Source organism: Chrysemys picta, unplaced genomic scaffold (genome assembly GCF_011386835.1).
Source record: "Chrysemys picta bellii isolate R12L10 unplaced genomic scaffold, ASM1138683v2 scaf144, whole genome shotgun sequence".
NCBI lineage: Eukaryota > Metazoa > Chordata > Testudines > Emydidae > Chrysemys > Chrysemys picta.
Window position 1 is genome coordinate 1 of NW_027052851.1, and position 128000 is coordinate 128000.

General features: G+C 47.8%; 1 long non-coding RNA gene across 1 annotated transcript; it reads right to left on the bottom strand.

Moving 5' to 3' along the window:
- Nucleotides 1-54067: 54067 nt before the first annotated feature.
- On the bottom strand, nucleotides 54068-111361 carry LOC135978149 (uncharacterized). Its single transcript, XR_010595580.1, has 3 exons — nucleotides 111278-111361; nucleotides 59113-59236; nucleotides 54068-54185 (listed from the first exon to the last, which is right to left on the bottom strand). It is a non-coding gene; the product is annotated as an uncharacterized LOC135978149 (long non-coding RNA).
- Nucleotides 111362-128000: the final 16639 nt, after the last annotated feature.

Sequence of the window (128000 nt, forward strand, 5' to 3'; positions counted from 1 at the left end):
CAAGAGATGGAGAATCCACCACTTTCCCTTTTAGTGAGTGCCAGGGGGCTCCATTTCCCCTTCCACTAGCTCCCCATTTACAGTGAGCCAGAGCAGTACCTGCAGCAGGGAGCGGGAGTTGCTGATGGCCTCAGAGGCACAGCCCCTGCAGTGTCTCAGGAATCTGGCGCAAGTGCCGGATGATGCGGAGCTGGTGCATCACTTTTGGCCGTGACGTCCTCCTGCTGCAAGGGAACGAGAACCTGTCAGAGACTCAAACGCCCCGAGGAATCAGCGGGAATTAAGGGCACCTGGAACCAGCACTACTTCCACTAATCACCTGCCCACCACTGAGGGATAAATTCACCTCCTGAACCCCAGAATGGAGTCTTCTTGTCCTTTCTAGTAACCTTCAGTGACAACCCCCCTCCTTGAAGGATGAGCTCCTGCTATCTCCCACTCAGTGCCCTTGACAGCTGTTCCACCTCCAAACCACAGCTCAAGTTATTAGTACCTTTGGACACAGACTGGCTAACCTAGTGAGGAGGGCTTTAAACTAGGTTCGACGGGGACAGGTGAGCAAAGCCCACAGGTAAGTGGGGAACATGGAGACCGGGGAGATGGGTCAAAAACGAGAGGGAGTGTGGGCTATATTGTCAGAGGGAAAGGAGGTTCAGGACAAAACTGGGAGGAAAGATCAAACCAGTATCTTAGATGTCTATATACAAATGCGAGAAGTATGGGGAATAAGCAGGAAGAACTGGAAGTGCTAATAAATAAATACAACTATGACATTGTTGGCATCACTGAAACTTGGTGGGATAATACACATGATTGGAATGTTGGTGTGGATGGGTACAGCTTGCTCAGGAAGGATAGACAGGGGAAAAAGGGAGGAGGTGTTGCCTTGTATATTAAAAATGTACACACTTGGACTGAGGTAGAGATGGACATAGGAGACGGAAGTGTTGAGAGTCTCTGGGTTAGGCTAAAAGGGGTAAAAAACAAGGGAGATGTCATGCTAGGAGTCTACTACAGGCCACCTAACCAGGTGGAAGAGGTGGATGAGGCTTTTTTTAAGCAACTAACAAACTCATCCAAAGCCCAAGATTTGGTGGTGATGGGGGACTTCAACTATCCGGCTATATGTTGGGAAAATAACACAGCGGGGCACAGTCTATCCAACAAATTCCTGGACTGCATTGAAGACAACTTTTTATTTCAGAAGGTTGAAAAAGCTACTGGGGGGAAGCTGTTCTAGACTTGATTTTAACAAATAGGGAGGAACTCGTTGAGAATTTGAAAGTAGAAGGCAGCCTGGGTGAAAGTGATCATGAAATCATAGAGTTTGCAATTCTAAGGAAGGGTAGAAGGGAGAACAGCAAAATAGAGACAATGGATTTCAGGAAGGCAGATTTTGGTAAGCTCAGAGAGCTGATAGGTAAGGTCCCATGGGAATCAAGACTGAGGGGAAAAACAACTGAGGAGAGTTGGCAGTTTTTCAAAGGGACACTATTAAGGGCCCAAAAGCAAGCTATTCCGCTGGTTAGGAAAGATAGAAAATGTGGCAAAAGACCACCTTGGCTTAACCATGAGATCTTGCATGATCTAAAAAATAAAAAGGAGTCATATAAAAAATGGAAACTGGGACAGATTACAAAGGATGAATATGGGCAAACAACACAGGAATGCAGGGGCAAGATTAGAAAGGCAAAGGCACAAAATGAGCTCAAACTAGCTACGGGAATAAAGGGAAACAAGAAGACTTTTTATCAATACATTAGAAGCAAGAGGAAGACCAAAGACAGGGTAGGCCCACTGCTTAGTGAAGAGGGAGAAACAGTAACAGGAAACTTGGAAATGGCGGAGATGCTTAATGACTTCTTTGTTTCGGTCTTCACCGAGAAGTCTGAAGGAATGCCTAACATAGTGAATGCTAATGGGAAGGGGGTAGGTTTAGCAGATAAAATAAAAAAAGAACAAGTTAAAAATCACTTAGAAAAGTTAGATGCCTGCAAGTCACCCGGGCCTGATGAAATGCATCCTAGAATACTCAAGGAGCTAATAGAGGAGGTATCTGAGCCTCTAGCTATTATCTTTGGAAAATCATGGGAGACGGGAGAGATTCCAGAAGACTGGAAAAGGGCAAATATAGTGCCCATCTATAAAAAGGGAAATAAAAACAACCCAGGAAACTACAGACCCCAGTGAGTTTAACTTCTGTGCCAGGGATGATAATGGAGCAAGTAATTAAGGAAATCATCTGCAAACACTTGGAAGGTGGTAAGGTGATAGGGAACAGCCAGCATGGATTTGTGAAGAACAAATCATGTCAAACCAATCTGATAGCTTTCTTTGATAGGATAACGAGCCTTGTGGATAAGGGTGAGGCTGTGGATGTGGTATACCTAGACTTTAGTAAGGCATTTGATACGGTCTCGCATGATATTCTTATTGATAAACTAGGCAAATACAATTTAGATGGGGCTACTATAAGGTGGGTGCATAACTGGCTGGATAACCGTACTCAGAGAGTTGTTATTAATAGTTCCCAATCCTGCTGGAAAGCCATAACGAGTGGGGTATCGCAGGGGTCTGTTTTGGGACCGGCGCTGTTCAATATCTTCATCAACGACTTAGATATTGGCATAGAAAGTACGCTTATTAAGTTTGCGGATGATACCAAACTGGGAGGGATTGCAACTGCTTTGGAGGACAGGGTCATAATTCAAAATGATCTGGACAAATTGGAGAAATGGTCTGAGTTAAACAGGATGAAGTTTAACAAAGACAAATGCAAAGTGCTCCACTTAGGAAGGAACAATCAGTTTCACACATACAGAATGGGAAGAGACTGTCTAGGAAGGAGTACGGCAGAAAGGGATCTAGGGGTTATAGTGGACCACAAGCTAAATATGAGTCAACAGTGTGATGCTGTTGCAAAAAAAGCAAACCTGATTCTGGGATGTATTAACAGGTGTGTTGTGAGCAAGACACGAGAAGTCATTCTTCCGCTCTACTCTGCTCTGGTTAGGCCTCAGCTGGAGTATTGTGTCCAGTTCTGGGCACCGCATTTTAAAAAAGATGTGGAGAAATTGGAAAGGGTCCAGAGAAGAGCAACAAGAATGATTAAAGGTCTTGAGAACATGACCTATGAAGGAAGGCTGAAAGAATTGGCTTTGTTTAGTTTGGAAAAGAGAAGACTGAGAGGAGACATGATAGCAGTTTTCAGGTATTTAAAAGGGTGTCATAAGGAGGAGGGAGAAAACTTGTTCACCTTAGCCTCTAAGGATAGAACCAGAAGCAATGGGTTTAAAGTGCAGCAAGGGAGGTCTAGGTTGGACATTAGGAAAAAGTTCCTAACTGTCAGGGTGGTTAAACACTGGAATAAATTGCCGAGGGAGGTTGTGGAATCTCCATCTCTTGAGATATTTAAGAGTAGGTTAGATAAATGTCTATCAGGGATGGTATTTGGTCTCATAGACTCATAGACTTTAAGGTCAGAAGGTCTTTGCTTCATCTGGTCTGACCCCCTGCATGCTGCAGGCCACAAGACCCTTCCCTGGACTGTGCCGTTGAAGTCCCCAATCCTGTGTTTTAAGTGACTTCAATCGGCAGGGACCCTCCTGCTAGTGATCCCTGCCCCATGCTGCGGAGGAAGGCGAAAAACCTCCAGAGGCTCAGCCAATCTACCCCGGAGGAAAATTCCTTCCCGACCCCAAATATGGCGATCAGTAATACCCCGAGCATGTAAGCAAGAGTCTCTAGCCTGACCCTTGTTTGCCATTATGCTATTTACGTACCATTGCTTGGTTTTCCTCGGCTACTATGTTTTACCATTAAACCATTCCCTCCATAAACTTATCCAACTTAATCTTAAAACCAGACAGGTCCGTTGCCCCCACCGTTTCCCTCGGAAGGCCGTTCCAATATTTCACCCCTCTGATGGTCAGAAACCTTCGTCTGATTTCAAGCCTGAACTTCCCCACGGCCAGTTTATATCCATTGGTTCTCGTGTCCACATTAGTACCCTAAGCTGAAATAATTCCTCTCCCTCCCTTGTATTTATCCCTCTGATATATTTAAAGATAGCAATCATATCCCCCCTCAGCCTTCGTTTTGTCAGACTAAACAACCCGAGCTCCTCTAATCTCTTTTCATACGACAGGTTTTCCATTCCTCTGATCATCCTAGTCGCCCTTCTCTGCACCCGTTCCAATTTGAGTTCATCTTTTTTAAACATGGGAGACCAGAACTACACACAGTACTCCAAATGAGGTCTCACCAGCGCCGTATACAACGGAAGCAGGACCTCCTTATCCCTACTAGATATACCTCGCCTAATACATCCCAAGACCGCATTGGCTTTTTTCACAGCCACGTCACATTGTCGACTCATAGTCATCCTGCGGTCTACAAGGACCCCTAGGTCCTTCTCCTCTTCCGTTACTTCTAACCAATGCGTCCCCATCTTGTAACTAAAATTGTTATTAGTCATCCCCAAGTGCATCACCTTACACTTTTCACTATTAAATTTCATCTTATTTCTGACACTCCAATTCACAAGCTCATTCAAGTCTCCCTGCAGAATATCCCTATCCTCCTCCGAATTTGCAACTCCTCCCACCTTCGTATCATCTGCAAACTTTATCAGCCCACTCTTGCAATCGGTTCCGAGGTCAGTTATAAATAGATTAAATAAAATGGGTCCCAAAACCGAACCTTGAGGCACTCCACTAGTAACCTCCCTCCAACCCGACAGTTCACCCTTTAATACGACCCGCTGCATTCTCCCCATTAACCAATTCTTTATCCACCTCTGGATTTTCATATCGATCCCCATGTTTTCCAGTTTAACCAATAATTCCTCATGGGGTACAGTATCAAACGCTTTACTGAAATCCAGGTATATTAGGTCCACCGCATTTCCCTTATCTAATAAGTCCGTTACATGGTCCTGCCATGCGGGCAGGGGACTGGACTAGATGACCTCTCGAGGTCCCTTCCAGTCCTAGAATCTATGAATGTATGAAAAAAACACTGTTCTCCACCCCCACCCAGGTTAGCCAGGGAGGCGGCTCTAGCAGGGGGGGCAGGAGGGATTCTGCCAGCAGTGAAGTGGGTTGCGGGGAAGTTGAGATCTTGACCCAAGTCATCCCAGACACTAATGCTAAGCCACAGGATGGCAGCATCTAGTGTCAGTGGAGTCCAAACACTATTTCAACCCCACAGTTTTCAATAAACTTCCCACAAGGGGAGGTGATGAGCACCCCCAGCAACACACACACACACACACACACCACTCCTGGTGGTGGGAGGGGAACAGGAAAAAGGACAAAAGAAGTAAGAGATGAAGAGAAAGGAAGGAGGGATGGAGGAAAAGGTAAAACAAAAAGGACAAACCCTAATGTCCCCAGTGATTCTACGGCACAAAATCCAAGGGATGGAATAAAATTCTGCCATCTTAAACTACTGTTTTCCATGCCTAGAATTCAGCTGGCACCACGTGGATCAGACTGAGCAGCTGCCAAAACCTCTTGGAGGCTCTTACCTTCTAAACAGGGACGTCTGTTTTCTAGTAAAATCAGTAAAAGGAAAGGAGAAAACTCGAAAGAGGCTCCTGCACGCACTCACGTACGTGAACCCTAATACTCTCTCAGTCCTCAAAGAAAGACCCTGAGAAGGAGACTTGCTGAAGCAAAGCCACAGGGTCTCTGAGGTTTCCCTGGCCCTGTGCTCCTGCCCTGCCAGGCTGATGTCAGCATCTCTCTCTGAGGTCACCACTTCCGTAACACATTTGACCAATAAGCTGACATCCTGCAAAAGGCCTTTGTGATGTCACTGACACACCCAACCAAACCCTGAAGTGCTAATGTCCTGCTGCTGGCCTGACACTTTGAAGGTTTGAGGTTGTCATAACTATAAAGGGAAGGGTAACAGCTGTCCTGTGTACAGTACTATAAAATCCTCCTGGCCAGAGACTCCAAAATCCTTTTCCCTGTAAAGGGTTAAGAAGCTCAGGTAACCTGGCTGGCATCTGACCTAAAGGACCAATAAGGGGACAAGATACTTTCAAATCTTGGGGAGGGGAAGGCTTTTGTTTGTGTTCTTTGTTTGTGTGGGTGTTCGCCCTCGGGACTGAGAGGGACCAGACATCAATCCAGGTTCTCCACATCTTTCTAAACAAGTCTCTCCTATTTCAAACAAGGCGTGTTAGTTTTCCTTTGTTTTCTCAACTTGTAAATGTACCTTTTACTAGAGTGTTTATCTTTGTTTGCTGTACTTTGAACCTAAGACTAGAGGGGAGTCCTCTGAGCTCTTTAAGTTTGATTACCCTGTAAGGTTAATTTCCATACTGATTTTACAGAGATGATTTTTACCTTTTTCTTTAATTAAAAGCCTTATTTTTTAGAACCTGATTGATTTTTCCTTGTTTTAAGATCCAAGGAGTTTGGATCTTGATTCACCAGGAGTTGGTGGGAGGAAGGAGGGGAATGGTTAATTTCTCCTTCTTTTAGATCCAAGGGGGTTGGATCTGTATTCACCAGGGAATTGGTGAAAGGTTTCTCAAGGCTACCCAGGGGAGGAAATTAGCCTTGGGATGGTGGTTAAGCTTAGAAGTTTTCATGCAGGCCCCTACATTTGTACCCTAAACTTCAAAGTGGGGATACAGCCTTGACACAGGTACTCTCTGTGGATCACCCCACTCAATGCGTCTTCATTCTAGGAAGCAAGCCGGCTAGACAGTAAAACATCACAGGCTGCTCCCAATACTACACTCAGTGTTTCCAAAAGTAGGAGACTTTATGGCCACAAGAGACCTTTAGAGCATCTCATCTAAGCCCCTGCATATCATAGGCCTCCTGTATAGTACAATAGTTACTTTTTGGGCACACACATTCCAGAAAGGCATCTAGTCTTCATTCAATGACATTAAGAGATGGAGAATCCACCACTTTCCCTTTTAGTGAGTGCCAGGGGGCTCCATTTCCCCTTCCACTAGCTCGCCATTTACAGGGAGACAGAGCAGTACCTGCAGCAGGGAGCGGGAGTTGCTGAAGGCCTCAGAGGCGCAGCCCCTGCAGTGTCTCAGGCACCTGGCGCAAGTGGCGGATGATGCGGGTGCATCACTTTGGCCGTGACGTCCTCCTCCTGCAAGGGAACGAGAACCTGTCAGAGACTCAAACGCCACGAGGAATCAGGGGGAATTAAGGGCACCTGGAACCAGCAGTATTTAAACTGACTACCTGCCCACCACTGAGGGATGAATTCACCTCCTGAACCCCAGAATGGAGTCGTCTTCTCCTTTCTAGTAATCTCCAGTACCAACCCCCGTCCTTGTAGGGTGAGCTCCTGCTACCTCCCCCTCAGTGCCCTTGACAGCTGTTCTACCTCCAAACCACAGCTCAAGTTATCAGAACCCTCTTCTCCACCCCCACCCAGGTTGGGCAGGGAGGCGGCTCTAGCAGGGGGGGCAGGTGGGATTCTGGCAGCAGTGAAGTGGGTTGAGGGGAGGTTGAGATCTTGCCTCAAGTCATCCCAGACACTAATGCTAAACCACACGATGGCAGCATCTAGTGTCAGTGGAGTCCAAGCACTATTTCAACCATACAGTTTTGGATCAACTCCCAACAAGGGGAGGTGAAGAGCACCCCCAGCAACACACACACACACACACACACACACACACACACACACACACACACACACACACACACACACACACACACACACACATATATATATATACCACTCCTGGTGGTGGGAGGGGAACAAGAGAAAGGACAAAAGAAGTAAGAGATAAAGAGAAAGGAAGGAGGGATGGAGGAAAAGGTAAAACGAAAAGGACAAACCCTAATGTCCCCAGTGATTCTACCAGACAAAATTACAGGGAGGGATTAAAATTCTGCCATCTTAAACTACTGTTTTCCATGCCTAGAATTCAGCTGGCACCACGTGGATCAGACTGAGCAGCTGCCAAAACCTCTTGGAGGCTCTTACCTTCTAAACAGGGACGTCTGTTTTCTAGTAAAATCAGTAAAAGGAAAGGAGAAAACTCGAAAGAGGCTCCTGCACGCACTCACGTACGTGAACCCTAATACTCTCTCAGTCCTCAAAGAAAGACCCCGAGAAGGAGACTTGCTGAAGCAAAGCCACAGGGTCTCTGAGGTTTCCCTGGCCCTGTGCTCCTGTCCTGCCAGGCTGATGTCAGCATCTCTCTCTGAGGTCACCACCTCCCTAACACATTTGACCAATAAGCTGACATCCTGCAAAAGGCCTTTGTGATGTCACTGCCACACCCAACCAAACCCTCAAGTGCTAATGTCCTGCTGCTGGCCTGACACTTTGAAGGTTTGAGGTTGTCATAACTATAAAGGGAAGGGTAACAGCTGTCCTGTGTACAGTACTATAAAATCCTCCTGGCCAGAGACTCCAAAATCCTTTTCCCTCTAAAGGGTTAAGAAGCTCAGGTAACCTGGCTGGCATCTGACCTAAAGGACCAATAAGGGGACAAGATACTTTCAAATCTTGGGGAGGGGAAGGCTTTTGTTTGTGTTCTTTGTTTGTGTGGGTGTTCGCCCTCGGGACTGAGAGGGACCAGACATCAATCCAGGTTCTCCACATCTTTCTAAACAAGTCTCTCCTATTTCAAACAAGGCGTGTTAGTTTTCCTTTGTTTTCTCAACTTGTAAATGTACCTTTTACTAGAGTGTTTATCTTTGTTTGCTTTACTTTGAACCTAAGACTAGAGGGGAGTCCTCTGAGCTCTTTAAGTTTGATTACCCTGTAAGGTAAATTTCCATACTGATTTTACAGAGATGATTTTTACCTTTTTCTTTAATTAAAAGCCTTATTTTTAAGAACCTGATTGATTTTTCCTTGTTTTAAGATCCAAGGAGTTTGGATCTTGATTCACCAGGAGTTGGTGGGAGGAAGGAGGGGAATGGTTAATTTCTCCTTCTTTTAGATCCAAGGGGGTTGGATCTGTATTCACCAGAAGTTGGTGGGAGGAAGGAGGGGGGATGGTTTAATTCTCCTTGTTTTAAGATCCAAGGGGTTTGGATCTGTATTCACCAGGGAATTGTTGAAAGGTTTCTCAAGGCTACCCAGGGGAGGAAATTAGCCTTGGGATGGTGGTTAAGCTTAGAAGTTTTCATGCAGGCCCCTACATTTGTACCCTAAACTTCCAAGTGGGGATACAGCCTTGACACAGGTACTCTCTGTGGATCACCCCACTCAATGCGTCTTCATTCTAGGAAGCAAGCCGGCTAGACAGTAAAACATCAGAGGCTGCTCCCAATACTACACTCAGTGTTTCCAAAAGTAGGAGACTTTATGGCCAGAAGAGACCTTTAGAGCATCTCATCTAAGCCCCTGCATATCATAGGCCTCCTGTATAGTACAATAGTTACTTTTTGGGCACACACATTCCAGAAAGGCATCTAGTCTTCATTCAATGACATCAAGAGATGGAGAATCCACCACTTTCCCTTTTAGTGAGTGCCAGGGGGCTCCATTTCCCCTTCCACTAGCTCGCCATTTACAGGGAGACAGAGCAGTACCTGCAGCAGGGAGCGGGAGTTGCTGAAGGCCTCAGAGGCGCAGCCCCTGCAGTGTCTCAGGCACCTGGCGCAAGTGGCGGATGATGCGGGTGCATCACTTTGGCCGTGACGTCCTCCTCCTGCAAGGGAACGAGAACCTGTCAGAGACTCAAACGCCCCGAGGAATCAGGGGGAATTAAGGGCACCTGGAACCAGCAGTATTTAAACTGACTACCTGCCCACCGCTGAGGGATGAATTCACCTCCTGAACCCCAGAATGGAGTCTTCTTGTCCTTTCTAGTAACCTCCAGTGCCAACCCACCACCTTGTAGGGTGAGCTCCTGCTACCTCCCCCTCAGTACCCTTGACAGCTGTTCTACCTCCAAACAACAGCTCAAGTTATCAGAACCCTCTTCTCCACCCCAACCCAGGTTGCGCAGGGAGGCGGCCCTAGCAGGGGGGGCAGGAGGGATTCTGCCAGCAGTGAAGTGGGTTGCGGGGAAGTTGAGATCTTGCCCCAAGTTGTCCCAGACACTAATGCTAAGCCACAGGATGACAGCATCTAGTGTCAGTGGAGTCCAAGCACTATTTGAACCCGACAGTTTTGGATCAACTTCCCACAAGGGGAGGTGAAGAGCACCCCCAGCAACACACACACCACTCCTGGAGGTGGGAGGGGAACAAGAGAAAGGACAAAAGAAGTAAGAGATGAAGAGAAAGGAAGGAGGGATGGAGGAAAAGGTAAAACGAAAAGGACAAACCCTAGTGTCCCCAGTGATTCCACGGGACAAAATTCCAGGGAGGGAATTAAATTCTGCCACCTTAAACTACTGTTTTCCATGCCGAGAATTCAGCTGGCACCAGATGGATCAGACTGAGCAGGTTCCAAAACCTCTTGGAGGCTCTTACCTTCTAATTTTCAAGTAAAATCAGTAAAAGGAAAGGAGAAAACTCGAAAGAGGCTCCTGCTCGCACTCACATACGTCAACCCTAACACTCTCTCAGTCCTCAAAAAGAAACCTCGAGAAGGAGACTTGCTGAAGCAAAGCCACAGGGGTCTCTGAGGTTTCCCTGGTCGTAAGCCCCTGTCCTCCCTGGCTGAAGACAGCATCTCTCTCTGAGGTCACCACCTCCCTAACACCTTTGACCAGTACGCTGAGATCCTTGAAAAAGCCTTTGTGATATCACTGCCACACCCAACCAAACCCTAAAGTGCTCATGTCCTGCTGCTGGCCTGACACTTTGAAGATTTGAGCTACGCTCTGTGGATCACACCACAAAATTCATCTTCATTCCAGGAAGCAAGCTAGCTTAGACAGTAAAACATCAGAGGCTGCTCCCAATACTACACTCAGTGTTTCCAAAAGTAGGAGACTTTCTGGCCAGAAGAGACCTTTACAGCATCTCATCTAACCCCCTCCATATCATAGGCTTCCAGTATAGTACAATAGTTACTTTTTGGGCACACACATTCCAGAAAGGCATCTAGTCTTCAATCAATGACATCAAGAGTTGGAGAATCCACCACTTTCCCTTTTAGTGAGTGCCAGGGGGCTCCATTTCCCCTTCCACTAGCTCCCCATTTACAGTGAGCCAGAGCAGTACCTGCAGCAGGGAGAGGGAGTTGCTAAGGCCTCAGAGGAACAGCCCCTGCAGTGTCTCAGGCACATGGCGTAAGTGCCGGATGATGCGGAGCTGGTGCATCCCTTTGGCCGTGAGGTCCTCCTCCTGCAAGGGAACGAGAACCTGTCAGAGACTCAAATGCCCCGAGGAATCAGGGGCAATTAAGGACACCTGGAACCAGCAGTATTTACACCCAGCACCTGCCCACCACTGAGGGATGAATTCACCTCCTGAACCCCAGAATGGAGTCGTCTTCTCCTTTCTAGTAATCTCCAGTGCCAACCCCCGTCCTTGTAGGGTGAGCTCCTGCTACCTCCCCCTAAGTGCCCTTGACAGCTGTTCCACCTCCAAACCACAGCTCAAGTTATCAGAACCCTCTTCTCCACCCCCACCCAGGTTGGGCAGGGAGGCGGCTCTAGCAGGGGGGGCAGGTGGGATTCTGGCAGCAGTGAAGTGGGTTGCGGGGAGGTTGAGATCTTGCCCCAAGTCATCCCAGACACTAATGCTAAACCACACGATGGCAGCATCTAGTGTCAGTGGAGTCCAAGCACTATTTCAACCATACAGTTTTGGATCAACTCCCAACAAGGGGAGGTGAAGAGCACCATCAGCACCACACACACACACACACACACACACATATACCACTCCTGGTGGTGGGAGGCGAACAAGAGAAAGGACAAAAGAAGTAAGAGATAAAGAGAAAGGAAGGAGGGATGGAGGAAAAGGTAAAACAAAAAGGACAAACCCTAATGTCCCCAGTGATTCTACCAGACAAAATTACAGGGAGGGATTAAAATTCTGCCACCTTGAACTAGTGTTTTCCATGCCTAGAATTCAGCTGGCACCAGATAGATCAGACTGAGCAGGTTCCAAAACCTCTTGGAGGCTCTTACTTTCTAAACAGGGATGTCTGTTTTCTAGTAAAATCAGTAAAAGGAAAGGAGAAAACTCGAAAGAGGCTCCTGCTCTCACTCAAATACGTGAATCCTAATACTCTCAGTCCTCAAGAGAAACCTCGAGAAGGAGACTTGCTGAAGCAAAGCCACAGGGGTCTCTGAGGTTTCCCTGGCCATGCGCCCCTGTCCTGCCTCGCTGATGGCAGCATCTCTCTCTGAGGTTACCACCTCCCTAACACCTTTGACCGATATGCTGAGGTCCTGCAAAAGACCTTTGTGATATCACTGCCACCAATCAAACCCTTAAGTGCTAATGTCCTGCTGCTGGCCTGACACTATGAAGGTTTGAGCTACTCTCTGTGGATCACCCCACTCAATGCGTCTTCATGCTAGGAAGCAAGTGGGCTAGACAGTAAAACATCAGAGGCTGCTCCCAATGCTACACTCAGTGTTTCCAAAATTAGTAGACTTTATGGCCACAAGAGACCTTTAGAGCATCTAATCTAAGCCCCTGCATATCATAGGCTTCCTGTATAGTACAATAGTTACTCTTTGGGCACACACATTCCAGAAAGGCATCTAGTCTTCATTCAATGACATCAAGAGATGGAGAATCCACCACTTTCCCTTTTAGTGAGTGCCAGGGGGTTCCATTTCCCCTTCCACTAGCACCCCATTTACAGTGAGCCAGAGCAGTACCTGCAGCAGGGAGTGGGAGTTGCTGATGTCCACAGAGGCACAGCTCTTGCAGTGTCAACTTCCCACAAGGGGAGGTGAAGAGCACCCCCAGCAACACACACAGTGATTCTACGGGACAAAATCCCAGGGAGGGAATAAAATTCTGCCATCAGATCCATTCTGGATCAGACTGAGCAGGTTCCAAAACCTCTTGGAGGCTCTTACCTTCTAAATAGGGACGTCTGTTTTCTAGTAAAATCCGTTAAAGGAAAGGAGAAAACTCGAAAGAGGCTCCTGCTCACACTCACATACGTCAACCCTAACACTCTCTCAGTCCTCAAAGAGAGACCTCGAGAAGGAGACTTGCTGAAGCAAAGCCACAGGGGTCTCTGAGGTTTCCCTGGCCCTGTGCTCCTGTCCTGCCAGGCTGATGTCAGCATCTCTCTCGGAGGTCACCACCTCCCTAACACCTTTGACCAATAGGCTGACGTCCTGCAAAAGGCCTTTGTGATATCACTGCCACACCCACCCTTCCCCGGAAGTGCTAATGTCCTGTTGCTGGGCTGACACTTTGAAGGTTTCAGCTACTCTCTGTGGATCACCCCACTCAATGCCTGTTCATTCTAGGAAGCAAGCCGGCTAGACAGTAAAACATCAGAGGCTGCTCCCAATGCTACACTCAGTGTTTCCAAAATTAGGGGACTTTATGGCCAGAAGAGACCTTTAGAGCATCTCATCTAACCCCTTGCATACCATAGGCTTGCTGTATAGTACAATAGTTATTTTTTGGGCACACACATTGCAGAAAGGCATCTAGTCTTCATTCAATGACATCAAGAGATGGAGAATCCACCACTTTCCCTTTTAGTGAGTGCCAGGGGGCTCCATTTCCCCTTCCACTAGCTCCCCATTTACAGTGAGCCAGAGCAGTACCTGCAGCAGGGAGCGGGAGTTGCTGATGGCCTCAGAGGCACAGCCCCTGCAGTGTCTCAGGAATCTGGCACAAGTGCCGGATGATGCGGAGCTGGTGCATCACTTTTGGCCATGACGTCCTCCTGCTGCAAGGGAATGAGAACCTGTCAGAGACTCAAAGGCCCCGAGGAATCTGGAGGAATTAAGGGCACCTGGAACCAGCACTACTTCCACCCATCACCTGCCCACCACTGAGGGATAAATTCACCTCCTGAACCCCAGAATGGAATCTTCTTGTCCTTTCTAGTAACCTCCAGTGCCAACCCCCCTCCTTGAAGGATGAGCTCCTGCTATCTCCCCCTCAGTGCCCTTGACAGCTGTTCCACCTCCAAACCACAGCTCAAGTTATTAGTACCTTTGGACACAGACTGGCTAACCTAGTGAGGAGGGCTTTAAACTTGGTTCGACGGGGACAGGTGAGCAAAGCCCACAGGTAAGTGGGGAACATGGAGACCGGGGAGATGGGTCAAAAACGAGAGGGAGTGTGGGCTATATTGTCAGAGGGAAAGGAGGGTCAGGACAAAACTGGGAGGAAAGATCAAACCAGTATCTTAGATGCCTATATACAAATGTGAGAAGTATGGGGAATAAGCAGGAAGAACTGGAAGTGCTAATAAATAAATACAACTATGACATTGTAGGCATCACTGAAACTTGGTGGGATAATACACGTGATTGGAATGTTGGTGTGGATGGGTACAGCTTGCTCAGGAAGGATAGACAGGGGAAAAAGGGAGGAGGTGTTGCCTTGTATATTAAAAATATACACACTTGGACTGAGGTAGAGATGGACATAGGAGACGGAAGTGTTGAGAGTCTCTGGGTTAGGCTAAAAGGGGTAAAAAACAAGGGAGATGTCATGCTAGGAGTCTACTACAGGCCACCTAACCAGGTGGAAGAGGTGGATGAGGCTTTTTTTAAGCAACTAACAAAATCATCCAAAGCCCAAGATTTGGTGGTGATGGGGGACTTCAACTATCCGGCTATATGTTGGGAAAATAACACAGCGGGCACAGACTATCCAACAAATTCCTGGACTGCATTGGAGACAACTTTTTATTTCAGAAGGTTGAAAAAGCTACTGGGGGGAAGCTGTTCTAGACTTGATTTTAACAAATAGGGAGGAACTCGTTGAGAATTTGAAAGTAGAAGGCAGCCTGGGTGAAAGTGATCATGAAATCATAGAGTTTGCAATTCTAAGGAAGGGTAGAAGGAAGAACAGCAAAATAGAGACAATGGATTTCAGGAAGGCAGATTTTGGTAAGCTCAGAGAGCTGATAGGTAAGGTCCCATGGGAATCAAGACTGAGGGGAAAAACAACTGAGGAGAGTTGGCAGTTTTTCAAAGGGACACTATTAAGGGCGCAAAAGCAAGCTATTCCGCTGGTTAGGAAAGATAGAAAATGTGGCAAAAGACCACCTTGGCTTAACCATGAGATCTTGCATGATCTAAAAAATAAAAAGGAGTCATATAAAAAATGGAAACTGGGACAGATTACAAAGGATGAATATAGGCAAACAACACAGGAATGCAGGGGCAAGATTAGAAAGGCAAAGGCACAAAATGAGCTCAAACTAGCTACGGGAATAAAGGGAAACAAGAAGACTTTTTATCAATACATTAGAAGCAAGAGGAAGACCAAAGACAGGGTAGGCCCACTGCTTAGTGAAGAGGGAGAAACAGTAACAGGAAACTTGGAAATGGCGGAGATGCTTAATGACTTCTTTGTTTCGGTCTTCACCGAGAAGTCTGAAGGAATGCCTAACATAGTGAATGCTAATGGGAAGGGGGTAGGTTTAGCAGATAAAATAAAAAAAGAACAAGTTAAAAATCACTTAGAAAAGTTAGATGCCTGCAAGTCACCCGGGCCTGATGAAATGCATCCTAGAATACTCAAGGAGCTAATAGAGGAGGTATCTGAGCCTCTAGCTATTATCTTTGGAAAATCATGGGAGACGGGAGAGATTCCAGAAGACTGGAAAAGGGCAAATATAGTGCCCGTCTATAAAAAGGGAAATAAAAACAACCCAGGAAACTACAGACCCCAGTGAGTTTAACTTCTGTGCCAGGGAAGATAATGGAGCAAGTAATTAAGGAAATCATCTGCAAACACTTGGAAGGTGGTAAGGTGATAGGGAACAGCCAGCATGGATTTGTGAAGAACAAATCATGTCAAACCAATCTGATAGCTTTCTTTGATAGGATAACGAGCCTTGTGGATAAGGGTGAGGCTGTGGATGTGGTATACCTAGACTTTAGTAAGACATTTGATACGGTCTCGCATGATATTCTTATTGATAAACTAGGCAAATACAATTTAGATGGGGCTACTATAAGGTGGGTGCATAACTGGCTGGATAACCGTACTCAGAGAGTTGTTATTAATAGTTCCCAATCCTGCTGGAAAGCCATAACGAGTGGGGTATCGCAGGGGTCTGTTTTGGGACCGGCGCTGTTCAATATCTTCATCAACGACTTAGATATTGGCATAGAAAGTACGCTTATTAAGTTTGCGGATGATACCAAACTGGGAGGGATTGCAACTGCTTTGGAGGACAGGGTCATAATTCAAAATGATCAGGACAAATTGGAGAAATGGTCTGAGTTAAACAGGATGAAGTTTAACAAAGACAAATGCAAAGTGCTCCACTTAGGAAGGAACAACCAGTTTCACACATACAGAATGGGAAGAGACTGTCTAGGAAGGAGTACGGCAGAAAGGGATCTAGGGGTTATAGTGGACCACAAGCTAAATATGAGTCAACAGTGTGATGCTGTTGCAAAAAAAGCAAACCTGATTCTGGGATGTATTAACTGTGTTGTGAGCAAGACACAAGAAGTCATTCTTCCGCTCTACTCTGCTCTGGTTAGGCCTCAGCTGGAGTATTGTGTCCAGTTCTGGGCACCGCATTTTAAAAAAGATGTGGAGAAATTGGAAAGGGTCCAGAGAAGAGCAACAAGAATGATTAAAGGTCTTGAGAACATGACCTATGAAGGAAGGCTGAAAGAATTGGCTTTGTTTAGTTTGGAAAAGAGAAGACTGAGAGGAGACATGATAGCAGTTTTCAGGTATTTAAAAGGGTGTCATAAGGAGGAGGGAGAAAACTTGTTCACCTTCGCCTCTAAGGATAGAACCAGAAGCAATGGGTTTAAAATGCAGCAAGGGAGGTCTAGGTTGGACATTAGGAAAAAGTTCCTAACTGTCAGGGTGGTTAAACACTGGAATAAATTGCCGAGGGAGGTTGTGGAATCTCCATCTCTTGAGATATTTAAGAGTAGGTTAGATAAATGTCTATCAGGGATGGTCTAGATGGTATTTGGTCCTGCCACGCGGGCAGGGGACTGGACTCGATGACCTCTCGAGGTCCCTTCCAGTCCGATAATCTATGAATGTATGAAAAAAACACTGTTCTCCACCCCCACCCAGGTTGGCCAGGGAGGCGGCTCTAGCAGGGGGGGCAGGAGGGATTCTGGCAGCAGTGAAGTGGGTTGCGGGGAAGTTGAGATCTTGACCCAAGTCATCCCAGACACTAATGCTAAGCCACAGGATGGCAGCATCTAGTGTTAGTGGAGTCCAAACACTATTTCAACCCCACAGTTTTCGAGGAACAGGAGAAAGGACAAAAGAAGTAAGAGATGAAGAGAAAGGAAGGAGGGATGGAGGAAAAGGTAAAACAAAAAGGACAAACCCTAATGTCCCCAGTGATTCTACGGCACAAAATCCAAAGGATGGAATAAAATTCTGCCATCTTAAACTACTGTTTTCCATGCCTAGAATTCAGCTGGCACCAGATGGATCAGACTGAGCAGCTGCCAAAACCTCTTGGAGGCTCTTACCTTCTAAACAGGGACGTCTGTTTTCTAGTAAAATCAGTAAAAGGAAAGGAGAAAACTCGAAAGAGGCTCCTGCACGCACTCACGTACGTGAACCCTAATACTCTCTCAGTCCTCAAAGAGAGACCTCGAGAAGGAGACTTGCTGAAGCAAAGCCACAGGGGTCTCTGAGGTTTCCCTGGCCCTGTGCTCCTGTCCTGCCAGGCTGATGTCAGCATCTCTCTCTGAGGTCACCACCTCCCTAACACATTTGACCAATAAGCTGACATCCTGCAAAAGGCCTTTGTGATGTCACTGCCACACCCAACCAAACCCTCAAGTGCTAATGTCCTGCTGCTGGCCTGACACTTTGAAGGTTTGAGGTTGTCATAACTATAAAGGGAAGGGTAACAGCTGTCCTGTGTACAGTACTATAAAATCCCTCCTGGCCAGAGACTCCAAAATCCTTTTCCCTGTAAAGGGTTAAGAAGCTCAGGTAACCTGGCTGGCATCTGACCTAAAGGACCAATAAGGGGACAAGATACTTTCAAATCTTGGGGAGGGGAAGGCTTTTGTTTGTGTTCTTTGTTTGTGTGGGTGTTCGCCCTCGGGACTGAGAGGGACCAGACATCAATCCAGGTTCTCCACATCTTTCTAAACAAGTCTCTCCTATTTCAAACAAGGCGTGTTAGTTTTCCTTTGTTTTCTCAACTTGTAAATGTACCTTTTACTAGAGTGTTTATCTTTGTTTGCTGTACTTTGAACCTAAGACTAGAGGGGAGTCCTCTGAGCTCTTTAAGTTTGATTACCCTGTAAGGTTAATTTCCATACTGATTTTACAGAGATGATTTTTACCTTTTTCTTTAATTAAAAGCCTTATTTTTAGGAACCTGATTGATTTATCCTTGTTTTAAGATCCAAGGAGTTTGGATCTTGATTCACCAGGAGTTGGTGGGAGGAAGGAGGGGGGATGGTTAATTTCTCCTTGTTTTAAGATCCAAGGGGTTTGGATCTGTATTCACCAGGGAATTGGTGAAAGGTTTCTCAAGGCTACCTAGGGGAGGAAATTAGCCTTGGGATGGTGGTTAAGCTTAGAAGTTTTCATGCATGCCCCTACATTTGTACCCTAAACTTCAAAGGGGATGAAGAGAAAGGAAGGAGGGATGGAGGAAAAGGTAAAACGAAAAGGACAAACCCTAGTGTCCCCAGTGATTCCACGGGACAAAATTCCAGGGAGGGAATAAAATTCTTCCACCTTAAACTACTGTTTTCCATGCCGAGAATTCAGCTGGCACCAGATGGATCAGACTGAGCAGGTTCCAAAACCTCTTGGAGGCTCTTACCTTCTAATTTTCAAGTAAAATCAGTAAAAGGAAAGGAGAAAACTCGAAAGAGGCTCCTGCTCGCACTCACATACGTCAACCCTAACACTCTCTCAGTCCTCAAAAAGAAACCTCGAGAAGGAGACTTGCTGAAGCAAAGCCACAGGGCTCTATGAGGTTTCCCTGGTTGTAAGCCCCTGTCCTCCCTGGCTGAAGACAGCATCTCCCTCTGAGGTCACCACCTCCCTAACACCTTTGACCAGTACGCTGAGGTCCTTGAAAAAGCCTTTGTGATATCACTGCCACACCCAACCAATGCTCATGTCCTGCTGCTGGCCTGACACTTTGAAGGTTTGAGCTACGCTCTGTGGATCACACCACAAAATTCGTCTTCATTCTAGGAAGCAAGCTAGCTAGACAGTAAAACATCAGAGGCTGCTCCCAATACTACACTCAGTGTTTCCAAAGGTAGGAGACTTTCTGGCCAGAAGAGACCTTTACAGCATCTCATCTAACCCCCTCCATATCATAGGCTTCCAGTATAGTACAATAGTTACTTTTTGGGCACACACATTCCAGAAAGGCATCTAGTCTTCAATCAATGACATCAAGAGTTGGAGAATCCACCACTTTCCCTTTTAGTGAGTGCCAGGGGGCTCCATTTCCCCTTCCACTAGCTCCCCATGTACAGTGAGCCAGAGCAGAACCTGCAGTAGGGAGAGGGAGTTGCTAAGGCCTCAGAGGAACAGCCCCTGCAGTGTCTCAGGCACATGGCGTAAGTGCCGGATGATGCGGAGCTGGTGCATCCCTTTGGCCGTGACGTCCTCCTCCTGCAAGGGAACGAGAACCATTTCAGAGACTCAAATGCCCCGAGGAATCAGGGGCAATTAAGGACACCTGGAACCAGTAGTATTTCCACCCAGCACCTGCCCACCACTGAGGGATGAATTCACCTCCTGAACCCCAGAATGGAGTCGTCTTCTCCTTTCTAGTAATCTCCAGTGCCAACCCCCGTCCTTGTAGGGTGAGCTCCTGCTACCTCCCGCTCAGTGCCCTTGACAGCTGTTCCACCTCCAAACCACAGCTCAAGTTATCAGAACCCTCTTCTCCACCCCCACCCAGGTTGGGCAGGGAGGCGGCTCTAGGAGGGGGGGCAGGAGGGATTCTGGCAGCAGTGAAGTGGGTTGCGGGGAGGTTGAGATCTTGCCCCAAGTCATCCCAGACACTAATGCTAAACCACACGATGGCAGCATCCAGTGTCAGTGGAGTCCAAGCACTATTTCAACCATACAGTTTTGGATCAACTCCCAACAAGGGGAGGTGAAGAGCACCCCCAGCAACACACACACACACACACACATATATACCACTCCTGGTGGTGGGAGGGGAACAAGAGAAAGGACAAAAGAAGTAAGAGATAAAGAGAAAGGAAGGAGGGATGGAGGAAAAGGTAAAACGAAAAGGACAAACCCTAATGTCCCCAGTGATTCTACCAGACAAAATTACAGGGAGGGATTAAAATTCTGTCACCTTCAACTAGTGTTTTCCATGCCTAGAATTCAGCTGGCACCAGATGGATCAGACTGAGCAGGTTCCAAAACCTCTTGGAGGCTCTTACTTTCTAAACAGGGATGTCTGTTTTCTAGTAAAATCAGTAAAAGGAAAGGAGACAACTCAAAAGAGGCTCCTGCTCTCACTCAAATACGTGAATCCTAATACTCTCTCAGTCCTCAAGAGAAACCTCGAGAAGAAGACTTGCTGAAGCAAAGCCACAGGGGTCTCTGAGGTTTCCCTGGCCATGCGCCCCTGTCCTGCCTCGCTGATGGCAGCATCTCTCTCTGAGGTTACCACCTCCCTAACACCTTTGACCAATATGCTGAGGTCCTGCAAAAGACCTTTGTGATATCACTGCCACCAATCAAACCCTTAAGTGCTAATGTCCTGCTGCTGGCCTGACACTATGAAGGTTTGAGCTACTCTCTGTGGATCACCCCACTCAATGCGTCTTCATTCTAGGAAGCAAGTGGGCTAGACAGTAAAACATCAGAGGCTGCTCCCAATGCTACACTCAGTGTTTCCAAAATTAGTAGAATTTATGGCCACAAGGGACCTTTAGAGCATCTAATCTAAGCCCCTGCATATCATAGGCTTCCTGTATAGTACAATAGTTACTCTTTGGGCACAAACATTCCAGAAAGGCATCTAGTCTTCATTCAATGACATCAAGAGATGGAGAATCCACCACTTTCCCTTTTAGTGAGGGCCAGGGGGTTCCATTTCCCCTTCCACTAGCACCCCATTTACAGTGAGCCAGAGCAGTACCTGCAGCAGGGAGTGGGAGTTGCTGATGTCCACAGAGGCACAGCCCTTGCAGTGTCAACTTCCCACAAGGGGAGGTGAAGAGCACCCCCAGCAACACACACACGCACACCACTCCTGGTGGTGGGAGGGGAACAAGAGAAAGCAAGGAGGGATGGAGGAAAAGGTAAAACGAAAAGGACAAACCCTAATGTCCCCAGTGATTCTACGGCACAAAATCCCAGGTGGGCTATAAAATTCTGCCACCTTGAACTAGTGTTTTCCATGCCTAGAATTCAGCTGGCACCAGATGGATCAGACTGCAGACTGAGCAGGTTAAAAACCTCTCCAAGGTTCTTACCTTCTCAACAGGCACGTCTGTTTTCTAGTAAAATCAATAAAAGGAGAAACTCGAAAGAGGTTCCTCCTCGCACTCACATACTTGAACCCTAATACTCTCTGAGTCCTAAAAAGGGAGACCTCGAGAAGGAGACTTGCTAAAGCAAAGCCAAAGGGGTCTCTGAGGTTTCCCTGGCCCTGCGCTCCTGTCCTGCCTGGCTCATGTCAGCATCTCTCTCTCAGGTAACCACCTCCCTAACACCTTTGACCCATAGGCTGAGGTCCAGGATAAGGCCTTTGTGATATCACTGCCACACCCAACCAAACCCTAAAGTGCTAATGTCCTGCTACTGGCCTGACACTTTGAAGGTTTGAGCTACTCTCTGTGGATCACCCCACTCAATGCATCCTCATTCTAGGAAGCAAGCGGGCTAGACAGTAAAACATCAGAGGCTGCTCCCAATGCTACACTCAGTGTTTCCAAAATTAGTAGACTTTATGGTCAGAAGAGACCTTTAGAGGATCTAATCTAACCCGCTGCATATCATAGGCTTACTGTATAGTACAATAGTTACTTTTTGGGCACACACATTCCAGAAAGGCATCTAGTCTTCATTCAATGACATCAAGAGATGGAGAATCCACCACTTTCCCTTTTAGTGAGGGCCAGGGGGCTCCATTTCCCCTTCCACTAGCTCCCCATTTACAGTGAGCCAGAGCAGTACCTGCAGCAGGGAGCGGGAGTTGCTGAAGGCCTCAGAGGAACAGCCCCTGCAGTGTCTCAGGCACCTGGCGCAAGTGCCGGATGATGCGGAGCTGGTGCATCACTTTGGCCGTGACGTCCTCCTGCTGCAAGGGAATGAGAACCTGTCAGAGACTCAAAGGCCCCGAGGAATCAGGGGGAATTAAGGGCACCTGGAACCAGCAGTATTTCCACCCACCACCTGCCCACCGCTGAGGGATGAATTCACCTCCTGAACCCCAGAATGGAGTCTTCTTGTCCTTTCTAGTATCCTCCAGTGCCAACCCCCCTCCTTGTAGGATTAGCTCCTGCTACCTCCCCCTCAGTGTTCTTCACAGCTGTTCCACCTCCAAACCAAACCTCAAGTTATCAGAACCCTCTTCTGCACCCCCAACCAGGTTGGGCATCGAGGCGGCTCTAGCGGTGGGGCAGGTGGGATTCTGCCAGAAGTGAAGTGGGTTGAGGGGAGGTTGAGATCTTGCCCCAAGTCATCCCAGACACTAATGCTAAGCCACAGGATGGCAGCATCTAGTGTCAGTGGAGTCCAAGCACTATTTCAACCATACAGTTTTGGATGAACTCCCCACAAGGGGAGGTGAAGAGGACCCCCAGCAACACACACACAAACACACACAGATGTCATGCTAGGAGTCTACTACAGGCCACCTAACCAGGTGGAAGAGGTGGATGAGGCTTTTTTTAAGCAACTAACAAAATCATCCAAAGCCCAAGATTTGGTGGTGATGGGGGACTTCAACTATCCGGCTATATGTTGGGAAAATAACACAGCGGGGCACAGACTATCCAACAAATTCCTGGACTGCATTGGAGACAACTTTTTATTTCAGAAGGTTGAAAAAGCTACTGGGGGGAAGCTGTTCTAGACTTGATTTTAACAAATAGGGAGGAACTCGTTGAGAATTTGAAAGTAGAAGGCAGCCTGGGTGAAAGTGATCATGAAATCATAGAGTTTGCAATTCTAAGGAAGGGTAGAAGGGAGAACAGCAAAATAGAGACAATGGATTTCAGGAAGGCAGATTTTGGTAAGCTCAGAGAGCTGATAGGTAAGGTCCCATGGAAATCAAGACTGAGGGGAAAAACAACTGAGGAGAGTTGGCAGTTTTTCAAAGGGACACTATTAGGGGCCCAAAAGCAAGCATGATCTAAAAAATAAAAAGGAGTCATATAAAAAATGGAAACTGGGACAGATTACAAAGGATGAATATAGGCAAACAACACAGGAATGCAGGGGCAAGATTAGAAAGGCAAAGGCACAAAATGAGATCAAACTAGCTACGGGAATAAAGGGAAACAAGAAGACTTTTTATCAATACATTAGAAGCAAGAGGAAGACCAAAGACAGGGTAGGCCCACTGCTTAGTGAAGAGGGAGAAACAGTAACAGGAAACTTGGAAATGGCGGAGATGCTTAATGACTTCTTTGTTTCGGTCTTCACCGAGAAGTCTGAAGGAATGCCTAACATAGTGAATGCTAATGGGAAGGGGGTAGGTTTAGCAGATAAAATAAAAAAAGAACAAGTTAAAAATCACTTAGAAAAGTTAGATGCCTGCAAGTCACCCGGGCCTGATGAAATGCATCCTAGAATACTCAAGGAGCTAATAGAGGAGGTATCTGAGCCTCTAGCTATTATCTTTGGAAAATCATGGGAGACGGGAGAGATTCCAGAAGACTGGAAAAGGGCAAATATAGTGCCCATCTATAAAAAGGGAAATAAAAACAACCCAGGAAACTACAGACCCCAGTGAGTTTAACTTCTGTGCCAGGGAAGATAATGGAGCAAGTAATTAAGGAAATCATCTGCAAACACTTGGAAGGTGGTAAGGTGATAGGGAACAGCCAGCATGGATTTGTGAAGAACAAATCATGTCAAACCAATCTGATAGCTTTCTTTGATAGGATAACGAGCCTTGTGGATAAGGGTGAGGCTGTGGATGTGGTATACCTAGACTTTAGTAAGGCATTTGATACGGTCTCGCATGACATTTTTATTGATAAACTAGGCAAATACAATTTAGATGGGGCTACTATAAGGTGGGTGCATAACTGGCTGGATAACCGTACTCAGAGAGTTGTTATTAATAGTTCCCAATCCTGCTGGAAAGCCATAACGAGTGGGGTATCGCAGGGGTCTGTTTTGGGACCGGCGCTGTTCAATATCTTCATCAACGACTTAGATATTGGCATAGAAAGTACGCTTATTAAGTTTGCGGATGATACCAAACTGGGAGGGATTGCAACTGCTTTGGAGGACAGGGTCATAATTCAAAATGATCTGGACAAATTGGAGAAATGGTCTGAGTTAAACAGGATGAAGTTTAACAAAGACAAATGCAAAGTGCTCCACTTAGGAAGGAACAATCAGTTTCACACATACAGAATGGGAAGAGACTGTCTAGGAAGGAGTACGGCAGAAAGGGATCTAGGGGTTATAGTGGACCACAAGCTAAATATGAGTCAACAGTGTGATGCTGTTGCAAAAAAAGCAAACCTGATTCTGGGATGTATTAACAGGTGTGTTGTGAGCAAGACACGAGAAGTCATTCTTCCGCTCTACTCTGCTCTGGTTAGGCCTCAGCTGGAGTATTGTGTCCAGTTCTGGGCACCGCATTTTAAAAAAGATGTGGAGAAATTGGAAAGGGTCCAGAGAAGAGCAACAAGAATGATTAAAGGTCTTGAGAACATGACCTATGAAGGAAGGCTGAAAGAATTGGCTTTGTTTAGTTTGGAAAAGAGAAGACTGAGAGGAGACATGATAGCAGTTTTCAGGTATTTAAAAGGGTGTCATAAGGAGGAGGGAGAAAACTTGTTCACCTTCGCCTCTAAGGATAGAACCAGAAGCAATGGGTTTAAAGTGCAGCAAGGGAGGTCTAGGTTGGACATTAGGAAAAAGTTCCTAACTGTCAGGGTGGTTAAACACTGGAATAAATTGCCGAGGGAGGTTGTGGAATCTCCATCTCTTGAGATATTTAAGAGTAGGTTAGATAAATGTCTATCAGGGATGGTCTAGATGGTATTTGGTCCTGCCACGCGGGCAGGGGACTGGACTCGATGACCTCTCGAGGTCCCTTCCAGTCCGATAATCTATGAATGTATGAAAAAAACACTGTTCTCCACCCCCACCCAGGTTGGCCAGGGAGGCGGCTCTAGCAGGGGGGGCAGGAGGGATTCTGGCAGCAGTGAAGTGGGTTGCGGGGAAGTTGAGATCTTGACCCAAGTCATCCCAGACACTAATGCTAAGCCACAGGATGGCAGCATCTAATGTTAGTGGAGTCCAAACACTATTTCAACCCCACAGTTTTCGAGGAACAGGAGAAAGGACAAAAGAAGTAAGAGATGAAGAGAAAGGAAGGAGGGATGGAGGAAAAGGTAAAACAAAAAGGACAAACCCTAATGTCCCCAGTGATTCTACGGCACAAAATCCAAAGGATGGAATAAAATTCTGCCATCTTAAACTACTGTTTTCCATGCCTAGAATTCAGCTGGCACCAGATGGATCAGACTGAGCAGCTGCCAAAACCTCTTGGAGGCTCTTACCTTCTAAACAGGGACGTCTGTTTTCTAGTAAAATCAGTAAAAGGAAAGGAGAAAACTCGAAAGAGGCTCCTGCACGCACTCACGTACGTGAACCCTAATACTATTTCAGTCCTCAAAGAGAGACCTCGAGAAGGAGACTTGCTGAAGCAAAGCCACAGGGGTCTCTGAGGTTTCCCTGGCCCTGTGCTCCTGTCCTGCCAGGCTGATGTCAGCATCTCTCTCTGAGGTCACCACCTCCCTAACACATTTGACCAATAAGCTGACATCCTGCAAAAGGCCTTTGTGATGTCACTGCCACACCCAACCAAACCCTGAAGTGCTAATGTCCTGCTGCTGGCCTGACACTTTGAAGGTTTGAGGTTGTCATAACTATAAAGGGAAGGGTAACAGCTGTCCTGTGTACAGTACTATAAAATCCCTCCTGGCCAGAGACTCCAAAATCCTTTTCCCTGTAAAGGGTTAAGAAGCTCAGGTAACCTGGCTGGCATCTGACCTAAAGGACCAATAAGGGGACAAGATACTTTCAAATCTTGGGGAGGGGAAGGCTTTTGTTTGTGTTCTTTGTTTGTGTGGGTGTTAGCCCTCGGGACTGAGAGGGACCACACATCAATCCAGGTTCTCCACATCTTTCTAAACAAGTCTCTCCTATTTCAAACAAGGCGTGTTAGTTTTCCTTTGTTTTCTCAACTTGTAAATGTACCTTTTACTAGAGTGTTTATCTTTGTTTGCTGTACTTTGAACCTAAGACTAGAGGGGAGTCCTCTGAGCTCTTTAAGTTTGATTACCCTGTAAGGTTAATTTCCATACTGATTTTACAGAGATGATTTTTACCTTTTTCTTTAATTAAAAGCCTTATTTATAAGAACCTGATTGATTTTTCCTTGTTTTAAGATCCAAGGAGTTTGGATCTTGATTCACCAGGAGTTGGTGGGAGGAAGGAGGGGGGATGGTTAATTTCTCCTTGTTTTAAGATCCAAGGGGGTTGGATCTGTATTCACCAGGGAATTGGTGAAAGGTTTCTCAAGGCTACCCAGGGGAGGAAATTAGCCTTGGGATGGTGGTTAAGCTTAGAAGTTTTCATGCAGGCCCCTACATTTGTACCCTAAACTTCAAAGTGGGGATACAGCCTTGACACAGGTACTCTCTGTGGATCACCCCACTCAATGCGTCTTCATTCTAGGAAGCAAGCCGGCTAGACAGTAAAACATCACAGGCTGCTCCCAATACTACACTCAGTGTTTCCAAAATTTGTAGACTTTATGGCCACAAGAGACCTTTAGAGCATCTCATCTAAGCCCCTGCATATCATAGGCCTCCTGTATAGTACAATAGTTACTTTTTGGGCACACACATTCCAGAAAGGCATCTAGTCTTCATTCAATGACATCAAGAGATGGAGAATCCACCACTTTCCCTTTTAGTGAGTGCCAGGGGGCTCCATTTCGCCTTCCACTAGCTCGCCATTTACAGGGAGACAGAGCAGTACCTGCAGCAGGGAGCGGGAGTTGCTGAAGGCCTCAGAGGCGCAGCCCCTGCAGTGTCTCAGGCACCTGGCGCAAGTGGCGGATGATGCGGGTGCATCACTTTGGCCGTGACGTCCTCCTGCTGCAAGGGAACGAGAACCTGTCAGAGACTCAAACGCCCCGAGGAATCAGGGGGAATTAAGGGAACCTGGAACCAGCAGTATTTCCACCCAGCACCTGCCCATCAATGAGAGATGAATTCACCTCCTGAACCCCAAAATGGAGTCTTCTTGTCCTTTCTAGAAACCTCCAGAGCCAACCCCCCTCCTTGTAGGGTGAGCTCCTGCTACCTCCTGCTCAGTGCCCTTCACAGATATTCCACCTCCAAACCACAGCTCAAGTCATCAGAACCCTCTTCTCCACCCCGACACAGGTTGGGCTGGGAGGCGGCTCTAACAGGGTGTGCAGGAGGGATTCTGACAGCAGTGAAGTGGGTTGCAGGGAGGTTGAGATCTTGACCCAAGTCATCCCAGACACTAATGCTAAGTCACACAATGGCAGCATCTACTGTCAGTGGGGTCCAAGCACTATTTCAACCCCACAGTTTTGGATCAACTCCCCACAAGGGGAGGAGAAGAGAACCATCAGCACCACACACACACACACACACACACACACCACTCCTGGTGGTGAAAGGGGAACAGGAGAAAGGACAAAAGAAGTAAGAGATGAAGAGAAAGGAAGGAGGGATGGAGGAAAAGGTAAAAGGAAAAGGACAAACCCTAATGTCCCCATGTCGGACATCAGGAATGGTAACATACATAAGCCAGTATGTGAACACTTCAATCTCCCTGGTCATTCTATTACAGATTTAAAAGTCACTATCATTGAACAAAAAAACTTCAGAAACAGACTTCAAAGAGAAACAGCAGAACTAAAATTCATTTGCAAATTCAACACCATTAATCTGGGCTTGAATAGGGACTGGGAGTGGCTGGCTCACTACAGAAGCAGCTTTTCCTCTCCTGGAATTGACACCTCCTCATCTATTATTGGGAGTGGACTACATCCACCCTGATTTTTGAATTGGCCCTGTCAACACTGGTTCTCCACTTGTGAAGTAACTCCCTGCTCTCCATGTGTCAGTATATAATGCCTGCATCTGTAACTTTCACTCTATGCATCCGAAGAAGTGAGGTTTTTACTCACGAAAGCTTATGCCCAAATAAATCTGTTAGTCTTTAAGGTGCCACCAGACTCCTTGTTGTTTTCCTAATATCCCCAGTGATTCCACGGGACAAAATCCCGTGTGGACTACAAAATTCTGTCACCTTGAACTAGTGTTTTCCATGCCTAGAATTCAACGGGCACCAGGTGGATCAGACTGAGCAGGTTCAAAAACCTCTTGGAGGCTCTTACCTTCTAAACAGGGACGTCTGTTTTCTAGTAAAATCAGTAAAAGGGAAGGAGAAAACTCGAAAGAGGCTCCTGCTCGCACTCACATACGTGAACCCTAATACTCTCTCAGTCCTCAAAGAGAGACCTCGAGAAGGAGACTTGCTAAAGCAAAGCCACAGGGGTCTCTGAGGTTTCCCTGTCCCTGCGCCCCTGACTGATGTCAGCATCTCTCTCTGAGGTCACCACCTCCCTAACACCTTTGACCAATACGCTGAGATACTGCATGTAGCGGGGCGGCCTGGCTCCCAGGCGCCCCAGGAAGTCAAGGCCACCGCGGCCTGTCCCCACCCCCCGGAAGTCAAGGGGCGGGACAGGAAGTATAAAGGCCAAGCCACAGCGCTCAGTAGCTGGCCGGCAGCGGGAGAGGACAGACGCTGGTGCCCGAGCTCCCGCGGACCTGAGCCTGCCGAGAGCCCGGTATCCTGAGGAACGGTCTGAGCTTCCCCCGCCAAGGGCCCAGAGGGAGTGACAGACCTACCTGCTGCTCGGGGCCCGGAGGAGCCCATGATCTGCGACCCAGCAGACGGAACTCAGGAGGAACAGGTACCCATGGAGGAGGAGATGGGAAGTGGCCCGGGGATAGCAGACCCCGAACCCATGTCAGTGTGTTGCGGTCAGGATCCCCACTGACTGCGCGGCAGACGGACTGCTGCGGATAGGGCCCCGGGCTGGAACACAGTGGAGTGGGTGGGCCTGTGTTCCCCCCTGCCACCCCGTGCTGGGTGGCAGTCTCTCCTCCTCCTTGTCCAAGGGGCCTGGGCCTCTGACTGACGATTGGTTTGCTGCCCCGCCCTGACCTAGGGCCTGGGCTAACCCAAACTGACCCAGCTCCTGCTACAAGGCCTGGGCCGCTGACTGACTACTGGTTTGTTCCCCGCCCTGACCCAGGGCCGGAGCTGTTGATTGTGTGCTCAGTCCCTGCATAAGGGCCTGAGCTCTGAACTGTTGATTGTGTGCTCAGTCCCTGCACAAAGGCCTGAGCGCCGAACTGCTAATTGTGTGCTCAGCCCCTACCCAAAGGTCTGGGCCCTAACTGTTATTCGCTTTGTAGCGGGGCGGCCTGGCTCCCAGGTACCCCAGGAAGGGACGAGCCCCACCCCGGAACTACTACACTGCAAAAGGCCTTTGTGATGTCACTGCCACACCCACCCATCCCCTGAAGTGCTAATGTCCTGCTGCTCGCCTGACACTTTGAAGGTTTCAGCTACTCTCTGAGACCTTTAGAACATCTCATCTAACCCCCTGCATATCATAGGCTTCCTGTATAGTACAATAGGTACTTTTTGGGCACACACATTCCAGAAAGGCATCTAGTCTTCATGAAATGACATCAAGAGATGGAGAATACACCACTTTCCCTTTTACTGAGTGTCAGGGGGCTCCATTTCCCCTTCCACTAGCTCCCCATTTATAGTGAGCCAGAGCAGTACCTGCAGCAGGGAGCGGGAGTTGCTGATGGCCTCAGAGGCACAGCCCCTGCAGTGTCTAAGGCACCTGGCACAAGTGCCGGATGATGCAGAGCTGGTGCATCACTCTGGCCATGACGTCCTCCTGCTGCAAGGGAACGAGAACCTGTCAAAGACTCAAACGCCCCGAGGAATCAGGGGGAATTAAGGGCATCTGGAACCAGCAGTATTTCCACCCAGCACCTCCCCACCACTGAGGGATGAATTCACCTCCTGAACCCCAGAATGGAGTCTTCTTGTCCTTTCTAGTAACCTCCAGTGCCAACCCCCCTCCTTGAAGGATGAGATCCTGCTACTTCCCCCTCAGTGCCCTTGACAGCTGTTCCACCTCCAAACCACAGCTCAAGTTATCAGAACCCTCTTCTCCACCCCTACCCAGGTTGGGCAGGGAGGCGGCTCTAGCAGGGGGGGCAGGAGGGATTCTGCCAGCAGTGAAGTGGGTTGCGGGGAGGTTGAGATCTTGCCCCAATCATCCCAGACACTAATGCTAAGCCACAGGATGGCAGCATCTAGTGTCATTGGAGTTCAAGCACTATTTCAACCCCACAGTTTTGGATCAACTTCCCACAAGGGGAGGTGAAGAGCACCCCCAGCAACACACACACACACACACCCCACTCCTGGTGGTGGCAGGTGAACAGGAGAAAGGACAAAAGAAGTAAGAGATGAAGAGAAAGGAAGGAGGGATGGAGGAAAAGGTAAAACGAAAATGACAAACACTAATGTCCCCTGTGATTCTACGGGACAAAATCCCACAGAGGGAATAAAATTCTGCCACCTTAACCTAGTGTTTTCCATGCCTAGAATTCAGCTGGCACCAGATGGATCAGACTGAGCAGGTTCCAAAACCTCTTGGAGGCTCTTACCTTCTAAATAGGGACGTCTGTTTTCTAGTAAAATCCGTCAAAGGAAAGGAGAAAACTCCAAAGAGGCTCCTGCTCGCACTCACACATGTGAACACTAATACTCTCTCAGTCCTCAAAGAGAGACCTCGAGAAGGAGACTTGCTGAAGCAATAACAGACACTTGGTGGGATAACTCACATGACTGAAGTACTGTCATGGATGGATATAAACTGTTCAGGAAGGACAGGCAGGGCAGAAAAGGTGGGGGAGTTGCATTGTATGTAAGAGAGGAGTATGAGTGCTCAGAGGTCCGGTATGAAACTGTAGAAAAACCTGAGAGTCTCTGGATAAAGTTGAGAAGTGTGAGCAACAAGGGGGATGTCACGGTTGGAGTCTGGTATAGACCACCAGACCAGGGGGATGAGGTGGACGAGGCTTTCTTCTGGCAACTAGCAGAAGTTGCTAGATCGCAGGCCCTGGTTCTCATGGGAGACTTTAATCACCCTGATATCTGCTAGGAGAGCAATACAGCGGTGCACAGACAATCCAGGAAGTTTTTGGAAAGTGTAGGGCACAATTTCCTGGTGCAAGTGCTGGAGGAACCAACTAGGGGCAGAGCTTTTCTCGACCTGCTGCTCACAAACAGGGAAGAATTAGTAGGGGAAGCAAAAGTGGATGGGAACCTGGGAGGCAGTGACCATGAGATGGTCGAGTTCAGGATCCTGACACAAGGAAGAAAGGAGAGCAGCAGAATACGGACCCTGGACTTCAGAAAAGCAGACTTTGACTCCCTCAGGGAACAGATGGGCAGGATCCCCTGGGAGAATAACATGAAGGGCAAAGGGGTCCAGGAGAGCTGGCTGTATTTTAAAGAATCCTTATTGCGGTTGCAGGAACAAACCATCCCGATGTGTAGAAAGAATAGTAAATATGGCAGGCGACCAGCTTGGCTAAACAGTGAAATCCTTGCTGATCTTAAACGCAAAAAAGAAGCTTACAAGAAGTGGAAGATTGGAGAAATAACCAGGGAGGAGTATAAAAATATTGCTCAGGCATGCAGGAGTGAAATCAGGAAGGCCAAATCACACTTGGAGTTGCAGCTAGCAAGAGATGTTAAGAGTAACAAGAAGGGTTTCTTCAGGTATGTTAGGGAGGTGGTGGAGTCTCCTTCCTTGGAGGTTTTTAAGGCCCGGCTTGACAAAGCCCTGGCTGGGATGATTTAGCTGGGAATTGGTCCTGCTTTGAGCAGGGGGTTGGACTAGATGACCTCTTGAGGTCCCTTCCAACTCTGATATTCTATGATTCTATGATTCTATTCTATGATTCTAACAAGAAGAAAGTCAAGGAAAGTGTGGGCCCCTTACTGAATGAGGGAGGCAACCTAGTGACTGAGGATGTGGAAAAAGCTAATGTACTCAATGCTTTTTTTGCCTCTGTCTTCACGAACAAGGTCAGCTCCCAGACTGCTGCACTGGGCAGCACAATATGGGGAGAAGGTGACCAGCCCTCTGTGGAGAAAGAAGTGGTTCGGGACTATTTAGAAAAACTGGACGTGCACAACTCCATGGGGCTGGATGCGCTGCATCCGAAGGTGCTAAAGGACTTGGCGGATGAGATTGCACAGCCATTAGCCATTATTTTTGAAAACTCATGGCGATCGAGGGAGGTCCCGGATGACTGGAAAAAGGCTAATGTAGTGCCCATCTTTAAAAAAGGGAAGGAGGAGGATCCGGGGAACTACAGGCCAGTCAGCCTCACCTCAGTCCCTGGAAAAATCATGGAGCAGGTCCTCAAGGAATCAATTATGAAACACTTAGAGGAGAGGAAAGTGATCAGGAACAGTCAGCATGGATTCACCAAGGGGAAGTCGTGCCTGACTAACCTAATTGCCTTCTATGATGAGATAACTGGCTCTGTGGATGAGGGGAAAGCAGTGGATGTGTTATTCCTTGACTTTAGCAAAGCTTTTGATACGCTCTCCCACAGTATTCTTGCCACCAAGTTAAAGAAGTATGGGATGGATGAATGGACTGTAAGGTGGATAGAAAGCTGGCTGGATCGTCGGGCTCAACGGGTAGTGATCAATGGCTCCATGTCTAGTCGGCAGCCGGTTTCAAGCGGAGTAGTGCCCCAAGGGTCGGTCCTGGGGCCGGTTTTGTTTAATATCTTTATTAATGATCTGGAGGATGGTGTGGACTGCACTCTCAGCAAGTTTGCAGATGACACTAAACTAGGAGGCGTGGTAGATACGCTAGAGAGTAGGGATCGGATACAGAGGGACCTAGACAAATTAGAGGATTGGGCCAAAAAAAACCTGATGAAGTTCAACAAGGACAAGTGCAGAGTCCTGCACTTAGGACGGAAGAATCCCATGCACTGCTACAGACTAGGGACCGAATGGCTAGGTAGCAGTTCTGCAGAAAAGGACCTAGGGGTCACAGTGGACGAGAAGCTGGATATGAGTCAACAGTGTGCTCTTGTTGCCAAGAAGGCTAACGGCATTTTGGGCTGTATAAGTAGGGGCATTGCCAGCAGATCGAGGAACGTGATCGTTCCCCTTTATTCGACATTGGTGAGGCCTCATCTGGAATACTGTGTCCAGTTTTGGGCCTGTGGAAGCAGAGAAAGAGCTGACAGGAAGGGGATGCAATGCATGACAGTTCGTTAGCAAGAGTTAGGCTAACTGTAACCCTAATAACGCGAGATTTGTAGAAGCGAGGAATGTGTGAGGCGGGTGAGAAAGAACTGTGTAAGAAGTCATTATGACCTGGTATAGATAAGGTGTAGAAGACCTTGTGTAGATAAGGTATAGAAAATATTGTATGTTGGCAAGAGTCAAAACAAGTGAAGAAATGAGATATCAAGATGGCCTATGTATAAACAAAACGCAGCTGTCCCTCGTTATTTCTGTAATGAAAGGTATAAATGCTTGCTGTAATTAGTTACCTGGGAGAGACCTGCTTAGCTCTCTCCCTCTGGGCAATTGTGAGAGTTAATAAAGCATCTGACTTGCTGTACCTAAACAAATAGTGAGAACTCTGTTTTTCTCCGACAGGCCCCACACTACAAGAAGGATGTGGAAAAATTGGAAAGAGTCCAGTGGAGAGCAACAAAAATGATTAGGGGTCTGGAGCACATGACTTATGAGGAGAGGCTGAGGGAACTGGGATTGTTTAGTCTCCAGAAGAGAAGAATGAGGGGGGATTTGATAGCAGCCTTCAACTACGTGAAGGGGGGTTCCAAAGAGGATGGAGCTCGGTTGTTCTCAGTGGTGGCAGATGACAGAACAAGGAGCAATGGTCTCAAGTTGCAGTGGGGGAGGTCCAGGTTGGATATTAGGAAACACTATTTCACTAGGAGGGTGGTGAAGCACTGGAATGCGTTAACTAGGGAGGTGGTGGAGTCTCCTTCCTTGGAGGTTTTTAAAGCCCGGCTTGACAAAGCCCTGGCTGGGATGATTTAGTTGGGAATTGGTCCTGCTTTGAGGACGGGGTTGGAGTAGATGACCTCTTGAGGTCCCTTCCAACCCTGATATTCTATGATTCTATGATTCTATGAAAGTCACAGGGGTCTCTCAGGTTTCCCTGGCCCTAAGCCCCTGTCCTGCCTGGCTGATGTCAGCATCTCTCTCTGAGGTTACCACCTCCCTAACACCTTTGACCAATAGGCTGAGGTCCTGAAAAGGCCTTTGTGATGTCACTGCCACACCCACCCATCCCCGGAAGTGCTAATGTCCTGCTGCTGGCCTGACACTTTGAAGGTTTGAGCTACTCTGTGTGGATCACCCCACTCAATGCGTCTTCATTCTAGGAAGCAAGCCGGCTAGACAGTAAAACATCAGAGGCTGCTCCCAATACTACACTCAGTGTTTCCAAAATTTGTAGACTTTATGGCCACAAGAGACCTTTAGAGCATCTCATCTAACCCCCTCCATATCATAGGCTTCCAGTATAGTACAAAAGTTACTTTTTCGGAACACACATTCCAGAAAGGCATCTAGTCTTCAATCAATGACATCAAGAGTTGGAGAATCCACCACTTTCCCTTTTAGTGAGTGCCAGGGGGCTCCATTTCCCCTTCCACTAGCTCCCCATTTACAGTGAGCCAGAGCAGTACCTGCAGCAGGGAGAGGGAGTTCCTAAGGCCTCAGAGGAATAGCCCCTGCAGTGTCTCAGGCACATGGCGTAAGTGCCGGATGATGCGGAGCTGGTGCATCCCTTTGGCCGAGACGTCCTCCTCCTGCAAGGGAACGAGAACCTGTCAGAGACTCAAATGCCCCGAGGAATCAGGGGCAATTAAGAACACCTGGAACCAGCAGTATTTACACCCAGCACCTGCCCACCACTGAGGGATGAATTCACCTCCTGAACCCCAGAATGGAGTCGTCTTCTCCTTTCTAGTAATCTCCAGTGCCAACCCCCATCCTTGTAGGGTGAGCTCCTGCTACCTCCCCCTCAGTGCCCTTGACAGCTGTTCCACCTCCAAACCACAGCTCAAGTTATCAGAACCCTCTTCTCCACCCCCACCCAGGTTGGGCAGGGAGGCGGCTCTAGCAGGGGGGGCAGGTGGGATTCTGGCAGCAGTGAAGTGGGTTGCGGGGAGGTTGAGATCTTGCCCCAAGTCATCCCAGACACTAATGCTAAACCACACGATGGCAGCATCTAGTGTCAATGGAGTCCAAGCACTATTTCAACCATACAGTTTTGGATCAACTCCCAACAAGGGGAGGTGAAGAGCACCCCCAGCAACACACACACACACACACACACACACACACACACACACACACACACACATATACCACTCCTGGTGGTGGGAGGGGAACAAGAGAAAGGACAAAAGAAGTAAGAGATAAAGAGAAAGGAAGGAGGGATGGAGGAAAAGGTAAAACGAAAAGGACAAACCCTAATGTCCCCAGTGATTCTACCAGACAATATTACAGGGAGGGATTAAAATTCTGCCACCTTGAACTAGTGTTTTCCATGCCTAGAATTCAGCTGGCACCAGATGGATCAGACTGAGCAGGTTCCAAAACCTCTTGGAGGCTCTTACTTTCTAAACAGGGATGTCTGTTTTCTAGTAAAATCAGTAAAAGGAAAGGAGACAACTCGAAAGAGGCTCCTGCTCTCACTCAAATACGTGAATCCTAATACTCTCTCAGTCCTCAAGAGAAACCTCGAGAAGGAGACTTGCTGAAGCAAAGCCACAGGGGTCTCTGAGGTTTCCCTGGCCATGCGCCCCTGTCCTGCCTCGCTGATGGCAGCATCTCTCTCTGAGGTTACCACCTCCCTAACACCTTTGACCAATATGCTGAGGTCCTGCAAAAGACCTTTGTGATATCACTGCCACCAATCAAACCCTTAAGTGCTAATGTCCTGCTGCTGGCCTGACACTATGAAGGTTTGAGCTACTCTCTGTGGATCACCCCACTCAATGCGTCTTCATTCTAGGAAGCAAGTGGGCTAGACAGTAAAACATCAGAGGCTGCTCCCAATGCTACACTCAGTGTTTCCAAAATTAGTAGACTTTATGGCCACAAGGGACCTTTAGAGCATCTAATCTAAGCCCCTGCATATCATAGGCTTCCTGTATAGTACAATAGTTACTCTTTGGGCACACACTTTCCAGAAAGGCAAGTAGTCTTCATTCAATGACATCAAGAGATGGAGAATCCACCACTTTCCCTTTTAGTGAGGGCCAGGGGGTTCCATTTCCCCTTCCACTAGCACCCCATTTACAGTGAGCCAGAGCAGTACCTGCAGCAGGGAGTGGGAGTTGCTGATGTCCACAGAGGCACAGCCCTTGCAGTGTCAACTTCCCACAAGGGGAGGTGAAGAGCACCCCCAGCAACACACACACACACACACCACTCCTGGTGGTGGGAGGGGAACAAGAGAAAGCAAGGAGGGATGGAGGAAAAGGTAAAACGAAAAGGACAAACCCTAATGTCCCCAGTGATTCTACGGCACAAAATCCCAGGTGGGCTATAAAATTCTGCCACCTTGAACTAGTGTTTTCCATGCCTAGAATTCAGCTGGCACCAGATGGATCAGACTGCAGACTGAGCAGGTTAAAAACCTCTCCAAGGTTCTTACCTTCTCAACAGGCACGTCTGTTTTCTAGTAAAATCAATAAAAGGAGAAACTCGAAAGAGGTTCCTCCTCGCACTCACATACTTGAACCCTAATACTCTCTGAGTCCTAAAAAGGGAGACCTCGAGAAGGAGACTTGCTAAAGCAAAGTCAAAGGGGTCTCTGAGGTTTCCCTGGCCCTGCGCTCCTGTCCTGCCTGGCTGATGTCAGCATCTCTCTCTCAGGTAACCACCTCCCTAACACCTTTGACCCATAGGCTGAGGTCCAGGATAAGGCCTTTGTGATATCACTGCCACACCCAACCAAACCCTAAAGTGCTAATGTCCTGCTACTGGCCTGACACTTTGAAGGTTTGAGCTACTCTCTGTGGATCACCCCACTCAATGCATCCTCATTCTAGGAAGCAAGCGGGCTAGACAGTAAAACATCAGAGGCTGCTCCCAATGCTACACTCAGTGTTTCCAAAATTAGTAGACTTTATGGTCAGAAGAGACCTTTAGAGCATCTAATCTAACCCGCTGCATATCATAGGCTTACTGTATAGTACAATAGTTACTTTTTGGGCACACACATTCCAGAAAGGCATCTAGTCTTCATTCAATGACATCAAGAGATGGAGAATCCACCACTTTCCCTTTTAGTGAGGGCCAGGGGGCTCCATTTCCCCTTCCACTAGCTCCCCATTTACAGTGAGCCAGAGCAGTACCTGCAGCAGGGAGCGGGAGTTGCTGAAGGCCTCAGAGGAACAGCCCCTGCAGTGTCTCAGGCACCTGGCGCAAGTGCCGGATGATGCGGGGCTGGTGCATCACTTTGGCCGTGACGTCCTCCTGCTGCAAGGGAATGAGAACCTGTCAGAGACTCAAAGGCCCCGAGGAATCAGGGGGAATTAAGGGCACCTGGAACCAGCAGTATTTCCACCCACCACCTGCCCACCGCTGAGGGATGAATTCACCTCCTGAACCCCAGAATGGAGTCTTCTTGTCCTTTCTAGTATCCTCCAGTGCCAACCCCCCTCCTTGTAGGATTAGCTCCTGCTACCTCCCCCTCAGTGTTCTTCACAGCTGTTCCACCTCCAAACCAAACCTCAAGTTATCAGAACCCTCTTCTGCACCCCCAACCAGGTTGGGCATCCAGGCGGCTCTAGCGGGGGGGCAGGAGGGATTCTGCCAGAAGTGAAGTGGGTTGAGGGGAAGTTGAGATATTGCCCCAAGTCATCCCAGACACTAATGCTAAGCCACAGGATGGCAGCATCTAGTGTCAGTGGAGTCCAAGCACTATTTCAACCATACAGTTTTGGATGAACTCCCCACAAGGGGAGGTGAAGAGCACCCCCAGCAACACACACACACACACACACACACACACACACACACACACCACTCCTGGTGGTGAAAGGGGAACAGGAGAAAGGACAAAAGAAGTAAGAGATGAAGAGAAAGGAAGGAGGGATGCAGGAAAAGGTAAAACGAAAAGGACAAACCCTGTGTAGAAAGAATAGTAAATTGTGTAGAAAGAATAGTAAATTGTGTAGAAAGAATAGTAAATATGGCAGGCGACCAGCCTGGCTAAACAGTGAAATCCTTGCTGATCTTAAACGCAAAAAAGAGGCTTATAAGAAGTGGAAGATTGGACAAATGACCAGGGAGGAGTATAAAAATATTGCTCAGGCGTGCAGGAGTGAAATCAGGAAGGCCAAATCACACTTGGAGTTGCAGTTAGCAAGAGATGTTAAGAGTAACAAGAAGGGTTTCTTCAGGTATGTTAGCAACAAGAAGAAAATCAAGGAAAGTGTGGGCCCCTTACTGAATGAGGGAGGCAACCTAGTGACCGAGGATGAGGAAAAAGCTAATGTACTCAATGATTTTTTTTGCCTCTGTCTTCACGCACAAGGTCAGCTCCCAGATTGCTGCACTGGGCAGTACAGCATGGGGAGAAGGTGACCAGCCCTCTGTGGAGAAAGAAGTGGTTCGGGACTATTTAGAAAAACTGGACGTGCACAAGTCCATGGGGCCGGATGCGCTGCATCCGAGGGTGCTAAAGGAGTTGGCGGGTGAGATTGCAGAGCCATTAGCCACTATTTTTGAAAACTCATGGCGATCGGGGGAGGTCCCAGATGACTGGAAAAAGGCTGATGTAGTGCCCATCTTTAAAAAAGGGAAGAAGGAGGATCCGGGGAACTACAGGCCAGTCAGCCTCACCTCAGTCCCTGGAAAAATTATGGAGCAGGTCCTCAAGGAATCAATTATGAAACATTTAGAGGAAAGGAAAGTGATCAGGAACAGTCAGCATGGATTCACGAAGGGGAAGTCGTGCCTGCCTAACCTAATTGCCTTCTATGATGAGATAACTGGCTCTGTGGATGAGGGGAAAGCAGTGGATGTGTTATTTCTTGACTTTAGCAAAGCTTTTGATACTGTCTCCCACAGTATTCTTGCCACCAAGTTAAAGAAGTATGGGCTGGATGAATGGACTGTAAGGTGGATAGAAAGCTGGCTAGATCGTCGGGCTCAACGGGTAGTGATCAATGGCTCCATGTCTAGTTGGCAGCCGGTTTCAAGTGGAGTGCCCCAAGGGTCGATCCTGGGGCCGGTTTTGTTTAATATCTTTATTAATGATCTGGAGGATGGTGTGGACTGCACTCTTAGCAAGTTTGCAGATGACACTAAACTAGGAGGCGTGGTAGATACACTAGAGGGTAGGGATCGGATACAGAGGGACCTAGACAAATTAGAGGATTGGGCAGAAAAAAACCTGATGAGGTTCAACAAGGACAAGTGCAGAGTTCTGCACTTAGGACGGAAGAATCCCATGCACTGCTACAGACTAGGGACCGAATGGCTAGGTAGCAGTTCTGCTGAAAAGGACCTAGGGGTCACAGTGGACGAGAAGCTGGATATGAGTCAACAGTGTGCTCTTGTTGCCAAGAAGGCTAACGGCATTTTGGGCTGTATAAGTAGGGGCATTGCCAGCAGATCGAGGAACGTGATCGTTCCCCTTTATTCGACATTGGTGAGGCCTCATCTGGAATACTGTGTCCAGTTTTGGGCCCCACACTACAAGAAGGATGTGGAAAAATTGGAAAGAGTCTAGCGGAGGGCAACAAAAATGATTAGGGGTCTGGAGCATATGACTTATGAGGAGAGGCTGAGAGAACTGGGATTGTTTAGTCTCCAGAAGAGAAGAATGAGGGGGGATTTGATAGCAGCCTTCAACTACCTGAAGGGGGGTTCCAAAGAGGATGGAGCTCGGCTGTTCTCAGTGGTGGCAGATGACAGAACAAGGAGCAATGGTCTCAAGTTGCGGTGGGGGAAGTCCAGGTTGGATATCAGGAAAAACTATTTCACTAGGAGGGTGGTGAAACACTGGAATGCGTTACCTAGGGAGGTGGTGGAGTCTCCTTCCTTGGAGGTTTTTAAGGCCCGGCTTGACAAAGCCCTGACTGGGATGATTTAGCTGGGAATTGGTCCTGCTTTGAGCAGGGGGTTGGACTAGATGACCTCTTGAGGTCCCTTCCAACTCTGATATTCTATGATTCTATGATTCTAATGTCCCCAGTGATTCTACGGGATAAAATCCCAGGGAGGGAATAAAATTCTGCCATCTTAAACTACTGTTTTCCATGCCTAGAATTCAGCTGGCACCAGATGGATCAGACTGAGCAGGTTCCAAAACCTCTTGGAGGCTCTTACCTTCTAAATAGGGACGTCTGTTTTCTAGTAAAATCCGTCAAAGGAAAGGAGAAAACTCGAAAGAGGCTCCTGCTCACACTCACATACGTCAACCCTAACACTCTCTCAGTCCTCAAAGAGAGACCTCGAGAAGGAGACTTGCTGAAGCAAAGCCACAGGGGTCTCTGAGGTTTCCCTGGCCCTGTGCTCCTGTCCTGCCAGGCTGATGTCAGCATCTCTCTCGGAGATCACCACCTCCCTAACACCTTTGACCAATAGGCTGACGTCCTGCAAAAGGCCTTTGTGATATCACTGCCACACCCACCCTTCCCCGGAAGTGCTAATGTCCTGCTGCTGGCCTGACACTTTGAAGGTTTCAGCTACTCTCTGTGGATCACCCCACTCAATGCCTGTTCATTCTAGGAAGTAAGCCGGCTAGACGGTAAAACATCAGAGGCTGCTCCCAATGCTACACTCAGTGTTTCCAAAATTAGGGGACTTTATGGCCAGAATAGACCTTTAGAGCATCTCATCTAACCCCTTGCATATCATAGGCTTGCTGTATAGTACAATAGTTACTTTTTGGGCACACACATTCCAGAAAGGCATCTAGTCTTCCTTCAATGACATCAAGAGATGGAGAATCCACCACTTTCCCTTTTAGTGTGTGCCAGGGGGCTCCATTTCCCCTTCCACTAGCTCCCCATTTACAGTGAGCCAGAGCAGTACCTGCAGCAGGGAGCGGGAGTTGCTGATGGCCTCAGAGGCACAGCCCCTGCAGTGTCTCAGGAATCTGGCGCAAGTGCCGGATGATGCGGAGCTGGTGCATCACTTTTGGCCGTGACGTCCTCCTGCTGCAAGGGAACGAGAACCTGTCAGAGACTCAAACGCCCCGAGGAATCAGCGGGAATTAAGGGCACCTGGAACCAGCACTACTTCCACCCATCACCTGCCCACCACTGAGGGATAAATTCACCTCCTGAACCCCAGAATGGAGTCTTCTTGTCCTTTCTAGTAACCTCCAGTGACAACCCCCCTCCTTGAAGGATGAGCTCCTGCTATCTCCCCCTCAGTGCCCTTGACAGCTGTTCCACCTCCAAACCACAGCTCAAGTTATTAGTACCTTTGGACACAGACTGGCTAACCTAGTGAGGAGGGCTTTAAACTAGGTTCGACGGGGACAGGTGAGCAAAGCCCACAGGTAAGTGGGGAACATGGAGACCGGGGAGATGGGTCAAAAACGAGAGGGAGTGTGGGCTATATTGTCAGAGGGAAAGGAGGGTCAGGACAAAACTGGGAGGAAAGATCAAACCAGTATCTTAGATGTCTATATACAAATGCGAGAAGTATGGGGAATAAGCAGGAAGAACTGGAAGTGCTAATAAATAAATACAACTATGACATTGTTGGCATTACTGAAACTTGGTGGGATAATACACATGATTGGAATGTTGGTGTGGATGGGTACAGCTTGCTCAGGAAGGATAGACAGGGGAAAAAGGGAGGAGGTGTTGCCTTGTATATTAAAAATGTACACACTTGGACTGAGGTAGAGATGGACATAGGAGACGGAAGTGTTGAGAGTCTCTGGGTTAGGCTAAAAGGGGTAAAAAACAAGGGAGATGTCATGCTAGGAGTCTACTACAGGCCACCTAACCAGGTGGAAGAGGTGGATGAGGCTTTTTTTAAGCAACTAACAAAATCATCCAAAGCCCAAGATTTGGTGGTGATGGGGGACTTCAACTATCCGGCTATATGTTGGGAAAATAACACAGCGGGGCACAGACTATCCAACAAATTCCTGGACTGCATTGGAGACAACTTTTTATTTCAGAAGGTTGAAAAAGCTACTGGGGGGAAGCTGTTCTAGACTTGATTTTAACAAATAGGGAGGAACTCGTTGAGAATTTGAAAGTAGAAGGCAGCCTGGGTGAAAGTGATCATGAAATCATAGAGTTTGCAATTCTAAGGAAGGGTAGAAGGGAGAACAGCAAAATAGCGACAATGGATTTCAGGAAGGCAGATTTTGGTAAGCTCAGAGAGCTGATAGGTAAGGTCCCATGGGAATCAAGACTGAGGGGAAAAACAACTGAGGAGAGTTGGCAGTTTTTCAAAGGGACACTATTAAGGGCCCAAAAGCAAGCTATTCCGCTGGTTAGGAAAGATAGAAAATGTGGCAAAAGACCACCTTGGCTTAACCATGAGATCTTGCATGATCTAAAAAATAAAAAGGAGTCATATAAAAAATGGAAACTGGGACAGATTACAAAGGATGAATATAGGCAAACAACACAGGAATGCAGGGGCAAGATTAGAAAGGCAAAGGCACAAAATGAGCTCAAACTAGCTACGGGAATAAAGGGAAACAAGACGACTTTTTATCAATACATTAGAAGCAAGAGGAAGACCAAAGACAGGGTAGGCCCACTGCTTAGTGAAGAGGGAGAAACAGTAACAGGAAACTTGGAAATGGCGGAGATGCTTAATGACTTCTTTGTTTCGGTCTTCACCGAGAAGTCTGAAGGAATGCCTAACATAGTGAATGCTAATGGGAAGAACAAGTTAAAAATCACTTAGAAAAGTTAGATGCCTGCAAGTCACCCGGGCCTGATGAAATGCATCCTAGAATACTCAAGGAGCTAATAGAGGAGGTATCTGAGCCTCCAGCTATTATCTTTGGAAAATCATGGGAGACGGGAGAGATTCCAGAAGACTGGAAAAGGGCAAATATAGTGCCCATCTATAAAAAGGGAAATAAAAACAACCCAGGAAACTACAGACCCCAGTGAGTTTAACTTCTGTGCCAGGGAAGATAATGGAGCAAGTAATTAAGGAAATCATCTGCAAACACTTGGAAGGTGGTAAGGTGATAGGGAACAGCCAGCATGGATTTGTGAAGAACAAATCATGTCAAACCAATCTGATAGCTTTCTTTGATAGGATAACGAGCCTTGTGGATAAGGGTGAGGCTGTGGATGTGGTATACCTAGACTTTAGTAAGGCATTTGATACGGTCTCGCATGATATTCTTATTGATAAACTAGGCAAATACAATTTAGATGGGGCTACTATAAGGTGGGTGCATAACTGGCTGGATAACCGTACTCAGAGAGTTGTTATTAATAGTTCCCAATCCTGCTGGAAAGCCATAACGAGTGGGGTATCGCAGGGGTCTGTTTTGGGACCGGCGCTGTTCAATATCTTCATCAACGACTTAGATATTGGCATAGAAAGTACGCTTATTAAGTTTGCGGATGATACCAAACTGGGAGGGATTGCAACTGCTTTGGAGGACAGGGTCATAATTCAAAATGATCTGGACAAATTGGAGAAATGGTCTGAGTTAAACAGGATGAAGTTTAACAAAGACAAATGCAAAGTGCTCCACTTAGGAAGGAACAATCAGTTTCACACATACAGAATGGGAAGAGACTGTCTAGGAAGGAGTACGGCAGAAAGGGATCTAGGGGTTATAGTAGACCACAAGCTAAATATGAGTCAACAGTGTGATGCTGTTGCAAAAAAAGCAAACCTGATTCTGGGATGTATTAACAGGTGTGTTGTGAGCAAGACACGAGAAGTCATTCTTCCGCTCTACTCTGCTCTGGTTAGGCCTCAGCTGGAGTATTGGGTCCAGTTCTGGGCACCGCATTTTAAAAAAGATGTGGAGAAATTGGAAAGGGTCCAGAGAAGAGCAACAAGAATGATTAAAGGTCTTGAGAACATGACCTATGAAGGAAGGCTGAAAGAATTGGCTTTGTTTAGTTTGGAAAAGAGAAGACTGAGAGGAGACATGATAGCAGTTTTCAGGTATTTAAAAGGGTGTCATAAGGAGGAGGGAGAAAACTTGTTCACCTTTGCCTCTAAGGATAGAACCAGAAGCAATGGGTTTAAAGTGCAGCAAGGGAGGTCTAGGTTGGACATTAGGAAAAAGTTCCTAACTGTCAGGGTGGTTAAACACTGGAATAAATTGCCGAGGGAGGTTGTGGAATCTCCATCTCTTGAGATATTTAAGAGTAGGTTAGATAAATGTCTATCAGGGATGGTATTTGGTCTCATAGACTCATAGACTTTAAGGTCAGAAGGGACCATTATGATCATCTGGTCTGACCCCCTGTATGCTGCAGGCCACAAGACCCTTCCCTGGACTGTGCCGTTGAAGACCACAATCCTGTGTTTTAGTGACTTCAATCGGCAGGGACCCTCCTGCTAGTGATCCCTGCCCCATGCTGCGGAGGAAGGCGAAAAACCTCCAGCGGCTCAGCCAATCTACCCTGGAGGAAAATTCCTTCCCGACCCCAAATATGGTGATCAGTAATACCCCGAGCATGTAGGCAAGAGTCTCCAGCCTGACCCTTGTTTGCCATTATGCTATTTACGTACCATTGCTTGGTTTTCCTCGGCTACTATGTTTTACCATTAAACCATTCCCTCCATAAACTTATCCAACTTAATCTTAAAACCAGACAGGTCCGTTGCCCCCACCGTTTCCCTCGGAAGGCCGTTCCAATATTTCACCCCTCTGACGGTCAGAAACCTTCGTCTGATTTCAAGCCTGAACTTCCCCACGGCCAGTTTATATCCATTGGTTCTCGTGTCCACATTAGTACTCAGCTGAAATAATTCCTCTCCCTCCCTTGTATTTATCCCTCTGATATATTTAAAGATAGCAATCATATCCCCCCTCAGCCTTCGTTTTGTCAGACTAAACAACCCGAGCTCCTCTAATCTCTTTTCATACGACAGGTTTTCCATTCCTCTGATCATCCTAGTCGCCCTTCTCTGCACCCGTTCCAATTTGAGTTCATCTTTTTTAAACATGGGAGACCAGAACTACACACAGTACTCCAAATGAGGTCTCACCAGCGCCGTATACAACGGAAGCAGGACCTCCTTATCCCTACTAGATATACCTCGCCTAATACATCCCAAGACCGCATTGGCTTTTTTCACAGCCACGTCACATTGTCGACTCATAGTCATCCTGCGGTCTACAAGGACCCCTAGGTCCTTCTCCTCTTCCGTTACTTCTAACCAATGCGTCCCCATCTTGTAACTAAAATTGTTATTAGTCATCCCCAAGTGCATCACCTTACACTTTTCACTATTAAATTTCATCTTATTTCTGACACTCCAATTCAAAAGCTCATTCAAGTCTCCCTGCAGAATATCCCTATCCTCCTCCGAATTTGCAACTCCTCCCACCTTCGTATCATCCGCAAACTTTATCAGCCCACTCTTGCAATCGGTTCCGAGGTCAGTTATAAATAGATTAAATAAAATGGGTCCCAAAACCGAACCTTGAGGCACTCCACTAGTAACCTCCCTCCAACCCGACAGTTCACCCTTTAATACGACCCGCTGCATTCTCCCCATTAACCAATTCTTTATCCACCTCTGGATTTTCATATCGATCCCCATGTTTTCCAGTTTAACCAATAATTCCTCATGGGGTACAGTATCAAACGCTTTACTGAAATCCAGGTATATTAGGTCTACCGCATTTCCCTTATCTAATAAGTCCGTTACATGGTCCTGCCATGCGGGCAGGGGACTGGACTCGATGACCTCTCGAGGTCCCTTCCAGTCCTAGAATCTATGAACGTATGAAAAAAACACTGTTCTCCACCCCCACCCAGGTTGGCCAGGGAGGCGGCTCTAGCAGGGGGGGCAGGAGGGATTCTGGCAGCAGTGAAGTGGGTTGCGGGGAAGTTGAGATCTTGACCCAAGTCATCCCAGACACTAATGCTAATCCACAGGATGGCAGCATCTAGTGTCAGTGGAGTCCAAACACTATTTCAACCCCACAGTTTCCGATGAACTTCACACAAGGAGAGGTGATGAGCACCCCCAGCAACACTCACACACACACACACACACACACCACTCCTGGTGGTGGGAGGGGAACAGGAGAAAGGACAAAAGAAGTAAGAGATGAAGAGAAAGGAAGGAGGGATGGAGGAAAAGGTAAAACAAAAAGGACAAACCCTAATGTCCCCAGTGATTCTACGGCACAAAATCCAAGGGATGGAATAATATTCTGACATCTTAAACTACTGTTTTCCATGCCTAGAATTCAGCTGGCACCACGTGGATCAGACTGAGCAGCTGCCAAAACCTCTTGGAGGCTCTTACCTTCTAAACAGGGACGTCTGTTTTCTAGTAAAATCAGTAAAAGGAAAGGAGAAAACTCGAAAGAGGCTCCTGCACGCACTCACGTACGTGAACCCTAATACTCTCTCAGTCCTCAAAGAAAGACCAATCAAACCCTTAAGTGCTAATGTCCTGCTGCTGGCCTGACACTATGAAGGTTTGAGCTACTCTCTGTGGATCACCCCACTCAATGCGTCTTCATTCTAGGAAGCAAGTGGGCTAGACAGTAAAACATCAGAGGCTGCTCCCAATGCTACACTCAGTGTTTCCAAAATTAGTAGACTTTATGGCCACAAGGGACCTTTAGAGCATCTCATCTAAGACCCTGCATATCATAGGCTTCCTGTATAGTACAATAGTTACTCTTTGGGCACACACATTCCAGAAAGGCATCTAGTCTTCCTTCAATGACATCAAGAGATGGAGAATCCACCACTTTCCCTTTTAGTGAGTGCCAGGGGGCTCCATTTCCCCTTCCACTAGCTCCACATTTACAGTGAGCCAGAGCAGTACCTGCAGCAGGGAGCGGGAGTTGCTGATGGCCTCAGAGGCTCTTACCCCGAGAAGGAGACTTGCTGAAGCAAAGCCACAGGGTCTCTGAGGTTTCCCTGGCCCTGTGCTCCTGTCCTGCCAGGCTGATGTCAGCATCTCTCTCTGAGGTCACCACCTCCCTAACACATTTGACCAATAAGCTGACATCCTGCAAAAGGCCTTTGTGATTTCACTGCCACACCCAACCAAACCCTGAAGTGCTAATGTCCTGCTGCTGGCCTGACACTTTGAAGGTTTGAGGTTGTCATAACTATAAAGGGAAGGGTAACAGCTGTCCTGTGTACAGTACTATAAAATCCTCCTGGCCAGAGACTCCAAAATCCTTTTCCCTCTAAAGGGTTAAGAAGCTCAGGTAACCTGGCTGGCATCTGACCTAAAGGACCAATAAGGGGACAAGATACTTTCAAATCTTGGGGAGGGGAAGGCTTTTGTTTGTGTTCTTTGTTTGTGTGGGTGTTCGCCCTCGGGACTGAGAGGGACCAGACATCAATCCAGGTTCTCCACATCTTTCTAAACAAGTCTCTCCTATTTCAAACAAGGCGTGTTAGTTTTCCTTTGTTTTCTCAACTTGTAAATGTACCTTTTACTAGAGTGTTTATCTTTGTTTGCTGTACTTTGAACCTAAGACTAGAGGGGAGTCCTCTGAGCTCTTTAAGTTTGATTACCCTGTAAGGTTAATTTCCATACTGATTTTACAGAGATGATTTTTACCTTTTTCTTTAATTAAAAGCCTTATTTTTAAGAACCTGATTGATTTTTCCTTGTTTTAAGATCCAAGGAGTTTGGATCTTGATTCACCAGGAGTTGGTGGGAGGAAGGAGGGGAATGGTTAATTTCTCCTTCTTTTAGATCCAAGGGGGTTGGATCTGTATTCACCAGGGAATTGGTGAAAGGTTTCTCAAGGCTACCCAGGGGAGGAAATTAGCCTTGGGATGGTGGTTAAGCTTAGAAGTTTTCATGCAGGCCCCTACATTTGTACCCTAAACTTCAAATGGGGATACAGCCTTGACACAGGTACTCTCTGTGGATCACCCCACTCAATGCGTCTTCATTCTAGGAAGCAAGCCGGCTAGACAGTAAAACATCAGAGGCTGCTCCCAATACTACACTCGGTGTTTCCAAAATTTGTAGACTTTATGGCCACAAGAGACCTTTAGAGCATCTCATCTAAGCCCCTGCATATCATAGGCCTCCTGTATAGTACAATAGTTACTTTTTGGGCACACACATTCCAGAAAGGCATCTAGTCTTCATTCAATGACATCAAGAGATGGAGAATCCACCACTTTCCCTTTTAGTGAGGGCCAGGGGGCTCCATTTCCCCTTCCACTAGCTCGCCATTTACAGGGAGACAGAGCAGTACCTGCAGCAGGGAGCGGGAGTTGCTGAAGGCCTCAGAGGCGCAGCCCCTGCAGTGTCTCAGACACCTGGCGCAAGTGGCGGATGATGCGGGTGCATCACTTTGGCCGTGACGTCCTCCTCCTGCAAGGGAACGAGAACCTGTCAGAGACTCAAACGCCCCGAGGAATCAGGGGGAATTAAGGGCACCTGGAACCAGCAGTATTTAAACTGACTACCTGCCCACCACTGAGGGATGAATTCACCTCCTGAACCCCAGAATGGAGTCTTCTTGTCCTTTCTAGTAACCTCCAGTGCCAACCCACCACCTTGTAGGGTGAGCTCCTGCTACCTCCCCCTCAGTACCCTTGACAGCTGTTCTACCTCCAAACCACAGCTCAAGTTATCAGAACCCTCTTCTCCACCCCAACCCAGGTTGCGCAGGGAGGCGGCCCTAGCAGGGGGGGCAGGAGGGATTCTGCCAGCAGTGAAGTGGGTTGCGGGGAAGTTGAGATCTTGCCCCAAGTTGTCCCAGACACTAATACTAAGCCACAGGATGGCAGCATCTAGTGTCAGTGGAGTCCAAGCACTATTTGAACCCGACAGTTTTGGATCAACTTCCCACAAGGGGAGGTGAAGAGCACCCCCAGCAACACACACACCACTCCTGGAGGTGGGAGGGGAACAAGAGAAAGGACAAAAGAAGTAAGAGATGAAGAGAAAGGAAGGAGGGATGGAGGAAAAGGTAAAACGAAAAGGACAAACCCTAGTGTCCCCAGTGATTACACGGGACAAAATTCCAGGGAGGGAAGAAAATTCTGCCACCTTAAACTACTGTTTTCCATGCCGAGAATTCAGCTGGCACCAGATGGATCAGACTGAGCAGGTTCCAAAACCTGTTGGAGGCTCTTACCTTCTAATTTTCAAGTAAAATCAGTAAAAGGAAAGGAGAAAACTCGAAAGAGGCTCCTGCTCGCACTCACATACGTCACCCCTAACACTCTCTCAGTCCTCAAAAAGAAACCTCGAGAAGGAGACTTGCTGAAGCAAAGCCACAGGGGTCTCTGAGGTTTCCCTGGTCGTAAGCCCCTGTCCTCCCTGGCTGAAGACAGCATCTCTCTCTGAGGTCACCACCTCCCTAACACCTTTGACCAGTACGCTGAGGTCCTTGAAAAAGCCTTTGTGATATCACTGCCACACCCAACCAAACCCTAAAGTGCTCATGTCCTGCTGCTGGCCTGACACTTTGAAGGTTTGAGCTACGCTCTGTGGATCACACCACAAAATTCGTCTTCATTCTAGGAAGCAAGCTAGCTAGACAGTAAAACATCAGAGGCTGCTCCCAATACTACACTCAGTGTTTCCAAAAGTAGGAGACTTTCTGGCCAGAAGAGACCTTTACAGCATCTCATCTAACCCCGTCCATATCATAGGCTTCCAGTATAGTATAATAGTTACTTTTTGGGCACACACATTCCAGAAAGGCATCTAGTCTTCAATCAATGACATCAAGAGTTGGAGAATCCACCACTTTCCCTTTTAGTGAGTGCCAGGGGGCTCCATTTCCCCTTCCACTAGCTCCCCATTTACAGTGAGCCAGAGCAGTACCTGCAGCCGGGAGAGGGAGTTGCTAAGGCCTCAGAGGAACAGCCCCTGCAGTGTCTCAGGCACATGGCGTAAGTGCCGGATGATGCGGAGCTGGTGCATCCCTTTGGCCGTGACGTCCTCCTCCTGCAAGGGAACGAGAACCTGTCGGAGACTCAAATGCCCCGAGGAATCAGGGGCAATTAAGGACACCTGGAACGAGCAGTATTTACACCCAGCACCTGCCCACCACTGAGGGATGAATTCACCTCCTGAACCCCAGAATGGAGTCGTCTTCTCCTTTCTAGTAATCTCCAGTGCCAACCCCCGTCCTTGTAGGGTGAGCTCCTGCTACCTCCCCCTCAGTGCCCTTGACAGCTGTTCCACCTCCAAACCACAGCTCAAGTTATCAGAACCCTCTTCTCCACCCCCACCCAGGTTGGGCAGGGAGGCGGCTCTAGCAGGGGGGGCAGGTGGGATTCTGGCAGCAGTGAAGTGGGTTGAGGGGAGGTTGAGATCTTGCCCCAAGTCATCCCAGACACTAATGCTAAACCACACGATGGCAGCATCTAGTGTCAGTGGAGTCCAAGCACTATTTCAACCATACAGTTTTGGATCAACTCCCAACAAGGGGAGGTGAAGAGCACCCCCAGCAACACACACACACACACACACACACACACACACACACATATATACCACTCCTGGTGGTGGGAGGGGAACAAGAGAAAGGACAAAAGAAGTAAGAGATAAAGAGAAAGGAAGGAGGGATGGAGGAAAAGGTAAAACGAAAAGGACAAACCCTAATGTCCCCAGTGATTCTACCAGACAAAATTACAGGGAGGGATTAAAATTCTGCCACCTTCAACTAGTGTTTTCCATGCCTAGAATTCAGCTGGCACCAGATGGATCAGACTGAGCAGGTTCCAAAACCTCTTGGAGGCTCTTACTTTCTAAACAGGGATGTCTGTTTTCTAGTAAAATCAGTAAAAGGAAAGGAGAAAACTCGAAAGAGGCTCCTGCTCTCACTCAAATACGTGAATCCTAATACTCTCTCAGTCCTCAAGAGAAACCTCGAGAAGGAGACTTGCTGAAGCAAAGCCACAGGGTCTCTGAGGTTTCCCTGGCCATGCCCCCCTGTCCTGCCAGGCTGATGTCAGCATCTCTCTCTGAGGTCACCACCTCCCTAACACATTTGACCAATAAGCTGACATCCTGCAAAAGGCCTTTGTGATGTCACTGACACACCCAACCAAACCCTGAAGTGCTAATGTCCTGCTGCTGGCCTGACACTTTGAAGGTTTGAGGTTGTCATAACTATAAAGGGAAGGGTAACAGCTGTCCTGTGTACAGTACTATAAAATCCTCCTAGACAGAGACTCCAAAATCCTTTTCCCTCTAAAGGGTTAAGAAGCTCAGGTAACCTGGCTGGCATCTGACCTAAAGGACCAATAAGGGGACAAGATACTTTCAAATCTTGGGGAGGGGAAGGCTTTTGTTTGTGTTCTTTGTTTGTGTGGGTGTTCGCCCTCGGGACTGAGAGGGACCAGACATCAATCCAGGTTCTCCACATCTTTCTAAACAAGTCTCTCCTATTTCAAACAAGGCGTGTTAGTTTTCCTTTGTTTTCTCAACTTGTAAATGTACCTTTTACTAGAGTGTTTATCTTTGTTTGCTGTACTTTGAACCTAAGACTAGAGGGGAGTCCTCTGAGCTCTTTAAGTTTGATTACCCTGTAAGGTTAATTTCCATACTGATTTTACAGAGATGATTTTTACCTTTTTCTTTAATTAAAAGCCTTATTTTTTAAGAACCTGATTGATTTTTCCTTGTTTTAAGATCCAAGGAGTTTGGATCTTGATTCACCAGGAGTTGGTGGGAGGAAGGAGGGGAATGGTTAATTTCTCCTTCTTTTAGATCCAAGGGGGTTGGATCTGTATTCACCAGAAGTTGGTGGGAGGAAGGAGGGGGGATGGTTTATTTCTCCTTGTTTTAAGATCCAAGGGGTTTGGATCTGTATTCACCAGGGAATTGGTGAAAGGTTTCTCAAGGCTACCCAGGGGAGGAAATTAGCCTTGGGATGGTGGTTAAGCTTAGAAGTTTTCATGCAGGCCCCTACATTTGTACCCTAAACTTCAAAGTGGGGATACAGCCTTGACACAGGTACTCTCTGTGGATCACCCCACTCAATGCGTCTTCATTCTAGGAAGCAAGCCGGCTAGACAGTAAAACATCACAGGCTGCTCCCAATACTACACTCAGTGTTTCCAAAATTTGTAGACTTTATGGCCACAAGAGACCTTTAGAGCATCTCATCTAAGCCCCTGCATATCATAGGCCTCCTGTATAGTACAATAGTTACTTTTTGGGCACACACATTCCAGAAAGGCATCTAGTCTTCATTCAATGACATCAAGAGATGGAGAATCCACCACTTTCCCTTTTAGTGAGTGCCAGGGGGCTCCATTTCCCCTTCCACTAGTTCCCCATTTACAGTGAGACAGAGCAGTACCTGCAGCAGGGAGCGGGAGTTGCTGAAAGACTCAGAGGAACAACCCATGCAGTGTCTCAGGCACCTGGCGCAAGTGGCGGATGATGCGGGTGCATCACTTTTGCCGTGACGTCCTCCTCCTGCAAGGGAACGAGAACCTGTCAGGTTGAGATCTTGCCCCAAGTCATCCCAGACACCAATGCTAATCCACACGATGGCAGCATCTAGTGTCAGTGGAGTCCAAGCACTATTTCAACCACACAGGTTTGGATGAACTCCCCACAAAGGGAGGTGAAGAGCACCCCCAGCAACACACAAACACACACACACACACACAAACCACTCCCGGTGGTGGGAGGGGAACAGGAGAAAGGACAAAAGAAGTAAGAGATGAAGAGAAAGGAAGGAGGGAGGGAGGAAAAGGTAAAACGAAAAGGACAAACACTAATGTCCCCAGTGATTCTACGGGACAAAATCACAGGGAGGGAATAAAATTCTGCCAGCTTGAACTAGTATTTTCCATGCTTAGAATTCAGCTGGCACCAGGTGGATCAGACTGAACAGGATACAAACCTCTCCGAGGCACTTACTTTCCTCAAAGAGAGACCTCAAGGAGGAGACTTGCTGAAGCAAAGCCAGAGGGGTCTCTGAGCTTTCCCTGGCCCTCATGTCAGCATCTCTCTCTGATGTCAGCATCTCTCTCTGAGGTCACCACCTCCCTAACACATTTGACCTATAAGCTGACGTCCTGCAAAAGGCCTTTGTGATGTCACTGCCACACCCAACCAAACCCTGAAGTGCTAATGTCCTCCTGCTGGCCTGACACTTTGAAGGTTTGAGCTACTCTGTGTGAATCACCCCACTCAATGGGTCTTCATTCTAGGAAGCAAGCCGGCTAGACAATAAAACATCAGAGGCTGCTCCCAATGCTACACTCCGTGTTTCCAAAATTACTACACTTTATGGCCAGAAGAGACCTTTAGAGCGTCTAATCTAAGCCCCTGCATATCATGGGCTTCCTGTATAGTACAATAGTTACTTTTTGGGTACAAACATTCCAGAAAGGTATCTAGTCTAAATTAAATGACATTAAGAGATGGAGAATCCATCACTTTCCCTTTTAGTGAGTGCCAGGGGGCTCCATTTCCCCTTCCACTAGCTCGCCATTTACAGTGAGCCAGAGCAGTACCTGCAGCAGGGAGCGGGAGTTCCTGAAGGCCTCAGAGGCGCAGCCCCTGCAGTGTCTCAGGCACGTGGCGTAAGTGCAGGATGATGCGGAGCTGGTGCATCATTTTGGCCGTGACGTCCTCCTGCTGCAAGGGAACGAGAACCTGTCAGAGACTCAAACGCCCCGAGGAATCAGGGGGAATTAAGGGAACCTGGAACCAGCAGCATTTCCACCCAGCACCTGCCCATCAATGAGAGATGAATTCACCTCCTGAACCCCAAAATGGAGTCTTCTTGTCCTTTCTAGAAACCTCCAGAGCCAACCCCCCTCCTTGTAGGGTGAGCTCCTGCTACCTCCTGCTCAGTGCCCTTCACAGATATTCCACCTCCAAACCACAGCTCAAGTCATCAGAACCCTCTTCTCCACCCCGACACAGGTTGGGCTGGGAGGCGGCTCTAACAGGGTGTGCAGGACGGATTCTGACAGCAGTGAAGTAGGTTGCAGGGAGGTTGAGATCTTGACCCAAGTCATCCCAGACACTAATGCTAAGTCACACAATGGCAGCATCTACTGTCAGTGGGGTCCAAGCACTATTTCAACCCCACAGTTTTGGATCAACTCCCCACAAGGGGAGGAGAAGAGAACCATCAGCACCACACACACACACACACACACACACACACACACACACACACCACTCCTGGTGGTGTGAGGGGAACAAGAGAAAGGACAAAAGAAGTAAGAAATGAAGAGAAAGGAAGGAGGGATGGAGGAAAAGGAAAAGGACAAACCCTAATGTCCCCATGTTGGACATCAGGAATGGTAACATACATAAGCCAGTATGTGAACACTTCAATCTCCCTGGTCATTCTATTACAGATTTAAAAGTCACTATCATTGAACAAAAAAAACTTCAGAAACAGACTTCAAAGAGAAACAGCAGAACTAAAATTCATTTGCAAATTCAACACCATTAATCTGGGCTTGAATAGGGACTGGGAGTGGCTGGCTCACTACAGAAGCAGCTTTTCCTCTCCTGGAATTGACACCTCCTCATCTATTATTGGGAGTGGACTACATCCACCCTGATTTTTGAATTGGCCCTGTCAACACTGGTTCTCCACTTGTGAAGTAACTCCCTGCTCTCCATGTGTCAGTATATAATGCCTGCATCTGTAACTTTCACTCTATGCATCCGAAGAAGTGAGGTTTTTACTCACGAAAGCTTATGCCCAAATAAATCTGTTAGTCTTTAAGGTGCCACCAGACTCCTTGTTGTTTTTGTAGATACAGACTAACATGGCTACCCCCTGATACTTGACACCATGCAAGGCACTAAATTTAGCCGTATGGAGTGGAAATCCATCAACCTCAACAAAAAACTTGCACAGATACAGACAGACATCATCTTCCTCTCCAAATGCAAACAGATGGACATCATACCAAAAGGACTGAAGGTAAAAAATCCATTGCAATCAACATACTACACTGAGTATGGTGAGAGATTGTGCCACACACTCTCTCAAAGAAACTGAGGAACCACCTGATCAGCATCCTGTACAGCAGACAGGAGAAGATCAAGAATGAGCTCTCAGAACTGGAGACTCTCATACAATACCAGCCTTCTACACAAACTTCCACGTGGCTGGACTTTACAAAAATGAGACAAGCCATTTACAATGCACACTTCACTTCTCTACAGAGGAAAAAGGACTGTAAGTTATCTAAACTAATACCTGCCACTAGGGGCTATAACAATGGTACCCTCAACTCATCTAACAACATTGTCAATCTTTCCAACCACACGCTTAGCCCAGCAGAAGAGTCTGTCCTATCTCGGGGACTCTCTTTCTGTCCCACCGTCCCCACGAACATGATACAGTTCTGCGGTGATCTGGAAGCCTACTTTCCTCGTCTCCGACTCAAGGAATATTTTCAACGCACCACTGAACAGTGCACTGACCCACAGGAACCCTCCTACCAACACTACAAAAAGAAGAATTCTGCGTGGACTCCTCCTGACGGTCGAAATGACAGACTGGACCTCTACATAGAGTGTTTCCGCAGACGTGCACAGGCTGAAATTGTGGACAAACAACATCACTTGTCCCATAACCTCAGCCGTACAGAACGCAATGCCATCCACAGCCTCAGAAACAACTCTGACATTATCATCAAAGGGGCTGACAAAGGAGGTGCTGTAGTCATAATGAACAGGTCAGATTATGAACAGGAGGCTGCCAGGCAACTCTCCAAGACCACATTCTACAGGCCACTATCCTCTGATCCCACTGAGGAATACCAAAAGAAACTACACCATCTGCTCAAGAAACTCCCAGCTACAGTACGGGAACAAATCTACATGGACACACCCCCAGAACCCCGACCAGGGGTATTCTATCTGCTACCCAAGATCCATAAACCCGGAAACCCTGGACGCCCCATCATCTCAGGCATTGGCACTCTGACGGCAGGATTATCTGGCTATTTGGCCTCTCTCCTCAGGCCCTATGCTACCAGCACTCCCAGCTATCTTCGAGACACCACCAACTTCCTGAGGAAACTACAATGCATTCTTCCTGGAAACACCATCCTGGCCACCATGCATGTAGAAGCACTTTATACCAATATTCTACATGAGGATGGACTACAAGCTGTCAGGAACAGTATCCCTGATGAGGCCACAGCAAGCCTGGTGGCTGAGCTTTGTGACTTTGTCCTCACCCACAACCACTTCAGATTTGGGGACAACTTATACCTTCAAGTCAGTGGCACTGCTATGGGTACTCGCATGGCCCCACAGTATGCCAACATTTTTATGGCTGACTTAGAACAACGCTTCCTCAGCTCTCGTCCCCTAGTGCCCCTCCTCTACTTGCGCTACATTGACGACATCTTCATCATATGGACCCACGGAAAGGAGGCCCTTGAAGAATTCCACCTGGACTTCAACAATTTCCACCCCACCATCAACCTCAGCCTGGACCAGTCCACACAACAGATCCACTTCCTGGACACTACAGTACAAATAAGTGATGGTCACATAAACACCACCCTCTACCGGAAACCTACTGACCGCTATACGTACCTACATGCCTCCGGCTTCCATCCAAGACACATCACACGATCCATTGTCTACAGCCAAGCCCTAAGATACAACCGAATTTGCTCCAACCCCTCAGACAGAGACAAACACCTACAAGATCTTTATCAAGCATTCGTAAAACTACAATACCCACCTGGGGAAGTGAGGAAACAGATTGACAGAGCAAGACGGGTACCCAGAAATCACCTACTACAGGACAGGCCCAACAAGGACAATAACAGAACACCACTGGCCATCACATACAGCCCCCAGCTAAAACCTCTCCAGCGCATTATCCACGATCTACAACCTATCCTGGAAAATGATCCCTCACTCTCACAGACCTTGGGAGGCAGGCCAGTCCTCGCTTACAGACAACCCCCCAACCTGAAGCAAATACTCACCAGCAACTACACATCACACCACAGAAACACGAACCCAGGAACCTATCCCCGTAGCAAACCTTGTTGCCTACTCTGTCCCCATATCTACTCTGGCAACAGCATCAGAGGACCCAACCACATCAGCCACACCATCAGGGACTCATTCACCTGCACATCCACTAATGTCATATATGCCATCATGTGCCAGCAATGCCCCTCTCCCATGTACATTGGCCAAACCGGACGGTCCCTCCGCAAAAGAATAAATGGACACAAATCGGACATCAGGAGTGGTAACATACATAAGCCAGTAAGTGAACACTTCAATCTCCCTGGTCATTCTATTACAGATTTAAAAGTCACTATCATTGAACAAAAAAACTTCAGAAACAGACTTCAAAGAGAAACAGCAGAACTAAAATTCATTTGCAAATTCAACACCATTAATCTGGGCTTGAATAGGGACTGGGAGTGGCTGGCTCACTACAGAAGCAGCTTTTCCTCTCCTGGAATTGACACCTCCTCATCTATTATTTGGAGTGGACTACATCCACCCTGATTTTTGAATTGGCCCTGTCAACACTGGTTCTCCACTTGTGAAGTAACTCCCTGCTCTCCATGTGTCAGTATATAATGCCTGCATCTGTAACTTTCACTCTATGCATCCGAAGAAGTGAGGTTTTTACTCACGAAAGCTTATGCCCAAATAAATCTGTTAGTCTTTAAGGTGCCACCAGACTCCTTGTTGTTTTCCTAATATCCCCAGTGATTCTACGGGACAAAATCCCAGGGAGGGAATAAAATTCTGCCACCTTAAACTAGTGTTTTCCATGCCTAGAATTCAGATGGCACCAGGTGGATCAGACTGAACAGGTTACAAACCTCTCCGAGGCACTTACTTTCTCAACAGGGACTTCTGTTTTCTAGTAAAATGGGTAAAAGGAAAGGAGAAAACTCAAAAGAGGCTCCTGCTCACACTCACATATGTGAACCCTAATACTCTCTCAGTCCTCAAAGAGAGCTCGAGAAGGAGACTTGCTGAAGCAAAGCCACAGGGGTCTCTGAGGTTTCCCTGGCCCTGCGCCCCTGTTTTGCCTGGCTGATGTGAGCATCTCTCTCTGAGGTCACCACCTCCCTAACAACTTTGACCAATAGGCTGAGCTCCTGCAAAAGGCCTTTGTGATGTCACTGCCACACCCACCCATCCCCTGAAGTGCTAATATCCTGCTGCTGGCCTGACACTTTGGAGGTTTGAGCTACTCTCTGTGGATCACCCCACTCAATGCGTCTTCATTCTAGGAAGCAAGCCGGTTAGACAGTAAAACATTAGAGGCTGCTCCCAATGCTACACTCAGTGTTTCCAAAATTAATACACTTTATGGCCAGAAGAGACCTTTAGAGCATCTCATCTAACCCCCTGCATATCATAGGCTTCCTGTATAGGACAATAGTTACTTTTTGGGCACAAACATTCCAGAAAGGCATCTAGTTTCATTCAATGACTTCAAGAGATGGAGAATCCACCACTTTCCCTTTCACTGAGTGCCAGGGGGCTCCATTTCCCCTTCCACTAGCTCCCCATTTACAGTGAGCCAGAGCAGTACCTGCAACAGAGAGCGGGAGTTGCTGAAGGCGTCAGAGGCACAACCCCTGCAGTGTCTCAGACACCTGGCGCAAGTGATGGATGATGCGGAGCTGGTGCCTCACTTTGGCCGTGACGCCCTCCTGCTGCAAGGGAATGAGAACCTGTCAAAGACTCAAACGCCCCGAGGAATCAGGGCACCTGGAACCAGCAGTATTTAAACTGACTACCTGCCCACCACTGAGGGATGAATTCACCTCCTGAACCCCAGAATGGAGTCTTCTTGTCCTTTCTAGTAACCTCCAGTGCCAACCCACCACCTTGTAGGGTGAGCTCCTGCTACCTCCCCCTCAGTACCCTTGACAGCTGTTCTACCTCCAAACCACAGCTCAAGTTATCAGAACCCTCTTCTCCACCCCCACCCAGGTTGGGCAGGGAGGCGGCTCTAGCAGGGGGGGCAGGAGGGATTCTGCCAGCAGTGAAGTGGGTTGCGGGGAGGTTGAGATCTTGCCCCAATCATCCCAGACACTAATGCTAAGCCACAGGATGGCAGCATCTAGTGTCATTGGAGTTCAAGCACTATTTCAACCCCACAGTTTTGGTTCAACTTCCCACAAGGGGAGGTGAAGAGCACCCCCAGCAACACACACACACACACACACACACACACACACACTCACACACACACACCACTCCTGGTGGTGGCAGGTGAACAGGAGAAAGGACAAAAGAAGTAAGAGATGAAGAGAAAGGAAGGAGGGATGGAGGAAAGGGTAAAACGAAAATGACAAACACTAATGTCCCCTGTGATTCTACGGGACAAAATCCCACAGAGGGAATAAAATTCTGCCACCTTAACCTAGTGTTTTCCATGCCTAGAATTCAGCTGGCACCAGATGGATCAGACTGAGCAGGTTCCAAAACCTCTTGGAGGCTCTTACCTTCTAAATAGGGACGTCTGTTTTCTAGTAAAATCCGTCAAAGGAAAGGAGAAAACTCCAAAGAGGCTCCTGCTCGCACTCACACATGTGAACACTAATACTCTCTCAGTCCTCAAAGAGAGACCTCGAGAAGGAGACTTGCTGAAGCAATAACAGACACTTGGTGGGATAACTCACATGACTGGAGTACTGTCATGGATGGATATAAACTGTTCAGGAAGGACAGGCAGGGCAGAAAAGGTGGGGGAGTTGCATTGTATGTAAGAGAGGAGTATGAGTGCTCAGAGGTCCGGTATGAAACTGTAGAAAAACCTGAGAGTCTCTGGATAAAGTTGAGAAGTGTGAGCAACAAGGGGGATGTCACGGTTGGAGTCTGGTATAGACCACCAGACCAGGGGGATGAGGTGGACGAGGCTTTCTTCTGGCAACTAGCAGAAGTTGCTAGATCGCAGGCCCTGGTTCTCATGGGAGACTTTAATCACCCTGATATCTGCTAGGAGAGCAATACAGCGGTGCACAGACAATCCAGGAAGTTTTTGGAAAGTGTAGGGCACAATTTCCTGGTGCAAGTGCTGGAGGAACCAACTAGGGGCAGAGCTTTTCTCGACCTGCTGCTCACAAACAGGGAAGAATTAGTAGGGGAAGCAAAAGTGGATGGGAACCTGGGAGGCAGTGACCATGAGATGGTCGAGTTCAGGATCCTGACACAAGGAAGAAAGGAGAGCAGCAGAATACGGATCCTGGACTTCAGAAAAGCAGACTTTGACTCCCTCAGGGAACAGATGGGCAGGATCCCCTGGGAGAATAACATGAAGGGCAAAGGGGTCCAGGAGAGCTGGCTGTATTTTAAAGAATCCTTATTGCGGTTGCAGGAACAAACCATCCCGATGTGTAGAAAGAATAGTAAATATGGCAGGCGACCAGCTTGGCTAAACAGTGAAATCCTTGCTGATCTTAAACGCAAAAAAGAAGCTTACAAGAAGTGGAAGATTGGAGAAATGACCAGGGAGGAGTATAAAAATATTGCTCAGGCATGCAGGAGTGAAATCAGGAAGGCCAAATCACACTTGGAGTTGCAGCTAGCAAGAGATGTTAAGAGTAACAAGAAGGGTTTCTTCAGGTATGTTAGCAACAAGAAGAAAGTCAAGGAAAGTGTGGGCCCCTTACTGAATGAGGGAGGCAACCTAGTGACTGAGGATGTGGAAAATGTACTCAATGCTTTTTTTGCCTCTGTCTTCACGAACAAGGTCAGCTCCCAGACTGCTGCACTGGGCAGCACAATATGGGGAGAAGGTGACCAGCCCTCTGTGGAGAAAGAAGTGGTTCGGGACTATTTAGAAAAACTGGACGTGCACAACTCCATGGGGCGGGATGCGCTGCATCCGAGGGTGCTAAAGGACTTGGCGGATGAGATTGCACAGCCATTAGCCATTATTTTTGAAAACTCATGGCGATCGAGGGAGGTCCCGGATGACTGGAAAAAGGCTAATGTAGTGCCCATCTTTAAAAAAGGGAAGGAGGAGGATCCGGGGAACTACAGGCCAGTCAGCCTCACCTCAGTCCCTGGAAAAATCATGGAGCAGGTCCTCAAGGAATCAATTATGAAACACTTAGAGGAGAGGAAAGTGATCAGGAACAGTCAGCATGGATTCACCAAGGGGAAGTCGTGCCTGACTAACCTAATTGCCTTCTATGATGAGATAACTGGCTCTGTGGATGAGGGGAAAGCAGTGGATGTGTTATTCCTTGACTTTAGCAAAGCTTTTGATACGCTCTCCCACAGTATTCTTGCCACCAAGTTAAAGAAGTATGGGCTGGATGAATGGACTGTAAGGTGGATAGAAAGCTGGCTGGATCGTCGGGCTCAACGGGTAGTGATCAATGGCTCCATGTCTAGTCGGCAGCCGGTTTCAAGCGGAGTAGTGCCCCAAGGGTCGGTCCTGGGGCCGGTTTTGTTTAATATCTTTATTAATGATCTGGAGGATGGTGTGGACTGCACTCTCAGCAAGTTTGCAGATGACACTAAACTAGGAGGCGTGGTAGATACGCTAGAGGGTAGGGATCGGATACAGAGGGACCTAGACAAATTAGAGGATTGGGCCAAAAAAAACCTGATGAAGTTCAACAAGGACAAGTGCAGAGTCCTGCACTTAGGACGGAAGAATCCCATGCACTGCTACAGACTAGGGACCGAATGGCTAGGTAGCAGTTCTGCAGAAAAGGACCTAGGGGTCACAGTGGACGAGAAGCTGGATATGAGTCAACAGTGTGCTCTTGTTGCCAAGAAGGCTAACGGCATTTTGGGCTGTATAAGTAGGGGCATTGCCAGCAGATCGAGGAACGTGATCGTTCCCCTTTATTCGACATTGGTGAGGCCTCATCTGGAATACTGTGTCCAGTTTTGGGCCTGTGGAAGCAGAGAAAGAGCTCACAGGAAGGGGATGCAATGCATGACAGTTCGTTAGCAAGAGTTAGGCTAACTGTAACCCTAATAACGCGAGATTTGTAGAAGCGAGGAATGTGTGAGGCGGGTGAGAAAGAACTGTGTAAGAAGTCATTATGACCTGGTATAGATAAGGTGTAGAAGACCTTGTGTAGATAAGGTATAGAAAATATTGTATGTTGGCAAGAGTCAAAACAAGTGAAGAAATGAGATATCAAGATGGCCTATGTATAAACAAAACGCAGCTGTCCCTCGTTATTTCTGTAATGAAAGGTATAAATGCTTGCTGTAATTAGTTACCTGGGAGAGACGTGCTTAGCTCTCTCCCTCTGGGCAATTGTGAGAGATAATAAAGCATCTGACTTGCTGTACCTAAACAAATAGTGAGAACTCTGTTTTTCTCCGACAGGCCCCACACTACAAGAAGGATGTGGAAAAATTGGAAAGAGTCCAGTGGAGAGCAACAAAAATGATTAGGGGTCTGGAGCACATGACTTATGAGGAGAGGCTGAGGGAACTGGGATTGTTTAGTCTCCAGAAGAGAAGAATGAGGGGGGATTTGATAGCAGCCTTCAACTACGTGAAGGGGGGTTCCAAAGAGGATGGAGCTCGGTTGTTCTCAGTGGTGGCAGATGACAGAACAAGGAGCAATGGTCTCAAGTTGCAGTGGGGGAGGTCCAGGTTGGATATTAGGAAACACTATTTCACTAGGAGGGTGGTGAAGCACTGGAATGCGTTAACTAGGGAGGTGGTGGAGTCTCCTTCCTTGGAGGTTTTTAAGGCCCGGCTTGACAAAGCCCTGGCTGGGATGATTTAGTTGGGAATTGGTCCTGCTTTGAGGACGGGGTTGGACTAGATGACCTCTTGAGGTCCCTTCCAACCCTGATATTCTATGATTCTATGATTCTATGAAAGTCACAGGGGTCTCTGAGGTTTCCCTGGCCCTAAGCCCCTGTCCTGCCTGGCTGATGTCAGCATCTCTCTCGGAGGTCACCACCTCCCTAACACCTTTGACCAATAGGCTGAGGTCCTGAAAAGGCCTTTGTGATGTCACTGCCACACCCACCCATCCCCGGAAGTGCTAATGTCCTGCTGAAAGAAGAACAGGAGTACTTGTGGCACCTTAGAGACTAACAAATTTATTAGAGCATAAGCTTTCGTGGACTACAGCCCACTTCTTCGGATGTCCTGCTGCTGGCCTGACACTTTGAAGGTTTGAGCTACTCTGTGTGGATCACCCCACTCAATGCGTCTTCATTCTAGGAAGCAAGCCGGCTAGACAGTAAAACATCAGAGGCTGCTCCCAATACTACACTCAGTGTTTCCAAAATTTGTAGACTTTATGGCCACAAGAGACCTTTAGAGCATCTCATCTAACCCCCTCCATATCATAGGCTTCCAGTATAGTACAAAAGTTACTTTTTCGGCACACACATTCCAGAAAGGCATCTAGTCTTCAATCAATGACATCAAGAGTTGGAGAATCCACCACTTTCCCTTTTAGTGAGTGCCAGGGGGCTCCATTTCCCCTTCCACTAGCTCCCCATTTACAGTGAGCCAGAGCAGTACCTGCAGCAGGGAGAGGGAGTTCCTAAGGCCTCAGAGGAATAGCCCCTGCAGTGTCTCAGGCACATGGCGTAAGTGCCGGATGATGCGGAGCTGGTGCATCCCTTTGCCCGAGACGTCCTCCTCCTGCAAGGGAACGAGAACCTGTCAGAGACTCAAATGCCCCGAGGAATCAGGGGCAATTAAGAACACCTGGAACCAGCAGTATTTACACCCAGCACCTGCCCACCACTGAGGGATGAATTCACCTCCTGAACCCCAGAATGGAGTCGTCTTCTCCTTTCTAGTAATCTCCAGTTCCAACCCCCGTCCTTGTAGGGTGAGCTCCTGCTACCTCCCCCTCAGTGCCCTTGACAGCTGTTCCACCTCCAAACCACAGCTCAAGTTATCAGAACCCTCTTCTCCACCCCCACCCAGGTTGGGCAGGGAGGCGGCTCTAGCAGGGGGGGCAGGTGGGATTCTGGCAGCAGTGAAGTGGGTTGCGGGGAGGTTGAGATCTTGCCCCAAGTCATCCCAGACACTAATGCTAAACCACACGATGGCAGCATCTAGTGTCAGTGGAGTCCAAGCACTATTTCAACCATACAGTTTTGGATCAACTCCCAACAAGGGGAGGTGAAGAGCACCCCCAGCAACACACACACACACACACACACACACACACCACTCCTGGTGGTGGGAGAGGAACAAGAGAAAGGACAAAAGAAGTAAGAGATAAAGAGAAAGGAAGGAGGGATGGAGGAAAAGGTAAAACGAAAAGGACAAACCCTAATGTCCCCAGTGATTCTACCAGACAATATTACAGGGAGGGATTAAAATTCTGCCACCTTGAACTAGTGTTTTCCATGCCTAGAATTCAGCTGGCACCAGATGGATCAGACTGAGCAGGTTCCAAAACCTCTTGGAGGCTCTTACTTTCTAAACAGGGATGTCTGTTTTCTAGTAAAATCAGTAAAAGGAAAGGAGACAACTCGAAAGAGGCTCCTGCTCTCACTCAAATACGTGAATCCTAATACTCTCTCAGTCCTCAAGAGAAACCTCGAGAAGGAGACTTGCTGAAGCAAAGCCACAGGGGTCTCTGAGGTTTCCCTGGCCATGCGCCCCTGTCCTGCCTCGCTGATGGCAGCATCTCTCTCTGAGGTTACCACCTCCCTAACACCTTTGACCAATATGCTGAGGTCCTGCAAAAGACCTTTGTGATATCACTGCCACCAATCAAACCCTTAAGTGCTAATGTCCTGCTGCTGGCCTGACACTATGAAGGTTTGAGCTACTCTCTGTGGATCACCCCACTCAATGCGTCTTCATTCTAGGAAGCAAGTGGGCTAGACAGTAAAACATCAGAGGCTGCTCCCAATGCTACACTCAGTGTTTCCAAAATTAGTAGACTTTATGGCCACAAGGGACCTTTAGAGCATCTAATCTAAGCCCCTGCATATCATAGGCTTCCTGTATAGTACAATAGTTACTCTTTGGGCACACACATTCCAGAAAGGCATCTAGTCTTCATTCAATGACATCAAGAGATGGAGAATCCACCACTTTCCCTTTTAGTGAGGGCCAGGGGGTTCCATTTCCCCTTCCACTAGCACCCCATTTACAGTGAGCCAGAGCAGTACCTGCAGCAGGGAGTGGGAGTTGCTGATGTCCACAGAGGCACAGCCCTTGCAGTGTCAACTTCCCACAAGGGGAGGTGAAGAGCACCCCCAGCAACACACACACACACACACCACTCCTGGTGGTGGGAGGGGAACAAGAGAAAGCAAGGAGGGATGGAGGAAAAGGTAAAACGAAAAGGACAAACCCTAATGTCCCCAGTGATTCTACGGCACAAAATCCCAGGTGGGCTATAAAATTCTGCCACCTTGAACTACTGTTTTCCATGCCTAGAATTCAGCTGGCACCAGATGGATCAGACTGCAGACTGAGCAGGTTAAAAACCTCTCCAAGGTTCTTACCTTCTCAACAGGCACGTCTGTTTTCTAGTAAAATCAATAAAAGGAGAAACTCGAAAGAGGTTCCTCCTCGCACTCACATACTTGAACCCTAATACTCTCTGAGTCCTAAAAAGGGAGACCTCGAGAAGGAGACTTGCTAAAGCAAAGCCAAAGGGGTCTCTGAGGTTTCCCTGGCCCTGCGCTCCTGTCCTGCCTGGCTGATGTCAGCATCTCTCTCTCAGGTAACCACCTCCCTAACACCTTTGACCCATAGGCTGAGGTCCAGGATAAGGCCTTTGTGATATCACTGCCACACCCAACCAAACCCTAAAGTGCTAATGTCCTGCTACTGGCCTGACACTTTGAAGGTTTGAGCTACTCTCTGTGGATCACCCCACTCAATGCATCCTCATTCTAGGAAGCAAGCGGGCTAAACAGTAAAACATCAGAGGCTGCTCCCAATGCTACACTCAGTGTTTCCAAAATTAGTAGACTTTATGGTCAGAAGAGACCTTTAGAGCATCTAATCTAACCCGCTGCATATCATAGGCTTACTGTATAGTACAATAGTTACTTTTTGGGCACACACATTCCAGAAAGGCATCTAGTCTTCATTCAATGACATCAAGAGATGGAGAATCCACCACTTTCCCTTTTAGTGAGGGCCAGGGGGCTCCATTTCCCCTTCCACTAGCTCGCCATTTACACTGAGCCAGAGCAGTACCTGCAGCAGGGAGCGGGAGTTGCTGAAGGCCTCAGAGGAACAGCCCCTGCAGTGTCTCAGGCACCTGGCGCAAGTGCCGGATGATGCGGGGCTGGTGCATCACTTTGGCCGTGACGTCCTCCTGCTGCAAGGGAATGAGAACCTGTCAGAGACTCAAAGGCCCCGAGGAATCAGGGGGAATTAAGGGCACCTGGAACCAGCAGTATTTCCACCCACCACCTGCCCACCGCTGAGGGATGAATTCACCTCCTGAACCCCAGAATGGAGTCTTCTTGTCCTTTCTAGTATCCTCCAGTGCCAACCCCCCTCCTTGTAGGATTAGCTCCTGCTACCTCCCCCTCAGTGTTCTTCACAGCTGTTCCACCTCCAAACCAAACCTCAAGTTATCAGAACCCTCTTCTGCACCCCCAACCAGGTTGGGCATCCAGGCGGCTCTAGCGGGGGGGCAGGAGGGATTCTGCCAGAAGTGAAGTGGGTTGAGGGGAAGTTGAGATATTGCCCCAAGTCATCCCAGACACTAATGCTAAGCCACAGGATGGCAGCATCTAGTGTCAGTGGAGTCCAAGCACTATTTCAACCATACAGTTTTGGATGAACTCCCCACAAGGGGAGGTGAAGAGCACCCCCAGCAACACACACACACACAAACACACACACACACACACACACACACACACACACACACACACACCCCACTCCTGGTGGTGAAAGGGGAACAGGAGAAAGGACAAAAGAAGTAAGAGATGAAGAGAAAGGAAGGAGGGATGCAGGAAAAGGTAAAACGAAAAGGACAAACCCTAATGTCCCCAGTGATTCTACGGGACAAAATCCCAGGGAGGGAATAAAATTCTGCCATCTTAAACTACTGTTTTCCATGCCTAGAATTCAGCTGGCACCAGATGGATCAGACTGAGCAGGTTCCAAAACCTCTTGGAGGCTCTTACCTTCTAAATAGGGACGTCTGTTTTCTAGTAAAATCCGTCAAAGGAAAGGAGAAAACTCGAAAGAGGCTCCTGCTCACACTCACATACGTCAACCCTAACACTCTCTCAGTCCTCAAAGAGAGACCTCGAGAAGGAGACTTGCTGAAGCAAAGCCACAGGGGTCTCTGACGTTTCCCTGGCCCTGTGCTCCTGTCCTGCCAGGCTGATGTCAGCATCTCTCTCGGAGGTCACCACCTCCCTAACACCTTTGACCAATAGGCTGACGTCCTGAAAAAGGCCTTTGTGATATCACTGCCACACCCACCCTTCCCCGGAAGTGCTAATGTCCTGCTGCTGGCCTGACACTTTGAAGGTTTCAGCTACTCTCTGTGGATCACCCCACTCAATGCATCCTCATTCTAGGAAGTAAGCCGGCTAGACGGTAAAACATCAGAGGCTGCTCCCAATGCTACACTCAGTGTTTCCAAAATTAGGGGACTTTATGGCCAGAATAGACCTTTAGAGCATCTCATCTAACCCCTTGCATATCATAGGCTTGCTGTATAGTACAATAGTTACTTTTTGGGCACACACATTGCAGAAAGGCATCTAGTCTTCCTTCAATGACATCAAGAGATGGAGAATCCACCACTTTCCCTTTTAGTGAGTGCCAGGGGGCTCCATTTCCCCTTCCACTAGCTCCCCATTTACAGTGAGCCAGAGCAGTACCTGCAGCAGGGAGCGGGAGTTGCTGATGGCCTCAGAGGCACAGCCCCTGCAGTGTCTCAGGAATCTGGCGCAAGTGCCGGATGATGCGGAGCTGGTGCATCACTTTTGGCCGTGACGTCCTCCTGCTGCAAGGGAACGAGAACCTGTCAGAGACTCAAACGCCCCGAGGAATCAGCGGGAATTAAGGGCACCTGGAACCAGCACTACTTCCACCCATCACCTGCCCACCACTGAGGGATAAATTCACCTCCTGAACCCCAGAATGGAGTCTTCTTGTCCTTTCTAGTAACCTCCAGTGACAACCCCCCTCCTTGAAGGATGAGCTCCTGCTATCTCCCCCTCAGTGCCCTTGACAGCTGTTCCACCTCCAAACCACAGCTCAAGTTATTAGTACCTTTGGACACAGACTGGCTAACCTAGTGAGGAGGGCTTTAAACTAGGTTCGACGGGGACAGGTGAGCAAAGCCCACAGGTAAGTGGGGAACATGGAGACCGGGGAGATGGGTCAAAAACGAGAGGGAGTGTGGGCTATATTGTCAGAGAGAAAGGAGGGTCAGGACAAAACTGGGAGGAAAGATCAAACCAGTATCTTAGATGCCTATATACAAATGCGAGAAGTATGGGGAATAAGCAGGAAGAACTGGAAGTGCTAATAAATAAATACAACTATGACATTGTTGGCATCACTGAAACTTGGTGGGATAATACACGTGATTGGAATGTTGGTGTGGATGGGTACAGCTTGCTCAGGAAGGATAGACAGGGGAAAAAGGGAGGAGGTGTTGCCTTGTATATTAAAAATGTACACACTTGGACTGAGGTAGAGATGGACATAGGAGACGGAAGTGTTGAGAGTCTCTGGGTTAGGCTAAAAGGGGTAAAAAACAAGGGAGATGTCATGCTAGGAGTCTACTACAGGCCACCTAACCAGGTGGAAGAGGTGGATGAGGCTTTTTTTAAGCAACTAACAAAATCATCCAAAGCCCAAGATTTGGTGGTGATGGGGGACTTCAACTATCCGGCTATATGTTGGGAAAATAACACAGCGGGGCACAGACTATCCAACAAATTCCTGGACTGCATTGGAGACAACTTTTTATTTCAGAAGGTTGAAAAAGCTACTGGGGGGAAGCTGTTCTAGACTTGATTTTAACAAATAGGGAGGAACTCGTTGAGAATTTGAAAGTAGAAGGCAGCCTGGGTGAAAGTGATCATGAAATCATAGAGTTTGCAATTCTAAGGAAGGGTAGAAGGGAGAACAGCAAAATAGAGACAATGGATTTCAGGAAGGCAGATTTTGGTAAGCTCAGAGAGCTGATAGGTAAGGTCCCATGGGAATCAAGACTGAGGGGAAAAACAACTGAGGAGAGTTGGCAGTTTTTCAAAGGGACACTATTAAGGGCCCAAAAGCAAGCTATTCCGCTGGTTAGGAAAGATAGAAAATGTGGCAAAAGACCACCTTGGCTTAACCATGAGATCTTGCATGATCTAAAAAATAAAAAGGAGTCATCTAAAAAATGGAAACTGGGACAGATTACAAAGGATGAATATAGGCAAACAACACAGGAATGCAGGGGCAAGATTAGAAAGGCAAAGGCACAAAATGAGCTCAAACTAGCTACGGGAATAAAGGGAAACAAGAAGACTTTTTATCAATACATTAGAAGCAAGAGGAAGACCAAAGACAGGGTAGGCCCACTGCTTAGTGAAGAGGGAGAAACAGTAACAGGAAACTTGGAAATGGCGGAGATGCTTAATGACTTCTTTGTTTCGGGCTTCACCGAGAAGTCTGAAGGAATGCCTAACATAGTGAATGCTAATGGGAAGGGGGTAGGTTTAGCAGATAAAATAAAAAAAGAACAAGTTAAAAATCACTTAGAAAAGTTAGATGCCTGCAAGTCACCCGGGCCTGATGAAATGCATCCTAGAATACTCAAGGAGCTAATAGAGGAGGTATCTGAGCCTCTAGCTATTATCTTTGGAAAATCATGGGAGACGGGAGAGATTCCAGAAGACTGGAAAAGGGCAAATATAGTGCCCATCTATAAAAAGGGAAATAAAAACAACCCAGGAAACTACAGACCCCAGTGAGTTTAACTTCTGTGCCAGGGAAGATAATGGAGCAAGTAATTAAGGAAATCATCTGCAAACACTTGGAAGGTGGTAAGGTGATAGGGAACAGCCAGCATGGATTTGTGAAGAACAAATCATGTCAAACCAATCTGATAGCTTTCTTTGATAGGATAACGAGCCTTGTGGATAAGGGTGAGGCTGTGGATGTGGTATACCTAGACTTTAGTAAGGCATTTGATACGGTCTCGCATGATATTCTTATTGATAAACTAGGCAAATACAATTTAGATGGGGCTACTATAAGGTGGGTGCATAACTGGCTGGATAACCGTACTCAGAGAGTTGTTATTAATAGTTCCCAATCCTGCTGGAAAGCCATAACGAGTGGGGTATCGCAGGGGTCTGTTTTGGGACCGGCGCTGTTCAATATCTTCATCAACGACTTAGATATTGGCATAGAAAGTACGCTTATTAAGTTTGCGGATGATACCAAACTGGGAGGGATTGCAACTGCTTTGGAGGACAGGGTCATAATTCAAAATGATCTGGACAAATTGGAGAAATGGTCTGAGTTAAACAGGATGAAGTTTAACAAAGACAAATGCAAAGTGCTCCACTTAGGAAGGAACAATCAGTTTCACACATACAGAATGGGAAGAGACTGTCTAGGAAGGAGTACGGCAGAAAGGGATCTAGGGGTTATAGTGGACCACAAGCTAAATATGAGTCAACAGTGTGATGCTGTTGCAAAAAAAGCAAACCTGATTCTGGGATGTATTAACAGGTGTGTTGTGAGCAAGACACGAGAAGTCATTCTTCCGCTCTACTCTGCTCTGGTTAGGCCTCAGCTGGAGTATTGTGTCCAGTTCTGGGCACCGCATTTTAAAAAAGATGTGGAGAAATTGGAAAGGGTCCAGAGAAGAGCAACAAGAATGATTAAAGGTCTTGAGAACATGACCTATGAAGGAAGGCTGAAAGAATTGGCTTTGTTTAGTTTGGAAAAGAGAAGACTGAGAGGAGACATGATAGCAGTTTTCAGGTATTTAAAAGGGTGTCATAAGGAGGAGGGAGAAAACTTGTTCACCTTAGCCTCTAAGGATAGAACCAGAAGCAATGGGTTTAAAGTGCAGCAAGGGAGGTCTAGGTTGGACATTAGGAAAAAGTTCCTAACTGTCAGGGTGGTTAAACACTGGAATAAATTGCCGAGGGAGGTTGTGGAATCTCCATCTCTTGAGATATTTAAGAGTAGGTTAGATAAATGTCTATCAGGGATGGTCTAGATGGTATTTGGTCCTGCCACGCGGGCAGGGGACTGGACTCGATGACCTCTCGAGGTCCCTTCCAGTCCGATAATCTATGAATGTATGAAAAAAACACTGTTCTCCACCCCCACCCAGGTTGGCCAGGGAGGCGGCTCTAGCAGGGGGGGCAGGAGGGATTCTGGCAGCAGTGAAGTGGGTTGCGGGGAAGTTGAGATCTTGCCCCAAGTCATCCCAGACACTAATGCTAAGCCACAGGATGGCAGCATCTAGTGTTAGGGGAGTCCAAACACTATTTCAACCCTACAGTTTTCGAGGAACAGGAGAAAGGACAAAAGAAGTAAGAGATGAAGAGAAAGGAAGGAGGGATGGAGGAAAAGGTAAAACAAAAAGGACAAACCCTAATGTCCCCAGTGATTCTACGGCACAAAATCCAAGGGATGGAATAAAATTCTGCCATCTTAAACTACTGTTTTCCATGCCTAGAATTCAGCTGGCACCACGTGGATCAGACTGAGCAGCTGCCAAAACCTCTTGGAGGCTCTTACCTTCTAAACAGGGACGTCTGTTTTCTAGTAAAATCAGTAAAAGGAAAGGAGAAAACTCGAAAGAGGCTCCTGCACGCACTCACGTACGTGAACCCTAATACTCTCTCAGTCCTCAAAGAAAGACCCCGAGAAGGAGACTTGCTGAAGCAAAGCCACAGGGTCTCTGAGGTTTCCCTGGCCCTGTGCTCCTGGCCTGCCAGGCTGATGTCAGCATCTCTCTCTGAGGTCACCACCTCCCTAACACATTTGACCAATAAGCTGACATCCTGCAAAAGACCTTTGTGATATCACTGCCACCAATCAAACCCTTAAGTGCTAATGTCCTGCTGCTGGCCTGACACTATGAAGGTTTGAGCTACTCTCTGTGGATCACCCCACTCAATGCGTCTTCATTCTAGGAAGCAAGTGGGCTAGACAGTAAAACATCAGAGGCTGCTCCCAATGCTACACTCAGTGTTTCCAAAATTAGTAGACTTTATGGCCACAAGGGACCTTTAGAGCATCTAATCTAAGCCCCTGCATATCATAGGCTTCCTGTATAGTACAATAGTTACTCTTTGGGCACACACATTCCAGAAAGGCATCTAGTCTTCCTTCAATGACATCAAGAGATGGAGAATCCACCACTTTCCCTTTTAGTGAGTGCCAGGGGGTTCCATTTCCCATTCCACTAGCACCCCATTTACAGTGAGCCAGAGCAGTACCTGCAGCAGGGAGTGGGAGTTGCTGATGTCCACAGAGGCACAGCCCTTGCAGTGTCAACTTCCCACAAGGGGAGGTGAAGAGCACCCCCAGCAACACACACACACACACACCACTCCTGGTGGTGGGAGGGGAACAAGAGAAAGCAAGGAGGGATGGAGGAAAAGGTAAAACGAAAAGGACAAACCCTAATGTCCCCAGTGATTCTACGGCACAAAATCCCAGGTGGGCTATACAATTCTGCCACCTTGAACTACTGTTTTCCATGCCTAGAATTCAGCTGGCACCAGATGGATCAGACTGCAGATTGAGCAGGTTAGAAACCTCTCCAAGGTTCTTACCTTCTCAACAGGCACGTCTGTTTTCTAGTAAAATCAATAAAAGGAGAAACTCGAAAGAGGTTCCTCCTCGCACTCACATACTTGAACCCTAATACTCTCTGAGTCCTAAAAAGGGAGACCTCGAGAAGGAGACTTGCTAAAGCAAAGCCAAAGGGGTCTCTGAGGTTTCCCTGGCCCTGCGCTCCTGTCCTGCCTGGCTGATGTCAGCATCTCTCTCTCAGGTAACCACCTCCCTAACACCTTTGACCCATAGGCTGAGGTCCAGGATAAGGCCTTTGTGATATCACTGCCACACCCAACCAAACCCTAAAGTGCTAATGTCCTGCTACTGGCCTGACACTTTGAAGGTTTGAGCTACTCTCTGTGGATCACCCCACTCAATGCATCCTCATTCTAGGAAGCAAGCGGGCTAGACAGTAAAACATCAGAGCCTGCACCCAATGCTACACTCAGTGTTTCCAAAATTAGTAGACTTTATGGTCAGAAGAGACCTTTAGAGCATCTAATCTAACCCGCTGCATATCATAGGCCTCCTGTATAGTACAATAGTTACTCTTTGGGCACACACATTCCAGAAAGGCATCTAGTCTTCATTCAATGACATCAAGAGATGGAGAATCCACCACTTTCCCTTTTAGTGAGGGCCAGGGGGCTCCATTTCCTCTTCCACTAGCTCACCATTTACAGTGAGCCAGAGCAGTACCTGCAGCAGGGAGCAGGAGTTGCTGAAGGCCTCAGAGGAACAGCCCCTGCAGTGTCTCAGGCACCTGGCGCAAGTGCCGGATGATGCGGAGCTGGTGCATCACTTTGGCCGTGACGTCCTCCTGCTGCAAGGGAACGAGAACCTGTCAGAGACTCAAAGGTCCCGAGGAATCAGGGGGAATTAAGGGCACCTGGAACCAGCAGTATTTCCACCCACCACCTGCCCACCGCTGAGGGATGAATTCACCTCCTGAACCCCAGAATGGAGTCTTCTTGTCCTTTCTAGTAACCTCCAGTGACAACCCCCCTCCTTGAAGGATGAGCTCCTGCTATCTCCCCCTCAGTGCCCTTGACAGCTGTTCCACCTCCAAACCACAGCTCAAGTTATTAGTACCTTTGGACACAGACTGGCTAACCTAGTGAGGAGGGCTTTAAACTAGGTTCGACGGGGACAGGTGAGCAAAGCCCACAGGTAAGTGGGGAACATGGAGACCGGGGAGATGGGTCAAAAACGAGAGGGAGTGTGGGCTATATTGTCAGAGGGAAAGGAGGGTCAGGACAAAACTGGGAGGAAAGATCAAACCAGTATCTTATATGTCTATATACAAATGCGAGAAGTATGGGGAATAAGCAGGAAGAACTGGAAGTGCTAATAAATAAATACAACTATGACATTGTTGGCATTATTGAAACTTGGTGGGATAATACACATGATTGGAATGTTGGTGTGGATGGGTACAGCTTGCTCAGGAAGGATAGACAGGGGAAAAAGGGAGGAGGTGTTGCCTTGTATATTAAAAATGTACACACTTGGACTGAGGTAGAGATGGACATAGGAGACGGAAGTGTTGAGAGTCTCTGGGTTAGGCTAAAAGGGGTAAAAAACAAGGGAGATGTCATGCTAGGAGTCTACTACAGGCCACCTAACCAGGTGGAAGAGGTGGATGAGGCTTTTTTTAAGCAACTAACAAAATCATCCAAAGCCCAAGATTTGGTGGTGATGGGGGACTTCAATTATCCGGCTATATGTTGGGAAAATAACACAGCGGGGCACAGACTATCCAACAAATTCCTGGACTGCATTGGAGACAACTTTTTATTTCAGAAGGTTGAAAAAGCTACTAGGGGGGAAGCTGTTCTAGACTTGATTTTAACAAATAGGGAGGAACTCGTTGAGAATTTGAAAGTAGAAGGCAGCCTGGGTGAAAGTGATCATGAAATCATAGAGTTTGCAATTCTAAGGAAGGGTAGAAGGGAGAACAGCAAAATAGAGACAATGGATTTCAGGAAGGCAGATTTTGGTAAGCTCAGAGAGCTGATAGGTAAGGTCCCATGGGAATCAAGACTGAGGGGAAAAACAACTGAGGAGAGTTGGCAGTTTTTCAAAGGGACACTATTAAGGGCCCAAAAGCAAGCTATTCCGCTGGTTAGGAAAGAGAGAAAATGTGGCAAAAGACCACCTTGGCTTAACCATGAGATCTTGCATGATCTAAAAAATAAAAAGGAGTCATATAAAAAATGGAAACTGGGACAGATTACAAAGGATGAATATAGGCAAACAACACAGGAATGCAGGGGCAAGATTAGAAAGGCAAAGGCACAAAATGAGCTCAAACTAGCTACGGGAATAAAGGGAAACAAGAAGACTTTTTATCAATACATTAGAAGCAAGAAGAAGACCAAAGACAGGGTAGGCCCACTGCTTAGTGAAGAGGGAGAAACAGTAACAGGAAACTTGGAAATGGCGGAGATGCTTAATGACTTCTTTGTTTCGGTCTTCACCGAGAAGTCTGAAGGAATGCCTAACATAGTGAATGCTAATGGGAAGGGGGTAGGTTTAGCAGATAAAATAAAAAAAGAACAAGTTAAAAATCACTTAGAAAAGTTAGATGCCTGCAAGTCACCCGGGCCTGATGAAATGCATCCTAGAATACTCAAGGAGCTAATAGAGGAGGTATCTGAGCCTCCAGCTATTATCTTTGGAAAATCATGGGAGACGGGAGAGATTCCAGAAGACTGGAAAAGGGCAAATATAGTGCCCATCTATAAAAAGGGAAATAAAAACAACCCAGGAAACTACAGACCCCAGTGAGTTTAACTTCTGTGCCAGGGAAGATAATGGAGCAAGTAATTAAGGAAATCATCTGCAAACACTTGGAAGGTGGTAAGGTGATAGGGAACAGCCAGCATGGATTTGTGAAGAACAAATCATGTCAAACCAATCTGATAGCTTTCTTTGATAGGATAACGAGCCTTGTGGATAAGGGTGAGGCTGTGGATGTGGTATACCTAGACTTTAGTAAGGCATTTGATACGGTCTCGCATGATATTCTTATTGATAAACTAGGCAAATACAATTTAGATGGGGCTACTATAAGGTGGGTGCATAACTGGCTGGATAACCGTACTCAGAGAGTTGTTATTAATAGTTCCCAATCCTGCTGGAAAGCCATAACGAGTGGGGTATCGCAGGGGTCTGTTTTGGGACCGGCGCTGTTCAATATCTTCATCAACGACTTAGATATTGGCATAGAAAGTACGCTTATTAAGTTTGCGGATGATACCAAACTGGGAGGGATTGCAACTGCTTTGGAGGACAGGGTCATAATTCAAAATGATCTGGACAAATTGGAGAAATGGTCTGAGTTAAAGAGGATGAAGTTTAACAAAGACAAATGCAAAGTGCTCCACTTAGGAAGGAACAATCAGTTTCACACATACAGAATGGGAAGAGACTGTCTAGGAAGGAGTACGGCAGAAAGGGATCTAGGGGTTATAGTGGACCACAAGCTAAATATGAGTCAACAGTGTGATGCTGTTGCAAAAAAAGCAAACCTGATTCTGGGATGTATTAACAGGTGTGTTGTGAGCAAGACACGAGAAGTCATTCTTCCGCTCTACTCTGCTCTGGTTAGGCCTCAGCTGGAGTATTGTGTCCAGTTCTGGGCACCGCATTTTAAAAAAGATGTGGAGAAATTGGAAAGGGTCCAGAGAAGAGCAACAAGAATGATTAAAGGTCTTGAGAACATGACCTATGAAGGAAGGCTGAAAGAATTGGCTTTGTTTAGTTTGGAAAAGAGAAGACTGAGAGGAGACATGATAGCAGTTTTCAGGTATTTAAAAGGGTGTCATAAGGAGGAGGGAGAAAACTTGTTCACCTTCGCCTCTAAGGATAGAACCAGAAGCAATGGGTTTAAAATGCAGCAAGGGAGGTCTAGGTTGGACATTAGGAAAAAGTTCCTAACTGTCAGGGTGGTTAAACACTGGAATAAATTGCCGAGGGAGGTTGTGGAATCTCCATCTCTTGAGATATTTAAGAGTAGGTTAGATAAATGTCTATCAGGGATGGTCTAGATGGTATTTGGTCCTGCCACGCGGGCAGGGGACTGGACTCGATGACCTCTCGAGGTCCCTTCCAGTCCGATAATCTATGAATGTATGAAAAAAACACTGTTCTCCACCCCCACCCAGGTTGGCCAGGGAGGCGGCTCTAGCAGGGGGGGCAGGAGGGATTCTGGCAGCAGTGAAGTGGGTTGCGGGGAAGTTGAGATCTTGACCCAAGTCATCCCAGACACTAATGCTAAGCCACAGGATGGCAGCATCTAGTGTTAGTGGAGTCCAAACACTATTTCAACCCCACAGTTTTCGAGGAACAGGAGAAAGGACAAAAGAAGGAAGAGATGAAGAGAAAGGAAGGAGGGATGGAGGAAAAGGTAAAACAAAAAGGACAAACCCTAATGTCCCCAGTGATTCTACGGCACAAAATCCAAGGGATGCAATAAAATTCTGCCATCTTAAACTACTGTTTTCCATGCCTAGAATTCAGCTGGCACCACGTGGATCAGACTGAGCAGCTGCCAAAACCTCTTGGAGGCTCTTACCTTCTAAACAGGGACGTCTGTTTTCTAGTAAAATCAGTAAAAGGAAAGGAGAAAACTCGAAAGAGGCTCCTGCACGCACTCACGTACGTGAACCCTAATACTCTCTCAGTCCTCAAAGAGAGACCTCGAGAAGGAGACTTGCTGAAACAAAGCCACAGGGGTCTCTGAGGTTTCCCTGGCCCTGTGCTCCTGTCCTGCCAGGCTGATGTCAGCATCTCTCTCTGAGGTCACCACCTCCCTAACACATTTGACCAATAAGCTGACATCCTGCAAAAGGCCTTTGTTATGTCACTGCCACACCCAACCAAACCCTGAAGTGCTAATGTCCTGCTGCTGGCCTGACACTTTGAAGGTTTGAGGTTGTCATAACTATAAAGGGAAGGGTAACAGCTGTCCTGTGTACAGTACTATAAAATCCCTCCTGGCCAGAGACTCCAAAATCCTTTTCCCTGTAAAGGGTTAAGAAGCTCAGGTAACCTGGCTGGCATCTGACCTAAAGGACCAATAAGGGGACAAGATCCTTTCAAATCTTGGGGAGGGGAAGGCTTTTGTTTGTGTTCTTTGTTTGTGTGGGTGTTCGCCCTCGGGACTGAGAGGGACCAGACATCAATCCAGGTTCTCCACATCTTTCTAAACAAGTCTCTCCTATTTCAAACAGGGCGTGTTAGTTTTCCTTTGTTTTCTCAACTTGTAAATGTACCTTTTACTAGAGTGTTTATCTTTGTTTGCTGTACTTTGAACCTAAGACTAGAGGGGAGTCCTCTGAGCTCTTTAAGTTTGATTACCCTGTAAGGTTAATTTCCATACTGATTTTACAGAGATGATTTTTACCTTTTTCTTTAATTAAAAGCCTTATTTTTAAGTACCTGATTGATTTTTCCTTGTTTTAAGATCCAAGGAGTTTGGATCTTGATTCACCAGGAGTTGGTGGGAGGAAGGAGGGGGGATGGTTAATTTCTCCTTGTTTTAAGATCCAAGGGGTTTGGATCTGTATTCACCAGGGAATTGGTGAAAGGTTTCTCAAGGCTACCCAGGGGAGGAAATTAGCCTTGGGATGGTGGTTAAGCTTAGAAGTTTTCATGCAGGCCCCTACATTTGTACCCTAAACTTCAAAGTGGGCATTCAGCCTTGACACAGGTACTCTCTGTGGATCACCCGACTCAATGCGTCTTCTTTCTAGGAAGCAAGCCGGCTAGACAGTAAAACATCAGAGGCTGCTCCCAATACTACTGTTTCCAAACTTTGTAGACTTTATGGCCACAAGAGACCTTTAGAGCATCTCATCTAAGCCCCTGCATATCATAGGCCTCCTGTATAGTACAATAGTTACTTTTTGGGCACACACATTCCAGAAAGGCATCTAGTCTTCATGAAATGACATCAGGAGATGGAGAAAAGGAAAGGAGAAAGGACAAAAGAAGTAAGATATGAAGAGAAAGGAAGGGGGGATGGAGGAAAAGGTAAAACGAAAATGAGAAACACTAATGTCCCCTGTGATTCTACGGGACAAAGTCCCACAGAGGGAATAAAATTCTGCCACCTTAAACTAGTGTTTTCCATGCCTAGAATTCAGCTGGCACCAGATGGACCTGACTGAGCAGCTTCCAAAACCTCTTGGAGGCTCTTACCTTCTAAATAGGGACGTCTGTTTTGTAGTAAAATCCGTCAAAGGAAAGGAGAAAACTCCAAAGAGGTTCCTGCTCGCACTCACACATGTGAACACTAATACTCTCTCAGTCCTCAAAGAGAGACCTCGAGAAGGAGACTTGCTGAAGCAATAACAGACACTTGGTGGGATAACTCACATGACTGGAGTACTGTCATGGATGGATATAAACTGTTCAGGAAGGACAGGCAGGGCAGAAAAGGTGGGGGAGTTGCATTGTATGTAAGAGAGGAGTATGAGTGCTCAGAGGTCCGGTATGAAACTGTAGAAAAACCTGAGAGTCTCTGGATAAAGTTGAGAAGTGTGAACAACAAGGGGGATGTCGTGGTTGGAGTCTGGTATAGACCACCAGACCCGGGGGATGAGGTGGACGAGGCTTTCTTCTGGCAACTAGCAGAAGTTGCTAGATCGCAGGCCCTGGTTCTCATGGGAGACTTTAATCACCCTGATATCTGCTAGGAGAGCAATACAGCGGTGCACAGACAATCCAGGAAGTTTTTGGAACGTGTAGGGCACAATTTCCTGGTGCAAGTGCTGGAGGAACCAACTAGGGGCAGAGCTTTTCTTGACCTGCTGCTCACAAACAGGGAAGAATTAGTAGGGGAAGCAAAAGTGGATGGGAACCTGGGAGGCAGTGACCATGAGATGGTCGAGTTCAGGATCCTGACACAAGGAAGAAAGGAGAGCAGCAGAATATGGACCCTGGACTTCAGAAAAGCAGACTTTGACTCCCTCAGGGAACAGATGGGCAGGATCCCCTGGGAGAATAACATGAAGGGCAAAGGGGTCCAGGAGAGCTGGCTGTATTTTAAAGAATCCTTATTGCGGTTGCAGGAACAAACCATCCCGATGTGTAGAAAGAATAGTAAATATGGCAGGCGACCAGCTTGGCTAAACAGTGAAATCCTTGCTGATCTTAAACGCAAAAAAGAAGCTTACAAGAAGTGGAAGATTGGAGAAATGACCAGGGAGGAGTATAAAAATATTGCTCAGGCATGCAGGAGTGAAATCAGGAAGGCCAAATCACACTTGGAGTTGCAGCTAGCAAGAGATGTTAAGAGTAACAAGAAGGGTTTCTTCAGGTATGTTAGCAACAAGAAGAAAGTCAAGGAAAGTGTGGGCCCCTTACTGAATGAGGGAGGCAACCTAGTGACCGAGGATGTGGAAAAAGCTAATGTACTCAATGCTTTTTTTGCCTCTGTCTTCACGAACAAGGTCAGCTCCCAGACTGCTGCACTGGGCAGCACAATATGGGGAGAAGGTGACCAGCCCTCTGTGGAGAAAGAAGTGGTTCGGGACTATTTAGAAAAACTGGACGTGCACAACTCCATGGGGCTGGATGCGCTGCATCCGAGGGTGCTAAAGGAGTTGGCGGATGAGATTGCACAGCCATTAGCCATTATTTTTGAAAACTCATGGCGATCGAGGGAGGTCCCGGATGACTGGAAAAAGGCTAATGTCGTGCCCATCTTTAAAAAAGGGAAGGAGGAGGATCCGGGGAACTACAGGCCAGTCAGCCTCACCTCAGTCCCTGGAAAAATCATGGAGCAGGTCCTCAAGGAATCAATGATGAAACACTTAGAGGAGAGGAAAGTGATCAGGAACAGTCAGCATGGATTCACCAAGGGGAAGTCGTGCCTGACTAACCTAATTGCCTTCTACGATGAGATAACTGGCTCTGTGGATGAGGGGAAAGCAGTGGATGTGTTATTCCTTGACTTTAGCAAAGCTTTTGATACGCTCTCCCACAGTATTCTTGCCACCAAGTTAAAGAAGTATGGGCTGGATGAATGGACTGTAAGGTGGATAGAAAGCTGGCTGGATCGTCGGGCTCAACGGGTAGTGATCAATGGCTCCATGTCTAGTCGGCAGCCGGTTTCAAGCGGAGTAGTGCCCCAAGGGTCGGTCCTGGGGCCGGTTTTGTTTAATATCTTTATTAATGATCTGGAGGATGGTGTGGACTGCACTCTCAGCAAGTTTGCAGATGACACTAAACTAGGAGGCGTGGTAGATACGCTAGAGGGTAGGGATCGGATACAGAGGGACCTAGACAAATTAGAGGATTGGGCCAAAAAAAACCTGATGAAGTTCAACAAGGACAAGTGCAGAGTCCTGCACTTAGGACGGAAGAATCCCATGCACTGCTACAGACTAGGGACCGAATGGCTAGGTAGCAGTTCTGCAGAAAAGGACCTAGGGGTCACAGTGGACGAGAAGCTGGATATGAGTCAACAGTGTGCTCTTGTTGCCAAGAAGGCTAACGGCATTTTGGGCTGTATAAGTAGGGGCATTGCCAGCAGATCGAGGAACGTGATCGTTCCCCTTTATTCGACATTGGTGAGGCCTCATCTAGAATACTGTGTCCAGTTTTGGGCCTGTGGAAGCAGAGAAAGAGCTGACAGGAAGGGGATGCAATGAATGACAGTTCGTTAGCAAGAGTTAGGCTAACAATAACCCTAATAACGCGAGATTTGTAGAAGCGAGGAATGTGTGAGGTGGGTGAGAAAGAACTGTGTAAGAAGTCATTATGACCTGGTATAGATAAGGTGTAGAAGACCTTGTGTAGATAAGGTATAGAAAATATTGTATGTTGGCAAGAGTCAAAACAAGTGAAGAAATGAGATATCAAGATGGCCTACGTATAAACAAAACGCAGCTGTCCCTCGTTATTTCTGTAATGAAAGGTATAAATGCTTGCTGTAATTAGTTACCTGGGAGAGACGTGCTTAGCTCTCTCCCTCTGGGCAATTGTGAGAGTTAATAAAGCATCTGACTTGCTGTACCTAAACAAATAGTGAGAACTCTGTTTTTCTCCGACAGGCCCCACACTACAAGAAGGATGTGGAAAAATTGGAAAGAGTCCAGCGGAGAGCAACAAAAATGATTAGGGGTCTGGAGCACATGACTTTTGAGGAGAGGCTGAGGGAACTGGGATTGTTTAGTCTCCAGAAGAGAAGAATGAGGGGGGATTTGATAGCAGCCTTCAACTACGTGAAGGGGGGTTCCAAAGAGGATGGAGCTCGGTTGTTCTCAGTGGTGGCAGATGACAGAACAAGGAGCAATGGTCTCAAGTTGCAGTGGGGGAGGTCCAGGTTGGATATTAGGAAACACTATTTCACTAGGAGGGTGGTGAAGCACTGGAATGCGTTACCTAGGGAGGTGGTGGAGTCTCCTTCCTTGGAGGTTTTTAAGGCCCGGCTTGACAAAGCCCTGGCTGGGATGATTTAGTTGGGAATTGGTCCTGCTTTGAGGAGGGGGTTGGACTAGATGACCTCTTGAGGTCCCTTCCAACCCTGATATTCTATGATTCTATGATTCTATGAAAGTCACAGGGGTGTCTGAGGTTTCCCTGGCCCTAAGCTCCTGTCCTGCCTGGCTGATGTCAGCATCTCTCTCGGAGGTCACCACCTCCCTAACACCTTTGACCAATAGGCTGAGGTCCTGAAAAGGCCTTTGTGATGTCACTACCACACCCACCCATCCCCGGAAGTGCTAATGTCCTGCTGCTGGCCTGACACTTTGAAGGTTTGAGCTACTCTGTGTGGATCACCCCACTCAATGCGTCTTCATTCTAGGAAGCAAGCCGGCTAGACACTAAAACATCAGGGGCTGCTCCCAATGCTACACTCAGTGTTTCCAAAATTAGGAGACTTTATGGCCACAAGAGACCTTTAGAGCATCTCATCTAACCCTCTGCATATCATAGGCTTCCTGTAGAGCACAACAGTTACTTTCTTCGAAAACACATTCCAGAAAGGCATCTAGTCTTCATTAAATGACATCAAGAGATGGAGAATCCACCACTTTCCCATTTAGTGAGGGCCAGGGGGCTCCATTTCCCCTTCCACTAGCTCCCCATTTACAGTAAACCAAAGCAGTACCTGCAGCAGGGAGCGGGAGTTGCTGATGGCCTCAGAGGCACAACCCCTGCAGTGTCTCAGGCACCTGGCGCAAGTGATGGATGATGCGGAGCTGGTGCATAGCTTTGGCCATGACGTCCTCCTGCTGCAAGGGAACGAGAACCTGTCAGAGACTCAAACGCCCCGAGGAATCAGGGGGAATTAAGGGCACCGGGAATCAGCAGTATTTCCACTCAGCACCTGCCCACCACAGAGGGATGAATTCACCTCCTGAACCCCAGAATGGAGTCTTATTGTCCTTTCTAGTAACCTCCAGTGCCAAATCCCCTCCTTGAAGGGTGAGCTGCTGCTACCTCCCTCTCAGTGCCCTTGACAGCTGTTCCACCACCAAACCACAGCTCAAGTTATCAGAACCCTCTTCTCCACCCCCACCCAGGTTGGCCAGGGAGGCGGCTCTAGCAGGGGTGGCAGGTGGGATTCTGCCAGCAGTGAAGTGGGTTGCGGGGAGGTTGAGATCTTGCCCCAAGTCATCCCAGACACCAATGCTAATCCACACGATGGCAGCATCTAGTGTCCGTGGAGTCCAAGCACTATTTCAACCACACAGGTTTGGATGAACTCCCCACAAAGGGAGGTGAAGAGCACCCCGAGCAACACACAAACACACACACACACACAAACCACTCCCGGTGGTGGGAGGGGAACAGGAGAAAGGACAAAAGAAGTAAGAGATGAAGAGAAAGGAAGGAGGGAGGGAGGAAAAGGTAAAACGAAAAGGACAAACACTAATGTCCCCAGTGATTCTACGGGACAAAATCACAGGGAGGGAATAAAATTCTGTCAGCTTGAACTAGTGTTTTCCATGCTTAGAATTCAGCTGGCACCAGGTGGATCAGACTGAACAGGATACAAACCTCTCCGAGGCACTTACTTTCCTCAAAGAGAGACCTCAAGGAGGAGACTTGCTGAAGCAAAGCCAGAGGGGTCTCTGAGGTTTCCCTGGCCCTCATGTCAGCATCTCTCTCTGATGTCAGCATCTCTCTCTGAGGTCACCACCTCCCTAACACATTTGACCAATAAGCTGACGTCCTGCAAAAGGCCTTTGTGATGTCACTGCCACACCCAACCAAACCCTGAAGTGCTAATGTCCTCCTGCTGGCCTGACACTTTGAAGGTTTGAGCTACTCTGTGTGAATCACCCCACTCAATGGGTCTTCATTCTAGGAAGCAAGCCGGCTAGACAATAAAACATCAGAGGCTGCTCCCAATGCTACACTCTGTGTTTCCAAAATTACTACACTTTATGGCCAGAAGAGACCTTTAGAGCATCTCATCTAAGCCCCTGCATATCATGGGCTTCCTGTATAGTACAATAGTTACTTTTTGGGTACAAACATTCCAGAAAGGTATCTAGTCTAAATTAAATGACATTAAGAGATGGAGAATCCATCACTTTCCCTTTTAGTGAGTGCCAGGGGGCTCCATTTCCCCTTCCACTAGCTCGCCATTTACAGTGAGCCAGAGCAGTACCTGCAGCAGGGAGCGGGAGTTCCTGAAGGCCTCAGAGGCGCAGCCCCTGCAGTGTCTCAGGCACGTGGCGTAAGTGCAGGATGATGCGGAGCTGGTGCATCATTTTGGCCGTGACGTCCTCCTGCTGCAAGGGAACGAGAACCTGTCAGAGACTCAAACGCCCCGAGGAATCAGGGGGAATTAAGGGAACCTGGAACCAGCAGTATTTCCACCCAGCACCTGCCCATCAATGAGAGATGAATTCACCTCCTGAACCCCAAAATGGAGTCTTCTTGTCCTTTCTAGAAACCTCCAGAGCCAACCCCCCTCCTTGTAGGGTGAGCTCCTGCTACCTCCTGCTCAGTGCCCTTCACAGATATTCCACCTCCAAACCACAGCTCAAGTCATCAGAACCCTCTTCTCCACCCCGACACAGGTTGGGCTGGGAGGCGGCTCTAACAGGGTGTGCAGGAGGGATTCTGACAGCAGTGAAGTAGGTTGCAGGGAGGTTGAGATCTTGCCCCAAGTCATCCCAGACACCAATGCTAATCCACACGATGGCAGCATCTAGTGTCCGTGGAGTCCAAGCACTATTTCAACCCCACAGTTTTGGATGAACTCCCCACAAAGGGAGGTGAAGAGCACCCCCAGCAACACACACACACACACACACACACACACACACACACAAACCACTCCCGGTGGTGTGAGGGGAACAAGAGAAAGGACAAAAGAAGTAAGAGATGAAGAGAAAGGAAGGAGGGATGGAGGAAAAGGGAAAAGGAAAAGGACAAACCCTAATGTCCCCATGTCGGACATCAGGAATGGTAACATACATAAGCCAGTATGTGAACACTTCAATCTCCCTGGTCATTCTATTACAGATTTAAAAGTCACTATCATTGAACAAAAAAAACTTCAGAAACAGACTTCAAAGAGAAACAGCAGAACTAAAATTCATTTGCAAATTCAACACCATTAATCTGGGCTTGAATAGGGACTGGGAGTGGCTGGCTCACTACAGAAGCAGCTTTTCCTCTCCTGGAATTGACACCTCCTCATCTATTATTGGGAGTGGACTACATCCACCCTGATTTTTGAATTGGCCCTGTCAACACTGGTTCTCCACTTGTGAAGTAACTCCCTGCTCTCCATGTGTCAGTATATAATGCCTGCATCTGTAACTTTCACTCTATGCATCCGAAGAAGTGAGGTTTTTACTCACGAAAGCTTATGCCCAAATAAATCTGTTAGTCTTTAAGGTGCCACCAGACTCCTTGTTGTTTTTGTAGATACAGACTAACATGGCTACCCCCTGATACTTGACACCATGCAAGGCACTAAATTTAGCCGTATGGAGTGGAAATCCATCAACCTCAACAAAAAACTTGCACAGATACAGACAGACATCATCTTCCTCTCCAAATGCAAACAGATGGACATCATACCAAAAGGACTGAAGGTAAAAAATCCATTGCAATCAACATACTACACTGAGTATGGTGAGAGATTGTGCCACACACTCTCTCAAAGAAACTGAGGAACCACCTGATCAGCATCCTGTACAGCAGACAGGAGAAGATCAAGAATGAGCTCTCAGAACTGGAGACTCTCATACAATACCAGCCTTCTACACAAACTTCCACGTGGCTGGACTTTACAAAAATGAGACAAGCCATTTACAATGCACACTTCACTTCTCTACAGAGGAAAAAGGACTGTAAGTTATCTAAACTAATACCTGCCACTAGGGGCTATAACAATGGTACCCTCAACTCATCTAACAACATTGTCAATCTTTCCAACCACACGCTTAGCCCAGCAGAAGAGTCTGTCCTATCTCGGGGACTCTCTTTCTGTCCCACCGTCGCCATGAACATGATACAGTTCTGCAGTGATCTGGAAGCCTACTTTCCTCGTCTACCTCCCCCTCAGTGCCCTTGAGAGCTGTTCCACTTCCAAACCACAGCTCAAGTTATCAGAACCCTCTTCTCCACCCCCACCCAGGTTGGGCAGGGAGGCGGCTCTAGCAGGGGGGGCAGGTGGGATTCTGGCAGCAGTGAAGTGGGTTGCGGGGAGGTTGAGATCTTGCCCCAAGTCATCCCAGACACTAATGCTAAACCACACGATGGCAGCATCTAGTGTCAGTGGAGTCCAAGCACTATTTCAACCATACAGTTTTGGATCAACTCCCAACAAGGGGAGGTGAAGAGCACCCCCAGCAACACACACACACACACACACACACACATATACCACTCCTGGTGGTGGGAGGGGAACAAGAGAAAGGACAAAAGAAGTAAGAGATGAAGAGAAAGGAAGGAGGGATGGAGGAAAAGGTAAACCAAAAGGACAAACCCTAATGTCCCCAGTGATTCTACCAGACAAAATTACAGGGAGGGATTAAAATTCTGCCACCTTGAACTAGTGTTTTCCATGCCTAGAACTCAGCTGGCACCAGATGGATCAGACTGAGCAGGTTCCAAAACCTCTTGGAGGCTCTTACTTTCTAAACAGGGATGTCTGTTTTCTAGTAAAATCAGTAAAAGGAAAGGAGACAACTCGAAAGAGGCTCCTGCTCTCACTCAAATACGTGAATCCTAATACTCTCTCAGTCCTCAAGAGAAACCTCGAGAAGGAGACTTGCTGAAGCAAAGCCACAGGGGTCTCTGAGGTTTCCCTGGCCATGCGCCCCTGTCCTGCCTCGCTGATGGCAGCATCTCTCTCTGAGGTTACCACCTCCCTAACACCTTTGACCAATATGCTGAGGTCCTGCAAAAGACCTTTGTGATATCACTGCCACCAATCAAACCCTTAAGTGCTAATGTCCTGCTGCTGGCCTGACACTATGAAGGTTTGAGCTACTCTCTGTGGATCACCCCACTCAATGCGTCTTCATTCTAGGAAGCAAGTGGGCTAGACAGTAAAACATCAGAGGCTGCTCCCAATGCTACACTCAGTGTTTCCAAAATTAGTAGACTTTATGGCCACAAGGGACCTTTAGAGCATCTAATCTAAGCCCCTGCATATCATAGGCTTCCTGTATAGTACAATAGTTACTCTTTGGGCACACACATTCCAGAAAGGCATCTAGTCTTCATTCAATTACATCAAGAGATGGAGAATCCACCACTTTCCCTTTTGGTGAGTGCCAGGGGGTTCCATTTCCCCTTCCACTAGCATCCCCTTTTACAGTGAGCCAGAGCAGTACCTGCAGCAGGGAGTGGGAGTTGCTGATGTCCACAGAGGCACAGCCCTTGCAGTGTCAACTTCCCACAAGGGGAGGTGAAGAGCACCCCCAGCAACACACACACACACACCACTCCTGGTGGTGGGAGGGGAACAAGAGAAAGCAAGGAGGGATGGAGGAAAAGGTAAAACGAAAAGGACAAACCCTAATGTCCCCAGTGATTCTACGGCACAAAATCCCAGGTGGGCTATAAAATTCTGCCACCTTGAACTAGTGTTTTCCATGCCTAGAATTCAGCTGGCACCAGATGGATCAGACTGCAGACTGAGCAGATTAAAAACCTCTCCAAGGTTCTTACCTTCTCAACAGGCACGTCTGTTTTCTAGTAAAATCAATAAAAGGAGAAACTCGAAAGAGGTTCCTCCTCGCACTCACATACTTGAACCCTAATACTCTCTGAGTCCTAAAAAGGGAGACCTCGAGAAGGAGACTTGCTAAAGCAAAGCCAAAGGGGTCTCTGAGGTTTCCCTGGCCCTGCGCTCCTGTCCTGCCTGGCTGATGTCAGCATCTCTCTCTCAGGTAACCACCTCCCTAACACCTTTGACCCATAGGCTGAGGTCCAGGATAAGGCCTTTGTGATATCACTGCCACACCCAACCAAACCCTAAAGTGCTAATGTCCTGCTACTGGCCTGACACTTTGAAGGTTTGAGCTACTCTCTGTGGATCACCCCACTCAATGCATCCTCATTCTAGGAAGCAAGCGGGCTAGACAGTAAAACAAACATCAGAGGCTGCTCCCAATGCTACACTCAGTGTTTCCAAAATTAGTAGACTTTATGGCCAGAAGAGACCTTTAGAGCATCTCATCTAACCCCCTGCATATCATAGGCTTGCTGTATAGTACAATAGTTACTTTTGGGGCACACACATTCCAGAAAGGCATCTAGTCTTCCTTCAATGACATCAAGAGATGGAGAATCCACCACTTTCCCTTTTAGTGAGTGCCAGGGGGCTCCATTTCCCCTTCCACTAGCTCCCCATTTACAGTGAGCCAGAGCAGTACCTGCAGCAGGGAGCGGGAGTTGCTGATGACCTCAGAGGCGCAGCCCCTGCAGTGTCTCAGGAATCTGGCGCAAGTGCCGGATGATGCGGAGCTGGTGCATCGCTTTGGCCGTGACGTCCTCCTGCTGCAAGGGAACGAGACTCAAACGCCCCGAGGAATCAGCGGGAATTAAGGGCACCTGGAACCAGCACTACTTCCACCCATCACCTGCCCACCACTGAGGGATAAATTCACCTCCTGAACCCCAGAATGGAGTCTTCTTGTCCTTTCTAGTATCCTCCAGTGCCAACCACCCTCCTTGTAGGATTAGCTCCTGCTACCTCCCCCTCAGTGTTCTTCACAGCTGTTCCACCTCCAAACCAAACCTCAAGTTATCAGAACCCTCTTCTGCACCCCCAACCAGGTTAGGCATCGAGGCGGCTCTAGCGGGGGGGCAGGAGGGATTCTGCCAGAAGTGAAGTGGGTTGAGGGGAGGTTGAGATCTTGCCCCAAGTCATCCCAGACACTAATGCTAAGCCACAGGATGGCAGCATCTAGTGTCAGTGGAGTCCAAGCACTATTTCAACCATACAGTTTTGGATGAACTCCCCACAAGGGGAGGTGAAGAGCACCCCCAGCAACACACACACACACACACACACACACACACCACTCCTGGTGGTGAAAGGGGAACAGGAGAAAGGACAAAAGAAGTAAGAGATGAAGAGAAAGGAAGGAGGGATGGAGGAAAAGGTAAAACGAAAAGGACAAACCCTAATGTCCCCAGTGATTCTACGGGACAAAATCCCAGGGAGGGAATAAAATTCTGCCATCTTAAACTACTGTTTTCCATGCCGAGAATTCAGCTGGCACCAGATGGATCAGACTGAGCAGGTTCCAAAACCTCTTGGAGGCTCTTACCTTCTAAATAGGGACGTCTGTTTTCTAGTAAAATCCGTCAAAAGGAAAGGAGAAAACTCGAAAGAGGCTCCTGCTCACACTCACATACGTCAACCCTAACACTCTCTCAGTCCTCAAAGAAAGACCCCGAGAAGGAGACTTGCTGAAGCAAAGCCACAGGGTCTCTGAGGTTTCCCTGGCCCTGTGCTCCTGTCCTGCCAGGCTGATGTCAGCATCTCTCTCGGAGGTCACCACCTCCCTAACACCTTTGACCAATAGGCTGACGTCCTGCAAAAGGCCTTTGTGATATCACTGCCACACCCACCCTTCCCCGGAAGTGCTAATGTCCTGCTGCTGGCCTGACACTTTGAAGGTTTCAGCTACTCTCTGTGGATCACCCCACTCAATGCCTGTTCATTCTAGGAAGCAAGCCGGCTAGACGGTAAAACATCAGAGGCTGCTCCCAATGCTACACTCAGTGTTTCCAACATTAGGGGACTTTATGGCCAGAAGAGACCTTTAGAGCATCTCATCTAACCCCTTGCATACCATAGGCTTGCTGTATAGTACAATAGTTACTCTTTGGGCACACACATTGCAGAAAGGCATCTAGTCTTCCTTCAATGACATCAAGAGATGGAGAATCCACCACTTTCCCTTTTAGTGAGTGCCAGGGGGCTCCATTACCCCTTCCACTAGCTCCCCATTTACAGTGAGCCAGAGCAGTACCTGCAGCAGGGAGCGGGAGTTGCTGATGGCCTCAGAGGCACAGCCCCTGCAGTGTCTCAGGAATCTGGCGCAAGTGCCGGATGATGCGGAGCTGGTGCATCACTTTTGGCCGTGACGTCCTCCTGCTGCAAGGGAACGAGAACCTGTCAGAGACTCAAACGCCCCGAGGAATCAGCGGGAATTAAGGGCACCTGGAACCAGCACTACTTCCACCCATCACCTGCCCACCACTGAGGGATAAATTCACCTCCTGAACCCCAGAATGGAGTCTTCTTGTCCTTTCTAGTAACCTCCAGTGCCAACCCCCCTCCTTGAAGGATGAGCTCCTGCTATCTCCCCCTCAGTGCCCTTGACAGCTGTTCCACCTCCAAACCACAGCTCAAGTTATTAGTATCTTTGGACACAGACTGGCTAACCTAGGGAGGAGGGCTTTAAACTAGGTTCGACGGCGACAGGTGAGCAAAGCCCACAGGTAAGTGGGGAACATGGAGACCGGGGAGATGGGTCAAAAACGAGAGGGAGTGTGGGCTATATTGTCAGAGGGAAAGGAGGGTAAGGACAAAACTGTGAGGAAACATCAAACCAGTATCTTAGATGCCTATATACAAATGCGAGAAGTATGGGGAATAAGCAGGAAGAACTGGAAGTGCTAATAAATAAATACAACTATGACATTGTTGGCATCACTGAAACTTGGTGGGATAATACACATGATTGGAATGTTGGTGTGGATGGGTACAGCTTGCTCAGGAAGGATAGACAGGGGAAAAAGAGAGGAGGTGTTGCCTTGTATATTAAAAATGTACACACTTGGACTGAGGTAGAGATGGACATAGGAGACGGAAGTGTTGAGAGTCTCTGGGTTAGGCTAAAAGGGGTAAAAAACAAGGGAGATGTCATGCTAGGAGTCTACTACAGGCCACCTAACCAGGTGGAAGAGGTGGATGAGGCTTTTTTTAAGCAACTAACAAAATCATCCAAAGCCCAAGGTGGGTGCATAACTGGCTGGATAACCGTACTCAGAGAGTTGTTATTAATAGTTCCCAATCCTGCTGGAAAGCCATAACGAGTGGGGTATCGCAGGGGTCTGTTTTGGGACCGGCGCTGTTCAATATCTTCATCAACGACTTAGATATTGGCATAGAAAGTACGCTTATTAAGTTTGCGGATGATACCAAACTGGGAGGGATTGCAACTGCTTTGGAGGACAGGGTCATAATTCAAAATGATCTGGACAAATTGGAGAAATGGTCTGAGTTAAACAGGATGAAGTTTAACAAAGACAAATGCAAAGTGCTCCACTTAGGAAGGAACAATCAGTTTCACACATACAGAATGGGAAGAGACTGTCTAGGAAGGAGTACGGCAGAAAGGGATCTAGGGGTTATAGTGGACCACAAGCTAAATATGAGTCAACAGTGTGATGCTGTTGCAAAAAAAGCAAACCTGATTCTGGGATGTATTAACAGGTGTGTTGTGAGCAAGACACGAGAAGTCATTCTTCCGCTCTACTCTGCTCTGGTTAGGCCTCAGCTGGAGTATTGTGTCCAGTTCTGGGCACCGCATTTTAAAAAAGATGTGGAGAAATTGGAAAGGGTCCAGAGAAGAGCAACAAGAATGATTAAAGGTCTTGAGAACATGACCTATGAAGGAAGGCTGAAAGAATTGGCTTTGTTTAGTTTGGAAAAGAGAAGACTGAGAGGAGACATGATAGCAGTTTTCAGGTATTTAAAAGGGTGTCATAAGGAGGAGGGAGAAAACTTGTTCACCTTAGCCTCTAAGGATAGAACCAGAAGCAATGGGTTTAAAGTGCAACAAGGGAGGTCTAGGTTGGACATTAGGAAAAAGTTCCTAACTGTCAGGGTGGTTAAACACTGGAATAAATTGCCGAGGGAGGTTGTGGAATCTCCATCTCTTGAGATATTTAAGAGTAGGTTAGATAAATGTCTATCAGGGATGGTCTAGATGGTATTTGGTCCTGCCATGCAGGCAGGGGACTGGACTCGATGACCTCTCGAGGTCCCTTCCAGTCCGATAATCTATGAATGTATGAAAAACAACACTGTTCTCCACCCCCACCCAGGTTGGCCAGGGAGGCGGCTCTAGCAGGGGGGGCAGGAGGGATTCTGGCAGCAGTGAAGTGGGTTGCGGGGAAGTTGAGATCTTGCCCCAAGTCATCCCAGACACTAATGCTAAGCCACAGGATGGCAGCATCTAGTGTTAGTGGAGTCCAAACACTATTTCAACCCTACAGTTTTCGAGGAACAGGAGAAAGGACAAAAGAAGTAAGAGATGAAGAGAAAGGAAGGAGGGATGGAGGAAAAGGTAAAACAAAAAGGACAAACCCTAATGTCCCCAGTGATTCTACGGCACAAAATCCAAGGGATGGAATAAAATTCTGCCATCTTAAACTACTGTTTTCCATGCCTAGAATTCAGCTGGCACCACGTGGATAAGACTGAGCAGCTGCCAAAACCTCTTGGAGGCTCTTACCTTCTAAACAGGGACGTCTGTTTTCTAGTAAAATCAGTAAAAGGAAAGGAGAAAACTCGAAAGAGGCTCCTGCACGCACTCACGTACGTGAACCCTAATACTCTCTCAGTCCTCAAAGAAAGACCCCGAGAAGGAGACTAGCTGAAGCAAAGCCACAGGGTCTCTGAGGTTTCCCTGGCCCTGTGCTCCTGTCCTGCCAGGCTGATGTCAGCATCTCTCTCTGAGGTCACCACCTCCCTAACACATTTGACCAATAAGCTGACATCCTGCAAAAGGCCTTTGTGATGTCACTGACACACCCAACCAAACCCTGAAGTGCTAATGTCCTGCTGCTGGCCTGACACTTTGAAGGTTTGAGGTTGTCATAACTATAAAGGGAAGGGTAACAGCTGTCCTGTGTACAGTACTATAAAATCCTCCTAGACAGAGACTCCAAAATCCTTTTCCCTCTAAAGGGTTAAGAAGCTCAGGTAACCTGGCTGGCATCTGACCTAAAGGACCAATAAGGGGACAAGATACTTTCAAATCTTGGGGAGGGGAAGGCTTTTGTTTGTGTTCTTTGTTTGTGTGGGTGTTCGCCCTCGGGACTGAGAGGGACCAGACATCAATCCAGGTTCTCCACATCTTTCTAAACAAGTCTCTCCTATTTCAAACAAGGCGTGTTAGTTTTCCTTTGTTTTCTCAACTTGTAAATGTACCTTTTACTAGAGTGTTTATCTTTGTTTGCTGTACTTTGAACCTAAGACTAGAGGGGAGTCCTCTGAGCTCTTTAAGTTTGATTACCCTGTAAGGTTAATTTCCATACTGATTTTACAGAGATGATTTTTACCTTTTTCTTTAATTAAAAGCCTTATTTTTTAAGAACCTGATTGATTTTTCCTTGTTTTAAGATCCAAGGAGTTTGGATCTTGATTCACCAGGAGTTGGTGGGAGGAAGGAGGGGAATGGTTAATTTCTCCTTCTTTTAGATCCAAGGGGGTTGGATCTGTATTCACCAGAAGTTGGTGGGAGGAAGGAGGGGGGATGGTTTATTTCTCCTTGTTTTAAGATCCAAGGGGTTTGGATCTGTATTCACCAGGGAATTGGTGAAAGGTTTCTCAAGGCTACCCAGGGGAGGAAATTAGCCTTGGGATGGTGGTTAAGCTTAGAAGTTTTCATGCAGGCCCCTACATTTGTACCCTAAACTTCAAAGTGGGGATACAGCCTTGACACAGGTACTCTCTGTGGATCACCCCACTCAATGCGTCTTCATTCTAGGAAGCAAGCCGGCTAGACAGTAAAACATCACAGGCTGCTCCCAATACTACACTCAGTGTTTCCAAAATTTGTAGACTTTATGGCCACAAGAGACCTTTAGAGCATCTCATCTAAGCCCCTGCATATCATAGGCCTCCTGTATAGTACAATAGTTACTTTTTGGGCACACACATTCCAGAAAGGCATCTAGTCTTCATTCAATGACATCAAGAGATGGAGAATCCACCACTTTCCCTTTTAGTGAGTGCCAGGGGGCTCCATTTCCCCTTCCACTAGTTCCCCATTTACAGTGAGACAGAGCAGTACCTGCAGCAGGGAGCGGGAGTTGCTGAAAGACTCAGAGGAACAACCCATGCAGTGTCTCAGGCACCTGGCGCAAGTGGCGGATGATGCGGGTGCATCACTTTTGCCGTGACGTCCTCCTCCTGCAAGGGAACGAGAACCTGTCAGAGACTCAAACGCCCCGAGGAATCAGGGGGAATTAAGGACACCGGGAACCAGCAGTATTTCCACTCAGCACCTGCCCACCACTGAGGGATGAATTCACCTCCTGAACCCCAGAATGGAGTCTTCTTGTCCTTTCTAGTAACCTCCAGTGCCAAATCCCCTCCTTGAAGGGTGAGCTGCTGCTACCTCCCTCTCAGTGCCCTTGACAGATGTTCCACCACCAAACCACAGCTCAAGTTATCAGAACCCTCTTCTCCACCCCCACCCAGGTTGGCCAGGGAGGCGGCTCTAGCAGGGGTGGCAGGAGGGATTCTGCCAGCAGTGAAGTGGGTTCCGGGGAGGTTGAGATCTTGCCCCAAGTCATCCCAGACACCAATGCTAATCCACACGATGGCAGCATCTAGTGTCAGTGGAGTCCAAGCACTATTTCAACCACACAGGTTTGGATGAACTCCCCACAAAGGGAGGTGAAGAGCACCCCCAGCAACACACAAACACACACACACACACAAACCACTCCCGGTGGTGGGAGGGGAACAGGAGAAAGGACAAAAGAAGTAAGAGATGAAGAGAAAGGAAGGAGGGAGGGAGGAAAAGGTAAAACGAAAAGGACAAACACTAATGTCCCCAGTGATTCTACGGGACAAAATCACAGGGAGGGAATAAAATTCTGCCAGCTTGAACTAGTGTTTTCCATGCTTAGAATTCAGCTGGCACCAGGTGGATCAGACTGAACAGGATACAAACCTCTCCGAGGCACTTACTTTCCTCAAAGAGAGACCTCAAGGAGGAGACTTGCTGAAGCAAAGCCAGAGGGGTCTCTGAGGTTTCCCTGGCCCTCATGTCAGCATCTCTCTCTGATGTCAGCATCTCTCTCTGAGGTCACCACCTCCCTAACACATTTGACCAATAAGCTGACGTCCTGCAAAAGGCCTTTGTGATGTCACTGCCACACCCAACCAAACCCTGAAGTGCTAATGTCCTCCTGCTGGCCTGACACTTTGAAGGTTTGAGCTACTCTGTGTGAATCACCCCACTCAATGGGTCTTCATTCTAGGAAGCAAGCCGGCTAGACAATAAAACATCAGAGGCTGCTCCCAATGCTACACTCCGTGTTTCCAAAATTACTACACTTTATGGCCAGAAGAGACCTTTAGAGCGTCTAATCTAAGCCCCTGCATATCATGGGCTTCCTGTATAGTACAATAGTTACTTTTTGGGTACAAACATTCCAGAAAGGTATCTAGTCTAAATTAAATGACATTAAGAGATGGAGAATCCATCACTTTCCCTTTTAGTGAGTGCCAGGGGGCTCCATTTCCCCTTCCACTAGCTCGCCATTTACAGTGAGCCAGAGCAGTACCTGCAGCAGGGAGCGGGAGTTCCTGAAGGCCTCAGAGGCGCAGCCCCTGCAGTGTCTCAGGCACGTGGCGTAAGTGCAGGATGATGCGGAGCTGGTGCATCATTTTGGCCGTGACGTCCTCCTGCTGCAAGGGAACGAGAACCTGTCAGAGACTCAAACGCCCCGAGGAATCAGGGGGAATTAAGGGAACCTGGAACCGGCAGCATTTCCACCCAGCACCTGCCCATCAATGAGAGATGAATTCACCTCCTGAACCCCAAAATGGAGTCTTCTTGTCCTTTCTAGAAACCTCCAGAGCCAACCCCCCTCCTTGTAGGGTGAGCTCCTGCTACCTCCTGCTCAGTGCCCTTCACAGATATTCCACCTCCAAACCACAGCTCAAGTCATCAGAACCCTCTTCTCCACCCCGACACAGGTTGGGCTGGGAGGCGGCTCTAACAGGGTGTGCAGGAGGGATTCTGACAGCAGTGAAGTAGGTTGCAGGGAGGTTGAGATCTTGACCCAAGTCATCCCAGACACTAATGCTAAGTCACACAATGGCAGCATCTACTGTCAGTGGGGTCCAAGCACTATTTCAACCCCACAGTTTTGGATCAACTCCCCACAAGGGGAGGAGAAGAGAACCATCAGCACCACACACACACACACACACACACACACACACACACACACACACCCCACTCCTGGTGGTGTGAGGGGAACAAGAGAAAGGACAAAAGAAGTAAGAGATGAAGAGAAAGGAAGGAGGGATGGAGGAAAAGGGAAAAGGAAAAGGACAAACCCTAATGTCCCCATGTTGGACATCAGGAATGGTAACATACATAAGCCAGTATGTGAACACTTCAATCTCCCTGGTCATTCTATTACAGATTTAAAAGTCACTATCATTGAACAAAAAAAACTTCAGAAACAGACTTCAAAGAGAAACAGCAGAACTAAAATTCATTTGCAAATTCAACACCATTAATCTGGGCTTGAATAGGGACTGGGAGTGGCTGGCTCACTACAGAAGCAGCTTTTCCTCTCCTGGAATTGACACCTCCTCATCTATTATTGGGAGTGGACTACATCCACCCTGATTTTTGAATTGGCCCTGTCAACACTGGTTCTCCACTTGTGAAGTAACTCCCTGCTCTCCATGTGTCAGTATATAATGCCTGCATCTGTAACTTTCACTCTATGCATCCGAAGAAGTGAGGTTTTTACTCACGAAAGCTTATGCCCAAATAAATCTGTTAGTCTTTAAGGTGCCACCAGACTCCTTGTTGTTTTTGTAGATACAGACTAACATGGCTACCCCCTGATACTTGACACCATGCAAGGCACTAAATTTAGCCGTATGGAGTGGAAATCCATCAACCTCAACAAAAAACTTGCACAGATACAGACAGACATCATCTTCCTCTCCAAATGCAAACAGATGGACATCATACCAAAAGGACTGAAGGTAAAAAATCCATTGCAATCAACATACTACACTGAGTATGGTGAGAGATTGTGCCACACACTCTCTCAAAGAAACTGAGGAACCACCTGATCAGCATCCTGTACAGCAGACAGGAGAAGATCAAGAATGAGCTCTCAGAACTGGAGACTCTCATACAATACCAGCCTTCTACACAAACTTCCACGTGGCTGGACTTTACAAAAATGAGACAAGCCATTTACAATGCACACTTCACTTCTCTACAGAGGAAAAAGGACTGTAAGTTATCTAAACTAATACCTGCCACTAGGGGCTATAACAATGGTACCCTCAACTCATCTAACAACATTGTCAATCTTTCCAACCACACGCTTAGCCCAGCAGAAGAGTCTGTCCTATCTCGGGGACTCTCTTTCTGTCCCACCGTCCCCACGAACATGATACAGTTCTGCGGTGATCTGGAAGCCTACTTTCCTCGTCTCCGACTCAAGGAATATTTTCAACGCACCACTGAACAGTGCACTGACCCACAGGAACCCTCCTACCAACACTACAAAAAGAAGAATTCTGCGTGGACTCCTCCTGACGGTCGAAATGACAGACTGGACCTCTACATAGAGTGTTTCCGCAGACGTGCACAGGCTGAAATTGTGGACAAACAACATCACTTGTCCCATAACCTCAGCCGTACAGAACGCAATGCCATCCACAGCCTCAGAAACAACTCTGACATTATCATCAAAGGGGCTGACAAAGGAGGTGCTGTAGTCATAATGAACAGGTCAGATTATGAACAGGAGGCTGCCAGGCAACTCTCCAAGACCACATTCTACAGGCCACTATCCTCTGATCCCACTGAGGAATACCAAAAGAAACTACACCATCTGCTCAAGAAACTCCCAGCTACAGTACGGGAACAAATCTACATGGACACACCCCCAGAACCCCGACCAGGGGTATTCTATCTGCTACCCAAGATCCATAAACCCGGAAACCCTGGACGCCCCATCATCTCAGGCATTGGCACTCTGACGGCAGGATTATCTGGCTATTTGGCCTCTCTCCTCAGGCCCTATGCTACCAGCACTCCCAGCTATCTTCGAGACACCACCAACTTCCTGAGGAAACTACAATGCATTGATGTTCTTCCTGGAAATACCATCCTGGCCACCATGCATGTAGAAGCACTTTATACCAATATTCTACATGAGGATGGACTACAAGCTGTCAGGAACAGTATCCCTGATGAGGCCACAGCAAGCCTGGTGGCTGAGCTTTGTGACTTTGTCCTCACCCACAACCACTTCAGATTTGGGGACAACTTATACCTTCATGTCAGTGGCACTGCTATGGGTACTCACATGGCCCCACAGTATGCCAACATTTTTATGGCTGACTTAGAACAACGCTTCCTCAGCTCTCGTCCCCTAGCGCCCCTCCTCTACTTGCGCTACATTGACGACATCTTCATCATATGGACCCACGGAAAGGAGGCCCTTGAAGAATTCCACCTGGACTTCAACAATTTCCACCCCACCATCAACCTCAGCCTGGACCAGTCCACACAAGAGATCCACTTCCTGGACACTACAGTACAAATAAGTGATGGTCACATAAACACCACCCTCTACCGGAAACCTACTGACCGCTATACGTACCTACATGCCTCCGGCTTCCATCCAAGACACATCACACGATCCATTGTCTACAGCCAAGCCCTAAGATACAACCGAATTTGCTCCAACCCCTCAGACAGAGACAAACACCTACAAGATCTTTATCAAGCATTCGTAAAACTACAATACCCACCTGGGGAAGTGAGGAAACAGATTGACAGAGCAAGACGGGTACCCAGAAATCACCTACTACAGGACAGGCCCAACAAGGACAATGACAGAACACCACTGGCCATCACATACAGCCCCCAGCTAAAACCTCTCCAGCGCATTATCCACGATCTACAACCTATCCTGGAAAATGATCCCTCACTCTCACAGACCTTGGGAGGCAGGCCAGTCCTCGCTTACAGACAACCCCCCAACCTGAAGCAAATACTCACCAGCAACTACACACCACACCACAGAAACACCAACCCAGGAACCTATCCCCGTAGCAAACCTTGTTGCCTACTCTGTCCCCATATCTACTCTGGCAACAGCATCAGAGGACCCAACCACATCAGCCGCACCATCAGGGACTCATTCACCTGCACATCCACTAATGTCATATATGCCATCATGTGCCAGCAATGCCCCTCTCCCATGTACATTGGCCAAACCGGACAGTCCCTCCGCAAAAGAATAAATGGACACAAATCGGACATCAGGAATGGTAACATACATAAGCCAGTATGTGAACACTTCAATCTCCCTGGTCATTCTATTACAGATTTAAAAGTCACTATCATTGAACAAAAAAACTTCAGAAACAGACTTCAAAGAGAAACAGCAGAACTAAAATTCATTTGCAAATTCAACACCATTAATCTGGGCTTGAATAGGGACTGGGAGTGGCTGGCTCACTACAGAAGCAGCTTTTCCTCTCCTGGAATTGACACCTCCTCATCTATTATTGGGAGTGGACTACATCCACCCTGATTTTTGAATTGGCCCTGTCAACACTGGTTCTCCACTTGTGAAATAACTCCCTGCTCTCCATGTGTCAGTATATAATGCCTGCATCTGTAACTTTCACTCTATGCATCCGAAGAAGTGAGGTTTTTACTCACGAAAGCTTATGCCCAAATAAATCTGTTAGTCTTTAAGGTGCCACCAGACTCCTTGTTGTTTTCCTAATATCCCCAGTGATTCTACGGGACAAAATCCCAGGGAGGGAATAAAATTCTGCCACCTTAAACTAGTGTTTTCCATGCCTAGAATTCAGATGGCACCAGGTGGATCAGACTGAACAGGTTACAAACCTCTCCGAGGCACTTACTTTCTCAACAGGGACTTCTGTTTTCTAGTAAAATGGGTAAAAGGAAAGGAGAAAACTCAAAAGAGGCTCCTGCTCACACTCACATATGTGAACCCTAATACTCTCTCAGTCCTCAAAGAGAGCTCGAGAAGGAGACTTGCTGAAGCAAAGCCACAGGGGTCTCTGAGGTTTCCCTGGCCCTGCGCCCCTGTTTTGCCTGGCTGATGTGAGCATCTCTCTCTGAGGTCACCACCTCCCTAACAACTTTGACCAATAGGCTGAGCTCCTGCAAAAGGCCTTTGTGATGTCACTGCCACACCCACCCATCCCCTGAAGTGCTAATATCCTGCTGCTGGCCTGACACTTTGAAGGTTTGAGCTACTCTCTGTGGATCACCCCACTCAATGCGTCTTCATTCTAGGAAGCAAGCCGGTTAGACAGTAAAACATTAGAGGCTGCTCCCAATGCTACACTCAGTGTTTCCAAAATTAATACACTTTATGGCCAGAAGAGACCTTTAGAGCATCTCATCTAACCCCTTCATATCATAGGCTTCCTGTATAGGACAATAGTTACTTTTTGGGCACAAACATTCCAGAAAGGCATCTAGTTTCATTCAATGACTTCAAGAGATGGAGAATCCACCACTTTCCCTTTCACTGAGTGCCAGGGGGCTCCATTTCCCCTTCCACTAGCTCCCCATTTACAGTGAGCCAGAGCAGTACCTGCAACAGGGAGCGGGAGTTGCTGAAGGCCTCAGAGGCACAACCCCTGCAGTGTCTCTGGCACCTGGCGCAAGTGATGGATGATGCGGAGCTGGTGACTCACTTTGGCCGTGACGCCCTCCTGTGCAAGGGAATGAGAACCAGTCAGACTCAAACGCCCCGAGGAATCAGGGGGAATTAAGGGCACCTGGAACCAGCAGTATTTCCACTCAGCACCTGCCCAACACTGAGGGATAAATTCACCTCCTGAAACCCAGAATGGAGTCTTCTTGTCCTTTCTAGTAACCTCCAGTGCCAATCCCCCTCCTTCTAGGGTGAGCTCCTGCTACCTCCCCCTCAGTGTCCTTGACAGCTGTTCCACCTCCAAACCACAGCTTAAGTCATCAGAAACCTCTTCTAGACCCCCACCAAGGTTGGGCTGGGAGGCGGGTCTAGCAGTGGGGGCAGGAGGAATTCTGGCAGCAGTGAAGTGGGTTGCGGGAAGGTTGAGATCTTGCCCAAGTCATCCGAGACACTAACGCTAAGCCACAGGATGGCAGCATCTAGTGTCTGTGGAGTCCAAGCACTATTTCAACCCCACAGTTTTGGATGAACTTCCCACAAGAGGAGGTGAAGATCACCCCCAGCAACACACACACACACACACACACACACACACACACACACACACACACACACACACACACACACACACACCACTCCTGGTGGTGGGAGGGGAACAGGAGAAAGGACAAAAGAAGTAAGAGATGAAGAGAAAGGAAGGAGGGATGGTGGAAAAGTTAAAATGAAAAGGACAAACCCTAATGTCCACAGTGATTCCACGGGACAAAATCCCGTGTGGACTACAAAATTCTGTCACCTTGAACTAGTGTTTTCCATGCCTAGAATTCAACGGGCACCAGGTGGATCAGACTGAGCAGGTTCAAAAACCTCTTGGAGGCTCTTACCTTCTAAACAGGGACGTCTGTTTTCTAGTAAAATCAGTAAAAGGAAACAACTCGAAAGAGGTTCCTCCTCGCATTCACATATGTGAACCCTAATACTCTCTCAGTCCTCAAAGAGAGACCTCGAGAAGGAGACTTCCTGAAGCAAAGCCACAGGGGTCTCTGAGGTTTCCCTGGCCCTGGGCCCCTGTCCTGCCTCGCTGATATCAGCATCTCTCTCTGAGGTCACCACCTCCCTAACACCTTTGAGCAATTCACCTCCTCAACCCCAGAATGGAATCTTCTTGTCCTTTCTAGTAACCTCCAGTGCCAACCCCACTCCTTGTAGGATGAGCTCCTGCTACCTCCTGCTCAGTGCCCTTGACAGCTGTTCCACCTCCAAACCACAGCTCAAGTTATCAGAACCCTCTTCTCCACCCCCACCCAGGTTGGGCAGGGAGGCGGATCTAGGAGGGGGGGCAGCAGGGATTCTGAAAGCAGAAAAGTGCGTTGCGGGGAGGTTGAGACCTTGCCCCAAGTCATCCCAGACAGTCATGTTAAGAGCAGTACCTGCAGCAGGGAGCGGGAGTTGCTGATGGCCTCAGAGGCACAGCCCCTGCAGTGTCTCAGGCACCTGAGCACCCCCAGCAACACACACACACACACACCACTCCTGGTGGTGAAAGGGGAACAGGAGAAAGGACAAAAGAAGTAAGATATGAAGAGAAAGGAAGGGGGGATGGAGGAAAAGGTAAAACGAAAATGAGAAACACTAATGTCCCCTGTGATTCTACGGGACAAACTCCCACAGAGGGAATAAAATTCTGCCACCTTAAACTAGTGTTTTCCATGCCTAGAATTCAGCTGGCACCAGATGGACCTGACTGAGCAGCTTCCAAAACCTCTTGGAGGCTCTTACCTTCTAAATAGGGACGTCTGTTTTCTAGTAAAATCCGTCAAAGGAAAGGAGAAAACTCCAAAGAGGTTCCTGCTCGCACTCACACATTTGAACACTAATACTCTCTCAGTCCTCAAAGAGAGACCTCGAGAAGGAGACTTGCTGAAGCAATAACAGAGACTTGGTGGGATAACTCACATGACTGGAGTACTGTCATGGATGGATATAAACTGTTCAGGAAGGACAGGCAGGGCAGAAAAGGTGGGGGAGTTGCATTGTATGTAAGAGAGGAGTATGAGTGCTCAGAGGTCCGGTATGAAACTGTAGAAAAACCTGAGAGTCTCTGGATAAAGTTGAGAAGTGTGAACAACAAGGGGGATGTCGTGGTTGGAGTCTGGTATAGACCACCAGACCCGGGGGATGAGGTGGACGAGGCTTTCTTCTGGCAACTAGCAGAAGTTGCTAGATCGCAGGCCCTGGTTCTCATGGGAGACTTTAATCACCCTGATATCTGCTAGGAGAGCAATACAGCGGTGCACAGACAATCCAGGAAGTTTTTGGAACGTGTAGGGCACAATTTCCTGGTGCAAGTGCTGGAGGAACCAACTAGGGGCAGAGCTTTTCTTGACCTGCTGCTCACAAACAGGGAAGAATTAGTAGGGGAAGCAAAAGTGGAAGGGAACCTGGGAGGCAGTGACCATGAGATGGTCGAGTTCAGGATCCTGACACAAGGAAGAAAGGAGAGCAGCAGAATATGGACCCTGGACTTCAGAAAAGCAGACTTTGACTCCCTCAGGGAACAGATGGGCAGGATCCCCTGGGAGAATAACATGAAGGGCAAAGGGGTCCAGGAGAGCTGGCTGTATTTTAAAGAATCCTTATTGCGGTTGCAGGAACAAACCATCCCGATGTGTAGAAAGAATAGTAAATATGGCAGGCGACCAGCTTGGCTAAACAGTGAAATCCTTGCTGATCTTAAACGCAAAAAAGAAGCTTACAAGAAGTGGAAGATTGGAGAAATGACCAGGGAGGAGTATAAAAATATTGCTCAGGCATGCTGGAGTGAAATCAGGAAGGCCAAATCACACTTGGAGTTGCAGCTAGCAAGAGATGTTAAGAGTAACAAGAAGGGTTTCTTCAGGTATGTTAGCAACAAGAAGAAAGTCAAGGAAAGTGTGGGCCCCTTACTGAATGAGGGAGGCAACCTAGTGACCGAGGATGTGGAAAAAGCTAATGTACTCAATGCTTTTTTTGCCTCTGTCTTCACGAACAAGGTCAGCTCCCAGACTGCTGCACTGGGCAGCACAATATGGGGAGAAGGTGACCAGCCCTCTGTGGAGAAAGAAGTGGTTCGGGACTATTTAGAAAAACTGGATGTGCACAACTCCATGGGGCTGGATGCGCTGCATCCGAGGGTGCTAAAGGAGTTGGCGGATGAGATTGCACAGCCATTAGCCATTATTTTTGAAAACTCATGGCGATCGAGGGAGGTCCCGGATGACTGGAAAAAGGCTAATGTCGTGCCCATCTTTAAAAAAGGGAAGGAGGAGGATCCGGGGAACTACAGGCCAGTCAGCCTCACCTCAGTCCCTGGAAAAATCATGGAGCAGGTCCTCAAGGAATCAATGATGAAACACTTAGAGGAGAGGAAAGTGATCAGGAACAGTCAGCATGGATTCACCAAGGGGAAGTCGTGCCTGACTAACCTAATTGCCTTCTACGATGAGATAACTGGCTCTGTGGATGAGAGGAAAGCAGTGGATGTGTTATTCCTTGACTTTAGCAAAGCTTTTGATACGCTCTCCCACAGTATTCTTGCCACCAAGTTAAAGAAGTATGGGCTGGATGAATGGACTGTAAGGTGGATAGAAAGCTGGCTGGATCGTCGGGCTCAACGGGTAGTGATCAATGGCTCCATGTCTAGTCGGCAGCCGGTTTCAAGCGGAGTAGTGCCCCAAGGGTCGGTCCTGGGGCCGGTTTTGTTTAATATCTTTATTAATGATCTGGAGGATGGTGTGGACTGCACTCTCAGCAAGTTTGCAGATGACACTAAACTAGGAGGCGTGGTAGATACGCTAGAGGGTAGGGATCGGATACAGAGGGACCTAGACAAATTAGAGGATTGGGCCAAAAAAAAACTGATGAAGTTCAACAAGGACAAGTGCAGAGTCCTGCACTTAGGACGGAAGAATCCCATGCACTGCTACAGACTAGGGACCGAATGGCTAGGTAGCAGTTCTGCAGAAAAGGACCTAGGGGTCACAGTGGACGAGAAGCTGGATATGAGTCAACAGTGTGCTCTTGTTGCCAAGAAGGCTAACGGCATTTTGGGCTGTATAAGTAGGGGCATTGCCAGCAGATCGAGGAACGTGATCGTTCCCCTTTATTCGACATTGGTGAGGCCTCATCTGGAATACTGTGTCCAGTTTTGGGCCTGTGGAAGCAGAGAAAGAGCTCACAGGAAGGGGATGCAATGCATGACAGTTCGTTAGCAAGAGTTAGGCTAACTGTAACCCTAATAACGCGAGATTTGTAGAAGCGAGGAATGTGTGAGGCGGGTGAGAAAGAACTGTGTAAGAAGTCATTATGACCTGGTATAGATAAGGTGTAGAAGACCTTGTGTAGATAAGGTATAGAAAATATTGTATGTTGGCAAGAGTCAAAACAAGTGAAGAAATGAGATATCAAGATGGCCTATGTATAAACAAAACGCAGCTGTCCCTCGTTATTTCTGTAATGAAAGGTATAAATGCTTGCTGTAATTAGTTACCTGGGAGAGACGTGCTTAGCTCTCTCCCTCTGGGCAATTGTGAGAGTTAATAAAGCATCTGACTTGCTGTACCTAAACAAATAGTGAGAACTCTGTTTTTCTCCGACAGGCCCCACACTACAAGAAGGATGTGGAAAAATTGGAAAGAGTCCAGCGGAGAGCAACAAAAATGATTAGGGGTCTGGAGCACATGACTTTTGAGGAGAGGCTGAGGGAACTGGGATTGTTTAGTCTCCAGAAGAGAAGAATGAGGGGGGATTTGATAGCAGCCTTCAACTACGTGAAGGGGGGTTCCAAAGAGGATGGAGCTCGGTTGTTCTCAGTGGTGGCAGATGACAGAACAAGGAGCAATGGTCTCAAGTTGCAGTGGGGGAGGTCCAGGTTGGATATTAGGAAACACTATTTCACTAGGAGGGTGGTGAAGCACTGGAATGCGTTACCTAGGGAGGTGGTGGAGTCTCCTTCCTTGGAGGTTTTTAAGGCCCGGCTTGACAAAGCCCTGGCTGGGATGATTTAGTTGGGAATTGGTCCTGCTTTGAGGAGGGGGTTGGACTAGATGACCTCTTGAGGTCCCTTCCAACCCTGATATTCTATGATTCTATGATTCTATGAAAGCCACAGGGGTGTCTGAGGTTTCCCTGGCCCTAAGCTCCTGTCCTGCCTGGCTGATGTCAGCATCTCTCTCGGAGGTCACCACCTCCCTAACACCTTTGACCAATAGGCTGAGGTCCTGAAAAGGCCTTTGTGATGTCACTACCACACCCACCCATCCCCGGAAGTGCTAATGTCCTGCTGCTGGCCTGACACTTTGAAGGTTTGAGCTACTCTGTGTGGATCACCCCACTCAATGCGTCTTCATTCTAGGAAGCAAGCCGGCTAGACACTAAAACATCAGGGGCTGCTCCCAATGCTACACTCAGTGTTTCCAAAATTAGGAGACTTTATGGCCACAAGAGACCTTTAGAGCATCTCATCTAACCCCCTCCATATCATAGGCTTCCAGTATAGTACAATAGTTACTTTTTGGGCACACACATTCCAGAAAGGCATCTAGTCTTCATTAAATGACATCAAGAGATGGAGAATCCACCACTTTCCCATTTAGTGAGTGCCAGGGGGCTCCATTTCCCCTTCCACTAGCTCCCCATTTACAGTAAACCAAAGCAGTACCTGCAGCAGGGAGCGGGAGTTCCTGATGGCCTCAGAGGCACAACCCCTGCAGTGTCTCAGGCACCTGGCGCAAGTGATGGATGATGCGGAGCTGGTGCATAGCTTTGGCCGTGACGTCCTCCTGCTGCAAGGGAACGAGAACCTGTCAGAGACTCAAACGCCCCGAGGAATCAGGGGGAATTAAGGGCACCGGGAATCAGCAGTATTTCCACTCAGCACCTGCCCACCACAGAGGGATGAATTCACCTCCTGAACCCCAGAATGGAGTCTTATTGTCCTTTCTAGTAACCTCCAGTGCCAAATCCCCTCCTTGAAGGGTGAGCTGCTGCTACCTCCCTCTCAGTGCCCTTGACAGCTGTTCCACCACCAAACCACAGCTCAAGTTATCAGAACCCTCTTCTCCACCCCCACCCAGGTTGGCCAGGGAGGCGGCTCTAGCAGGGGTGGCAGGTGGGATTCTGCCAGCAGTGAAGTGGGTTGCGGGGAGGTTGAGATCTTGCCCCAAGTCATCCCAGACACCAATGCTAATCCACACGATGGCAGCATCTAGTGTCCGTGGAGTCCAAGCACTATTTCAACCACACAGGTTTCGATGAACTCCCCACAAAGGGAGGTGAAGAGCACCCCCAGCAACACACACACACACACACACACACACACACACACACACACACACACACACAAACCACTCCCGGTGGTGGGAGGGGAACAGGAGAAAGGACAAAAGAAGTAAGAGATGAAGAGAAAGGAAGGAGGGAGGGAGGAAAAGGTAAAACGAAAAGGACAAACACTAATGTCCCCAGTGATTCTACGGGACAAAATCACAGGGAGGGAATAAAATTCTGCCACCTTGAACTAGTGTTTTCCATGCCTAGAATTCAGCTGGCACCAGGTGGATCAGACTGAACAGGATACAAACCTCTCCGAGGCACTTACTTTCCTCACAGAGAGACCTCAAGGAGGAGACTTGCTGAAGCAAAGCCAGAGCGGTCTCTGAGCTTTCCCTGGCCCTCATGTCAGCATCTCTCTCTGACGTCAGCATCTCTCTCTGAGGTCACCACCTCCCTAACACATTTGACCAATAAGCTGACGTCCTGCAAAAGGCCTTTGTGATGTCACTGCCACACCCAACCAAACCCTGAAGTGCTAATGTCCTGGTGCTGGCCTGACACTTTGAAGGTTTGAGCTACTCTGTGTGGATCACCCCAGTCAATGCGTCTTCATTCTAGGAAGCAAGCCGGCTAGACAGTAAAACATCAGAGGCTGCTCCCAATGCTACACTCCGTGTTTCCAAAATTACTACACTTTATGGCCAGAAGAGACCTTTAGAGCATCTAATCTAAGCCCCTGCATATCATGGGCTTCCTGTATAGTACAATAGTTACTTTTTGGGCACAAACATTCCAGAAAGGTATCTAGTCTAAATTAAATGACATTAAGAGATGGAGAATCCATCACTTTCCCTTTTAGTGAGTGCCAGGGGATCCATTTCCCCTTCCACTAGCTCCCCATTTACAGTGAGCCAGAACAGTACCTGCAGCAGGGAGCGGGAGTTCCTGAAGGCCTCAGAGGCGCAGCCCCTGCAGTGTCTCAGGCACGTGGCGTAAGTGCAGGATGATGCGGAGCTGGTGCATCATTTTGGCCCTGACGTCCTCCTGCTGCAAGGGAACGAGAACCTGTCAGAGACTCAAAGGCCCCGAGGAATCAGGGGGAATTAAGGGAACCTGGAACCAGCAGTATTTCCACCCAGCACCTGCCCATCAATGAGAGATGAATTCACCTCCTGAACCCCAGAATGGAGTCTTCTTGTCCTTTCTAGAAACCTCCAGAGCTAACCCCCCTCCTTGTAGGGTGAGCTCCTGCTACCTCCTGCTCAGTGCCCTTCACAGACATTCCACCTCCAAACCACAGCTAAAGTCATCAGAACCCTCTTCTCCACCCCGACACAGGTTGTGCTGGGAGGCGGCTCTAACAGGGTGTGCAGGAGGGATTCTGACAGCAGTGAAGTGGGTTGCAGGGAGGTTGAGATCTTGACCCAAGTCATCCCAGACACTAATGCTAAGTCACACAATGGCAGCATCTACTGTCAGTGGGGTCCAAGCACTATTTCAACCCCACAGTTTTGGATCAACTCCCCACAAGGGGAGGTGAAGAGAACCAACAGCACCACACACACACACACACACTCAACCCCACAGTTTTGGATCAACTCCCCACAAGGGGAGGTGAAGAGAACCAACAGCACCACACACACACACACACACACACACACACACACACACCCCACTCCTGGTGGTGTGAGGGGAACAAGAGAAAGGACAAAAGAAGTAAGAGATGAAGAGAAAGGAAGGAGGGATGGAGGAAAAGGTAAAACGAAAAGGACAAACCCTAGTGTCCCCAGTGATTCTACGGGACAAAATTCCAGGGAGGGAATAAAATTCTGCCACCTTAAACTACTGTTTTCCATGCCGAGAATTCAGCTGGCACCAGATGGATCAGACTGAGCAGGTTCCAAAACCTCTTGGAGGCTCTTACCTTCTAATTTTCAAGTAAAATCAGTAAAAGGAAAGGAGAAAACTCGAAAGAGGCTCCTGCTCGCACTTAAATACGTGAACCCTAATACTCTCTCAGTCCTCAAAAAGAAACCTCGAGAAGCAGACTTGCTGAAGCAAAGCCACAGGGGTCTCTGAGGTTTCCCTGGTCGTAAGCCCCTGTCCTCCCTGGCTGAAGACAGCATCTCTCTCTGAGGTCACCACCTCCCTAACACCTTTGACCAGTACGCTGAGGTCCTTAAAAAGCCTTTGTGATATCACTGCCACACCCAACCAAACCCTAAAGTGCTCATGTCCTGCTGCTTGCCTGACACTTTGAAGGTTTGAGCTACGCTCTGTGGATCACACCACAAAATTCGTCTTCATTCTAGGAAGCAAGCTAGCTAGACAGTAAAACATCAGAGGCTGCTCCCAATATTACACTCAGTGTTTCCAAAATTTGTAGACGTTATGGCCACAAGAGACCTTTAGAGCATCTCATCTAAGCCCCTGCATATCATAGGCCTCCTGTATAGTAGAATAGTTACTTTTTGGGCACACACATTCCAGAAAGGCATCTAGTCTTCATTCAATGACATCAAGAGATGGAGAATCCACCACTTTCCCTTTTAGTGAGTGCCAGGGGGCTCCATTTCGCCTTCCACTAGCTCGCCATTTACAGGGAGACAGAGCAGTACCTGCAGCAGGGAGCAGGAGATGCTGAAGGCCTCAGAGGCGCAGCCCCTGCAGTGTCTCAGGCACCTGGCGCAAGTGGCGGATAATGCGGGTGCATCACTTTGGCCGTGACGTCCTCCTCCTGCAAGGGAACGAGAACCTGTCAGAGACTCAAACGCCCCGAGGAATCAGGGGGAATTAAGGGCACCTGAAACCAGCAGTATTTCCACTCAGCACCTGCCCACCACTGAGGGATGAATTCACCTCCTGAACCCCAGAATGGAGTCTTCTTGTCCTTTCTAGTAACCTCCAGTGCCAACCCCCCTCCTTCTAGGGTGAGCTCCTGCTTCCTCCCACTCAGTGTTCTTGACAGCTGTTCCACCTCCAAACCAAACCTCAAGTTATCAGAACCCTCTTCTCCACCCCCAACCAGGTTGGGCATGGAGGCGGCTCTAGCGGGGGGGCCGGAAGGAATTCTGCCAGAAGTGAAGAGGTTGAGGGGAGGTTGAGATCTTGCCCCAAGTCATCCCAGACACTAATGCTAAGACACAGGATGGCAGCATCTTGTGTCAGTGGAGTCCAAGCACTATTTCAACCCCACAGTTTTAGAGGAACTTCCCACAAGGAGAGCTGAAGAGAACCCCCAGCAATACACACACAGACACACACACACACCACTCCTGGTGGTGGGAGGGGAACAAGAGAAAGGACAAAAGAAGTAAGAGATGAAGAGAAAGGAAGGAGGGATGGAGGAAAAGGTAAAATGAAAAGGACAAACGCTAATATCCCTAGTGATTCTACGGGATAAAATCCAAGGGACGGAATAAAATTCTGCCACCTTGAACTAGTGTTTCCCATGCCTAGAATTCAGCTGGCACCAGATGGATCAGACTGTGGAGGTTCCAAAACCTCTTGGAGGCTCTTACCTTCTCAACAGGGAAGTCTGTTTTCATAGAATCATAGAATCATAGAATATCAGAGTTGGAAGGGACCTCAAGAAGTCATCTAGTCCAACCCCATGCTCAGAGCAGGACCAATTCCCAGCTAAATCATCCCAGCCAGGTCTTTGTCAAGCCGGGCCTTAAAAACCTCCAAGGAAGGAGACTCCAATTTTTTTCCCCATCTTATATGGAACCAATCACCAGAGACCCCAACCATCGAAAAATCCCCAAATGTGCTTTGTTGCTTCTAACTAATTTCTAGTAAAATCAGTAAAAGGAAAGGAGAAAACTCGAAAGAGGCTCCTGCTCCCACTCACATACGTGAACCCTAATACTCTGTCAGTCCTCAAAGAGAGACCTCGAGAAGGAGACTTGCTGAAGCAAAACCACAGGGGTCTCTGAGGTTTCCCTGGCCCTGTGCTCCTGTCATGCCTGGCTCATGTCAGCATCTCTCTCTGAGGTCACCACCTCCCTAACACCTTTGAGCAATTCACCTCCTCAACCCCAGAATGGAGTCTTCTTGTCCTTTCTAGTAACCTCCAGTGCCAACCCCACTCCTTGTAGGATGAGCTCCTGCTACCTCCAGCTCAGTGCCCTTGACAGCTGTTCCACCTCCAAACCACAGCTCAAGTTATCAGAACCCTCTTCTCCACCCCCACCCAGGTTGGGCAGGGAGGCGGCTCTAGCAGGGGGGGCAGGTGGGATTCTGAAAGCAGAAAAGTGCGTTGCGGGGAGGTTGAGACCTTGCCCCAAGTCATCGCAGACAGTAATGTTAAGCCACAGGAAGGGAGCATCTAGTGTCAGTGGAGTCCAAGCACTATTTCAACCTCACAGTATTGGATCAACTTTCCACAAGGGGAGGTGAAGAGCACCGCCAACAACACACACACACAGACACACACACACACACACACACACACACACACACTCCTGGTGGTGGGAGGGGAACAGGAGAAAGGACAAAAGAAGTAAGTGATGAAGAGAAAGGAAGGAGGGATGGAGGAAAAGGTAAAACGAAAAGGACAAAACCTAATGTCCCCAGTGATTCCACGGGACAAAATCCCAGGGAGGGAATAAAATTCTGCCACCTTGAGCTAGTGTTTTTCATGCCTAGAATTCAGCTGGCACCAGGTGGATCAGACTGAAAAGGTTACAAACCTCTCCGAGGCTCTTAACTTCTTAACAGGGACGTCTGTTTTCTAGTAAAATCAGTAAAAGGAAAGGAGAAAACTCGAAAGAGGCTCCTGCACGCACTCACATACGTCAGCCCTAATACTCTCTCAGTCCTCAAAGAGAGACCTCGAGAAGGAGACTTGCTGAAGCAAAGCCACAGGGGTCTCTGAGGTTTCCCTGGCCCTGGGCCCCTGTCCTGCCTGGCTGATGTCAGCATCTCTCTCTGAGGTCACCACCTCCCTAACACATTTGACCAATAAGCTGACATCCTGCAAAAGGCCTTTGTGATGTCACTAACACACCCAACCAAACCCTCAAGTGCTAATTTCCTGCTGCTGGCGTAACACTTTGAAGGTTTGAGGTTGTCATAACTATAAAGGGAAGGTTAACAGCTGTCCTGTGTACAGTACTATAAAATCCCTCCTGGCCAGAGACTCCAAAATCCTTTTCCCTGTAAAGGGTTAAGAAGCTCAGGTAACCTGGCTGGCATCTGACCTAAAGGACCAATAAGGGGACAAGATACTTTCAAATCTTGGGGAGGGGAAGGCTTTTGTTTGTGTTCTTTGTTTGTGTGGGTGTTCGCCCTCGGGACTGAGAGGGACCAGACATCAATCCAGGTTCTCCACATCTTTCTAAACAAGTCTCTCCTATTTCAAACAAGGCGTGTTAGTTTTCCTTTGTTTTCTCAACTTGTAAATGTACCTTTTACTAGAGTGTTTATCTTTGTTTGCTGTACTTTGAACCTAAGACTAGAGGGGAGTCCTCTGAGCTCTTTAAGTTTGATTACCCTGTAAGGTTAATTTCCATACTGATCTTACAGAGATGATTTTTACCTTTTTCTTTAATTAAAAGCCTTATTTTTAAGAACCTGATTGATTTATCCTTGTTTTAAGATCCAAGGAGTTTGGATCTTGATTCACCAGGAGTTGGTGGGAGGAAGAAGGGGGGATGGTTAATTTCTCCTTGTTTTAAGATCCAAGGGGGTTGGATCTGTATTCACCAGAAGTTGGTGGGAGGAAGGAGGGGGGATAGTTAATTTCTCCTTGTTTTAAGATCCAAGGGGTTTGGATCTGTATTCACCAGGGAATTGGTGAAAGGTTTCTCAAGGCTACCCAGGGGAGGAAATTAGCCTTGGGATGGTGGTTAAGCTTAGAAGTTTTCATGCAGGCCCCTACATTTGTACCCTAAACTTCAAAGTGGGGATACAGCCTTGACACAGGTACTCTCTGTGGATCACCCCACTCAATGCGTCTTCATTCTAGGAAGCAAGTCGGCTAGACAGTAAAACATCAGAGGCTGCTCCCAATACTACACTCAGTGTTTCCAAAAGTAGGAGACTTTCTGGCCACAAGAGACCTTTACAGCATCTCATCTAATCTCCTCCATATCATAGGCCTCCTGTATAGTACAATAGTTACTTTTTGGGCGCACACATTCCAGAAAGGCATCTAGTCTTCATTCAATGACATCAAGAGATGGAGAATCCACCACTTTCCCTTTTAGTGAGTGCCAGGGGGCTCCATTTCCCCTTCCACTAGCTCCCCATTTACAGGGAGACAGAGCAGTACCTGCAGCAGGGAGCGGGAGTTGCTGAAGGCCTCAGAGGCGCAGCCCCTGCAGTGTCTCAGGCACCTGGCGCAAGTGCCGGATGATGCGGGTGCATCACTTTGGCCGTGACGTCCTCCTCCTGCAAGGGAACGAGAACTTGTCAGAGACTCAAACGCCCCGAGGAATCAGGGGGAATTAAGGGCACCTGGAACCAGCAGTATTTAAACTGACTACCTGCCCACCACTGAGGGATGAATTCACCTCCTGAACCCCAGAATGGAGTCTTCTTGTCCTTTCTAGTAACCTCCAGTGCCAACCCACCACCCTGTAGGGTGAGCTCCTGCTACCTCCCCCTCAGTACCCTTGACAGCTGTTCTACCTCCAAACCACAGCTGAAGTTATCAGAACCCTCTTCTCCACCCCAACCCAGGTTGCGCAGGGAGGCGGCCCTAGCAGGGGGGGCAGGAGGGATTCTGCCAGCAGTGAAGTGGGTTGCGGGGAAGTTGAGATCTTGCCCCAAGTTGTCCCAGACACTAATGCTAAGCCACAGGATGGCAGCATCTAGTGTCAGTGGAGTCCAAGCACTATTTGAACCCGACAGTTTTGGATCAACTTCCCACAAGGGGAGGTGAAGAGCACCCCCAGCAACACACACACCACTCCTGGAGGTGGGAGGGGAACAAGAGAAAGGACAAAAGAAGTAAGAGATGAAGAGAAAGGAAGGAGGGATGGAGGAAAAGGTAAAACGAAAAGGACAAACCCTAGTGTCCCCAGTGATTCCACGGGACAAAATTCCAGGGAGGGAAGAAAATTCTGCCACCTTAAACTACTGTTTTCCATGCCGAGAATTCAGCTGGCACCAGATGGATCAGACTGAGCAGGTTCCAAAACCTCTTGGACGCTCTTACCTTCTAATTTTCAAGTAAAATCAGTAAAAGGAAAGGAGAAAAGTCGAAAGAGGCTCCTGCTCGCACTCACATACGTCAACCCTAACACTCTCTCAGTCCTCAAAAAGAAACCTCGAGAAGGAGACTTGCTGAAGCAAAGCCACAGGGCTCTCTGAGGTTTCCCTGGTTGTAAGCCCCTGTCCTCCCTGGCTGAAGACAGCATCTCTCTCTGAGGTCACCACCTCCCTAACACCTTTGACCAGTACGCTGAGGTCCTTGAAAAAGCCTTGGTGATATCACTGCCACACCCAACCAAACCCTAAAGTGCTCATGTCCTGCTGCTGGCCTGACACTTTGAAGGTTTGAGCTACGCTCTGTGGATCACACCACAAAATTCGTCTTCATTCTAGGAAGCAAGCTAGCTAGACAGTAAAACATCAGAGGCTGCTCCCAATACTACACTCAGTGTTTCCAAAGGTAGGAGACTTTCTGGCCAGAAGAGACCTTTACAGCATCTCATCTAACCCCCTCCATATCATAGGCTTCCAGTATAGTACAATAGTTACTTTTTGGGCACACACATTCCAGAAAGGCATCTAGTCTTCAATCAATGACATCAAGAGTTGGAGAATCCACCACTTTCCCTTTTAGTGAGTGCCAGGGGGCTCCATTTCCCCTTCCACTAGCTCCCCATTTACAGTGAGCCAGAGCAGTACCTGCAGTAGGGAGAGGGAGTTGCTAAGGCCTCAGAGGAACAGCCCCTGCAGTGTCTCAGGCACATGGCGTAAGTGCCGGATGATGCGGAGCTGGTGCATCCCTTTGGCCGTGACGTCCTCCTCCCGAGGAATCAGGGGCAATTAAGGACACCTGGAACCAGCAGTATTTACACCCAGCACCTGCCCACCACTGAGGGATGAATTCACCTCCTGAACCCCAGAATGGAGTCGTCTTCTCCTTTCTAGTAATCTCCAGTGCCAACCCCCGTCCTTGTAGGGTGAGCTCCTGCTACCTCCCCCTCAGTGCCCTTGAGAGCTGTTCCACCTCCAAACCACAGCTCAAGTTATCAGAACCCTCTTCTCCACCCCCACCCAGGTTGGGCAGGGAGGCGGCTCTAGCAGGGGAGGCAGGTGGGATTCTGGCAGCAGTGAAGTGGGTTGCGGGGAGGTTGAGATCTTGCCCCAAGTCATCCCAGACACTAATGCTAAACCACACGATGGCAGCATCTAGTGTCAGTGGAGTCCAAGCACTATTTCAACCATACAGTTTTGGATCAACTCCCAACAAGGGGAGGTTAAGAACACCCCCAGCAATACACACACACACACACACACACACACACACACACACACACAACACTCCTGGTAGTGGGAGGGGAACAAGAGAAAGGACAAAAGAAGTAAGAGATAAAGAGAAAGGAAGGAGGGATGGAGGAAAAGGTAAAACAAAAAAGACAAACCCTAATGTCCCCAGTGATTCTACGGCACAAAATCCCAGGTGGGCTATAAAATTCTGCCACTTTGAACTAGTGTTTTCCATGCCTAGAATTCAGCTGGCACCAGATGGATCAGACTGCAGACTGAGCAGGTTAAAAACCTCTCCAAGGTTCTTACCTTCTCAACAGGCACGTCTGTTTTCTAGTAAAATCAATAAAAGGAGAAACTCGAAAGAGGTTCCTCCTCGCACTCACATACTTGAACCCTAATACTCTCTGAGTCCTAAAAAGGGAGACCTCGAGAAGGAGACTTGCTAAAGCAAAGCCAAAGGGGTCTCTGAGGTTTCCCTGGCCCTGCGCTCCTGTCCTGCCTGGCTGATGTCAGCATCTCTCTCTCAGGTAACCACCTCCCTAACACCTTTGACCCATAGGCTGAGGTCCAGGATAAGGCCTTTGTGATATCACTGCCACACCCAACCAAACCCTAAAGTGCTAATGTCCTGCTACTGGCCTGACACTTTGAAGGTTTGAGCTACTCTCTGTGGATCACCCCACTCAATGCATCCTCATTCTAGGAAGCAAGCGGGCTAGACAGTAAAACATCAGAGGCTGCTCCCAATGCTACACTCAGTGTTTCCAAAATTAGTAGACTTTATGGTCATAAGAGACCTTTAGAGCATCTAATCTAACCCGCTGCATATCATAGGCTTACTGTATAGTACAATAGTTACTCTTTGGGCACACACATTCCAGAAAGGCATCTAGTCTTCATTCAATGACATCAAGAGATGGAGAATCCACCACTTTCCCTTTTAGTGAGGGCCAGGGGGCTCCATTTCCCCTTCCACTAGCTCCCCATTTACAGTGAGCCAGAGCAGTACCTGCAGCAGGGAGCGGGAGTTGCTGAAGGCCTCAGAGGAACAGCCCCTGCAGTGTCTCAGGCACCTGGCGCAAGTGCCGGATGATGCGGAGCTGGTGCATCACTTTGGCCGTGACGTCCTCCTGCTGCAAGGGAACGAGAACCTGTCAGAGACTCAAAGGTCCCGAGGAATTAGGGGGAATTAAGGGCACCTGGAACCAGCAGTATTTCCACCCACCACCTGCCCACCGCTGAGGGATGAATTCACCTCCTGAACCCCAGAATGGAGTCTTCTTGTCCTTTCTAGTATCCTCCAGTGCCAACCCCCCTCCTCGTAGGATTAGCTCCTGCTACCTCCCCCTCAGTGTTCTTCACAGCTGTTCCACCTCCAAACCAAACCTCAAGTTATCAGAACCCTCTTCTGCACCCCCACCCAGGTTGGGCATCGAGGCGGCTCTAGCGGGGGGGTAGGAGGGATTCTGCCAGAAGTGAAGTGGGTTGAGGGGAGGTTGAGATCTTGCCCCAAGTCATCCCAGACACTAATGCTAAGCCACAGGATGGCAGCATCTAGTGTCAGTGGAGTCCAAGCACTATTTCAACCATACAGTTTTGGATGAACTCCCCACAAGGGGAGGTGAAGAGCACCCCCAGCAACACACACACACAAACACACACACACACACACACACCACTCCTGGTGGTGAAAGGGGAACAGGAAAAAGGACAAAAGAAGTAAGAGATGAAGAGAAAGGAAGGAGCGATGGAGGAAAAGGTAAAACGAAAAGGACAAACCCTAATGTCCCCAGTGATTCTACGGGACAAAATCCCAGGGAGGGAATAAAATTCTGCCATCTTAAACTACTGTTTTCCATGCCTAGAATTCAGCTGGCACCAGATGGATCAGACTGAGCAGGTTCCAAAACCTCTTGGAGGCTCTTACCTTCTAAATAGGGACGTCTGTTTTCTAGTAAAATCCGTCAAAAGGAAGGAGAAAACTCGAAAGAGGCTCCTGCTCACACTCACATACGTCAACCCTAACACTCTCTCAGTCCTCAAAGAGAGACCTCGAGAAGGAGACTTGCTGAAGCAAAGCCACAGGGGTCTCTAAGGTTTCCCTGGCCCTGTGCTCCGGTCCTGCCAGGCTGATGTCAGCATCTCTCTCGGAGGTCACCACCTCCCTAACACCTTTGACCAATAGGCTGACGTCCTGAAAAAGGCCTTTGTGATATCACTGCCACACCCACCCTTCCCCGGAAGTGCTAATGTCCTGCTGCTGGCCTGACACTTTGAAGGTTTCAGCTACTCTCTGTGGATCACCCCACTCAATGCCTGTTCATTCTAGGAAGCAAGCCGGCTAGACGGTAAAACATCAGAGGCTGCTCCCAATGCTACACTCAGTGTTTCCAAAATTAGTAGACTTTATGGCCACAAGGGACCTTTAGAGCATCTAATCTAAGCCCCGGCATATCATAGGCTTCCTGTATAGTACAATAGTTACTCTTTGGGCACACACATTCCAGAAAGGCATCTAGTCTTCCTTCAATGACATCAAGAGATGGAGAATCCACCACTTTCCCTTTTAGTGAGTGCCAGGGGGCTCCATTTCCCCTTCCACTAGCTCCCCATTTACAGTGAGCCAGAGCAGTACCTGCAGCAGGGAGCGGGAGTTGCTGATGGCCTCAGAGGCACAGCCCCTGCAGTGTCTCAGGAATCTGGCGCAAGTGCCGGATGATGCGGAGCTGGTGCATCACTTTTGGCCGTGACGTCCTCCTGCTGCAAGGGAACGAGAACCTGTCAGAGACTCAAACGCCCCGAGGAATCAGCGGGAATTAAGGGCACCTGGAACCAGCACTACTTCCACCCATCACCTGCCCACCACTGAGGGATAAATTCACCTCCTGAACCCCAGAATGGAGTCTTCTTGTCCTTTCTAGTAACCTCCAGTGACAACCCCCCTCCTTGAAGGATGAGCTCCTGCTATCTCCCCCTCAGTGCCCTTGACAGCTGTTCCACCTCCAAACCACAGCTCAAGTTATTAGTACCTTTGGACACAGACTGGCTAACCTAGTGAGGAGGGCTTTAAACTAGGTTCGACGGGGACAGGTGAGCAAAGCCCACAGGTAAGTGGGGAACATGGAGACCGGGGAGATGGGTCAAAAACGAGAGGGAGTGTGGGCTATATTGTCAGAGGGAAAGGAGGGTCAGGACAAAACTGGGAGGAAAGATCAAACCAGTATCTTAGATGCCTATATACAAATGCGAGAAGTATGGGGAATAAGCAGGAAGAACTGGAAGTGCTAATAAATAAATACAACTATGACATTGTTGGCATCACTGAAACTTGGTGGGATAATACACGTGATTGGAATGTTGGTGTGGATGGGTACAGCTTGCTCAGGAAGGATAGACAGGGGAAAAAGGGAGGAGGTGTTGCCTTGTATATTAAAAATGTACACACTTGGACTGAGGTAGAGATGGACATAGGAGACGGAAGTGTTGAGAGTCTCTGGGTTAGGCTAAAAGGGGTAAAAAACAAGGGAGATGTCATGCTAGGAGTCTACTACAAGCCACCTAACCAGGTGGAAGAGGTGGATGAGACTTTTTTTAAGCAACTAACAAAATCATCCAAAGCCCAAGATTTGGTGGTGATGGGGGACTTCAACTATCCGGCTATATGTTGGGAAAATAACACAGCGGGGCACAGTCTATCCAACAAATTCCTGGACTGCATTGGAGACAACTTTTTATTTCAGAAGGTTGAAAAAGCTACTGGGGGGAAGCTGTTCTAGACTTGATTTTAACAAATAGGGAGGAACTCGTTGAGAATTTGAAAGTAGAAGGCAGCCTGGGTGAAAGTGATCATGAAATCATAGAGTTTGCAATTCTAAGGAAGGGTAGAAGAGAAATCAGTAAAATAGAGACAATGGATTTCAGGAAGGCAGATTTTGGTAAGCTCAGAGAGCTGATAGGTAAGGTCCCATGGGAATCAAGACTGAGGGGAAAAACAACTGAGGAGAGTTGGCAGTTTTTCAAAGGGACACTATTAAGGGCCCAAAAGCAAGCTATTCCGCTGGTTAGGAAAGATAGAAAATGTGGCAAAAGACCACCTTGGCTTAACCATGAGATCTTGCATGATCTAAAAAATAAAAAGGAGTCATATAAAAAATGGAAACTGGGACAGATTACAAAGGATGAATATAGGCAAACAACACAGGAATGCAGGGGCAAGATTAGAAAGGCAAAGGCACAAAATGAGCTCAAACTAGCTACGGGAATAAAGGGAAACAAGAAGACTTTTTATCAATACATTAGAAGCAAGAGGAAGACCAAAGACAGGGTAGGCCCACTGCTTAGTGAAGAGGGAGAAACAGTAACAGGAAACTTGGAAATGGCGGAGATGCTTAATGACTTCTTTGTTTCGGTCTTCACCGAGAAGTCTGAAGGAATGCCTAACATAGTGAATGCTAATGGGAAGGGGGTAGGTTTAGCAGATAAAATAAAAAAAGAACAAGTTAAAAATCACTTAGAAAAGTTAGATGCCTGCAAGTCACCCGGGCCTGATGAAATGCATCCTAGAATACTCAAGGAGCTAATAGAGGAGGTATCTGAGCCTCTAGCTATTATCTTTGGAAAATCATGGGAGACGGGAGAGATTCCAGAAGACTGGAAAAGGGCAAATATAGTGCCCATCTATAAAAAGGGAAATAAAAACAACCCAGGAAACTACAGACCCCAGTGAGTTTAACTTCTGTGCCAGGGAAGATAATGGAGCAAGTAATTAAGGAAATCATCTGCAAACACTTGGAAGGTGGTAAGGTGATAGGGAACAGCCAGCATGGATTTGTGAAGAACAAATCATGTCAAACCAATCTGATAGCTTTCTTTGATAGGATAACGAGCCTTGTGGATAAGGGTGAGGCTGTGGATGTGGTATACCTAGACTTTAGTAAGGCATTTGATACGGTCTCGCATGATATTCTTATTGATAAACTAGGCAAATACAATTTAGATGGGGCTACTATAAGGTAGGTGCATAACTGGCTGGATAACCGTACTCAGAGAGTTGTTATTAATAGTTCCCAATCCTGCTGGAAAGCTATAACGAGTGGGGTATCGCAGGGGTCTGTTTTGGGACCGGCGCTGTTCAATATCTTCATCAACGACTTAGATATTGGCATAGAAAGTACGCTTATTAAGTTTGCGGATGATACCAAACTGGGAGGGATTGCAACTGCTTTGGAGGACAGGGTCATAATTCAAAATGATCTGGACAAATTGGAGAAATGGTCTGAGTTAAACAGGATGAAGTTTAACAAAGACAAATGCAAAGTGCTCCACTTAGGAAGGAACAATCAGTTTCACACATACAGAATGGGAAGAGACTGTCTAGGAAGGAGTACGGCAGAAAGGGATCTAGGGGTTATAGTGGACCACAAGCTAAATATGAGTCAACAGTGTGATGCTGTTGCAAAAAAAGCAAACCTGATTCTGGGATGTATTAACAGGTGTGTTGTGAGCAAGACACGAGAAGTCATTCTTCCGCTCTACTCTGCTCTGGTTAGGCCTCAGCTGGAGTATTGTGTCCAGTTCTGGGCACCGCATTTTAAAAAAGATGTGGAGAAATTGGAAAGGGTCCAGAGAAGAGCAACAAGAATGATTAAAGGTCTTGAGAACATGACCTATGAAGGAAGGCTGAAAGAATTGGCTTTGTTTAGTTTGGAAAAGAGAAGACTGAGAGGAGACATGATAGCAGTTTTCAGGTATTTAAAAGGGTGTCATAAGGAGGAGGGAGAAAACTTGTTCACCTTAGCCTCTAAGGATAGAACCAGAAGCAATGGGTTTAAAGTGCAGCAAGGGAGGTCTAGGTTGGACATTAGGAAAAAGTTCCTAACTGTCAGGGTGGTTAAACACTGGAATAAATTGCCGAGGGAGGTTGTGGAATCTCCATCTCTTGAGATATTTAAGAGTAGGTTAGATAAATGTCTATCAGGGATGGTATTTGGTCTCATAGACTCATAGACTTTAAGGTCAGAAGGGACCATTATGATCATCTGGTCTGACCCCCTGCATGCTGCAGGCCACAAGACCCTTCCCTGGACTGTGCCGTTGAAGACCACAATCCTGTGTTTTAGTGACTTCAATCGGCAGGGACCCTCCTGCTAGTGATCCCTGCCCCATGCTGCGGAGGAAGGCGAAAAACCTCCAGCGGCTCAGCCAATCTACCCTGGAGGAAAATTCCTTCCCGACCCCAAATATGGTGATCAGTAATACCCCGAGCATGTAGGCAAGAGTCTCCAGCCTGACCCTTGTTTGCCATTATGCTATTTACGTACCATTGCTTGGTTTTCCTCGGCTACTATGTTTTACCATTAAACCATTCCCTCCATAAACTTATCCAACTTAATCTTAAAACCAGACAGGTCCGTTGCCCCCACCGTTTCCGTCGGAAGGCCGTTCCAATATTTCACCCCTCTGACGGTCAGAAACCTTCGTCTGATTTCAAGCCTGAACTTCCCCACGGCCAGTTTATATCCATTGGTTCTCGTGTCCACATTAGTACTCAGCTGAAATAATTCCTCTCCCTCCCTTGTATTTATCCCTCTGATATATTTAAAGATAGCAATCATATCCCCCCTCAGCCTTCGTTTTGTCAGACTAAACAACCCGAGCTCCTCTAATCTCTTTTCATACGACAGGTTTTCCATTCCTCTGATCATCCTAGTCGCCCTTCTCTGCACCCGTTCCAATTTGAGTTCATCTTTTTTAAACATGGGAGACCAGAACTACACACAGTACTCCAAATGAGGTCTCACCAGCGCCGTATACAACGGAAGCAGGACCTCCTTATCCCTACTAGATATACCTCGCCTAATACATCCCAAGACCGCATTGGCTTTTTTCACAGCCACGTCACATTGTCGACTCATAGTCATCCTGCGGTCTACAAGGACCCCTAGGTCCTTCTCCTCTTCCGTTACTTCTAACCAATGCGTCCCCATCTTGTAACTAAAATTGTTATTAGTCATCCCCAAGTGCATCACCTTACACTTTTCACTATTAAATTTCATCTTATTTCTGACACTCCAATTCAAAAGCTCATTCAAGTCTCCCTGCAGAATATCCCTATCCTCCTCCGAATTTGCAACTCCTCCCACCTTCGTATCATCCGCAAACTTTATCAGCCCACTCTTGCAATCGGTTCCGAGGTCAGTTATAAATAGATTAAATAAAATGGGTCCCAAAACCGAACCTTGAGGCACTCCACTAGTAACCTCCCTCCAACCCGACAGTTCACCCTTTAATACGACCCGCTGCATTCTCCCCATTAACCAATTCTTTATCCACCTCTGGATTTTCATATCGATCCCCATGTTTTCCAGTTTAACCAATAATTCCTCATGGGGTACAGTATCAAACGCTTTACTGAAATCCAGGTATATTAGGTCTACCGCATTTCCCTTATCTAATAAGTCCGTTACATGGTCCTGCCATGCGGGCAGGGGACTGGACTCGATGACCTCTCGAGGTCCCTTCCAGTCCTAGAATCTATGAACGTATGAAAAAAACACTGTTCTCCACCCCCACCCAGGTTGGCCAGGGAGGCGGCTCTAGCAGGGGGGGCAGGAGGGATTCTGGCAGCAGTGAAGTGGGTTGCGGGGAAGTTGAGATCTTGACCCAAGTCATCCCAGACACTAATGCTAATCCACAGGATGGCAGCATCTAGTGTCAGTGGAGTCCAAACACTATTTCAACCCCACAGTTTCCGATGAACTTCCCACAAGGAGAGGTGATGAGCACCCCCAGCAACACTCACACACACACACACACACACACACCACTCCTGGTGGTGGGAGGGGAACAGGAGAAAGGACAAAAGAAGTAAGAGATGAAGAGAAAGGAAGGAGGGATGGAGGAAAAGGTAAAACAAAAAGGACAAACCCTAATGTCCCCAGTGATTCTACGGCACAAAATCCAAGGGATGGAATAATATTCTGCCATCTTAAACTACTGTTTTCCATGCCTAGAATTCAGCTGGCACCACGTGGATCAGACTGAGCAGCTGCCAAAACCTCTTGGAGGCTCTTACCTTCTAAACAGGGACGTCTGTTTTCTAGTAAAATCAGTAAAAGGAAAGGAGAAAACTCGAAAGAGGCTCCTGCACGCACTCACGTACGTGAACCCTAATACTCTCTCAGTCCTCAAAGAGAGACCTCGAGAAGGAGACTTGCTGAAACAAAGCCACAGGGGTCTCTGAGGTTTCCCTGGCCCTGTGCTCCTGTCCTGCCAGGCTGATGTCAGCATCTCTCTCTGAGGTCACCACCTCCCTAACACATTTGACCAATAAGCTGACATCCTGCAAAAGGCCTTTGTTATGTCACTGCCACACCCAACCAAACCCTGAAGTGCTAATGTCCTGCTGCTGGCCTGACACTTTGAAGGTTTGAGGTTGTCATAACTATAAAGGGAAGGGTAACAGCTGTCCTGTGTACAGTACTATAAAATCCCTCCTGGCCAGAGACTCCAAAATCCTTTTCCCTGTAAAGGGTTAAGAAGCTCAGGTAACCTGGCTGGCATCTGACCTAAAGGACCAATAAGGGGACAAGATACTTTCAAATCTTGGGGAGGGGAAGGCTTTTGTTTGTGTTCTTTGTTTGTGTGGGTGTTCGCCCTCGGGACTGAGAGGGACCAGACATCAATCCAGGTTCTCCACATCTTTCTAAACAAGTCTCTCCTATTTCAAACAGGGCGTGTTAGTTTTCCTTTGTTTTCTCAACTTGTAAATGTACCTTTTACTAGAGTGTTTATCTTTGTTTGCTGTACTTTGAACCTAAGACTAGAGGGGAGTCCTCTGAGCTCTTTAAGTTTGATTACCCTGTAAGGTTAATTTCCATACTGATTTTACAGAGATGATTTTTACCTTTTTCTTTAATTAAAAGCCTTATTTTTAAGAACCTGATTGATTTTTCCTTGTTTTAAGATCCAAGGAGTTTGGATCTTGATTCACCAGGAGTTGGTGGGAGGAAGGAGGGGGGATGGTTAATTTCTCCTTGTTTTAAGATCCAAGGGGTTTGGATCTGTATTCACCAGGGAATTGGTGAAAGGTTTCTCAAGGCTACCCAGGGGAGGAAATTAGCCTTGGGATGGTGGTTAAGCTTAGAAGTTTTCATGCAGGCCCCTACATTTGTACCCTAAACTTCAAAGTGGGCATTCAGCCTTGACACAGGTACTCTCTGTGGATCACCCGACTCAATGCGTCTTCTTTCTAGGAAGCAAGCCGGCTATACAGTAAAACATCAGAGGCTGCTCCCAATACTACTGTTTCCAAAATTTGTAGACTTTATGGCCACAAGAGACCTTTAGAGCATCTCATCTAAGCCCCTGCATATCATAGGCCTCCTGTATAGTACAATAGTTACTTTTTGGGCACACACATTCCAGAAAGGCATCTAGTCTTCATGAAATGACATCAGGAGATGGAGAAAAGGAAAGGAGAAAGGACAAAAGAAGTAAGATATGAAGAGAAAGGAAGGGGGGATGGAGGAAAAGGTAAAACGAAAATGAGAAACACTAATGTCCCCTGTGATTCTACGGGACAAAGTCCCACAGAGGGAATAAAATTCTGCCACCTTAAACTAGTGTTTTCCATGCCTAGAATTCAGCTGGCACCAGATGGACCTGACTGAGCAGCTTCCAAAACCTCTTGGAGGCTCTTACCTTCTAAATAGGGACGTCTGTTTTCTAGTAAAATCCGTCAAAGGAAAGGAGAAAACTCCAAAGAGGCTCCTGCTCGCACTCACACATGTGAACACTAATACTCTCTCAGTCCTCAAAGAGTGTGCTCTTGTTGCCAAGAAGGCTAACGGCATTTTGGGCTGTATAAGTAGGGGCATTGCCAGCAGATCGAGGAACGTGATCGTTCCCCTTTATTCGACATTGGTGAGGCCTCATCTAGAATACTGTGTCCAGTTTTGGGCCTGTGGAAGCAGAGAAAGAGCTGACAGGAAGGGGATGCAATGAATGACAGTTCGTTAGCAAGTTAGGCTAACAGTAACCCTAATAACGCGAGATTTGTAGAAGCGAGGAATGTGTGAGGTGGGTGAGAAAGAACTGTGTAAGAAGTCATTATGACCTGGTATAGATAAGGTGTAGAAGACCTTGTGTAGATAAGGTATAGAAAATATTGTATGTTGGCAAGAGTCAAAACAAGTGAAGAAATGAGATATCAAGATGGCCTACGTATAAACAAAACGCAGCTGTCCCTCGTTATTTCTGTAATGAAAGGTATAAATGCTTGCTGTAATTAGTTACCTGGGAGAGACGTGCTTAGCTCTCTCCCTCTGGGCAATTGTGAGAGTTAATAAAGCATCTGACTTGCTGTACCTAAACAAATAGTGAGAACTCTGTTTTTCTCCGACAGGCCCCACACTACAAGAAGGATGTGGAAAAATTGGAAAGAGTCCAGCGGAGAGCAACAAAAATGATTAGGGGTCTGGAGCACATGACTTTTGAGGAGAGGCTGAGGGAACTGGGATTGTTTAGTCTCCAGAAGAGAAGAATGAGGGGGGATTTGATAGCAGCCTTCAACTACGTGAAGGGGGGTTCCAAAGAGGATGGAGCTCGGTTGTTCTCAGTGGTGGCAGATGACAGAACTAGGAGCAATGGTCTCAAGTTGCAGTGGGGGAGGTCCAGGTTGGATATTAGGAAACACTATTTCACTAGGAGGGTGGTGAAGCACTGGAATGCGTTACCTAGGGAGGTGGTGGAGTCTCCTTCCTTGGAGGTTTTTAAGGCCCGGCTTGACAAAGCCCTGGCTGGGATGATTTAGTTGGGAATTGGTCCTGCTTTGAGGAGGGGGTTGGACTAGATGACCTCTTGAGGTCCCTTCCAACCCTGATATTCTATGATTCTATGATTCTATGAAAGTCACAGGGGTGTCTGAGGTTTCCCTGGCCCTAAGCTCCTGTCCTGCCTGGCTGATGTCAGCATCTCTCTCGGAGGTCACCACCTCCCTAACACCTTTGACCAATAGGCTGAGGTCCTGAAAAGGCCTTTGTGATGTCACTACCACACCCACCCATCCCGGGAAGTGCTAATGTCCTGCTGCTGGCCTGACACTTTGAAGGTTTGAGCTACGCTCTGTGGATCACACCACAAAATTCGTCTTCATTCTAGGAAGCAAGCTAGCTAGACAGTAAAACATCAGAGGCTGCTCCCAATGCTACACTCAGTGTTTCCAAAATTAGGAGACTTTATGGCCACAAGAGACCTTTAGAGCATCTCATCTAACCCTCTGCATATCATAGGCTTCCTGTATAGTACAATAGTTGCTTTTTGGGCACACACATTCCAGAAAGGCATCTAGTCTTCATTCAATGACATCAAGAGATGGAGAATCCACCACTTTCCCTTTTAGTGAGTGCCAGGGGGCTCCATTTCGCCTTCCACTAGCTCGCCATTTACAGGGAGACAGAGCAGTACCTGCAGCAGGGAGCAGGAGATGCTGAAGGCCTCAGAGGCGCAGCCCCTGCAGTGTCTCAGGCACCTGGCGCAAGTGGCGGATAATGCGGGTGCATCACTTTGGCCGTGACGTCCTCCTCCTGCAAGGGAACGAGAACCTGTCAGAGACTCAAACGCCCCGAGGAATCAGGGGGAATTAAGGGCACCTGAAACCAGCAGTATTTCCACTCAGCACCTGCCCACCACTGAGGGATGAATTCACCTCCTGAACCCCAGAATGGAGTCTTCTTGTCATTTCTAGTAACCTCCAGTGCCAACCCCCCTCCTTCTAGGGTGAGCTCCTGCTTCCTC